Below are 121896 nucleotides of genomic sequence, written 5' to 3'. Positions count from 1 at the left end.
TGTACCCAAAGAAGAAATAGTAGAGTTAAAAGATGGTATTTATTCATGTGAGTGTGCACAGTGGCCACCTCTGCATGAGTAAGGGCCACCCCAGTCAGAAGAGTCCGGACACGCCCCTGGTACTTCACTCACAGCTTTGTTTCTTCCATTTCATATAAAGTCTAATCCTGTGAGGATATAATAATCAAAATCCAAATTCTGTCAGCGCCACACTCTTCTTTATTCCCAGTTATGTATTTACAGACATGATCAGAGTGTTTTAAATAAATGACACAGGTCAAATCAAGTCGGTCTGTGAGCGTCTTGCAGCATCTTCTAAGCAGCTGCTCTAAATTGGATCCTGTCGACCTTGATTCTGGCTCGTGGCCCACCTTGGCCTTCAGGTAAATAATCCTCTAAAGTCTCTAAATTGGCCTACATCAGATTATTTAAATCTCCTCCTCTTATTTCAGACTCTGATATTGAATTGAATGAGTTGTAGCTCTCCAGCAGACTTTCAACCTCAATATTTCTTTCAATGCATCCTCACGTGAGGCACAGATTCACCTCGCTGCTCCTCGTGCACGCGGTGTAACGCACGAGCGACTGCCAAACAAAACAGCTCTGAAGTGGCCTCGCGCACAATCAAGGAATTTGTGCTGCGAAAACCTGAACAGACGTTTGCGTCAATTAGAGCGAAACAAAACCGGAAGTGACCTTAAAAATAAAACAGTGGGGACAAACGTGAAACAAGGAATGAGAAAATAGAGATGGTGCATGTTAGAGCAAATTTAATGTAATTTCATTGAAATTAAAATGAAGGAAAAGAAAGATGCTTGCAAAAAATTCAACTCATAATATGTATTTTCTATTTTGATCAAATAGCACATTAATAGTTGTAAAGATTAGATCAATTAAGCAAATTCAATTTTAAATAGGACTCGTACTGTAGAATTTATCGTACTCTTCATCTATGAGTCCCTGTTTCTTTTTACACACTAATTTAATGAGCAGAAACATTAATCAAAGGCTTAAAACTCATGATGAGAGATCTATAATATATGAAAACAAGTTTAGTAAAATACTAGGCTGTATTATGAGAAAAAAATGCATCAATTGCACCCATAAGAAAATACAATATAAGCTATCTACATTTTTATAGTCAAGATCATTTTCAATTTATGTCAACTATGTGCAAAAAACTGTTTTAATTTGCCTCAATTGTTCTTAAAATTGTGTTGTTGCTTTTTTTATTTTATGACTTTTCAGTATTATAATCGTCCCATTTTTCTGTTTTAATTACTGGTTACCAAAAAATGAAATAAAGTATGAGATAAGATAATATATTCCTTTATACGCAGGGGAAATTTAAAGTGTTACAGCAGGAAAGTAGATAGTGCAAACCAGTATAATATAAACAAGAGCATATAAAAGGCAAGGCAAGGCAACTTTATCTGTATAGCACATTTCATACATGAGGGCAATTCAATGTGCTTAACATTAAAACATTAAAAGCATTGGAAACATTTAGACAAGCATAAAATAACTCAATTAAAATGACAAATATAATAAAACAGGAAAGAAAAGGAGAATTACAAACATATGAAAAATAAAATTAAAGTTTGCATTTAAATCAAGTTAAAATAAGTTAAGATAGGAAGGCAGTGGTAAATAAAAAGGTCTTAGTCTTTGATTTAAAAGAGGTGAGAGTTAGAGCAGACCTGCAGCTTTCAGGGAGTGTGTTCCAGATATGTGGAGCATAATGACTAAACGCTGCTTCACCATGTTTCCTTCTGACTCTAGGGACTGAAAGCAGACCAGTACCTGATTACCTAAGAGGTCCAGATGGTTCATACAGTAGCAGCATAAAATAGTTTTTATTTAAAAAATAATAAGCAATTAAAAAAGTAAATTAGCATATCCTAAGAAAAGTACTTATAGGAGTAAATAAAGTATGTAAGGAGTGAGATGAAGTCATAATTAAACCTGTGAGAAAACATAAAATACATAGTTTGTCTTCTGCTAATGGTTCTTTTATATAGAAGAGAGCTCACTAAAGTTTTTCCTGACATTTAAAGTTTCTTCAGTTCATTATGGAAGTTAAAATGTAAGTTTAAAGGACGCACTGAAAAGCAGTGTTTATCGTCTTTTATTTTGAAAGGGTTTCCCCGGAAGCTCTGTACTCTGCCTCGCCTACTTAACAGCTCGTGTTTTTCTTTGACATAAACATGGATGTGAGTCATAAAGATCTTCCCTGCAGACTTTATTTCTCACCATGAAACCCAGCTGAATTCTCTGGATCATTTAAAGCTGAAGTTTGACCGGAAGTGTCTCTTTAATTCCGGACTCTGCCGGGTTTGTTTTAGTCCTTTAAGGAGGTTAAGCTGGTCTTTGCCCCCCGAGCAGAGCTGCTTTTGTCTGGGTGTTTTCTTCGTGTCAGCATGGACATGTATGGATACAGCGGGGTCTTCCTGGTGAAGAGGTTTCTGGATGAAGAGGTTTTAGAAGTGACCAACATGTCTGACATTAACAAGGCGAACCCTCACGGCTGTGATAACGGGGCTCTGACGGACCGGTTCGGAGTCCTGATCCAGGGACTCCTGGCTATTGTTGCCTTCAGTACTCTGATGTGTGAGTGTCTGCACCTTTACCTCTCCTGTCTTCAAACATTTAATCCCTCTGTTCATTCTGTTTGTTCAGGTGGAGGAGGCACGAGACACAAAGTGAGGAAAACAGCTTTTAAAGGCTGCGCGTGTCCACGTGGCGTTTTGTTGACGTTAGAGCCTCATTAGCTGCGCACAGAACCCCCTTTAAAAACATGCTGATTTAACATTTACATGCTTTTCTGCTAATGTACACACTTAAATTTAACATTATATACATTTATAATCTTATCAAGCATCCCTTTTTAATTCGGCATCAATTATGTGCTGGTAATTTTCAATATAATTAAACAAATGCAAATTGTTTTTGCAGAGCCCTCATTGAAAATATGCTAATTTAACATTGCTATGCTTTTTTAAGAAATGACATGACTAAATTTAACATTTTATATCATTTTAAGTCTCATGGAGGATCCCATTAAAATTCGGCATCAATTATGTGCTGCTAACTTCAACATATTTTTATAAATGTTAATTGTTTTTGCAGAGCCCTCATTGAAAATATGCTGATTTAACATTTACATGCTTTTTTAAGAAATGACACACCTTAATTTAACATTTTATATCATTTTAAGTCTCATGGAGGATCCCATTTAAATTCGGCATCAATTATGTGCTGCTAACTTCAACATAATTTTAAAAAAATGCGAATTGTTTTTGCAGAGCCTCCATTGAAAATATACTGATTTAACATTTCCATGCTTTTTTGCACATTTACACACTTAAATGAAACATTATATACATGTTTAATCTTATTAAGGATCCCTTTTAAATTCGGCATCCATTATTTGCTGCTAACTTCAAAATAATTAAACAAATGCTAATTGTTTTGCAGAGCCCTCATTGAAAATATGCTAATTTAACATTTCCATGCTTTTAATTGAACATTTTATATCATTTTAAGTCTCATGAAGGATCCCATTTAAATTCGGCATCAATTATGTGCTGATAACTTTTAACATAATGAAACAAAAGCTAATTGTTTTTGCAGAGCCTCATGAGCGTGGCACCAAACTCCATTGAAAATATGTTTATTTAACATTTCCATGCTTTTTAATTAAATGATACTCCTAAATTGAACATTTTAACATACTTTTTATCTCATGAAGGATCCCATTTAAATTTGGTATCAATTATGTGCTGGTAACTTTCAATATAATGAAACAAATGTAAACTGTTTTTGCAGAGCCTCATGAGCGTGGCACCAAACTCCATTAAAAATCATGCACCCTTTACACTATCTTGCTTTTCAACTTAACAACCATATTTTATGTGTTTATTGAAACATTACCTGACTTGAATTTATTCCTCAGTCAATTCTGCATTGATTTTGTGATCAAAAATTTACATAATATAAAGAAATTGAGCTATCTGAACTGCTTTTTCTGCCTAAAATTTCACCAAATTGGCCATTAAGTCCCAATTAAGTAAGCACAATCAAGGTACAGGCCTACCATACCTCACCAATATACACCTTTAAGACTGTTTTAGAGGAGCTAACAGAGCAAGGAAAACCCCATGATTGAGTTTCAGTGTTTGCAGGTTTATCTGAAATATGTAATTCATTTAGCTGCTCTCATTCTGTTCCTGACCCTATAACAGAAAAACAACAAACTCCTTCATTACAGCCAGAGTGCAGGTTTACACTCCACAATGATTGCTCTTTACATTGTCCCCTGACTGACAATTAAATCATGAATCATTGGCTGCTGACTTTGGGAATGTGGGGCGAGAGCGAAAGCATCCCATCTCCTTAAAACATCCTCGAATAAAGCTGAACTCTGGTTTCAGTCATTCTAGCTTCATGGTGTTTTGAATATATGCAAACAAATGCATCTGAAAGCAGAGTGGAAACTTAAACCGACTAAAAAATGAATTAAATCTGCATTTTTTTTTTGCTGTTGTAATTATATTGAGGCTTCAAAATTGCTCATACTAGAAAGGGTGAAAGGAAATCATTTTCTCAAATATTGCAATATTGTATTTATTTTCCTTTTATATCAACATTTTTATCATTGATTTTTAAACTATTTTTATTTTATTATAATTGTTTAATTTTTTAATTTTTTATTATTACTTAAAAATATTATTACAAGGTTTAACTAATGTATATTATTAATTTAAATTATTATTATATTTGTATATTATTTTTGTTCAAAACTATACATTTTTACATGATAATTACAGTCAAATATTGAATTATTTAGTAATAAATAATTGAAAGTAAGACACAAAATGCAAATATTTCATTATTCTGTGATAAATAAAAGAGAAAAAGATATATGAAATGCCAATTTTCCTTTAAAATCTAATATAAAAAATACACCATTTAATGCCTATTGCAATCTACACTGAATTAAATCATAATCCCTGTGTTGTCACACATGTCATGCAGCTTCTTTGCATCCCTTTTATTGCTAATCTCCGTTCTGCATGGTTTAAATCCACAGTCACAAGAAATAACAAACACACTCCAGTACAGCTGGTGTATTATTGACCTCTCACATACGCTCCCTGTGATATGATTTAATAATTAGAGTGTAGATTTAAAGGTTAAAGCAGTGTTGATCTCATCAGCTAATCAAACTGCTGTGTTCAGAGCAGCCGCAGCATCAGAGCACTGAAGTGTTGCAGAATCAAACGAGGCCTTCAGGGTGAGTGGGATCAATGAGCTCTAACCTCCACTCAGTTACTTATTAGCAGAGAAATCAATACACACTCGTCTCTCTCTCTCTTTCCTGCTCTCAGCCTGTGTGTCGTTCTCAGTCAGAGCACATGCATCTGTTAATATTTACTCCGCCTTGTTTGAGTGCAGCGGAGCATTAAGGGTGGTGATCACGGTGGCGGTATGCCAGGTCACAGAGGAGCCGGGCTGCAGCATGTGGCCCTCTGCTGATCTGTGGTTAGAGAGCTCTTCCTTAAAGGCTATTTCTGGAGTTTCCTTCCTTTTGAGTCGCCGTTATTCCTGCAGCCCAAACTTCCCAACGCAAACTTTAATGTGGAAGAACTTCCAGATATGTGCAGAGAAACGTTTGTTAGCCAGAGTTCTAATCAAATCTTTAAATATCCCTCCTGCTTTCCAAGTCTGGACTTTCTTATGATTTACTTTACACCTTAATACCTTAATATCTTTATTAAACATCCTCACAGCTTCAACTTGTGCATTCTCAAACTGCAGCCGAGAGTCATTTGCACTGAAGGTAAATCTTTTCTAGTCTGCAAACTACAATTGGATGCACATATTTCTTGCTAATATTGATAATTTTGTTTACTAAATTTGGGCTGATATGAAAAATTCTGCAGAAAACGACGCTTGGTGGAGGTGAAGAAAAGGTGCCATCATGTTGTTTGTGCAGCAGAGCATGCATCAACTCCAAAACTGCAGCATTTAAGACCCACACGGATGTATTGACAAGATATAAAAGATGAAACTCTCATATATGAAGTTGGTTTTAAAGGAAGCAGATTGCAGAGTAGTGCATAAATGTCCGTCCCAGTTTTTTGGAGCACAAAGGGACAACTTTGCACAAACAGAAGAAGTCAATCTTTACTTATTGATCATTCAGAATCACTAAAGAAGCATCTGCAGATTTTGCTGAATGAACACTTTTAAGAAAGTTACTTAAACGGCGGAAAAGTTAAAGAAAAAACATCTTGCATTCAATCTTCATACCAGATCACAAGTTGAACCAAACAACAGATACATTTTAAGATGTTTAAAACATAACCGAGGGCTCAACAGATCTGAAACACCGTCTGCAGGAACCCCTCGCTCCTGTTCTCACATGCCGAGTCACATTCTCTGCCCCTGAGAGATGGAGCGATAGAGGAACAGTGGTCGCCTGTTTTCGTCCTCAGCCCAGCAGGGAGGAATGAAGATTTTGTGGTGGCGTGAAAACGAGGACACACGTGATCATTTGTGTCATGGCACAGAAACTGAAACATGTTGTGAATCTGCAGGAGGAGCACCAGTTGAGTCTATTGATTCATTGATTCATTAATTGACTCTTTTTTTTTTGTGTGTCTGCAGTGAAAAGGTTCAGAGAGCCTGTCGGGATCAGACGACCATGGAGGATCTGGTTAGAAACACTTCTTCTCTTTCCTCCTCCTACATCTTTAAGTTTGCACACATGCACTAATTAAGAAATGTTGCTTACACCTTCATTTCCTCAAAGAATTGATCATTTGAACCAACTTGCACACTAAAGATCTGCAGATATCCAGTATTCCTGTGATTTATCTGCATGAAATCAGCTTAGAAAGTCATTTTCAGACTCATGCTTTCATGCAACACAACAAATAAGGAGGAGAATTATGAAGAATAGAAGTGTAACACCCTCTCTGTTTCATCTTTGCAGGTTTTTCGACACGTCCAAGCAGGCCATCGGTGCTCTCTTCATCCACTTCGCCAACGTCTTCCTCTCCACGCTCACCAAAGAGGACCCGTGCTCACTGTGAGTCATCCAGCAGCGTAAATGAAGTCTCACTAAAGTTTGAGATTCGTCTCACTTCTCATATTTTGTGTCTTTCTAAAGGTACCTCATGAACTTCCTGCTGGACGCCACTCTGGGCATGCTGGTGATCTGGTTGGCCGTGAAGCTGGTGTCCAAACTGGTGGAGCACAAAGAGTGGACTCTGCTCATGTTCGGAGAGTACGGTGAGGAATCATCTTTCACCTCCTTTTCTCTGAACATCAAACTCCTCAGATGTTCTTGTGAGTGCACAAGCTGGAAAAAGGGGAGTGTGTGGTTGCTGCCACTAGAGGGCGCTGTAGTCTCACTGCAGGTCTGCACAGAGGGAGGAGAGCCAGCGTCTGCAGCTGCAGCCCCGCCTGGAAAAGATTCCCCTCTTGCTTCAGAGCTGGATTAACTTCACGCCAGTTATTACACTCTCTCACTCCGCTCATCCTCCTCTTATTCACTCCGTTCTTGTGTGATATGAAGTTCCAGCTTGATGCTTTATTTCCAGACTTGCATCAAGATAAATGTTCTTTAAAAAAAATGAATGTTTGCGTGCAACAAAGAAAGAGGTGATTAATTTAATCCTGAACACCTTGAGGTGAAGATCTGCGCCTCTCTTCTTCCTCTCTTCTTGCCTCTTTGCCGTCTTCCTCCTCCCTCCTTCCTGCCTTAATGACAGACCTGTCCTCCTTTGTGTCTGTTGTGGTGACACACCTGTAACAGACTTTTCCAGAAGGTTTCAGAGGAGTCAGACGGACACAGACACCTTTCTTAGACCTTTTAGGAACAGATCTTGGTCCTGGTCGTTCTAAATTTTGCTTTTCATGTTGGTTTCCTGCAGAATTATGTCAAAGCTGCATTAATTTTCCTGTGCATGCTGATATCAGCTTTAAATCTGATGTAATGGACGAAATATTAGATGTGCAATAAGGAGATTTAATACCAGAGCTCCCCTTGAATGTCTGCAGATATGGGCTGCACACACATTTATCTGCAGCAGCTTTTGAGGACCTTTGCATCACACAAAAGAGAAGCATTATCTTTCTGCACCACCTTCATTAAACACAAAAAACATCTTTAAAAGTCAGAGAAACTAAACTAAAGTCCAGCGTAAATCAAGCTGAGAGTAAATCATCCACACTTCTTCTTCTTCATGTGTTTATTTCCCCTTCCTCTCTCCTCCAGGTGACCCTCCTCAGGCCGCAGCGTGGCTCGGTCAGTGCGGGATCTACCTCCTCATCATGGTGCTGGAGAAAGGAGTGATCAGCCTGGTGCTGCTCGTCCCCGGCTGGTCCAAAGTAAGGAGACTGTACCAGACACTCGTGATGCTTTCAGGGCCTGTGGGAAAGACGTGTGATGTTTAAAGACGATGGGGGGAATTCTGGTAGATGTTCCCACGGGATAACACGCAGAGGAAACGGCAAACATCGGCCTGTGATTGATTTATTATTAACTGATCGGACAAACTATATTTTTTAAAACCCTAAAATAAGTTTTATGACAGTAACACCAGACTCCAGGAATAATCTGTACATCTGAAAACCTCCTCTTCCTGTTTTTGTCTTTGTTTGACTCATTGTTTAAATTCTCCATCCATGTTTGGAGATTTGAATCATTAAGTCGACAGAGAATAAACAACCGGACTTTAATAAATGATCTTATTTTACTGGAGCCATGAAGTCAATGTGAAGCATCTGAAGGAGAGTTTGTTTGCACGACATCGGGATCGTTTTTGTTTATTCAAATTAGTCACGATCACAGAAACGGACGTCTCTAAGGATTTATAACGTGGCTTCTTCTCTTGTTTCCTCTTTAACTCAGCTTCTTTATTTCTGTCCTCATAAAGAGAGTTTAGTTTAAAGCTCTCTGTGTCGTTTGGACGACTGATCTTCCTTTGTTTGAAATTGTCTCCGTGTTATCTGACGAATTGTCTGAACATTAGTTTATTCATTTACAATTCTTGTGCACCTTTTGGGTTCGTCTGAACTTTGTAGGAAAATGTTAGAAAGAGGACATGGAAGAGCTCAACCCCCCTAAGCTTAGGCTGTACTCTCTACCTCCCCCCTACTCTCCTGTTTCATGAGGGAGGAGCTGAGAGAAGAGTGTAGAGAGATGTTAGAGGACAGGGAAGGCAAAGCCAGCGTAGAAGAGTGTAGGGCTGTACTCTCTACCTCCCCCTACTCTCCTGATTTACTGAGGGAGGAGCTGAGAGAAGAGTCTGTAGAGAGATGTTAGAGGACAGGGAAGGCAAAGCCAGCATAGAAGAGTGTAGGGCTGTACTCTCTGCCTCCCCCTACTCTCCTGATTTACTGAGGGAGGAGCTGAGAGAAGAGTCTGTAGAGAGATGTTAGAGGACAGGGAAGGCAAAGCCAGCATAGAAGAGTGTAGGGCTGTACGCTCTGCCTCCCCCTACTCTCCTGTTTTAAACAAGGGAGGAGCTGAGAGAAGAGTCTGTAGAGAGATGTTAGAGGACAGGGAAGGCAAAGCCAGCATAGAAGAGTGTAGGGCTGCACTCTCTACCTCCCCCTACTCTCCTGATTTACTGAGGGAGGAGCTGAGAGAAGAGTCTGTAGAGAGATGTTAGGGGACAGGGAAGGCAAAGCCAGCGTAGAAGAGTGTAGGGCTGTACGCTCTGCCTCCCTCCTACTCTCCTGTTTCATGAGGTATGAGCTGAGAGAAGAGTCTGTAGAGAGTTGTTGGAGGACAGGGAAGGCAAAGCCAGCATAGAAGAGTGTAGGGCTGTACTCTCTGCCTCCCCCTACTCTCCTGATTTACTGAGGGAGGAGCTGAGAGAAGAGTCTGTAGAGAGATGTTAGAGGACCGGGAAGGCAAAGCCAGCATAGAAGAGTGTAGGGCTGTACGCTCTACCTCCCCCTACTCTCCTGTTTTAATAAGGGAGGAACTGAGAGAAGAGAGGGAAAACATAGAGAAGAGTCTGTAGGAGGAGGACAGAGAAGGCAGAGCCAGAGTAAATAGACTGTTTGACATGTACGCTCTGCCTCCCCATTTTCACAAGGGATGGAAAAAGCTGCAAGATGTTCAAAAAAGGACAAGATTTTTTTTAATCTAACCTGGCCAAATAGTGAAAGTACCTTAAATCTTCATTTTTTGGCCTTTTCTTGTTAAAAGTGACCTGTATCTTCTCTCTCTTTTTCCCGCTCCAGCTGCAGGAAGTGCTCCTGAGCTACATCGCTGACCCTCAGATGGAGCTGGTGCTCGTCATGCTCATCGTGCCCTTCATCGTCAACGTGAGTCCCACTCCTATAATCCACTTTTATCCCTACTTTTACATCGTCTCTAACTTTAACTTTCACCTGGTCTCTCATACAGTCCATCATGTTCTGGGTGGTGGACAGCCTGATGATGAGGAAGTACAAGACGATGAAGAGCCTGGACGACTCGTTCGATGACTCGGTGAAGAAGGTGAACGGCGAGGAGTCACGGGTGAGGATAACTCAGCATCTTAAACCTGCATTCTCTTAATGGCCAGCAGGGGGCGTTTATAAAATCACCTACTACTACTTTAACAAACGTGATCCTGATGACTTTATGATCCCAACCTTTAGTTTTGAGACTTCTTTAATGCAGCAGGGAGTTTATTTAGTTAATTATGATCTCATTTAGTGAGAAGTTTAGAGATTTAGAGGTCCAGAGGTGACCGTTTCAGAGGCTCAAAGTTATAATAATCATTTTTAAAAGCATCATAACAAGCCGGATACTCAGCGGGACAGTTTGACCGAGCTCTGGGACTGACTCATCCTGACTCATCGGGTTTAAAGGGGGAGAAATGTCACGCTGAGTGTCAGCTGCACCTGTTGTTTTGGGGATGAGCACAAAGCAGACGGACTCGTTCTCTCTCTCCATCAAATGAGGAACAAACCCGGAGGAATCCAGTCCAAGAACAACTGAGTCACTCGTCCCTCGTTACCGCTTGGATGGAAGTTTCTGAAATTCTTTAAAGAGATTTTTTTTTTAAACTTCTGCTTTTGGAAAAGGTCTCTGCAGAGCGCCCTGCGGTTAGCTTTTGGATCAAAGTTGAGCCCAAATTGAGTCATTTTTTCAAATGTTATGGGAAAAGAAAAGGAGGATGTTTTTTAACTCGCTCTAATTTTTATAATCGTTGCAGAGAGTTTAAATTCTGATCTGTGCAGACTAAAGTTTGCCTCCTTCCTCCCCTCCGTCACTCTGCCGGGGAACCATAAATCAACCCTCTTCTCTCTAATAAGACTGACATTTAGGACTCTGTTCCACGCGCTGATGTTATGGAAAGCAGAGTTTAGTGGAGGAGGGCGACAGAGAGAGGGGCTTTGACTCTAACGCCGGGGGTGGTGGTCTCTGCTAAAGTCACAATGCTGCTGTTGTTGTGGAGCTAAGAGTCTGAAGTCACACACAAATGATCCAACATGAGTTTGATATGAAGTCAGAGAGGAGAAGAGGAATCTGCTCTTTAAGTCAGCTTCAGTCTCTTAAAGGAACATATGGAAGTTTTAGTGCAGGATGGAGTCCAGCTCCTCTGAGGTTTGAGTCTCTGCTGCAGCTTCAGAGCGTTCTCCAGCCGGTGCATGAACGAAGATGTTTTCCACTTTAGGACGGGAATGCAGAACTGAGATGTTTCACAACTTTTAATCAGCAAAGAAGAAGAAAGATGACGGCGTATCATGAGAGGAGGAGGAGGAGGGAAGAGGGAGGGAAGAGTAGTAACTCATATTTATGAGAAACATCTTTGAAACTGTCTGAGATGAAAAGAAACACATTTATGAGAGATAATCTTCGACATCTTCTGAGATTAAAGGGATGAAATTAGAGGAAAAATACTCCTGAATAAGATTGAAAATAAAGTGAATATTCTCTGAAATCAAACTGTTACATTTAGGTGAAACAAAAACACATTTACAACAAAAATCAAGGATATTGAGCTTCGTTAAGCTCTTTCTCAGAATTTGTGACGGAAAATTTTGGCGATATTTTATGATTTACAAATATAGGCGCCCCCCTTTGTCCACAGGGGGCGCCAAAACTGACACAAACTGAAAGTTACTCATTGGTGCTTTAAAATCTATATTTTGTTATTGTCTTCAGAGAAGTTTGAAGATATTTTTGTGTACCTTTGTGATTTCAAGGCACTTATTTTTTGTTTTGAAAATATATTTATTGCTTTTATAAACATGGAAAATACAGACTTGACGAAAATAAATAAATAAATAAATAAATAAATAAATAAAAGCTAACCCCCCCCTCCCAAAAGGAAAAACAAAAAAAACAACAACAAAAAAAGAGCACGTCTGTTGCAATAGAAGCCTTGATCACATTAAAACCTTATCTTAAGCAGTTCTTAAGGATCTCAGTCTCTCAAGATTCAGAGTGTTCGCCATTTCTCCCAGCCACAGATCAAAGCTGGGCACAGAGTCCATCTTCCACACTCTTAGTATTAGCTTTTTGCAACCACCATTCCAGAATGCATTTATTTTAGCGTCTCAAAGTTGAACGATTTTCTCTTTTCTGATTGTTTCCACCTCAGGGTTCCTGCTATGATCCTTAAACTGTCTTAGATTTCGCCAAATTTAAGATAATAAAATGTCATAAAACATCACATTTTAAATTGTGACTAAACCTCACTTTATTTGATTTGATATATTTTAGGCATGCACAGAAATGAAATTTCATGGCCAAAACCGAAAATGAGGAAACCAAGGCCAAAAAACCGAAACACTGAAATAAATTATTATGCCAATTCTTAGTAGGGAGACCGGGGACAGTTGTAACATTTCACTCCTTGGATTTGAGATTAAGCCATGCATTTTCTGTTTGTGTTGCACAGACATTTTCTAGACTCTTAATCCTCAAATGTGACTTTGAAAAAACATCTTTTGTAAGTCCTTAAAGAATTAAGCTTAGAAGATTTATGCCACTTTGTCCTGTTTTTTTTTTAGTCAAAGGGGATATAACAACTTTAATACTTTAATGAAAGTATGTTGTGAAGACAGAAAGGGTAAATGTTATTTATTTGTAAATGCACTGGCCACCCCTGCCTATGTGAGAGCCTCAGTTGGCCCACCGCTCAAAAAGCTCTGGACACGCCCCTGCCCCTAGGCTGCTCTGTTCTCCTTCTCCTGCTCTGTGCGCTTCTCCGTCTCCAAGATGGTTGCACCAGATTTAACGAGACCGAAAGTGACCCAAAACATACAAAAACACTTCAACTGAGACTTCTGAACACTGAATCAAATCCACAGCTTCCAGTAAGCGCTACTTGAATTTTTACTATTCCTTATTTGTGGGTTCACGTTACAAGTCACGCTTTTACTGCAGGATTTAACATATGTATTCACAAACTGAGGGCGGGAGAATAAAGGAGGAGAAGATGAGGAAATGCAAGTTCAAGGAAATAGTTGGAAGGTGTAAATGGCTGCAAAAGCTCTCATCATAAAGCAAAGAATCCTGATGTAGGACAGCTTCCTCTGATTTAACTTCCTGCTCATGTTTTCTGACGCTCTTCTCGTCGTCTCTCAGGTTCTTCTGACCGTCGAGACCGACACGGACGAGGCCTCAGAAGAAGAGGAAGACGCCGCACCCCTCCCTCCTGTGCTCTACTCAGGAGGACCGCTGAGACCGAGCTGGGTGGTTGTGTAAACTCCGGTCATGTGACCTCCCACTTTGCACATCTTCTACCCACACACACACACACACACACATATACACACACACACTCCTAGAAGCCTAAAAGTGAGCAAAAACACACATCAGAGCGTCCCCACCTCAGATTAAAGGTCTAAATATCAGCTTCTGGAGCAAAGGCACAATTAAAGGTTCCTCTAACCTGTGAGTGTGAGCACTACAGCCTTACTGCCTTCCTGCTCTGAAGGGGAGAACAGGAGTCCACCTGGAGCGTGACGACATGTCTGCATGTGAATCAAACCCTGAAGCTCTTTAGTCTCTCGCCTTGCTGCCTCTGTTTGCTGAGAGGAGGGGAAGAGATAGATAAATCTGTCGTCTCGTTTTAAGGGAGCGATGCTGCTCTGAGGAGAGTCACTGATGGTGGATCATATTCCAAAGAGGAGCACGCTTCAAAGTTAACAAACAAGTGCTCAAAGATCTCCTTCAGATAGCTTCACTTTGTAATCTTAATCACAGTCATTCCTGCAGGTTCGCCCTGCGGCAGCTTAGTTAAAGTTGAGAGGTGGCGACCGCTCGAGTTAAAGTCACGTGTGTGTCGTGTTTCGGCTGCTGCAGCCTCGACGGACCAAGCATGTTGAAAGGTTTTAGTTCCTGTCTTTTAATATGAATTACAAACAGGCAGGATTTATTATCATGTTGTGGTTTAAAGGACCAGGTCTCACTGTGACGTGTGGTGCATGTGATGGAGTATTGGAGCCACTGGAGGAGGAAAAACTGAGATTTTTAAACTTTGTTTTTTAAAAGTTGTACTTGTGATGAAGCAAATATTACATTTTAAAGAGAAAAAGTCGTAAAATTACACGAATGAAGTCATAAAACTTCAAGAAAATAAGATATTAAAGAGGAAAAGTCATGTAATGTTTTTAGGGTTACCAGAAACGTACTCTACTTTTTTTCTCAGGAGTTAAATAAGATGTTTACAGCTCATGTGTCTCCTGTGTAAGCTGATTAGCTTAGCTTAGCATAATGACCCAAAACAGAGGGAAGTAGATATCCTGGCTTTGTCAAACGGTTTAAGATTCTACTCACTGGATTATTTGAAGCTTGCTAGTCACCAGATTACACCTTGTTCTCTAATCTCAGGTGTAAGGAGTTCCAATTTGGGCTTTTTCAGGAGTAGCGATTTCATGAACACTCGTCCTTTGTACTTCCGATTTCCTCGTCGTTCAAACCAAAGTTTAAATTCCGACTAACTGACAAGTTTAAAGGTAAAACACTTGAAAATGGTCATAATTAAGCACAATGTATTCAACATGACTTCAGTCTGCTGGTAAAAGATGTGAATCCATTTGCTGAGTGTGGCTACAGTTAGCAGAGCTAGCACCACCAGCCGTCGGTCCTTCTTTCAGATTAACGTCCACATTGTCGACGGTCATTTAGCGCATAAAAAATATTAATAATCCACTTCTTTAATCCAGATTTGTCTCCAGCTGATTCCCTGGTCTTTGTGCTAAGCTAAGCTAACCATCCACTCTCTCTTATCAGGCAAATATCAGGGTAGTATTGTCTTCCAGCGATAGTGCGATACAAGTATTCTGAAAAATGACCATTTCCTTTTTTTTAAAGAAAATAAATTGGTGTCGATGTTTGCCGACATCAAACAACGTTAACTTAAAATATATAGATTTGATCCTTTTTAGCATTTTCCTCATAAAATGTAACATTTTATTTTCTTAAAGCTCCTGTGAGGAGTTTTGAATTCATTGGGAAACAGGCTGAAACTCACAGAGAAGCCTCTTTACGACCCTTAAAAGAAAACCAGACCATTAGCGAAAAGATCGACGGTTCTTATTTTGCATATTTTAACGCCTGTAACTGCTGTGAGGGGGGTAGGCGTCAATTGATGCAATTTATAGCACTTATTATCCTTTACATCACAGCAGTAGAGGGAAATACTTGACCGTAAAAAAGAAACAAGGCGAGATTGTGAGGTATCACTTTGTCCACAGGGGGCGCCAACAATGACACTAACGCTCGTTCCTCACAGGAGCTTTAAACTCTCATGAAGTCGTTCTTATATCGGCCGATACTCCATCATCCTACGTTCATTGGGACGAAACAGTAACTGTGTTTATACGGCACATCTTATTTATTCTTATTTTATATATTGTGATGGTCCGGTCTGTGGTGGAGATGTTGGATTTGAACGTTTTTTATTGTAAACTGAGGATTTTAAAGAGTCGTCACTGAACTGAAGGCAGAAGTGTTACATTATTCAATATACGTCCTACTTCCTGTTAACATTTAAGGTTTTAAAGGTTTACAGCTCGACATATTCCGTCTGTAATGTTTTATTTTGTATCTGATGTATCTCTCTGGTGTATTTTTATTATGAACTGAATCAAAGTCGTGTGTTTGAAGTCTCATTAACGGGCTGTGAAACCGCCTCGGTGCTTCTTAATGAATGTAATCTGAATAAAGATGATCCACACATGAACCTGCGTGTGTTGGTGTTGAATTCCTGCGGCGGACGGGGCGATGACAGACAGCCTGGCCGGAGCACACCTGTGTGGGCGGGGCCAGCAGCCCTGTGACCTCGGGCTGATGACAGGGAGGACGACAGAGTGTGTGTGTGCGGGTGTGTTTTTGAGTTATGTGTGTCAGAGGACAAGAGAGAGAAAAACAACGAAGGAAAACATTAAAACGTGTTTTTATATGTTTTATTTACAGCTTTAAAATCACATTACAAAATAATACACTTAATATTATATAAACATTAAATTTCTATTAGAAATGGTACAAAAATATATTCAGAACAGGCAGTTTTTGGGAGGTGAATGGATGAAATGTGAAGGTTTCTGTGCAGGAGAGTAAACTTGAGTTAATCCAAACATGCAGCCGCCGTCTCACACTCGGTTCGTCCCGTGCGGCCAGTCTCCCGTGTCGAACATGTGCGACGTCACGTAATCCTCGTACCGTCCGTCTATCAGCTTGGCGGCGTTGTTGCGTGCGAACCAGCAGTCCACGCTCTGAGTCCCGCTGTAGATCTTCCGGTTCTTCTGGACCACGGGGACGGAGCGGTCCTTCACTTTCAGGACCGTGGAGGGTTTTATGTCTCCCTCTGCAGGAAGCTGGGCAAGGCCAACTTCCTCATACAGGAACTGACCTACAGGAAGAAGAAGAAGGAGGAGGAAAGGTTGGTGCTGCTTTAGTATTTGGGGTTTTTTCATGCCTTCATCTTTGTGATAAAGAAACAGTTGATTATGCACATTAAATTCAGACAAAGGGAGCTGGACTCGACCGGTGGACCCAGGGTCTAAATTTAGTTCAGGGGTAGATAATCTCCCCCCTAAAAAGCCCCTGCTAGGGTGGTAGTCCCTTTCAAAGGTCCCGGGACTTTCGGGGGGTGGGGCCTGCAATGCTGAATGTGTCTGATTGGTAGATTAACCGCAGTGTTTTTATTCCGCCCTCCGTCCACAATAACATCACACACATCTGTGATTCTCTTGATTTCTCTTTCTTTCATTAGTTTTTATTTGTTCTATCTTTTTTGTATGTGTGTGTACTTTTCAAAAGAAGAAGCTGTGATTCTCCGGGTCAATTTTTTTGCCAAATTTATTTTTTTCATTTTGTTTTTGCCCAAAAAAAAAAATCAATTTTTTTTTTCAATTTTTTTCTTCAAATTTTTAATTTGTCAAAAAAAAAAAAAATCAATTTTTTGTCAAAATGTATTTTTTCCCAAAAAAAAATTAAATTTTTTTTTTTCAATTTTTTTTTCAATTTTTTCCAAAAACCATTCACAGTCATTTTTTTTCCATCTGTGATTCTCTTGATTTCTCTTTCTTTCATTAGTTTTTATTTGTTCTATCTTTTTTGTATGTGTGTGTACTTTTCAAAAGAAGAAGCTGTGATTCTCTTGATTTAGCAGCTTGTAACAGTAGTCTTTTCTCAGCCCACCGTGAATGCGTCTCTCCTCCCGGTGTTCCGCTTTTAAAAGTGACCCTGTAAACTGGAGACCTTCAGCTGAACGTGTCAGTGTTTGTGGAGTTTACACAGCTGTTGAAACACAGAGGGAGTTCCTGGGAATGCAAACTAGTTTAGTTTTTATTAAGATTTCAAAATATCCTCATCAGATATTTAATGATCGTTTAAAGACGTTTATGAGGGATGCAGCCGGCTGAGAGTCTCCAGTTAACAGGGTCGCTGTTTAAACCAAAACACCGTCCGATCTCTGCGATCACGGCTTTTTGAGTTCAAAAGGATTTTAAAGCCGTGTTGAAACGTCTTTGCTACTCGCGCTTATCTCCTCTCACGTGTTGATTCAGTGAATCCATCTGTGATGAAATATAGCACCATCTAAAACAGACCAGCTGAGTCTCTTCATGCTAACAGGCTAACTGTTGTGTTGCTCATTATGATACCTGCCTGTCCGTCTGCTTCTATGGTGTCATCTGTGATGAATGGCATTCGTCTTTGTTTTACTGCCCTCTACTGGTGTTGATTCATTCATTGGTTTTTCCATGTTTTTAACCACAGGTGCAAAATTTTCACTTTCTTTTCAAGTTTTTCTGCTTTTGGAGCACAATTTCAAATTTGAGGAAAATAATTTTTTTCAAAAGGCTCCGGGTCAACTTTTTTGTCAACTTTTTTTTTTTGTCAAATTTTTTTTTTTTGTCATTTTTTATTTTTCAAAAAAATTCCAAATTTATTTTTTCCAATTTTTTTTTTTTCAAAATTTTTATTAATCAAAAAAACATTTTTCAATTTTTTTTTTCAAATTTTTTTTTTTTTTCAAAATTGACAAAAAACATTCACAGTCATTGTTTCTTCCATCTGTGATGAAATATAGCACCATCTAAAACAGCGCCAGCTGAGTCTCTTCATGCTAACAGGCTAACTGTTGTGTTGCTCAGAATGATACCGGCCTGTCCGTCTGCTTCTATGGTGTCACCTGTAATGAATGGCATTCCTCTTTGTTTTACTGCCCTCTACTGGTCTGGTGGTGTAGTGCATTTACTTTTTTCCTCTATACGTCACTGGCCTGATTTACACAATCTACCCGGGACTTCAGCCCGCGTCGAAACGCAGACAACAATGGGGGCACAGGAACCTTTTAGTTCAGGGTAAAGTAGTTCTGGGGTCTAAAAGACCCCGGAACTCTTGGTAGAAATGCACCTTATGTGTTTTGTTTAAGCTCTTCTTCATGATTAGTCAAAGGTTATATCCCCTCAGTCCCACTCACCCAGCAGGCCGTGGCAGTTGTGCGACAGCCCCTTGCTCTGTCCGATGTAGAAGCCCAGATGGTCTCTCTGGTACGTGGCCGGATTCTTGTACTGATGCAGCAGAATCACAAAGCTGATGTTCCCCCCGACGGTCACCGTCACGTTGGACTTTCCCACGATGGACACGGAGAGAGCGCCACTGTCCACTGACACCGTGGAGTGACAGGGCAGCACCATCCTGTCCAGCCCGTCCAGGATCACCTTCTTGGGCGTCACCTCGATGTAGGCGCGTCTGGGCCGATCCACCACGATGGTGATGGTGCTGAAATACGTACGCTGCTGTTTGTGGCTGCCGGGTGGAGCCGGGGCGCCGATGAGTTTACCGTTCACCGTCACGCCTGGAGACAGAAAACATAAACAACACGCCCAAAATGATTCATGGACTAGATCATGATGAGGAGGAGAGTTTTTGGCGTGGCGTCTCACCGGAGTACTTGTGGTCAGAGACGAGGCGCAGGACGTGACCCGGCTCTCCGTTGATGTTAAAGCAAACTGTCAGCTTACTGAGAGGGAACTCCACCACGAAGTGAGGGTCACCATCGGCTGAGGAGGATTAACAGTGAGACAAAAGTCAGGAATAGAAGCATTTATATGAGAGGACAGTTTGAGAGAGACGGGAAGAGATAGCAAGGATGACATGAACCAGAATGCAGCCTTCGTACATGGGGCGCCTCCTCCACCAACCGTGCTAAACTCCAGAAATGTCCCTCTTTAATTGCATGATGATTATTAACCGTGTTAACCAGTCTTTAATGCATCAGAAGAAAAAAGGCAGCTTTGAAAATTCAGCTTTTACTTGTGACATCGTCATTTTTAACGCTTTAGATCTCACGTAACAGGCTGCTGACGGCTACTGAGGGTAAAGAAGTTTTGTCCCACATTTCCTGTCTTTCTTCAGCTGTTCCTTTTTTAATGAAGACAAAAATGCCAAAAAATAACTAAATAGTTTGGCCCCGCCTCCACTGCGTCAGTTTATCATCTTCTGCTTAGTGGACTCCATTAAATCCACAAGAACATCTTTGTTTAGAAATTGCAATGTACCCTTTCGCCGTATCGCCTTTGGGCAGTCAGCTTTTCTGTGAAAGCTACAACTCAGTGGAACGCCTTACCAGAGGATATTAAGAACTGTGAATCTCTCAGCAGCTTCAAAACCAAACTGAAAAGTCTGCTAAAGGACACTCAACACTCCAACCACTGATTTAATACTTTTAACTTGTAGTGTGTGTGTGTGTGTGTGTGTGTGTGCGCGCGTGCGTGCGTGCAAGCGTGCGTGCAAGCGTTTTAACAATGCAATGTTAAAACAATGTTTTAATTGTGACCTGCCAAGGGACTGCAGATGTAAATTAGCTTTAAGCTAACTCTGGTACAGTGCATCAAACGGTGACATTTATGTTAAATATTGTACATGGTCCCTTTACAAATACATCAAATAAAAAAATTAAAAATTAAAAAAACACCAACAGAGGAACGACTGATTAAAGAGAGACTGCTTGAGAAATGTTTGTGTTAACCAGGCTAAACAGGAAGTGGTGTTCTCTGGAGTGTATTAAAAAGAAAACTTTATTTATCTAAAGTTAAGTTTCCACATAAAAAACTTAACTCGAGCACCAATCTGACATCTCTGTGAAGCCTCCTCCTCATAGAAAGAAGGACGACGGCTCTGATTCGTCAGAGTCTGATTTCTGATATCTCAGATGAGTCTAAATCTGAAGCCGGAGCGTCCTCTGACTTGTGAGAACCAGCGGAGATAAACAGAGGAGCGATGAGATGAGTGGAGATGATAGAGTAACAGTAATGACAGGGTCATTAACCCTCACTAACTGCCTCTGATGGCTCCCTGTCTTCACTGTAACACATCCACAAACATCCACCTTCATCTCCTCGCCCCCGTCCCGCCGCATCCCTTCATTGTGTGTGTGACCGTGTGTGTGTTTTTGAACACGCACTTGCATGTTTAAAGTGCCACGTAGCCCCAGTGTTGGTATTTCAATTAGACCCTGTGTGTTCTTTCCTCTTTTCAGGTCATGTTCAGAGGCATCCCTGAACCCGTCACGCTGTCTGACGAACGTCCAAATTACAGGCCGCCCACACGGGGAGTCTTAAAGAGAGAGAGTCTACTGTACATTCCCTGTCTGCTTTCTTTCTAGTCTCCTTTAAAGTGCTGCGAACATGCTGATAAAACACAGAGTTTAGGTGTTATCAGAAGAAGCAGGCAGAGGGGGGAATGGATGACTGATTACACCAGAGAGTAAATGTGAAGTCACCTGATGTTTTGGAGACGGTGATTGATTTCTTGGCCGGTCTCCTCTGAACTTTACCTGCAAGGAAGAGAGAGGAGAGGATGCACTGGTGTTATTTCATCAGTACAATTATTCACCTTAATTATGACTCTATTATAAGTACATTTTTATTCATACATGGGGAGTCAGGGTTTGGAATTATAAGGAAACAGAAGCTCCAAAATGAGTGATTAACACAGACCCCCTCTGAGCAGAGAGGGGCTCAGAGATAGATGCAAAGGAGGAGGGAGATCGCACAACACCAAAAAGAGTGTGTTATTTTTTGTAGTTAACACCTGTTTGCATTTTTTGTTTATGACCCAATGGCTACAACTTTTAATTCCTCTTTAATTCAGGATAAAAATTAAATCCTCTTTAAAAAGAAACACCTTGTAAACACCTCATCCAGGATGAAAATGATCATTCTGAATTAAACTTCAATCTGAAGTAAGTGTCTGGTTTATTCTGATTTTAAATCTGAATTGAATAATTCCTCCATCATGTATACGTTCATTCCACTTTAAATTAAGTCCGGTCGTTCTGAGCATGCTCCTTCCCTTGTCCTGTCACGATGACGCACATAATCCTCGCTGGCGGGCACATATTCGAAGATGGCCTCCTGAAGCAAGTGTTGGACTCGAGCCGAGACTATTTAGTCAGGGTCAGGGAGGCAGACACCCTCTCCACTTTTAAGAGTAGGCTTAGAACTTATAGTTAGAGCTGGATCAGGCTTGGACCAGCTTTTGTTATGCTGCTATAGACTCAGACTGACTGACACACTGGAATCCTAGCTCACCCCCTTCCCCCCAACCCCCCCTCATCACTTACTTTAACTCTTCCTGTCCCATTAAAGTTACTAACCATAGACCTTTCTGGAGTCCCTGAGCTGCCTTGTCTCGTAGGTTCCTCTGAGCTGCCGTAGACGTCCTCCTGATCCCCTGATTTGGACGTTCTGGACTCCAGCGGCAACAGCTTCTACTACCCGTCTCATCACTATCACCGCTCCCTCTCTCTTACTCCCATCTATCCCTCTTTCAAGACCCAACACGGTCTCAGCAGATGTGTGTCTAACATGAGTCTGGTCCTGCTGGAGGTTTCTGCCTGTTAAAGGAAGTTTGTCCTTGCCACTGTAACTTGCTAAATGCTGCGATATGCAATGCTCATGGTGGATTAAGGTGGGGTCATTTATAAATTTATAAATAAATTTGCCTTGCCTTGCAGTCAAAACACGAAAAACCAGTTCTTAATTGGCCCTGAACCTGCCTCTGTCGAAAAGGTGTACCAGTATGTCGTAGCTGAATACCTACAGGTAAATGGTTGAAAAAGGTAGGAACAAACATGGACTGTGATGAACTGAACTGTGTTGAGGTCAGGTAAGTTATCAATTAATCAAAGCTAACTGAAGCTACTGTCTCTCAATAACAACAAATTGTAGTTTTCAGTTTCATTTGAGGCGATTAATTCTCATTAATTCGTCCTTCCTGTTAACCCTTCATCACAGACTTCTCAGAAACAGCCTCACCAATGTTGTTGCTCACAGGTGAAGTCTGGCTCCCTGGTTTCCCCCCGACATTGTCCGTCTGTCCGTCCTCTGCATCCCCCGGCAGGTCGTTGTCGGCCTCCCCGGCTCCTGGGGTTAAGGTTGGCTCGGGGGCCATGGTGTTGTCCGGTAGCACCTCTGGCTTCTCCACCTCCAGGTTGGTGAGCGGACTCAGGAAGTGGTACGTCATAGACAGATTGGTGGCCTGCTGGATGTGGTTCTCCCTCTCCTTGCTTGTTTGGCTCTTCAACCTCGCCCTCAGGCCCTCTTTGACGCTCAGGAAACCCCAGACACGTTCAACAAAGTCCTCCGTTATTGATCCCAAAACCTTCGCTCCCTCCGCCATAGCTGCCGTGGCCGCCTTCACGTTACTCTCGGTCTCTGTCTGTCGTTGGCGGAGCGGTACGTCGGTTTCCAGGACGATGCTCTTGTCGTTGTTGCTGGCGGTGACCTGAACGTGAAGCGACTCCGTGCTTTGGTTTTTCAACTTGCCGGCGATGACGATCTCAGAGCCGTTGAAGTAGTTGGGGAACAGATGCTGGGTGACGTACTGGACTGAGTCTTCGGTGTAGTTGATCCTGATGTCAGACAGCAGAGGAGTTCCTATCTCATCGTAGAACCTGGAATAAAACAAGAAGACATCCAGGATCAACCATGTTTCTTTTCCTTCATGGATATCGTCTGTTTTTAACATTCTTCTTGGATTGTCTTCTCCTTTTGGTCCCTGAATATTCCCATGTTCAGCTCCTCTGCCTCAGGGCACATCAGTTGAAGTGTTCTTTAAAAGGTTGTCATTACAAATGTCAACAAATCTCATGTTTACTCAGTCAAACCACCTTCCGGCTGTATACCTGCATGTCTAACCTCTGAAAGCTACTGCAACCCCACTCCAAGGTTTCTGCACACATTCATAAAAGAGTGTGTGCAAAGAAAGATTGTGTGTGTGTGTGTGTGTATGTCTTGTGTCCTGTCCTTGCTGTCACGCCGTAGTAAACCTCCTCACCTCTTAACCGGCGTGTTTGTTCAAGCAGGACGAGAGCTATTATCTGAGGAGTCTGTCTTTTAACCCCACATACATACCCTGATGCTGGTTTCACAACACACACACATTCCTGCTCCACTGAACAAACACCTCGTGTGTCCGAGTGCGGAAGAGAGAGAGAGGAGAGGAGAGGAGAGGAGAGGAGAGAGGGATGTGTGTGAAGGATAGGAAGGAGGTCTGGTGGGAGAAAGAGGGTGGCTGTCACATGTCGAAGTTGATTAAAGAGGTCTGTTGTCAGCACCGTCACATTTTCGCTCCTCGTTCCCTGGAAGCTCGATGAGAGACGTGTCAGAGGGGTAGAGGGGAGGGATTAGGGACCGCTCATTGATTAATAAGAGGCGGATTAAAGATACATGAAGGGGAGGATGGGCAATTATTGCTTTTTCAAAGTAAAAGTCTAAAACATCGTCTTATGAAGGAGGAACTTTCTGTTCTAAACTTCCAAAGTCTCTGAAAAGGGTTGGATTAACACGTACATGTTTGCATCCTCAGAGCCAACAAGACACATTCATCCTCTGCCTGTTGAGACTGTGGGGAAAATATTAGAATGAATGGGAAAGAACAGAATACATCGAAGCAGAAAATGATGGAACAGAATAGATCAAAGCAAAACAGAATAGATCAAAGCAGAACAGAATAGATCAAAGCAAAACAGAATAGATCAAAGCAGAATGGAATGGAACAGAACTGAGCAAAGCGGAACAGAATAGATCAAAACGGAACAGACTGCAACAGAATACTTCAAAGCAGAACGGAGTGGAACAGAATAGATCAAAGCAGAACGTAATGGAACAGAATAGATCAAAGCAGAACGGAATGGAACAGAATAGATCAAAGCAGAACTGAAATGAACAGAATAGATCACAGCGGAACGGACTGGAACAGACTAGATCAAAGCAGAGTGGAATGGAACAGACTAGATCAAAGCAGAACTGAAATTAACAGAATAGATCAAAGCAGAATGGAATGGAACAGACTAGATCAAAGCAGAACTGTAATGAACAGAATAGATCGAAGCGGAACGGGATGGAACAGACTAGATCAAAGCAGAACTGTAATGAACAGAATAGATCAAAGCAAAACAGAATAGATCGAAGCGGAACGGAATGGAACAGAATAGATCAAAGCAAAACAGAATAGATCGAAGCGGAATAGAATGGAACAGAATAGATCAAAGCAAAACAGAATAGATCGAAGCGGAATAGAATGGAACAGAATAGATCAAAGCAAAACAGAATAGATCAAAGCGGAATGGAATTGAACAGAATAGATCAAAGCAAAACAGAACAGATCAAAGCGGAATGGAATTGAACAGAATAGATCAAAGCAAAACAGACTAGATCAAAGCGGAATGGAATTGAACAGAATAGAATGCTTCTGATTGGTCAAACCATCATAACAGCTGTGATTAATTATCTTCATTAAAAGCGATGCTTGAGACAACCTGATCACACATCATATCAAATCAATCCACAGAAAGTAGTCCATCACATTCCCCCTCTGCCTGTTGACACTGTGGTTAAAACCTTAATGTGGTCTCAGGCTGGTCTTGAGAGTGTGGAAATAATGACAGTTAGCGGGCACAGATGTGAGAGCAGCCTGAGGAGCTTCTGGACCCCAACTGTCTCTGATCTCTTTGCATCGGAGTCTTGCTCACCCTGTCTTAATTCTAACATCTAATAATGTCACTATTTTTTCCATTACAACATGGCCGCTGTGTGCACATCACAGGAAAAGTTATAGCCACACCAACACATAGACCCGACTGACAGAAACACTCTCACCCTTTGAGCATGGTGCTGGCGTTGGCGTCTTCGGGGATCCGCCTCGTCATCCCACAGTTCTCCAGACTCATGCGCTCCAGCAGTCGGTAATCCACGTCGTTCCCGAGCCCGATGGTGAAGATGCAGAATTTTTCCTGCACCGCTGAGCGAGTGTTTCCCAAGATCGCACTGGACTGGATCTCCCCGACCGTGGGCCGTCCATCAGTCAGAAAGATGATGAGGGAGACGCTGTTGGGACTGGCCTCAGGGCCTGAGAGGTGTTCACGAAGAAGAGAGGACCCTGCCTGGATCGCACCGTCGATATTCGTACCTGCAAAGAGGAGACGCCATGACAGCTTGTTTCTACACTGCCTATAATCCAGCTAACATAATCATGCTTCTATGTAAACGTGAAGCCACACAGACTGTAATGTCTCACCTCCAGTGGTCGCCAGAGTGAAAATGAACTTCTTGGCGTCTCTGACGTTCAGCGGTGTCACCGGTACGAGACGATTCTGCTGCCAGACTTTGATTCTATTTGAAAAGCTGATGAAGTTGAAGCGGTCGCCGGGTCTCAGATCTCTCAGGATGGTGAACAGAGCTTCTTTAGTCTGAAAGAAAAAGAGTAAAAGAGACTTTCTGGTATCACGTTTCTCACTTTGGAGTTTCTCAGAGTGGAGAAAAGTGTGAAATCTTGTGTCCACACTAAGTGGTCACGGACACTTTAGTTAATCACGCTTGTTGTGTTAAAGAAGTCGCTGCCAAAAACATTTAGGCTACCATTAATCAACGGCCACGCCTGATGAGCAGCTGTTGTGTTTCTGTCACACAAACACTCCACCCCTGAGTCATGCAGCCTGTGGGGTGGTGTCCAGAGTTCTCAAAACAAATGTTTGAATGGATATAAATCTTAACATGAGGCTGGTTCCAACATATATTCCTTGTTAGTGCAGTTTGGTACTTTAACTGTTCAGATAAATTCTCTTATCAGCAACTTTTGGGAACTGCAGCTAGAGCTTGGTCATGCATCAGTCACTGTATTAAATGAGTTTTGAATGATTTCCATCAACTGTTTTTAAGTTATTGATACAACATGAGATGTGGAAGGATTGGGGTCATGTTGTGTGAGAATTAAATGGGATATTCTCAGATTACAGCGATATATTTGTGTAAAAATATCACAATTTATTTTGAGAATTACATCTCAAGGTCCCAAATTTGCAAGAATTAAACGATGAAACAGTTTGGGGCTATTTTGGCAAGCTTTATCACTCACTTCCTGCTCTAAATCTATATTATTTGTTATATTTTTAAACATCTGATACATACTTTTGTATTTATTGTTGCACTGATACTGGTATGTATTCAAAATGTTTGTTTTTTGGGTTATGGCAGGTTTCTGAAGAGTAAGGAATATACGTTAATATCCCTTTTAGAAAGCTGTTATTATTCTCTTTTGATTTTTTAAGACAAATATGAAGTTAAAATGTTAAATTCCAACACTAAACATGAGCAAAGTTTAAAATTGTGAGGTTAAGGTGTGTTGGAGTAATCCCAGGATGAGACTACAGGCTGCTCTGAACGGCTCGTTCTTAAAGTCACGTGAGATTTCAGCGAGATCAACATGAGATTTGCCCAATTCATGACATCACCAGGTGGTGGATCTCCTTAAAAGGGCATAATTTCTTCTTCTTCTTCTTTCTTTATTTAACCAGGTAAAAGATAATGTAACGTTTAAAAATTAACAATTAAAAATGTTTTAAAACAACTTAAAAGAGGATTCCGGAATGCTGGGTTCCGGAATGCTGGAGGGTTCTTAAAGAGACAGTAGCTGAAATGAAGCGTTCCAAAGACACCAGGCTGAGAGAAGTAGAGTTTGTTGAGCTGTAAATCATGTAAAGCTATTAAGGGGACAAAATAAAAAGCCTTAAATATGAGAACAATACTCCCTTTATAAGCTATGATTAAGAAACTTGACCTAAAAGCCTTTAAATTGTAAAATATAAAACTCAAATCAACTTTTAATCTAGTTTGATGCATACTTAGGAATAGACAAAAGTTTGTAGACTCATAAACTTCTTCCCTTTTCTCTCCTGAAGCTTCTTGAACTCGTTTTCTCTGCAGCTCTGAGCGTGGGTGTGATATATCATCTGGCTCTGGGACTTGCAGAGATCTCTATACGTGCCATATACAGCCGGGTCAGATCCACACACTGACCTACGCTGAAGCCCTCTATTGTGGAGCCGCATCCAAACACACTTGTTGTTCTGTTCCTGCAGTCTGCTGGGGGCCGGGGATGGGCGGAGGGATGGATCAAGGGGTCGCGGGTTCTGTTGTCTAAAAAGTTCCATTACCCCATCGACGCTGACCTTCCTCCCTCACAGCTCGGCCTTGTGCTCCTTGTCTCCACTTTTTATTTCTCGCCGCAAAATCTGTTTTTCAGTTTCTCTCCGGCGTCTCTGTTTCTTTACTTTCTGTCACGGCAGCTGCAGAGTTCAGCTCCGAGTCCGGCTGAGGGGATTATGGTGCTGTTACAGATGGAGGGAATAAAGATCTGATACTGATAGTCCTGTGTGGGAGTGAGGAGGTGGGGCGTCAGGTTTCTGATTTGAAAAACGAGGTAAAATGTTTCACAAGGAGAGCAAGAGAATTCATCAGACTTCCTCTCTGACACACGAGGGAAAAGTACGGACAGGTTCATATCCGGTGGATCTGGCTCTTTGAGGATCTTTAAGCCACATGGATCAGGTCTTAATTCAGCAAACCCAAATACTTTAAGCAGCAGATACTGAAGACCCATAGAGGATCAGAGTGATAAAAGACGACTGAACACTTGGAAGATTAGCATATTAGCACTGAGTAAATGTTCACCCCGTCACTGCACACATTTTCCAAACTTTTTGTAGCTTTTTTGCAAATTAATACTTAAATATTTTATAAATATGTATATTTTTAAACAGAATAACCCTTTAAATGTAAGGAAAGTAGATTAGTACGGAGCCCTTAAAGTGACATGGGCAGAAAAAAATGTATTTGATATGTTCCCGTGCTCACACGAAATATTTCCTTGAGATCACAAGGTATTGTTGCGTGCTCACCAGAAAGTTTCCCATGTGCACAATAGGCATGTTTCCACCGCAGGAACTTTACCCTGGAACTAGGGACTTTATCCCTGAACTACGTGCGTTTCGACCGGAGGAACCAGGGTCTAAATTTAGTTCAGGGGTAGATTAACTCCCCCCTGAAAAGCCCCTGCTTGAGGGGTAGTACTTTTCAAAGGTCCTGGGACTTTCAGTTGAACGTGTCAGTGTTTGTGGAGTTTACACAGTTGTTGAAACACAGAGGGAGTTCCTGGGAATGCAAACTAGTTTAGCTTTTATTAAGATTTCAAGATATTATTTAATATATATATTTTTCTCCATACGTCACTGGCCTGATTTGCACAATCTACCCGGGACTTCAGCCCACTGTTGAAACACAGACAACAATGGGGGCACAGGAACCTTTTAGTTAAGATAAGAGATTCTTTTACTCGTCCCACAACGGGGAAATTCAAGTGTTACAGTAACAGAGTAGACAAAGTGCAAAAGAAATATATAAAGCAAACAAGAGCCTATAAATTAACAATTATTAAAAAGTTATTAGCAATTAGAATTAAAATTAAAGAGGTAAAAGATAAGCATATCTTAAAATCCCACACACACATATATATATATTATTGATTATAGAGTCTTCAGGGGAAAGTAGTTCTGGGGGCTAAAAGACTCTTGAACTCTTGGTCAAAATGTACCTAATGTGTACTAAGTGAGCACTGGAGATGAACCAGTGCATCACTGTCTTCCAGTTTTGATCTAAAAGTGACCGTACAGCAGTTAGTTGAGCTTTAATTCAACCTTAGGCTTCATTATAAGGATATTACAGCTTTGCTTGCACATCGTCACCGCTTTACTGTCTCAGAACGACACCTAACACGTACATTCTGCCTCGCTGAAGTGTGTTTAGCCCAAGTGGCAACCTCTGATCTCAAACGATGAAGCTCATGCAGAAGTGTTATAAACTGCAATTCATCAAAAAAAAAAAATTCCTTATTTACTTCGTGCATTGCCTTTACACTGCTTGGCAGTACCTGCATCCAAATGGACTTGAAGCTCTTTGTTACCCATACTGATCTTGTTTCCTCTTGTCTAGATCTTTGCTTGTGTTGTTCTTGTTCTCGTATGTACGGCGCTTTGGATAAAAGCGTCTGATGAATGACTTTGTAACATTGTAACATCAAGAATCTGCTTGAGGCTGGCTGCAGAAACACCGGAAACCACATAGACATGAATGGGAAAAAGACGATCTTTGCAGCATTAATAAACATGTTTACAGCCTGGTTCAAAAAACAGCTTGGCTCTATGTAGCTTATCTCTCTATCGGCACACACTGTACGGGGGTGATTTTTTTTCCAACGCGATGGTTCAGAAGATAATAAGATTACGAGTTTTTGCCCAAATAAGGACATGACTGACTTGACTCCCGGTCGGGAACACATAGCTGTTGGCTAGGAGTCTCAAACTCCGCCCCTTTACGTCACACTCTGCCTGGTTGAGTTCAGCATTTCCAATATGGCTGCCGCCGTCGATTGGCTTCAAAACAGCTCTCAGGAACAGATGAGTGACGTCCATATCAAGTCCATATTTTATACAGTCTATGGTTTTGTCCAATGGGATATGCAGTTTATTTCATGTGCGCACGTAATACCTTTACGATATTTTCTCATGAGCACGGGATAGTTTCTGGTGCCTATGAGGACATATCTAATTATTTTTTGCTGCCCATGTCACTTTAGTCAATTGCTTACCCATATCCTAAAGAATGTATCAAGATTTTAAGATTTTATTTGAAAACAGAGGGCTGAAACATCCAAGAACAGCCGCTCTTTCAAAATAAAAGCACTACTTTAGAAAGAAAGAGAAGCTTACTTTCTAAGAAACCTGTAAAATAAACATATTTATTCAGCTTCTCCTCCAACATTCACGTATACATATCCCCTCAGTTTGATATTCACCTGTCTGATTTTGGTCCCCAGCATGGAGGCGCTGGTGTCGATCACAAACACCACGTTCTTAGGAACCGCAGGCAGATCTTTGGGAGCAAAGTAGTGCACAAAATGTCCGTTTAAGACCTGGGAAAGAGAGAGAGTTCACAGACATGAAGCAGGCGGGGAGATTAGATACAGTAAATGTGCCTGAGTTTCAAAACATAGCATGATTCTTAAGACAGAGCGGAGTTTGGCAGCGCAGCGGCTGTGGTGGCAGGAGGCCAGAGAAATGAATGACTAGCAGGTGGGTGGATCAGTGTGTGTGTGTGTGTGTGTGTGTGATTACAAAATATGAGAACTATTTTTATGCTTTTTAACCGTCTGTTTTTGTGCTCTCCCTCCTCACCTGGATGTCTCCGATCCCCATGTCCCTCTGCACGTCATAGCGGATCACGAAGTCTCCCAGGAGGCCGTTGGTGGTGATCTTGGCCTGCTGGACGATGTTGGGACTGAAGGTGATCTTGCAGACGTTCTTGTCTTTTTTGATCACAGTGGTGACGGGAGGCTGGACTTTGGCTGAGGCACAAAGAGAGGAAGTGTGTTTGTGTTTTAGCTGGATCCACAACAAAAGCCTGAAACAGAGTACAGTGACCGTGACCTGGGAGAGGATTTTAAAAAAGGGCGGTGCACCGGCTCTAAAAATTGATCTCTGAGGATTGGACTCAAAGACACAGACATATCCAGCCTCACTTCCCTCACTTCTGGCTTTACGGCAAACACTTTGAGGCTTAAAGTTTGGCACTCTAGCCGTCGCCATGTTGGTTTTTGCTGAGCAGGAAGTGACTCGATTTAGCTTTACATTTTTCCTGACAGTTTGCAGCTGGTCACCTCAATCATACCTTCTTTATCATGGACCTACAGTGTACTATTATTAAGAAGAAGACATGGACGCAGCGTCTGATTGTCCAAAAAGTGCAATCAAAGTGGAACAGCCTCAAACCTGCATTCTCAATAATGTCCAGCAGGGGGAGACTGATCAAAATAAACCAGATACGAATATTTTCACTGATTTTCTCCTCAAGTAAACATTTTCGTAACATCTTTATGGTCTCAATCTCACATTTCCAGTCTTCTTTGGTGCAGCACGATGTTCATTTAGAATCTATGGTCTCATATGGAGTGAAATTGACCTTAACACAAGGTATTCCTCAGGGCATAGCTACCTGCTACAGCAGCCTGAAAACCAGGATGTTTGCACATGTCCACTCTCTTCTGCAAATATAGAAACTTCTAGTTCCAAACAAACAAGATTGCGACGGCTAATGTGCAAAAATCAAAGCTATAAACGGACCTTCAACAATGAATGTGTGATGTTACGATGGCTTTGGAGATTGAGATCATACTTGTCCACCAAACCCACTTCCTCTCTCCCTCCCACCTCCCTTTCCGCCTGTATCCATGACATCAGATCCTGGCTCACCAACAACTTCCTCAAACTGAACACTGATAGAACAGAGGTTCTTCTCTTTGGTTCTAAATCCACCCTCTCAAAAACAAACAACCTGACAACTCCTCAGTCTCCCCCTTCCACATGTTAAGGGTCTGGGTGTCATCCTCAACAGTACACTGTCATTCCAGTCAAGCATCACTAATGTCACCGGTCAGCATACTTCCATCTCCAAAACATCTCTCGCCTGCGTCCGTCTCTCTCCTCCAACAGTACATCCATTCTGGTTCACACCATGGTCACCTCCTGCCTAGATTACTGCAACTCCCTTCTTTTTGGTTTACCAGACAAATCCATCCAGAAACCAGAACCCCCTCCACCAGCCACATCACACCTGTCCTGCAGCAGCTCCACTGGCTTCCCATCAAATACTGCATCATCTTCAAGATTCTGTTCCTCACTTTCAAGTCCATCAACAACCGAGCTCCTCAGGACCTCATTGAGCTCCTCCATACCAAAATACACACCCTACCGTAGTCTCAGGGCCTCCTCTTCCACCCAACTCACTCTCCCACCTGCTCGCTTGACCACCATGGGGTCGAGAGCCTTCAGCCTCTCCTACCACCTTCAAATCCCGCCTGAAAACTCACCTTTTCCTCCAAGTCTACTCGCTTAATTTTTTCTTAATGGGGCTGGAATGACTTCATTTTCACTTTCATCATGGCTTCACTTTCATAGTGAGAAATAAGTCATTTTTCATGTGAGAAAAGGACTTTTATTTCTCATAGGATTCTATACAATCTGATTTATTTTGCACTCAGTGGAGTCGCCCCCTGCTGGCCATTAAAAGAATGCAGGTTAAAGACAAGTGAAGAGGCTTTCAAACCGTATTAAGTCATGATATAAAAACAGTAATAAGTCAGTCGTATAAAAGGATAAGGTGTCAGTAAACCTGGTGTCTTTGGCGGGTTGGAGCTGGAGGCGCTGCTGCTCCTGCCGTTGCGGAGCGGCAGCACCTGGAGGTCGGTGATGGGCGAGTGGTCCACGATGGTGACGTCCATGTTGAGGCGGCTGACCAGCTGCAGCGGCCTCAGACTCGTCGTGTGCTCGTAGCGTCCCAGACGGCGCTGCAGGAGCTCCTCGTAGGTCAGCAGGAAGATGGCGCGGTTACGACCCGGGATGTTGGCCGCCATCTTGAAGATCTCCACCTCCGGCTCGGGACTGGAGGGGAGGAGAGGGGTGAGGAAAGTGACTTTACAACAGTGGTGGAGGATTTCTCTGATGAATGTTGATGATATTCTTCTCATGTGTGGTCACAGTTGGTGTTTTAGAAGAATTGTTTAATCACTTGATATCTTAATTCTGTATTTGTTTCTCTGTATGTCAGGATGCTGCTTTGGTGACCCCACCTCTTGGCTGAAACATGACAGTTAAAGAGGAGGAGTGCTGGGCTGAACCATCTCAGTGGTGACATAATTCATATAAAGTGCTGCCTTCTTCTTGTCTCACATCCTCCTCCTCCTCATCCTTTCCATCCTCCTCTCCTCTGCCCTTTACAGCCGGGTCGCTGAATCACTAAATCTCACTTAATTAAAATGTCACTTTTGTTATGACAGCTGGAAACGTGAAGTCACTTCTCCCATGTGTCACATGTTGGGACAGAAATTTATATGAATGCATCTTTAGAGAATGATGTTATTTCACACTCAGATAAATGAAGTCTGTGTCGTCTGGATGGGGATAAGGGCATCCCTTTTTGAAAGGGCAGGCTAGGAAAAAAAATTTGAGGTGTTATTTTTTTTAATTCTGAGGTTAAAGACACAATTCTGACTTTAAATGCAATATTCTGACTTTTTTCTCAGAATTCTGAGGGGAAAAAAAGCTGATTTTAGGAGGGCAGGTGAGCAATAAAACTTTTTTCAACGTGTATTTCTTTTTTTATTCTGAGATCAACGTCAGAATCCTGACTTTAAATCTGAGAATTCTGAGAAGAAAGTCGGAATTCTGAATTTATTCTCAGAATGATAAAAAAGTTCACATTTTTGAGGGCAGGGAAGAAAAACAATTGTCTTAAGGTGTATATTTATATTTTAAATTCTCAAATCAAAGTCAGAATTCTGAGGGTAAACTCATTATTCTGAGAAAAAAAGTCAGAGTTCTGGGCGAAAAGTCTGAATTTTGGGGGTCTGCATAAAAAAAGGTGTTTCAAGGTGTTTTTTCTGTTTTGATTCAGAGATCAAAGTCAAACATTTGATTTCAATCTCAGAATATTAAAAAAGGTACAGTTTGAAACATGTTTTTTCCCTCCCCTCCAAAATTTGAACTTTTTTCCAGACTTATGAGAAAAAGTCCAAATTCTGAATTTGATGTCGGAGCTTTTAAAAAGTCTGAATTTTGGAGAGTTAGGCAAAAAAAAATGTTTTAGGTGTTTTTGAAAATGTTATATCAAAGTCTGAGAATCCTGTTTTTTTTTCTCATCATTCTGAGAAGAAAAGTCTAAACTTTGAAGGTGGGCATAAAAAAATATGTTTAAAGGTGTAATTTTTTAAAGAATCTTGAGATCAATGTAAGAATTTTGACTTTAATCTCTAATAACTGACTTAATCTGAGAATTCTGAGATTAAAATCAGAATTCTGAATTTGGTCTCAGATTTGAGAAAAAGTCAGAATTTTGTGAGCAAGAAAAAACATTTTTTAAGGTTTTTTTTTTTTTTTTTTTCTCTAAATAATTGTGTCAAAATCAGAATTTTGAGGGTAATTTCATTATTCTGAGAAGAAAAAGTCTGAATCCTGAGACGAGAGTCGGAATTATGAGCGAAAAGTCCGAATTTTGAGGGTTGGGCATAAAAAATATATATAAAGGTGTATTTCTTTTTTTTATTCTGAGATCAAAGTCAGAATTGTAATGGACACATGTTTGTTTTTTTGCCCACCCTGGAAATCCTGATTTTTTTTTCTCATAATTCCCAGATTAAAGTCTGAATTCTGTCTTTAATCTCAGAATTAAAAACAAACCTTAAAGGATACTGTTTTCTTTCCTGCCCTACAAACTTATTCTTATTCAGTGTCCCTAATCCTCCTCCCAAGTGTCCGACTAACAGACCTCTTAGTCTGGTTATTATCAGTCTCTGCAAAATGGGAACATTAGAGGTTAGGAGTGCTGCTGTGTAATTAGGAGGACACACACACACACACACACACACACACACACACACACACACACACACACACACACACACACACACACACACACACACACACACACACACACACACACACACACACTGAGGTTCCTCTTACCTTGCATCACCTGCCTCTTTGTTCCTCGCGGTTCCGCTCCCCTGTTTGACCCTCTTTCCCTTCGGCCTGACCTCGCTCTGGTAGACCCGCCCTCCGATGATCCTGGTTCACAGGGGTCAAAGGTCGAGGATTAGAGCCGTTCTCATAATCAGGACCACCTATTGTCACGTTTCAGTCCGGCTTTCTTGAACAAAAGGACCAAAACTCTGGGACAGAGTCCTGTCGTTACCTTTTTACGGGCCTCAGGCTCGTGAATGAACTGTGAGCGTTAACAGCGCTGCTAACGTCTCCACAGCAACGGACACATCATAAATAATCCATTAATACCGTTTAAAATGTCCCAATCTGCTTACATTGAACAGTTTGTGGGGACAGGCTGTACGAGAGACTGACTGGATGATGTTATTAAGAGGGGTTTAGTTCTTAAATGGTATTCTAAGGTAAACTGTGGGCTAATATTTATGCTAATTGGACATTTTACACTGTAATAGCTGCAGCTACTAAACCATTGAACTGTTTTATCTTAGTGTTAACTCTAAACTTAATACATTTAACTTCATATTCATGAATGATGTGAGTTAAACAAGAACAGGGGATAACTTTAGCTGAGTGTCGAAAACCATTAATGACCGCCATGGTCGAATAACGCTCATAGATTACTCCACTGTGCTTCACGATATCACTCCGCCAGTAGCCGGAGTGGCGCTGTGTGCTGTGTCAAATAGTTCCCTAATAAAATAACGCTGAGTTTACAATCTAAATATCCAATATTGTTAAAATATAGATCATAACCCTAATTTTGCAATAACTTCCTTTATTTTAATGATATAATTTTAACAAGAGTAGCTGTAAGTGATACTTTGCACTCATCCTTTGGTACTATACACTACCATTTGATCCCTGGGGTAACAAAACAAACTGAAATATAATAAGAAAGGATCAGAGAGTAATTTAAATTATTCATGTTGCACAAATGCATCTTTATTTGTGACTTTTCTCCAATATTTTCCCATTTTCTCCTGAACGACAAGGTAATTTGACTCATTTGTGCTTCCTTTTTAAAGGATTACAACCCCAAAAGGTCATGACCCCACTGTCTGAGAGCATCTCCACTGTCCCTGAACACACTTTTTTGGTGAGATACCATCAGTTGAAAGTTTACAGACCCCTCAGAGGACTTAACATTTGCAAAATACAGAGTTATGTGGAGTTTGTTACGACTATACACATGTAAAAGTTGGATTTTATGCAGTTTGATGTTGCTTCTGGTTTGCTGGATGTCACCTTTCTTACACTCAAGAAATACCACCAGTGGCGGTTCTAGACCAATTTTACTTGGGGGGCCAGGCTGGGGCCAAGGGTGTTGTCAGAGGGACACATTCAACCCTGACAAAAGAGACTGAGAAGGGCGAGGACCGGCTGAGAACAAACTGGCAAAACATCAGTGCATCCCTTTATACTAGACATATATGCTACTGTGTACTAGATCAACATGCAGACTGACAGCAGCTGTTTGGCTGTTCACACTCAACATGAGTCCCTTAGCGCTCTAAGGGACTGGAACCAAGTGCCACACGCATTTGTTCTGCCTGTAACATTGGCACGTTACTGAAGCTTTTCTTATTGAATAATATTTGTTTGATGTGGAGGGGGGGCCACAGAGGGGCCAGGTTCAGTTTTACACTCCACTTGTAGAGATTTTTCAATGCCCACTGGATCTACAAGTACTCAAATGTAAGTAAACTCCTTAATTTGTATCCTAAAAGCATCTTTTTCTGATTCTATGCCCTTTATCTGACGACCTGTGAGTCTTACATGGTGAAGTTGGAGACGTAGGCTCCAGCAGGGATCTGAAACTGGAAGACTCCCTCTGAAGCAGCGGTGTGCCTGTTGAGCATGGCGCAGTACACCGCCGTGAAGGCGTAACGGGAGATGATGGTGGTCTTGATGGAGAGCTCCTGGATGTGAGGTTTAGTCTCCTACAAAAACAAATATCACAGTGTAGAACAGAACAACGCGCACGTTAACACCACACAGATGTTTGCGCATAAACGCCAATTTGGCACATTTTACGCGGCCCTGCTGCGCGTATTCCCACATTTATTTTTTTGATGCACTGAAGAAAACTGAATTCCCCCAAAGTTACAGAAACAGAACACACGCAGAGGAATGTCTTCCCATGAGCTCAGAGCAGTCAGTGCATTACTGATCCTCTGGCACATCTGCGCGCTTGGCTGATCTCCGGTGCGTCACGCCCAAACGGCACAAGTTAAAGATGACAAAATATGCTTGTAAATAACTCGAAGTAGGTCATGCATTCTGGGTCACAGTTAGAAATGTAAAGTACTGTTAAAATCAGGTGTTTGCTCAATGCAGGGAAAGACAGTGCTCTTTAAACTCCTCATAAACTCCCTCAGAAATGACGCTTAAGTTCCGATATTTATCCATTGTGCCAAATTATCACCGACTGGTCAAAGTTGTATGAGACACTTAGATCATGGATTTTTTAACTTCTTCTTCCCTCAGAATGAAATTAAATTAAAACTTTAGCTTCTGAATGTTTGAACAAAACAGACAAACACTGAGATAGCTTCATATCTGTGTAATTAACTCGACCTCACCTTGGTGAGTATAGTCTTCACCTGCCGTGGGACCCTGCGTGGAGCCTGTTTGCAGAAAAGATGAGTCAGAAATGTATTCTGATTGAAAACAGAAGAAAAATAATCTTTTAAAATGTCCTTACAATTTCCAAATCAAAGTCTGCAAGGTCGAGATCAAACTCATCTCCAAGCTGTGATTCCTCCTGCTGACCCAGGACACTGGGCATGGAACAAACCAGCAAAGCAAACAGCAGCATCTTGTAATCCTTCTCTAGTAAGAGTTAAAAAGATAAACTGGACATTATAAGTTTTATTCTAATAATTATTTCCAAGAGAGGTCTCTGAGAGGTCCAGAGTCCGGATCAGAGTGACCAGGAGAGGAGAGAGGGACGCGGTGTGGAGGGAGAGAAAAACGCCCACAGACTGGAGGAGAGAGATGCAGAGTGTTCAATCACACTCCCTCAGTGAGGGGCTGCTGATGCGTTCAGGGAGGGTGGGAGATTTTGCTTTTACATTTACATTTACTTATTGATTTTAATCGTTTCCTTTGTTTGGAAAATCAGAATCAGAAATACTTTATTTATCCCGGGGAGGGAAATTCAGTCATTACAGATCTCTTATAAACAGTATGTAAGAAAGTCAAAATATGAACAGAAGAAAGAATAACATAAGACAAAAATATGAATAAAATAAATAAAGATCAGAAAAAATAAAATAAATGAAGATCAGATAAAATAGAATATAATAAAATAATAATAAAGTAAATACAGAAGCACAGAATAGTTAGAATTACCTCTGTATTTACAAGGGATGTTATATGAATATTATTATTTTTCCTTCATTTTCATCTTAAGGGTCCATAAAATATGATACATTTATTCTGCAATTTGTCGACGATTTCCAATATTTTCAGTTTGAACACCTCACACAACTCACTTAACTTCATCTGTGGCACATTTCTGAAACATATGCATCCCTCAGTGCCTCACATGTGATCAAACAGGTGTAAATAAGAGCACACATTAAAAACAAGAGGTGTAATTTCAAAATAGTCACAACATTAAGACAGTGAGAACAATACATGTTAGAAATCCAGGCATTTATTTTGTATTTGTGCACAAAAAAAGATTTAAACAAGACAGAAATAGACATTTATGCACCCCTCTGAAACACTGAAATTAAAACACCTGCAGAGTTGTCACAAAATAAAAGAAGATATAGGTCAATGAATATCAATCAATCAATCAAGCTTTATTTATGTAGCACCTTTCATACAAATCAAATGCAGTGATTGAAAACAAGAAAGAAGAAGAAATAAAATTATGTCTAGACATATTAAAAAACATAAATACATTTTAAAATAGAGACTAACAACAATAAACACCAACAACAATAAAATATGTGTCATTAAAATAAGTTAAAGCATCAAATTGATATAAGGAATATAAATAGTTAAAATAGAGAGTTGAATAAGAGTTGAAAATAAAATTAAGGCTACGAATATCAATAAACCTGAGTAGATAAATAAAAAAATACATATATAAAGATCATTATAATAATAATAAGACTAAATAAATACCAAGCATACAACTAAACAAAGGTTGTGAAATAACTCCCAGGTGATTAACAAGGCAACCTGTAAGAGTGACCGTGTGCTACCAGTCCTCGCCACTAGGTGGCTGACATGAGTCCAATGTGTTCCATGGTTGTTCCTCTGCATGTACCTGAGCCAACCTGCTGTCATGTTTGATTTTATTAGACCAGACCTCTGCCAATCAGAAACTATTTCACCATCAGCAGCCTGAACCAGCTGACAGTCACTCCTTCTTCTCCTTCTTCTTCTTCTTCTTCTTCTTCTTCTTCTTCTTCTTCTCTTGGTTCTTTATCAAGCTGCTTTGTGTGCAAAATATGCTGCATAAATAAACATGCCTTGCCTTAAGTTATGTGAGCAGAGCCTCTCTTGCAAAATAGCCACCATACAAAATAAATAAATAAAGTTTGCATGTAAATGAAGTGCATATTCTGCTGATTCAGCTCAGTTTTAACACATAAAACATGATAATAAACAAAGAAAAAAGAGAACTTTCTTCACTTTGGCTCATTTAGGGACTAATTTCCAATTGCTCAATGATTGTGAGCATGTAGCCGTTGAAATTAAACATTACATGCCCCATCTAAAGTCTTTATTCTGCAGAGATCCTTCTCTAAATTGCACTATCACCAATTCAAAATGTCCTGTTACATCATTTGTCTTTAGTTAGAGTGCCAAACACTCTAAATTTAACCCCCCCTGCTTCCCTAAATGAGATCCTGTTCGTCTAAATGATCCGTCTGAGAGATAAAAACTCCCCTGAGAGGTTTTCAAGGTGACAGAGGAGGAGTGGATGCCAGCAGTTTGACCTACTTTAGTGCCATCTTGTGGGCCTGCTGCAGCATTACACCTGTCTTTAATAACCTGAGGAGCCTTGTTGTGATAATCTTCATGTGCACATCTTCATATTCCTCCTGCTCTTTTAAAATAATGTAGTTTGTTTCACTCAGAATCACATCAGAGCGATGAACGCACGCACCCTGCAGTACACCCTGTGACTTTGTGTAAGAGTCCCAGACTACAAACCGTCTGTGTTTGATGTGTTTAATCTCTAAATGAGATTGATGTGTCCTATTTACCCGGCCCACTGCAGGTCAAGTTTCAAAGTTTCCTTCTCCTCTCTGGCTCACATGAAACACAACAAATATTGACTGGAGCCGGAGTCGATCAGTTCAGTGGATTTTAACCTTCAGTTTTCAGCTCGGCTCTCTGCAGAAGGATCGTCTGTGTCCCAGCGGCTGTGTTGTGTGTGGATTTTTTAAATATAAATATATATGTGTGTGTGTGTGTGAGGGAGTGTGTGTTTGAGTCCACAGGACGGGAATCATGAGGCGTCTGCTGCTGCTGGTTCTGGGGCTCGTGCTGCTCCATGAGGGCCGCTGTTTTGAGTTTGTGATAGATGGGGAATGGGAGAACGAGGCGGTGAGTGGATCTTATTCTTATACACAGATTATGACTTAACACTTTGTTTACAGTCACAGAGTATCAGAATTAAAGAATTAAGGTGGTTGTGATCTATGTGGGCTTATATAAGAGGGCTGAAACATCATTTTAAATGCATGAAGGTAGATGTAGTTGGACTTATTTGAACCGTTGACATCTTTGCTTTGTAAGAGTTGTTCTTTCTTGCTAATCAAACTGAGATAAACACAGAAAAACTCAAAAAACAGACAAAATTTTATCTCACATTTCAGTTTCAGACTTTTTTAGGAATATTGAAACATGTTACCATTTTACATTAAATCAAAATTACTTCTTGATGCCCACATTTTGCAGAAAATCTTTATTTGCTGAAGCTTCACGGCTGCAAAAATGTGTTTGAATGTGTTTTAAATCACATAAAAAACAAAGTAGACTCATAAAAGTTGTAGAGAATATAGAAAACTGTTTACAAAATTGAGTTTTCTGCTACAGAATAGACAGATTTGTCCTCATTGTTAAGATAAATGTTGTATCCTTTTTATTTAAATACAATTTTAAAAAAGTAACCCAATTCCTGGCCCTGACCTTTGACCTTTAAAATCTTTGACCTTAAATAAACTCACTTTTTTGCGTCTGAAACTTCACCACAAAACAACGTGACTGTAAAATCTTCAAACACAAGCATGTGTCTCTTCAACCGTTTCTGTTTTTCTGCCTCCAGACGCACGTTCACGACCGTCAGGAGAGACACAAGGTGAGATCATTTCACAAACAGCACGAACAGCACGTCTACATGTGATGTCGCAATAACTGCTGTTATCTATCGATCCCTCTGATTGCACAAAAATAAACAACACGGCTTCGTAAACGAACCTGCTCTGATGCTAATCCCAGAATTTTTACATGTATAATCTGCTGTGAGAGAGTAGATTAAGACAGTGTGAGGGTGATGATTTGTGTTTGTGTTTGTGTTTCAGAGAGCGATATTGACCAGCGAGGAGCAGGAAGACTTTGAGGTATGACTCCCTCCTCTTGTTGTTTGGGCCTCGGCACTGTGACAGAGTTTAACCTTATCTATCGATCAATATTCGGCTGTTTGAAGAGATTCTCGTGACTGTTGGGTTATTGACTTTATTCTGCACTAATCCTACCCTGCCCACATTTTTTCTCTACTTAAATTTGTCTTTATAAAATGTAAAAAGAGGACAAGCTTTGTCTAACTGAGACCGACCCTCTCTGAGAAATAGTCCCTGTAACACCACATATTCCTCCTGTAAAACAAGGAGTTTGTTTGAGGTTTATTTGGGGATTAAACATCCAATAAATATGGTAAATTATTTTAGCCCTAAAAAAGCACTTGGAGAAAGTGGAAGGGAAAGCTTGGAGTAGCCTATAGCAGCTTAACAAGGAACTGTTCCAAGCAGAGACTTAGAAAGCCCTCGCAGTGAGCTCCACTTTTATAACTTTTACATTTAACGTCTAAGGTTTTGCAATTTCATGCCAGAGGTTATTATTTTCAGTGTTTTGAGAGAAAGGAGATGCAGAGGAGATACAACAGAGAGGAAAGCTTGATAAAAGAAATCAAGCCTAAGCCTCCCATATTAGTTTTGGAGCCCGGGTGAGTTCCCAAAGGGTTGTTTTTCCATAGCTCAAAATAACAACACAATTGATATCAACTATAGCTACTCTTATAATGTTACAGAGACCAAGCAAATTTGGCAATAACAAAACACTAGAGAAAATGGAAGGGAAAGCTTAGAGCAGACACAAGTGAGCCTATAGCAGCTTAACAAGGAACTGTTCCAAGCCAAGACTTGGCAAAGTGTTTTAATTCTTAGTGTGTGTTGAGACAAAGGAGAGGCAGAGTCGATACAACAGAAAGGAAAGTTCGATAAAAATCAAGCCTAAGCCTCCCATATTAGTTTTGGAGACTGTGTAAGTTCCCAAAGGGTTGTTTTTACATAGCTCAAAATAACAACACAATTGATATCAACTATAGCTACTCTTATAATGTTACAGAGACCAAGCAAATTTGGCAATAACAAAACAATAGAGAAAATGGAAGGGAAAGCTTAGAGCAGACACAAGTGAGCCTATAGCGGCTTAACAAGGAACTGTTCCAAGCCAAGACTTGGCAAAGTGTTTTAATTCTTAGTGTGTGTTGAGACAAAGGAGAGGCAGAGTCGATACAACAGAAAGGAAAGTTCGATAAAAATCAAGCCTAAGCCTCCCATATTAGTTTTGGAGCCCGGGTGAGTTCCCAAAGGGTTGTTTTTACATAGCTCAAAATAACAACACAATTGCTATCAACTATAGCTACTCTTATAATGTTACAGAGACCAAGCAAATTTGGCAATAACAAAACACTAGAGAAAATGGAAGGGAAAGCTTAGAGCAGACACAAGTGAGCCTATAGCAGCTTAACAAGGAACTGTTCCAAGCCAAGACTTGGCAAAGTGTTTTAATTCTTAGTGTGTGTTGAGACAAAGGAGAGGCAGAGTCGATACAACAGAAAGGAAAGTTCGATAAAAATCAAGCCTAAGCCTCCCATATTAGTTTTGGAGCCCGGGTGAGTTCCCAAAGGGTTGTTTTTACATAGCTCAAAATAACAACACAATTGCTATCAACTATAGCTACTCTTATAATGTTACAGAGACCAAGCAAATTTGGCAATAACAAAACACTAGAGAAAATGGAAGGGAAAGCTTAGAGCAGACACAAGTGAGCCTATAGCAGCTTAACAAGGAACTGTTCCAAGCCAAGACTTGGCAAAGTGTTTTAATTCTTAGTGTGTGTTGAGACAAAGGAGAGGCAGAGTCGATACAACAGAAAGGAAAGTTCTATAAAAATCAAGCCTAAGCCTCCCATATTAGTTTTGGAGACTGTGTAAGTTCCCAAAGGGTTGTATTTTCATAGCTCCAAATCATAACAAGATTTTTTTTAATCAATTATGGCTACTCTTATGAAGTTATTTAAAGAGATGAAGCTAATTCTATAATAAAGAAAAAAACACTTGTGGAAAATGGAGGGGAAAGATTGTAGCATTTACAAGTGAGCTTATAGCAGCTCCCTAAGGAACAGTTCCAAGCCAAGATGTAACAAGTTCTCCAAATGAGTGCCACCTTTTCACCTTACTTTTACCCAAAACATCAAACTATTCCTCAAATTTGGCAACTTCACATCCCAAAGTTTTGGATTTTCCTTAAAGATTCAAATGTTTGCAAAGATACCATAATGTTAGTTTAGGCTCAATTTTAGGAACATATGTGAAAAATGGTGCACAGGACTCATAACTTCTACATTTGGGGTCCTATAGGTTCTGAAATGTAAAGCCAAAGTGTTGTAATCCTTAGTGTGTGTTGAGACAAAAGAGATGCAGAGTAGAACAAACAGAGATTAACGATTTATTGTGAAAGCCTCAGCCTCCCTTATTAGTTTTGGAGACTGTGTGAGTTCCCAAAGGTTTTGTTTTCATAGCTCCAAGTCATAAAAATGTTTATATCAGCTATGGCAACTCCTATAATGTCATTTACAGAGACGAAGCTGATTCTAAATTAAAAAATTACAAATGGGGAAAATAGAAGGAAAAGCTTGGAGCAGATAAAGAAAGCCTATAGCAGATTAACATGGAACTGTTGCAAGCCAAGACTAGCGATGATACCTTAGACTGTCAAAGGAAACAGGGTGAGATTTTTGGTGAGGGAATACTACGTACACATGTACACCCAGAACCGGATCAGTGAAGAAATAAGAATTAACAGTTTGTCCACAGGGGGGCGCCAAAAACAACACAAAGTGCAACCAAACAAAAAGAGGTCCCGGTCTGAAGAAATAAAGATGCAAAAGAACGTTTTTCAACCTGAGTGACCTCACTTATTCTGTGATTTCCCACTCAGGCCATCCGTGGAGATGACATCACCGTCAAGAGCTACAAGGTGGAGAGCCGCATCACGTCGCGGTTTGCTCACACAACCGTCAGGAGCTCCGTGGTCAACTCGGGCTCCAAAGCTCAGAGCATCGGCTTCAACGTCCAGATCCCCAAACGAGCTTTCATCACCAACTTCACCATGTGAGACCAACTACAAACAATCCAAAATACACTCTGGAGAGAGTTCGTTTTAACCTTGGCACTTCTTTGTTGCAGGAATGTGAACGGGATCACATTCGTGGGCTCAGTTAAAGAGAAAACAGTGGCGAGGAACCTTTACGCCCAGGCCAGAGCCAGAGGCAAGGCAGCAGGGATCGTCAGGTACCAAATCAGCCTTTTGGGATGTCTCACCCCAGTGAATCTTCAACAGCTTCTCATAGACTATTCTACATTACAGGGCGAACTCCCTGGACCTCGAGACCTTTAAGACAGAAGTCCACGTTCCTCCTGGCAGTAACATCGAGTTCGAGCTCCACTACCAGGAGCTGATGCAAAGGAAGCTGGGCTTCTACGAGCACTCGCTGTACCTGCAGCCCGGGAGGCTTGTGCCACAGTTCCAGGTCAGAACATCATGACATAATGTGGGTTTCTGTGGCCTGTATTTGTTCTTGGAATACACCCTGACACATCTTCTCTTTAGGCGGATGTGTACATCTATGAGCCGAAGGGAATCTCAAAGGTAGAAACACCTGACACCCTTGGAGAGAAATTTATCAACGCGATCAAAGTTACATCTTCCAAAGACAAGGTAACACCAAGAGAGCTAGTGTCTGGGTTAGCTTTGAGTCTTGTTTGTGTTGGAGCGTTGTATAAGGATGAGTCGACCTCTTAAGTTTCAGACAAATGTCTTTTTCTGCAGGCTCATATTGTCTTCAAGCCAAACCTGCAGCAGCAGAAGAAGTGTGACAACTGCACTGATAGCGCGATAGATGGACCCTTTACCGTGAGGTATGATGTCAACAGAGACGACAGAATCGGGGAATTACAGGTAACACATGCACTCATCAAATATCATCATTTAAAGCATCATTAATCAACTAAAATCAGTCTGGAGATGATGACTCAAGCCTTTGTTTCTTTTGCCCAGGTCTCTGACGGACACTTTGTCCACTTCTTCGCTCCAAGCGGCCTCTCACCTCTTCCTAAAAACATCGTGTTCGTCATCGACGTCAGTGGATCCATGTGGGGGGTCAAGATGAAGCAGGTAAGACATTTCCCTGTCTTACTGTCCACCTTCCCACTGCCTCACTATCATTGCTCCTTTTTGAAACAAGCCCATCTAGTGGCCATTCCTCAGAATGCATTTAAATCAATGCACTCCCCCTTATGTCAAAGCCTATAGCGGCATATCAGGAACTGTTTCAAGCCAAGCCTCAGCCTACCTCAAATATAAACCTTACCAAAAAGGAAAGTTACGGGCCGAACCTTTAAAGTGGAAAGGATGTCTTCCACCCAGACTCAAACGTTTAGATGATTCCATAAAAGGTTGATAGTTAAAGCCTCAGCCTCCCATACTAGTCTTGGAGACTGTGTGAGATTCCAAAGGGTCATACTTATAGTATATGCCTCCAAATCACAGCAAAATTTATTGCAACTCGGGTTACACTCAAATGTTTTTCACAAGGATAGGAAGAAGAAAACATTGAAGCTCTATGAATCAAGTCTCCTCAAAGTCAAAGCCTATAGCAGCATTATGTAAAAGTGTTCTAAGCCAGGACTTAGCTAGTCCTTTAATACGCCCTGTTATAAAGGAAAGTTACAGACCTAGCACTTAAAGTTAAGAGGATGTCTGCCACCCAGACCGAAGCTTTTTGATATTTCCATAAAAACTTGACAGTTTAAGAACCAGCCTCCCGTACTAGTCTTGGAGACTGCTTGAGATTCCAAAGGGTAAATTTTGCTGTGATTTGGAGGCATATAAGTGTATTATATGCCTCCAAATCACAGCAAAATTTATGGCAGCTCTGGGTAAACTTAAATGACATTCACAGGGAGGAGGAAGAAGAAACATTGAAGCTCTGTGAATCAAGTATCCTCAAAGTCAAAGCCTAGAGCAGCATCACATAAAACTGTTCTAAGACAGGATTTCGCTAATCCTTTAATGCGCCCTATTACAAAGGAAAGTTATAGACCTAACCCTTAAAGTTAAAAGGATGTCTGAACCCAGACCGAAGCTTTTTGATAATTCCTTAAAAACTTGACAGTTTAAGAACCAGCCTCCCGTACTAGTCTTGGAGACTTCTTGAGATTCCAAAGGGTCATACTTATATGCCTCTAAATCACAGAAAAAATGTATGGCAGCTCTGGGTAAACTTAAATGACATTCACAAGGACAAGGAAGAGGAAACATTGAAGCACTGTGAATCAAGTCTCCTCAAAGTGAAAGCCTATAGCAGCATAACGTAAAAGTGTTTTAAGCCAGGACTTAGCTAGTCCTTCAACTCATTGAGGCATACTTATAAGCCTCCAAATAATTGGTCTCACTATTATAAAGGAAGGTTATAGACCTAACCCTTAAAGTAAAGAGGATGACAGTTAAAGCCTCAGCCTCCCGTACTAGTCTTGGAGACTGCTTGAGATTCCAAAGGGTCATACTTATATGCCTCTAAATCACAGAAAAAAATGTATGGCAGCTCTGGGTAAACTTAAATGACATTCACAGGGACAAGGAAGAGGAAACATTGAAGCACTGTGAATCAAGTCTCCTCAAAGTCAAAGCCTATAGCAGCATCACATAAAAATGTTCTAATCCAGGACTTAGCCAGACCTTTAATGAGCCCTATCAAAAAGGAAAGTTACAGGCCTAACCCTTAAAGTTGAAAGGATGTCTTCCATCCAGACTCAAACATTTAAATGATTCCTTAAAAGGTTAACAGTTTAAGCCTCAGCCTCCCATATTAGTTTTGGGGGCATTGTGAGGTTTTAAAGGGCGGTATGAACTATGCTTTGAAAGGTTATTCTTTGGTTTTTATGCTTGTAATGAAAAATAGGAGTGTGGATAAAGTATGAAACTCAGGAGAGAATGTGGGATGACATGTAGGTAGAAGTTGAGCTGAGATGATTCCATAAAAGTTAAAGTTTCAGCCTCCAATATTAGTCTTCCAAAGGGTCACACTTATATGTCTACAAATCCCAGGGGGATTACATGTAAAGGGCTGCAGGAATGAATCGAGCTAAGCTAGCATTACCGGCACACAAACTACAGCTAGTCTTACAAAGTTATTCAGAGAGACTGAACAAATTTTTCAATGAGAGCCTTTGGGGAAGGAGAAACTTTGTATTCAGTGGCAAAAACTTGGAGCAGAAAAAAGTATGTTTGGTGGCGGTGCATGAATGGGTACAAAAAAAAGTACAAATGTCAGTCAGAGCCTATAGCAGCTTAATGAGGAACTGTTCCAGGCCAAGATTTAGCCAGCCTTATCAATAAGCTCCATTAAAGAGTCTTGAGCCTGTTTTCGAAATCCACAACCCCACAGTAGAGAACCATGCTAAATAAAGGCTCTACCTCCCATACTACTTTTGGAAACTGCAGGTACCATCAGAAAAAAACACCAAATTGTAACTTCAAATTCCTCCAACAGACAGTGGAGGCCATGAAGGCCATTTTGGACGACCTGACCTTCGATGATCACTTCAGCATTGTTGACTTTAACCACAATGTGCGCTGCTGGAGCGAAGATCTGGTGCCTGGGTCCTCCATCCAGATCGCAGACGCCAAGAACTACGTCCAAAACATCAAACCCAACGGAGGTAAGAGGAATTATAACTCTGTCTTGATTTCCTTGATTAACAAAAACAACCATGACAGTGACTTTACTTTCCTGACTTTCAACCCCAGGCACCAACATCAACGAGGCTCTGATGAGAGCGGTTCAGATGCTGGTGAAAGCGTCCAATCAGGGACTAATCGACTCTCGATCGGTCTCTATGATCATTCTGGTGTCTGATGGAGACCCGACTGTGGGTAAGACTCACCGAGGTTAAAGTCTCAAGTCTCAAGGTCAAGGGATTGTGCATCAAAGATAATAGACTGATTTATTCCAGGTGAGATTAAGTTGAGCACCATCCAGAAGAACGTGAAGCGGGTGATGAGGGAGGAGTACTCGCTCTTCTCTTTGGGCATCGGCTTCGACGTGGACTACGACTTCCTGGAACGTATCGCGATGGAGAACAGGGGCATGGCTCAGAGGATCTACGCTAACCATGATGCTGCAGACCAGCTACGGGTACGACAACTTCCTTTTGAAAACCATTAGTTGTCTTCTTTTTTGATGAACACGATTTGAGGTCAGAAACTTCTTCCTTCCTTCCTTCTCTCTCTCTCTGCAGGCATTTTACAGCCAAGTGTCCTCTCCTCTGATGAGACAAATCACAGTTCAGTTCCCAGAAGACACCGTGTCAGACGTCACCCAGAACAGCTTCGATAAATACTTCAGCGGATCAGAGATCGTGGTGGCCGGAAAGGTGCTGCCGTCAGACAGCAACACCCTGACCAGCTTCACCACCGGGACTGCTGTGAGTGGAACAAGCAAATCCACATCTTTAGTACTTAAACCCAACGGTAGCACCATAAGCGGAGCGACCGCAGGGGCTTAAAGATGGGCCCATAAAATGCTTTAAGCTTAGGCGTGCAAACCACAACCATGCTCAACGCATGTCCCCGTAAATGTACACTAATAAATAATTCAAACGTTTACAAACAAATCAATAATAATGGCCCTGGAGGCGACAAACAGACTGCACATTTTTTCTACATCCTACTACTGTAGGTAGCACAAGTTCAATAAAATATATCATTCGGCCATGATTATTATTGAATCCTATGTTACCACTGTGGTTGTAATGGGTTTTCGGGTGCCTATAAGAGATGTTACTAATTAATCGGGTTAGGGTTGTGATTAGGGTTAGGGTTAGGGTTAGGGTTAGGGTTGTGATTAGGGTAAGGGTTGTGATTAGGGTTAGGGTTAGGGTTAGGGTTGTGATTAGGGTAAGGGTTGTGATTAGGGTTAGGGTTAGGGTTAGGGTTGTGATTAGGGTTAGGGTTAGGGTTGTGATTAGGGTTAGGGTTAGGGTTAACGTTGTGATTAGGGTTAGGGTTAGGGTTAGGGTTGTGATTAGGGTTAGGGTTAGGGTTGTTATTAGGGTTAGGGTTAGGGTTGTGATTAGGGTTAGGGTTAGGGTTGTTATTAGGGTTAGGGTTAGGGTTGTGATTAAGGTTAGGGTTAGGGTTAGGGTTGTGATTAGGGTTAGGGTTAGGGTTGTGATTAGGGTTAGGGTTAGGGTTAGGGTTGTGATTAGGGTTAGGGTTAGGGTTGTTATTAGGGTTAGGGTTAGGGTTGTGATTAGGGTTAGGGTTAGGGTTAGGGTTGTTATTAGGGTTAGGGTTAGGGTTGTGATTAGGGTTAGGGTTGTGATTAGGGTTAGGGTTGTTATTAGGGTTAGGGTTGTTATTAGGGTTAGGGTTGTGATTAGGGTTAGGGTTAACGTTGTGATTAGGGTTAGGGTTGTGATTAGGGTTAGGCTTAGGGTTGTGATTAGGGTTAGGGTTGTGATTAGGGTTAGGCTTAGGGTTGTTATTAGGGTTAGGGTTGTGATTAGGGTTAGGGTTAGGGTTAACGTTGTGATTAGGGTAAGGTTAGGGTTAGGGTTAGGGTAGTGATTAGGGTTAGGGTTAATGTTGTGATTAGGGTTAGGGTTGTGATTAGGGTTAGTGTTAGGGTTGTGATTAGGGTTAGGGTTAGGGTTGTTATTGGGGTTAGGGTTGTGATTAGGGTTAGGGTTAGGGTTAACGTTGTGATTAGGGTTAGGATTAGGATTAGGGTTAGGGTTAGGGTTGTGATTAGGGTTAGGGTTAGGGTTAGGGTTGTGATTAGGGTTAGGGTTAACGTTGTGATTAGGGTTAGGGTTGTGATTAGGGTTAGGGTTAGGGTTAGGGTTGTGATTAGGGTTAGGGTTAGGGTTAGGGTTGTGATTAGGGTTAGGGTTAGGGTTAACGTTGTGATTAGGGTTAGGTTAGGGTTAACGTTGTGATTAGGGTTAGGATTAGGATTAGGGTTAGGGTTAGGGTTGTGATTAAGGTTAGGGTTAGGGTTGTGATTAGGGTTAGGGTTAACGTTGTGATTAGGGTTATGGTTGTGATTAGGGTTAGGGTTAGGGTTGTGATTAGGGCTAGGGTTAGGGTTGTGATTAGGGTTAGGGTTAGGGTTGTGATTAGGGTTAGGGTTGTGATTAGGGTTAGGGTTAGGGTTAGGGTTAGGGTTGTGATTAGGGTTAGGGTTGTGATTAGGGTTAGGGTTGTGATTAGGGTTAGGATTAGGGTTAGGGTTAGGGTTGTGATTAGGGTTAGGGTTAGGGTTAGGGTTGTTATTAGGGTTAGAGTTGTGATTAGGGTTAGGATTAGGGTTAGGGTTAGGGTTGTGATTAGGGCTAGGGTTAGGGTTAGGATTAGGGTTGTTATTAGGGTTAGGGTTAGGGTTGTTATTAGGGTTAGAGTTGTGATTAGGGTTAGGATTAGGGTTAGGGTTAGAGTTGTGATTAGGGCTAGGGTTAGGGTTAGGATTAGGGTTGTTATTAGGGTTAGGGTTAGGGTTGTTATTAGGGTTAGAGTTGTGATTAGGGTTAGGATTAGGGTTAGGGTTAGGGTTGTGATTAGGGTTAGGGTTAGGGTTAGGGTTGTGATTAGGGTTAGGGTTAGGGTTAACGTTGTGATTAGGGTTAGGGTTGTGATTAGGGTTAGGATTAGGGTTAGGGTTAGGGTTGTGATTAGGGCTAGGGTTAGGGTTAGGATTAGGGTTAGGGTTAGGGTTAGGGTTGTGATTAGGGTTAGGGTTGTGATTAGGGTTAGGGTTAGGGTTACGGTTGTGATTAGGGTTAGGGTTAGTGTTAGGGTTAGGGTTAGGGTTGTGATTAGGGTTAGGGTTGTGATTAGGGTTAGGATTAGGGTTAGGGTTAGGGTTGTGATTAGGGTTAGGGTTAGGGTTGTGATTAGGGTTAGGGTTAGGGTTAGGGTTGTTATTAGGGTTAGGGTTAGGGTTAGGGTTGTGATTAGGGTTAGGGTTGTGATTAGGGTTAGGGTTGTGATTAGGGTTAGGGTTAGGGTTGTGATTAGGGTTAGGGTTAGGGTTAACGTTGTGATTAGGGTTAGGTTAGGGTTAACGTTGTGATTAGGGTTAGGATTAGGGTTAGGGTTAGGGTTAGGGTAGTGATTAGGGTTAGGGTTAACGTTGTGATTAGGGTTAGGTTAGGGTTAACGTTGTGATTAGGGTTAGGGTTAGGGTTGTTATTAGGGTTAGGGTTGTGATTAGGGTTAGGGTTAGGGTTGTTATTAGGGTTAGGGTCAGGGTTGTTATTAGGGTTCAAGTTGTGATTAGGGTTAGGATTAGGGTTAGGTTAGGGTTGTGATTAGGGTTAGAGTTGTGATTAGGGTTAGGATTAGGGTTAGGGTTGTTATTAGGGTTAGGGTTAGGGTTGTGATTAGGGTTAGGGTTAGGGTTAGGGTTAGGGTTAGGGTTAGGGTTGTTATTAGGGTTAGGGTTAGGGTTAGGGTTGTGATTAGGGTTAGGGTTAGGGTTAACGTTGTGATTAGGGTTAGGTTAGGGTTAACGTTGTGATTAGGCTTAGGATTAGGGTTAGGGTTAGGGTTAGGGTTGTGATTAGGGTTAGGGTTAGGGTTAACGTTGTGATTAGGGTTAGGGTTGTTATTAGGGTTAGGGTTGTGATTAGGGTTAGGGTCAGGGTTGTTATTAGGGTTCAAGTTGTGATTAGGGTTAGGATTAGGGTTAGGTTAGGGTTGTGATTAGGGCTAGGGTTAGGGTTAGGGTTAGGGTTGTTATTAGGGTTAGGGTTAGGGTTAGGGTTAGGGTTAGGGTTGTTATTAGGGTTAGAGTTGTGATTAGGGTTAGAGTTGTGATTAGGGTTAGGATTAGGGTTAGGGTTAGGGTTGTTATTAGGGTTAGGGTTAGGGGTTAGGGTTAGGGTTGTGATTAGGGTTAGGGTTAGGGTTAGGATTAGGGTTAGGGTTAGGGTTAGGGTTAGGGTTGTTGTTAGGGTTAGGGTTAGGGTTGTGATTAGGGTTAGGGTTAGGGTTAGGGTTAGGGTTGTTATTAGGGTTAGGGTTAGGGTTAGGGTTAGGGTTAGGGTTAGGGTTGTTATTAGGGTTAGGGTTAGGGTTAGGGTTGTGATTAGGGTTAGGGTTAGGGTTAGGGTTAGGGTTAGGGTTGTGATTAGGATTAGGGTTAGGGTTGTGATTAGGGTTAGGGTTAGGGTTAGGGTTGTGATTAGGGTTAGGGTTGTGATTAGGGTTAGGGTTGTGATTAGGGTTAGGGTTAGGGTTAGGGTTGTTATTATGGTTAGGGTTGTTGTTAGGGTTAGGGTTAGGGTTAGGGTTGTTATTAGGGTTAGGGTTGTGATTAGGGTAAGGGTTAGGGTTGTGATTAGGGTTAGGGTTAGGGTTGTTATTAGGGTTAGGGTTGTGATTAGGGTTAGGGTTAGGGTTAACGTTGTGATTAGGGTTAGAGTTGTGATTAGGGTTAGGATTAGGGTTAGGGTTAGGGTTGTGATTAGGGCTAGGGTTAGGGTTAGGATTAGGCTTAGGGTTAGGGTTAGGGTTGTGATTAGGGTTAGGTTTAGGGTTAGGGTTAGGGTTGTGAATAGGGTTAGGGTTAGGGTTAGGGTTAGGGTTGTGATTAGGGTTAGGGTTAGGGTTGTTATTAGGGTTAGGATTGTGATTAGGGTTAGGGTTAGGGTTGTTATTAGGGTTAGGGTCAGGGTTGTTATTAGGGTTCAATTTGTGATTAGGGTTAGGATTAGGGTTAGGTTAGGGTTGTGATTAGGGCTAGGGTTAGGGTTAGGGTTGTTATTAGGGTTGGAGTTGTGATTAGGGTTAGGATTAGGGTTAGGGTTAGGGTTGTTATTAGGGTTAGGGTTAGGGTTGTGATTAGGGTTAGGGTTAGGGTTAGGGTTAGGGTTAGGGTTGTTATTAGGGTTAGGGGTAGGGTTAGGATTAGGGTTAGGGTTAGGGTTAGGGTTGTGATTAGGGTTAGGGTTAGGATTAGGGTTAGGGTTAGGGTTAGGGTTAGGGTTGTTATTAGGGTTAGGGTTAGGGTTAGGGTTGTGATTAGGGTTAGGGTTAGGGTTAACGTTGTGATTAGGGTTAGGTTAGGGTTAACGTTGTGATTAGGGTTAGGATTAGGGTTAGGGTTAGGGTTAGGGTAGTGATTAGGGTTAGGGTTAGGGTTAACGTTGTGATTAGGGTTAGGGTTAGGGTTGTTATTAGGGTTAGGGTTGTGATTAGGGTTAGGGTTAGGGTTGTTATTAGGGTTAGGGTCAGGGTTGTTATTAGGGTTCAAGTTGTGATTAGGGTTGTGATTAGGGTTAGGGTTAGGGTTGTTATTAGGGTTAGGGTTGTGATTAGGGTTAGGGTTAGGGTTGTTATTAGGGTTAGGGTTAGGGTTAGGGTTGTTATTAGGGTTGTGATTAGGGTTAGGGTTGTGATTAGGGTTAGGGTTAGGGTTAGGGTTAGGGTTAGGGTTGTGATTAGGGTTAGGGTTAGGGTTAGGGTTGTGATTAGGGTTAGGGTTGTGATTAGGGTTAGGGTTGTGATTAGGGTTAGGGTTAGGGTTAGGGTTGTGATTAGGGTTAGGGTTGTGATTAGGATTAGGGTTAGGGTTAACGTTGTGATTAGGGTTAGGGTTAGGGTTAGGGTTGTTATTAGGGTTAGGGTTGTGATTAGGGTTAGGGTTGTGATTAGGGTTAGGGTAAGGGTTAGGGTTGTGATTAGGCTTAGGGTTAGGGTTGTTATTAGGGTTAGGGTTGTGATTAGGGTTAGGGTTAACGTTGTGATTAGGGTTAGGATTAGGGTTAGGGTTAGGGTTGTGATTAGGGCTAGGGTTAGGGTTAGGATTAGGGTTAGGGTTAGGGTTGTGATTAGGATTAGGTTTAGGGTTAGGGTGATTAGGGTTAGGGTTGTTATTAGGGTTAGGGTTGTTATTAGGGTTGTGATTAGGGTTAGGGTTGTTATTAGGGTTAGGTTTAGGGTTGGGGTGATTAGGGTTAGGGTTGTTATTAGGGTTAGGGTTAGGGTTAGGGTGATTAGGGTTAGGGTTGTTATTAGGGTTAGGGTTGTGATTAGGATTAGGTTTAGGGTTAGGGTGATTAGGGTTAGGGTTGTTATTAGGGTTAGGGTTGTTATTAGGGTTGTGATTAGGGTTAGGGTTGTTATTAGGGTTAGGTTTAGGGTTAGGGTGATTAGGGTTAGGGTTGTTATTAGGGTTAGGTTTAGGGTTAGGGTGATTAGGGTTAGGGTTGTGATTAGGGTTAGGTTTAGGGTTAGGGTGATTAGGGTTAGGGTTGTTATTAGGGTTAGGGTTGTTATTAGGGTTGTGATTAGGGTTAGGGTTGTTATTAGGGTTAGGGTTGTGATTAGGGTTAGGGTTGTTATTAGGGTTAGGGTTGTGATTAGGGTTAGGGTTGTGATTAGGGTTAGGGTTGTGATTAGGGTTAGGGTTGTGATTAGGGTTAGGGTTGTTATAAGGGTTAGGGTTGTGATTAGGGTTAGGGTTGTTATTAGGGTTAGGGTTGTGATTAGGGTTAGGGTTGTGATTAGGGTTAGGGTTGTTATAAGGGTTAGGGTTGTGATTAGGGTTAGGGTTGTGATTAGGGTTAGGGTTGTTATTAGGGTTAGGGTTGTGATTAGGGTTATGGTTGTGATTAGGGTTAGGGTTGTGATTAGGGTTAGGATTGTGATTAGGTTCGGTGCAGAACCATTTATTAATCAATGCAGTAGCGTTCTCTGCTCTGTCCTCGGTGCAGCTGAAACATTTGAACTTGACAACCAAACCGTTGCCCCTTTATGGGCTGTCTTGAATCAATAAGTGAGAATTTGTGTTTTTTATCATTGATGAGTAGGGGAGAAAATATATCAGCTGTTTTACAGTTTTGAATTTGACTATCAGAAGGGCCCCTATAGGATGCTCCGCCCCCTTTGCGCTTAGAGTCTAGCTCCGCCCCTGCGTAGCACTAACAGTCTTTTCTCACACTGCAGGCCCGACTTGACCTCACCGTGCATACTGAGTCCGACCTCTCCGAGCTGGACCAGGAGCTCGCCAAGCAGCAGCACTCGTTCACAGGCTTCGCTAAGCAGCTGTGGGCTTACATCACCGTCAAACAGCTGATCTCTGAGAGGTACGAGTCCAGGACGTTAATTGGAAATGAATGCAAACAAATGTATCAGATGGTACTTGTGTGTATTTGACTGATGCAGTGCGTCTCTCCTGCAGGTCTCTGGCTACCACTGCCGCCAAGAAAAGGAAGATCACGCAGCGGATCATGGCGCTGGCTGTGGAGCATCAGTTCGTCACTCCTCTCACGGCTATGCTGGTGGAAAGCGAGGACGGCACAGAGAGGCTGCTGGCTGACTTCCCCAAAGACCCGAAACACGGCTGCTGCTCAGGTGCCTGACAAGAGATTGAGGTCCTTCCCTCGTATACAGTATATAAACCTGACTGCACATCGTACAAACGTATCTGTTTACCTTTCTTCTGTAGGAATAGGAGGAGGTGGCCCAGCGTCCTCTAATCTGGCTCCGGTCCGGGTCGTGTACCAGCCTCCACCCTGGGTCCAGATGACGACTGCAGCGACCCCAAGTGAGGCCGCCAAGGGTCCCGAGGAGCACGCCGTGCCCCAACAGATCAACTTAGGTATGATGGTTTCCATTAAGCTGCTGTGTTAAACTCATTAATGATCATTACCTCATGAGTAATGACTGTTTCTCATTCAGTGGACAACGACCCTCACTTCATCGTTCACCTGCGCGGAAGTGACACACACGTCTGCTTCAACATCGACTCCAAAGTGGGACACATCCTCAACCTTGTTTCTGACCCTGGAACAGGTAATACACTCCACTAAGCTATATACAATGTCTGTTATTTAGCTGTTATATATTCTATAATTGAGGCAAACTAAGCAGAGCATCACGTTATCCTGCTCCTGGAGATCCTCCTGGATGTTTCATTTAAAGCCTTTAAGTGCTAAAGGGATAAATATGTTTTGATGCTTCTGATATGATCAAGGTTTAACAGTTTAAAGGAACACTGAAAACCACAACTTACTGTTTTAAAATACTTTTTTGTACTGATTTGAATGAAGAAAAATGCAGAATCCAAATCAGAAATACTGGTTAGCTTATTCAAGCCTTATGCTAAGCTATAAGCTAATTTCCCCCATGCTGTAGCCTTATTTGTAAAAGACATAGTCAAGTAAGGTATCAATCTTCTCCTCTTACTCTTGGCAAAAAGTGCTTATGCTAAGCTATAACCTTAATACACCCTTGCTGTAGTCATATTTAACAAACATAGTCAAGTAAGGTATCAATCTTCTCCTCATACTCTTGAGAAAAAAAGCATATGCTAAGCTATTACCTTACTACACCCTTGCTGTCGTGTTATATTTAACAGATATAGTCAATTAAGGTATCAGTCCTCTCTTACTTTGGGCAAAATGTGCTCATGCTAAGCTATAAGCTAATTACACCTAGCCTTATTTGTAACAGACATAGTCAGGTGTCAATCTTCTCTTACACTTGGCAAAAAGTGCTCATGCTAAGCTATAAGCTAACTACACCCTTGCTGTAGCGTCATATTTAACAGACAGTCAAGTAAGGTATTAATCTTCTCTTACTCTTGTCAACAAAGTGCTTATGCTAAGCTATAAGCTAATTTCACCCATGCTGTAGCCTTATTTGTAACAGACATAGTCATGTAAGGTATCAATCTTCTCCTCTTACTCTTGGCAAAAAGTGCTTATGCTAAGCTATAACCTTAATACACACTTGCTGTAGTCATATTTAACAAACATAGTCAAGTAAGGTATCAATCTTCTCCTCATACTCTTGAGAAAAAAAGCCTATGCTAAGCTATTACCTTACTACACCCTTGCTGTCGTGTTATATTTAACAGATATAGTCAATTAAGGTATCAGTCCTCTCTTACTTTGGGCAAAACGTGCTCATGCTAAGCTATAAGCTAATTACACCTAGCCTTATTTGTAACAGACATAGTCAGGTGTCAATCTTCTCTTACACTTGGCAAAAAGTGCTTATGCTAAGCTATAAGCTAATTTCACCCATGCTGTAGCCTTATTTGTAACAGACATAGTCATGTAAGGTATCAATCTTCTCCTCTTACTCTTGGCAAAAAAGTTAATGAAAACATTTCCCACAATTTGTAACCCTTAACCTTTAATTAAGAGTTTTATGTATGGACTTTACGAAATATGCACATTAATGCATCACTTGTCTTTCTTCTGTAACTTTAGACCTTTGCCTATTATCACTTTTATTTTAGTTGAACCATAACCCTAAAGTATGACAGTATATCTGACATGTATCTCTTCCTCTTTAACCATCACTTCTGTCCTGAAGGTTTGGTGGTGAACGGTCAGCTGATTGGCGCAAAGCGGATGAAGAAAGGCAAACAGAACACATACTTCGGCACCATCTCAGTCTACTACCAGCCTGACGGAGTCAGTGTGACCATCAGCACCGACAGCATCAACATTAACGACGGCACGAACAACCAAACCTTCACGTGGGGGGCCACGGCTGACATCGCGCAGGACGGGTAACAGTTTGTCAAACATGACACATTGCTGGATTTCCTGCTCCACATCAGAGTGTTATACTTCATGTTTTTATGTGTCTGTGTTTCAGTGTGAGGATTTCCATCGTAAGGAACTCTCATGTCAACGTCGTTATAAATAATAACATCCAGGTGATGGTGTTACTTCACCGCGTGTGGAAGAAAAACCCGATCAGTGTAGACTTCCTCGGTATCTACATTCCCAATGACAACCAGTACTCCCCTCTGGCCCACGGACTCATAGGTACGTCCCAAATCTTGATGCTGATGTTGTTTTGTGGAAGAAGTGTTGTTGTTTTTTCAGGTTATTGCACTCTTTAAAACTACTCCTCCTTAAGCGCCCAAATCAAAGTTGATGTAGCATATACTACTTCCTGTTTCTTAAATTCAGAGCTTTAAATGCCCGTTATCGCCCAACAGGTCAGTTCAACAGGGATCCTGAGCTGAATGTGTATGACATGCACCAAGGAGTGGACCCTCTGAAGCCAGAGGCCACCATGGAGGTGAAGGGGAACACGCTGCAGGTCACCAGGTACGTTTAAACTTGCTTAAAAAAGAGCTCTCAGATTAACCACTGATTACTGAAAGTGTTAACCTTTGTGTGTGTGTGTGTGTGTTTCAGAGGCTGGCAGAAAGACTACAGGCTGGATAACAAGCGCGGCTCCAACATCTACTGCTGGTTCGTTCACAACAGCGGGAAGGGCTTCATCGACGGCCACTACACCGACTACATCGTGCCCAACCTCAACAGCTTCCTGCACACGCACTGAGCAGCTCTGAGAGACGTTCAAGAACTAACTGCTGCTATTAACCTCGAAATGTTACACAGTTAGAACCCGGGGCTGGTGCTTCACTTCTTCCTCTTTTTAAAATGTTAGACGTTCACTTCTTAATTATGTTCCAAAGAAACACCAGGAGTCACTTTTGATACATTTATTTGGAGAAAATGTACATCTGCAAATTTAAGGTCAACTTGAACATTAATACAAAATAAAAAAACAAGTTGAACACACGGCTCTCTTAGTTTCTCTGTATGACCTGGCTGGTGTTGCATTATGGGTAATGTGTATGTACAGGTGAGTAAAAGGGGGAGTAAACTCTGACACAGTAGAGTCTTTCAGCCGAGCGGCTGCCTGAGATTAAAACTGAAGGGTTCTGGTTCAGGCCAGTTTTGAGAAATCCTCGTAGGCGATGTCCACTCGCTTTCCTCTCTGCTGACCCTGAGGACGACAGAGAGGAAGGGGTTAATGACGACGACGAAGACACATGAACAGAGAAGGGCAAGTCTAAGGGCTTAGTACGGATCCACTAAACTGATGCAGGAAACTTGCACAAAGGACAGAGGCTACTTTGGTTTAGTGAACATGTGCATAAACTTGTGACTCATTTCAGAGTCAGCAGCTGTTACAAAAGTGCTAAAGAGAGAGTTTAAACTTAGAATAGACAGATAATATGGATCACCAGATTTTATTCAAGCCTTATGCTAAGCTAAAAGCTAAATGCACCCTTGCTGTAGTGCCATGTTTAACAGATATAGTCAAGTGAGGTATCAATCTACTCTCTTACTCTTGGTGATTATGCTAAGCTAATTATAGGACTGTAGCCTCTGTATGTGGGGCGCTTAGACCACTAGGCCACCAGCGCCCCATTGGTCAGATATTTTATTCAAGTTTATTCAATAACCTCTGAGTTTAGGATGATTTAAAGGTTAGTAATCCATTTATATATCACCGTTTTCATGTGACAGTATTCATTTCTAGAGATGCATAGAGTTTATGCTTTATCTGTCATGAGCTTTAACTTTACGCCAAACTATTCAAGATATTGTGTTTCAAGACATTGTCACAATTTAGCTTGAAAGCGTCTTCTCACAGCTAGTATTCAATAATCTATCAACATTTTAGTTTTTACAGGTTCTATGGTTCCCTATCTTTATACAAATCTATTTATTTACTTCCTTAGATAACTATTTATTCTTTATAATGAAACAAATACTTATTGATCACACAGAAACCTGAGTCCTGCATTTCTTTCTTTTCATGTTCACATGGTCAGAATGACATTAAAGTATCCTTGAACCTTGAATCTACCCTTGAAGTTTCAGTAACACGGTGGATAATAAACCGACAGCCTGAAGTTACTCACAGAGTCGAGCGTGAGTGAAGCGCTGAAGTGTTTCTCGTCGATCCCCTCCAGCACGGCCTCGGTGTCTCTGTGTGGACCGTTCAGGATCATGACTCGTTTACCTGCAGGAGGAGCGACGACGACACCTTGTTATTGATCACTTCGACCTTTAATAACCTTTAAATAAAGATTCACTGTGTTGATGTGAGTGTCTCACCTGGAGCGGGTATGACCGTCTCCACATGGTTCTGATCCAGTTTCAGTTTGTCTCCAGAGTCCACCATCTTCACCACGGCTCCGTATCGGTCTCTCACCTCCTGCAGGAACAGGATCAAGAACTGTTAGAGACACGGATCTTCATTTATTCAGCTCAGTAATGACAGTAAACAAAGACATGTTTACCATGACGACAGCCTTCTTCTTGTGGTACTTCTCTCCCAGCCTCTTCGTGACGACTTTGACCACAATGTTCGGCTGCAGCCAATAATCCGTCTTCACCGACTGCTTCATCTTCCTCTTCTCCTCCATCTGATTAGAACACAGTTACACTTAATACAGAATAAACATCAAATAGAAGAGGAAACAGAAGAGGGAAAATCATCATCTGTACCTCTTTGATCTCCTCCAGAGCAGACTTCTTCTTCTTCTCTGACCTGAAGTCTGAACCCGAGGACGGCTCTTTCCTTTTGGTGGCGGATGCCGCCGCTTTGAGAGCGCTGGCACCGAGGGAAGAACTACGAAGAGACACAAACAGCTTCAGAAAGACACCTTTAAAATCATACCTGTCTGATAATAATGCAGCAGAATAAACCAAATGCTCATGTGTACCTGGGTTTGGAGGGACCGGCAACAGACGAGGAAGCACCCAGGTTGAACGCAACTGCAGAAAAACAGGAGGAGGAATGTGTCAGAAACATGAAATCATGAAAACAAGACAGATCCTGATTAGAAGAACAAAACACTCACCTTTCTCTTCTTCACTCTCACGAATCAGCTCCGTGAAAACTGGAGTTTCCTGCAAAGTAAAGCTGCAGTGAGTCACAGCTGGGATTTATGTGGTTGAACTGAGCATGTGCAGAACCTCACTCACCTCCGTCTCCTTGCTGTCTCGGCCTCTGCGGACCTGCTCCTCGATGAACTTGGCGCTGCGCTCCTCGTCATCCAGCTCCTGCTTCTTCCTCCTCGCCTGCTCCTCCTGCAGGCGGATGGTCTCGGGGTCGCGGTCGATGTACTGGACGTACCAGCCTTTAGGGGTCTCGTCCACCTTACAGAAACCTGGGAGGGACATTCAGCAGGATATTACATATATTACATGTTTTGACATTTAAATAGTTCACTTCATCTTTGAGTGGAAGCAGCTGAAACTCTTTATGTCGTTTTGGTTTTATTCAAAAGATCGGATTAAGACATTCCTGCACCCCGCCATAATAAACTCTTTATATTTATACATTTTGAACTTTATTCCCTTAAGATTTCAATCCTGTTCCTGCTCTGTAAAAAGAAGAGAAGATTCTTTACATAATGTGTAAAAAATAACGTTTCTTAGCATCCACCATTGATCTGCATGATTATGGAGGTATGGCCCATTAGAAATATTGGTAAGGTTACTTTGTACAGATTAATTTTCAATTTTTGAAATCTGTTTAAATGTAATACAATTTATGCAAATATTTCATTGGGTTTATTTTTATTTTAAATTCTTGTTTGGCTGTAAAAAACTTCTTTTGTTGCAAAGTTTTCTTTTTAACAGATTTCTTTTCATTTTTACAGATTGATTTATATATAATGTTCAGGTTTGATTGTATTTTTTGCACTGATTAAACTTTATTTTTTATAAATGATTAATTCAATTTTTTAGACAGTCAAATGTCCATTTGAAGGTTAAGATTTCCTTTTTTAAGTGATTTAATCCACTTTTTAATACAAGTTTAGCTCTAATATTTGATGGGTTAAATATAAAAATTGGTATGGGTTTAATCATCATTTTTGTGTAGATGAATTTCAATTCATAGGACAGATTTAACTCCTTATTAAACTTCTGTGCACATTCATTTTGCATCTTTTTACAGGTTAATTTTAAATGATTATTAGGTTTAAATAACATTGTATGTATTTACTTTTAAAAAGATGTAAACTCAATCTTTGTAGGAGAATAATTACATTTTTTCTACAGGTTTAACCTCCAATTTAATTAAGGTTTTGTACTAATTTGTCTTTGGTTTTAACTCATTTTTCTACAGGTTTTATTTTCTTTCTAAAGAATCATTTTATTTTTTTATTTTGATTTAATGAAATTTTTTTATACAAGCTGAATTCCAATATTTTTAAGGCTAAATTGAAATGTTTCCATGGGTTTTATTGCCATTTCTATGTAGATGAATTTCAATTCATAGGACAGAATAAACTCCTTAGTGAACTTCTGTGCAAACACATTATGCATCTTTCTACTAATTAAATTTCTGTAGGTGAATAATCTCATTTTTTACATGTTTAACCTCCAATTTAATTCAGGTTTTATACTAACTTTTATTTTGGTTTAACTCACATTTCACACTTAATTTTCATTTTAAGGGCTAATTCTTGTGTCTTATTTTGATTTAACTTCCATTACTTTGTACAGATTTAAGTTTGATATTCTAAGGATTTAATTTAACATTTTTGTGAGAATTTAATGTTAATATTTTGGGGATTTTAGCTAATTCTTAAAAACTGGTTCAGTATTATTTTTATACAGCTTTAAGTGAATTTTTTGTCCATTTTAGGTGTCAACATATGAACAGGTTTCAGTCTGATATTTTAAGGATTTGATTTAACATTTTTGTGAAAATTTAATGTTATTATTTGTATGTTTTTAGCAACTTTTTTATGTGGTTCAATATTATATTTATACAGCTTTAAGTCAACATGTTGGCCCTTTTAGGTCTTGACATAAACATTAAGGAGTCTCTCTGGTCCCACCTTCTCTGCCGAGCCACTTGGTGAAGTCGGTGAGGGTCTCCCACTGAGTGGAGTTCATGTGGATGTGCTCTCTGTCACTGATGTACTCGTTGTACACGATGTTGTTGTGCACACGTTTGGTCCCTGCAGGACGAAACACAAAAACACAAACACACATTCATGTTGATTTAAAGCTGCTGATGAAGAAGCTTCAGGATCATCTGAGGAGGACCAGGACCACAGTCTATGACCGGGACTCACCAAACCGTCTCCTGAGCAGCTCCAGGAACTCGTTTTTAAACTCACTGTGAGGAGGGACACAGAGGGAACAAGTTAAAGACATTACTGAGGTGTTTCTGTGTTTAATAAATCACAGCTGAGTCATTTAAAACTAAAGATCTGAACTCACTCTGAGAAGTAGTCCATGAACTTGTTTGGGTCCTCCGAGGCCAGAAGCAGCTGCCTCTGATGAGACTCTGACATGCAGTGACATTTAAACCCATTCTGTGAACAAACAGGAGACAACAATAAACATTAACTTACTAAAAACAACAAAACATGAAGTAAATATGTGATTTTAACGGATTCCTCACCTCATCTCGACATTGTTTCTGACACATCTGACAATACCACCTCAACTTCTGGAGCCCTTTCGATTTAATTCTGTTGGCTATGGCCTTAGGAGACAGAAAATCAGCCTTCCCCATCCTGGCCGGTTAATATGAACCTCTAAACTCTGAAATAAATCAATTTATAACCTTTAAAATGAGAAAACTCGACACGAATCGCTCCCAAACAACGTCCACCCGCTGCTAACGGAAACTGCTTCCGCATGTGAAGCGTCATCATCTCGCGAGAGAGTTTAAACCACGCTGCGTTCAAGGACTCACCAAAGTGTCGTTATTCTGTCAACTTACCGAAAGAGCGTATTCATCACTTGAATTAACATTGAATTAAATATTTGTTGAATTTACATTGAAATTATTAACTATTAACATCAAATGAGACAATTATAACTTGGATAATTTTAAACGCAGCAACCTTTTAAAGAAATTAAAATGTTTTCCCGACTACACGGACGGGAAGTCATACAGATGGAAGTCCCAAAACAGTAAAAGTGTAACAATTGACCATTCTCAACCTGGGCAACCACACTTATGGCGTTAAAGGGCCAAGAGCTCTACACCTTTTATCCATTCCTTCCCTTCCTGGACCTCACATCCTCGTCTCCTTGTCTCATTTCACAACATACTAATACAGGTAACAAAAATAATGGTTTTAAATGCCCCCTCAGCTCATACCTCTCATAGACAGTGGAAATAGAACATATCTGGCATTAAATACATATCATCACATGGTTTTCCTTTTTTACTGTGACTGACATATCAGCCCAATATTTGGTGTGAGGTTTAACACCTCTTATCATGTGGCCCTGTCACAAAAGAATAGAATAGAATAGCTTTATTTGTCATTGTCAGGTGTACAATGAAATTAGAAGCGCTGCTCTTGAAGGTGTATGTGATAAATACAAATAAAATAAGAACTGGTAGAAAATATGTATAAAAGACTATATATATATACAGTAATAACAATAATATGAGTTTTGGGACAATCTGTAATGATTTTCTAAACAGATATGTTTCTATTATCTTAATAAACAGTTGTAATCGTATTTGAAAATGATAATGAGAGCAAATATTCCAACTTCCTCTTGTATTAACCTTTTTTTTAATCTTCCTTTCTGTCATTAGTTTTTGCTGTCACCTCCCTATTACTATTATTATTCTTTTTCAGAAAAACTTTAATCACAATGTATCTCCAGAATACAAAGAATTTGACTCCAGTATTTTTGCATACTGCCTGTACAAACATAAATAGACAGACACTCAAAATCAAGTACTAATAAAATATATATAAAATATGTATATATAAGTACAAAAGGCACGAGTGCAATAAAAGAAACAATAGACAACATGATAATGTGCAATAGTGCAAGGTTGAAGGTGGCTCTGTCCATGAGGTAGTTAATGACACAGTGTTAAGTGTTCATCAGTGTGACGGCCTGTGGGAAGAAAAAGATTTCATCGTCTTCCTCACATTTCTCTTTTATTGTCTTTTACTTTCTTTCCTATTTGTAAAGCAATTTGTAACCCTGTTTTGAAAAGTGTTATATAAATAAAGATTATTCTTATTATTACTTTTATTTATGAGAAGCTGCAGGTTTTGTATCTGTACTCTGAACACTACTTCTCTACATTTCTTTAACTTTTTACATAAGAAAACAGCTAGAAATTAAATATTAGGGCAAACTAAAGGTAAATATACTTTATAAGTGTTGCTTTTTATGAGTGACCGGACTAACTTGTATTAAACAATGAAACTATCAAAGGATCATGCCTTGTGTTTTGTGCTATCGCGCGTTCATTCGCCTCAAACTCATTATTACGATATTTCTGTCAGTCCCTAAATCCATCATCCGTCCATTTTGCCTTTAACTCGCGCCTGCGCAGTCCTGTGCGTCTGACCTTCATAGGAGTAACCATGTTCGCCAGGACCAGCGCGTTGGTGTTCTCCCCACAATGGTAAACTCAAATATTGAAACACTTTCTCTTTAATCTTTAATGTAACATTTTTAAACTGACTCCATGAAGATATTTGAATATATTAAATGTGTTTATTCTGCTCTGTAATGCATGGAACTGTTAAACACAAGGACATGCTAACGTGGAGGCCGCAGCTAATGAATGACAGCTCAACCTGCTGAAGCTAATGCTAGCTAAGATGACATTTAGTGGCTGACATTGCAGGTTAAAGTTATCTAAAGAGTCCAAAAATCACACAGAAGGACTGTGAAGACATTATTTATAAGTTAATACACACATAACACTCATTTATAACTGCTTTAGCTTCATTTAGGACCAACCATCACAGCATTACTAGCTAAATGAAGCTAAGAGGTGAAAATCCTGCAGGTTTTAAACTCACTGACTTTCACTAAAAGCTTCTTTATCTGCAAAACTTCATTTATAACTCTGCTTCTTATTGATGATACATGTTGCTAAAGCTAACCTGCTCTGTTTGTGTTCACAGTGGGCAGGTCAGGAACATGGCCACCTTGAAGGACAGTAAGTACTTTAGTGTTTCTCTCCCTTTTACTGACAAGAAACAACAAAACAACATGTTATAAGACACTTACTCCAACTGATGACAACTGAACTGCAAAATATACATCATGTGCATTCATTCTGTGCATGCATTTTGCAGGTAACCGCATGTAAAAGCAGAAAAACATGACTTTTATTCTTATTTTGTGTATTTCTCTGCATAAAATCTACATGCAAGTTCCATCTTTTAGTCCACAGCTGAAAATACTTTGACCTCTTCTCATTGAGGGTGGTTTATTTTGGTGGAAGGTGATCGCTACAACACTAGAGGACAAATAGTTTAAGAGAAATGTTAAAGGAGAAATGTAAGATGGTTAGAAAGCTGGATATTTTAATGTGATTTAGTTTGATTGGTTAATCTCTGGAGGACTTATCTGGTCTGTAAGCCCTAGGTGAAGTCTTTAAATTTACTAGTGCACAACACAAATTAATATTGAGTTAATGTCTGAAGAGAGCAGCAGGAACGTCCAATAAAAACCTCAAATTGATGATTAAATATCAGAAAAGTTGACATATTTGCAGATCTGTTTTGCTCCAATGCTCTTTGTAGTTTTATTCCAAATATTTCCTCATGCACTCGATCAGATAATGGTCTCAGGGTTGGATTCAAGTGTTTAAATCTGCAACTTTTCATAAGTTCAATAAATTAGCGGTCACTCCACCACCAATATGCTGTCCCTGCTGATCTACTAATTACATTTTCTATTATTTCAAGGTTTTATTTCAAGATTAGCTCCTGTTTTTTACTATAATGGGTAAAGTTTACTAATTTTAGACAACTTTTGTCATTAAATTTTTTTTTATTGCATTGTTTTAGTATTTCTTTGTTCACCACAAGTTAACAAATTGTATATAAGTAACACAAAATCAACAAAGTGAAGAGAAAAAACACAATAAAAAAAATAACAATAAGAAAAAAGAAACTATAAGAAAAAAGTGAAAACAAAAATAAATAATCAATACTTTTAGATAACTTACAAAAAAAAAAACATTCTGGAAGACATCCTAGACCCCCCCCATTTGTGTCTCGTGACCCCCCCCACTTTTGGAACCCCTGCACTAGAGTAAGGAAAAGCTGCTACACACTGGAGTGATCCTTACGGCAAGTTATGTACAAAGAAAACACATTTCTGTGGCTGTATTGGATTTTTACGACACTCCCTGAATGCACCATTAATGACAGGCGCATTGGACTGAACTGCATCTTGAAACGTCTCATTAAAAGTGTCCGACGTTTCGCCAAATGAGGATAAAGACACTTAGCTGTTAACCAAACCTTAAATAGGAAACAGCTGTTACACACAGAACACCTGTTGCATGTTGGTGACCAAGCTCCGCCCCTTTACTGTCTAACTCCGCCTCTCACAGGAATGCGTTACTTGTATTGAACATATTAGAGTGAGGGGGAACATCATGGATTTTGAATATCCAGCGGTCTGCCACAAACATTTTCATCTTGTTAACGTATCATGAGTGATAAATTCAAGCTCTCTTAAAGCTCCTTTAAGGGTCTTTGATGAATATTTATCTAACTGATCTCTGCTTCTGTCTCTCTCTAGTCACCATCCGGCTGAAGTCCATCAAGAACATCCAAAAAATCACCAAATCCATGAAGATGGTGGCCGCTGCCAAGTACGCCCGTGCTGAGAGGCAGCTGAAGCCCGCCAGAGTCTACGGCACCGGCGCTCTCTGTACGTACACGTAAACGTCACCTCCACATCAATTTCAAACTGTTCTGAGTCTAAACTAAAGAGTCCCGTGTTTCCTTTCCTCTCCTCTCTGCAGCTCTGTACGAGAAGGCCGAGATCAATGTCCCGGAGGAAAAAGCCGCCAAGCACCTGCTCATCGGCGTGACTTCTGACCGTGGACTCTGTGGAGCCATCCACTCCAACGTCGCCAAGGCCATCAAGAGCGAGATCGCCATTCTGACCGGAGCCGGGAAGGAAGTAATGGTGGTCAATGTGGGGGACAAGCTGAGAGGTATACTGCACAGGTACGGACGGACACGGGGCCTCAGAGGTTGGACGGCTTGGCTTCAACTTCCAACTTTCAGAGTAGACGGAGTCATCAGAACATCAGTGAATGAGTGAATCATGAATCTAAGTTACTGAATCTGACTCTTAACGTTTGTCTCCCTCTTCAGAACTCATGGAAGCCACATCATGCTGAACTGTAAGGAGATGGGCCGTAAGCCCCCGAGCTTCGCCGACGCCTCAATCGTCGCCACCGAGCTGCTGAACTCCGGATACGAGTTCGACAAGGGATCCGTCATCTTCAACAGATTCAGGTGAGAGACTCTCATTTCTTCTTCTGCAGGAACCTGTCACGTCGTAAGACTGAGAGTAACCCTCCTCCTTTCCTCTTCTGCAGGTCCGTGATCTCATACAAGACTGACAGGAAGCCTCTGTACTCCGACGAGTCCGTCGCTAACGCAGGTAGATCCCGCTCCTCCTCCTCCTCCTCTTCTTCTTCTTCTGAAGGTGTGATCAGAGTTATTGATCGTGTGTTCGCTTTCACAGAGAGCATGGGCGTGTACGATGACATCGATGCTGATGTGCTGAGGAACTACCAGGAGTTCGCCATGGTCAACATCATCTATCTGGCTATGAGGGAGTCCTCCACCAGCGAGCAGAGCGCCAGGATGACCGCCATGGACAGCGCCAGCAAGAATGCCTGTAAGACATCGATATCCACATGTTTAATAAATATCACAAACATGCTGCTGGACTTCTACAGGGAAACCAACGAAGAAGAGACTGAACTTCTCTTTCTATCACGCCGTCCAGAAGAGAAGATGTCAGATATAGAAGTCTTGTCCTGGTCTACTTTTAAATTCCTCTTTAAAGCAGGGGGGGGGGGGGTTTGTTTAGTGGCATCTGATCCTGCTTGGAGGTAAACAGGAGTTATATCAGGCTAACCATGAGGGCGTCATTTCATTTAGGATGGAGACAGCAGTGTAAAGAAACACAGAGGAATCCTCTGGTGTTGAAAAGTGAAGCCAAATTTACTCAGCTCCATCTTTTTTCCAGTTTCAAGGGTTAGTCTCAAATTAGGAGGAGTCAGCATTTCTAATGTGGCGACGTCATGATGCCACTAAGTCCATGTTTCATACGGTCTACAGTATTCACCCTCACACCCGATGGCTTTAATGCAACAGTTGGGCGATGACATCGCTGCGTCTGATTTCATGTCTTGAAGTCTGTTTCTGCTCGGTTCAGTCGATGGCGGCCGATAAGAGAAGTAGAATCTTTAATGATGGTTCTCAAGTGATAAGATCTTCCTCTCCCACATCAACACGTCTCAAAGGCTCCGTCTGTTCGTATAAACCAGGCTCTAATGGATCCAGGCTGTGGGTGGGTAGGCAGGCTGGTGCGTTTGAAGCTAGCATGTAGGCTGTTTTCGAAACCTCCTACTATCCTAGCAGTACGTACTGATTTGTCCTAAATTCAGTAAGCAGTAAGTGAACAAGAGCAAAATCTGCAGTAAGTCAAAGCTCCCTGAATGTCTACTGATTCAGGAAAATATCACAGCATGCATCGGACCAGTCTTCCTCATGTACTGTTTCCCACAATGCTCAGCGCTCGTTCTGCTGCTTCTTCTTTTTCCTTCTTTCCGTTTTGGAGTAATGTGAAAGTTATTGAATTCCATACAAACCACTCACCATTAGTGAATGCTAAAGAAGCAGTTTCTCCATCAGCTCGGTCGTTGTTTACTTCCACTGTTTGAAACAGGAAATCCAATGACGTCTGACCCAGCATCCTGCAACACAGATCAAACAGAACAGACAGTATGTAGTAGGGCTGTCAAAATTGCTCCAAAATGACAATCGAATATTCGCTCTAAAAACCCCCAGAGGTTCGAACCATTTGAGTATCTATATTTGCGCATTATGTGACTGACGTGTTCCTCTCTCCCTCCTCCTCCAGCTGAGATGATTGACAAGCTGACCCTCACTTTCAACCGTACCAGACAGGCCGTCATCACCAAGGAGCTCATTGAGATCATCTCCGGAGCCGCCGCTCTGTAAGTCTTTCTTTCTCTCTCTCTGCTCATTATCCTCCTCTGACCTCTGAGACCTCCTCCTTCTTCTCTTCCTCCTTTCTCATCCACGCACGTCTTTTTTCTTTTTGTGTGAAAATATCCAAAAAGCTGTCGCTCTCTCTCTCTCTTGTGTCTAACTCTCTGACCTCGTCCTCACTCTCTTGCCTCGCTCAGGACCTGAAGCGTGTTTTAAACAGAGGAGGTAACGCTGTAGAGCAGACTGTAGTGTTGGGATCTCTGAGTAGAAGAATAGAAGCGAGTGATCGTTTAGTGAAGACTTGTGGAGGTGTAGCTGCAGATTTCCTCCTGTTAGAGTCGACTCCTCACCTCTCTGTGTTTCTCTCTCTCTCTGCAGATAAACGGGTGAACTCTTCGTCTCCTCTGCCTCCAGCTCTTCAGAGTACTTCAGACCGGTGTCGTCGAGAGTCTATGAACATTTGTGCTTCTATTTGTAAAATATATAAGGAGAATAAACCTCTCACTGATTCCTCAGCTTCTCTTCCTGTATGTGTTTCTCTCTCTCACAATAAACCCTGATGACCAAGAAAGAGAAATGTTCTCTTCTGTGGCGTTCTTCCCTCGGATTTAAAGTCTTTAAACTTTAAAAGTGTGTTATTTATTCTCTAAGAGATGAAATGCATCCATCAGACATCACATGATCACCTGCCTTCCTCTGAGACATGTACACCTCCAGACCTCTGAAGGTGTGCTGTGGCGTCTGTAAGTTTCAAAGCCTCCGTGTATCAGACTTTGGTTTGATGCACATCCTGCAGAAGCTCAAATGGGGTGAAATCAGGGGAATTTGGAGGCAGAGTTAACACCTTGAAGTCGTCATGTTCCTCCAATCGATCAAGCGTCATATAAGCACCTCTCATACAAGTAAAATGCATTTCAAAGTGCTTTAAAATATAAAAACAAGAAAGAAGCAGAAGTAAAATAATGGCGACATAGTCAATTTGCAAAAACAGATAAATCACTTTAAAAAGTTCAAAAAACATTTTTCTATTGCTTGCTTTAGGTATTATCAATCAACTGAAGTTGGGTGGCTTTGACTAAGTCAAAATGACATTTTAAAAACTTAAAAATGTAACTTTATTCTATATGTATATTAAGAAATGTGTTTTCTGAAAATGTATAGAAACAGAATTATCTGTTTTTGCAAATTAACTCTTCAAATGTAGATTTTGAAGGAGAGATGAATGCACACCAACAACAATAAAATGCATGTAATTAAAAATAAGTTAAAGAATAAAAATAACAAGAATGTTAATAGTTAAAATAAACAAGGGTAAGGATAAAAGTTGAAGATGATAAAGGCACTAAAATAGAAAAAAATAAGTAAGACGGTTATAACTTTCTTGGGGCGGCAGTAGCTCAGTCCATAGGGACTTGGCTTGGGAACTGAAGGGTCGCCGGTTCGAGTCCCAGTATGGATGAAGTTTGGCAAGTAGACTGGTGGCTGGAGAGGTGCTGGTTCACCTGCCTGGGCACTGCCGAGGGGCCCTGGAGCAAGGCACCGAACCCCCAACTGCTCGGGGTGCGCTGGTTGATGGCAGTATCCTCACTCTGACATCTCTCCCTAAAACATGTTCACTGCATGTGTGTGCATTTGTATGTATATACCAAAAAAACTGTATGTGTAGCATGTCCAAAATAGCATGAGTGAAAAAATTGAATTTCCCCCCTGGGGATCAATAAAGTACCTTTCTTTCTTTAAAAAAATTATGAATGAAGACATTTCAATTTAAGAAAGACACAAATGTAACTTAATATTTTTATTCATATCGTAAAAATATGATGGTCTAACTGTATGTTTTCAAGCTTCATCATGTGTCCGCAGTGAGGAGGTCCACTTCAATAAATAACGTAAGAAGTTAGTTTATAAAGAGATCAAACCTCAGAGTAGAGAATTACCTTTTTACAGAAATCAGAATCAGAAATACTTTCTTTATCCTGGGGGCATTACAGAGCTCTAATAAACAGCATGTAAGAAAGTTAGATATTAATAGAAGTAGGAATAAAATGATATTTAAATACAAATAATATAAAGATGAAATAAAATAAGATAATAATAAAGTATATACAGAAGCGTACCTTTGTAAAACATCACCAAACTGTGAGTGTATCCAAGCGCACTCAGCTACCTGTGGAGAAATGGGACGGTGACGTCGTCTCCATGGAGTAGGCAAGGCAAGGCAAGGCAGCTTTATTTGTAGAGCACATTTCATACACGAGGGCAACTCAATGTGCTTTACATTAAAACATTAAAAGCATTGGAGACATTCAGACAGGCATAAAAGAACACAATTAAAATGACAAATATGATAAAACAGAAAAGAAAAGGAAAATTAGAAATATATTAAAAATTACATTAAAATTTTAATTTAAAGAGAGTTAAAATAATCTAAGATAGGAAGGCAGTGGCAAATAAAAAAGTCTTAGTCTTTGATTTAAAAGAGGTGAGAGTTGGAGCAGACCTGCAGCTTTCAGGGAGTGTGTTCCAGATATGTGGAGCATAATGACTAAACGCTGCTTCACCATGTTTCCTTCTGACTCTAGGGACTGAAAGCAAACCAGAACCTGATGACCTCAGAGGTCGAGGTGGTTCATAAAGTAGTAGCAGATCAGCAATGTATTTTGGGCCTAAACCATTCAGGTCTTTATAAACCATCAGCAGGTTTTTAAAGTCTATTCTCTGACAGACAGGAAGCCAGTGTAGAGATCTAAGAACTGGAGTGATGTGGTCTATTTTTTGGTCCTTGTTAGGACTTGTTAGGAGTACATGGGGCGCACGACTTTACCACAAGGCCAAACTGTCTGTAAGGGTAGCTACTATAACAGACGTTAATGAGAGCTCTTCAGTGGGGGGACTTACAGACATGAGGGAACATGGGGGGTGAGATTTGTTGTCCTCTCTGATTTAAGCAGCTGAGATTTTAAAAAGGTGAAACTGTCATGACCAAACTTTGACGAGAGTTGAGTTTAAAAGCACAGTTTTGTGAATTTGTCCAGAATCAAGTTTGATATTTGTTTTAACTTACTCCTGAAACTGATTTTGTGATTTAAATTTGACTTAAAATCCGTCCAATTCTTTTAAAAGCATGCCTCATATTGTCCCTGCAGTTTCTTACTTTAAAGCTGCTGTGAGGAACTTTTGTTTTGTATCGATTCTGGCGCCCCATTGTGGACAAAGTGATGCTTCTTATCTCTTGTCCTATACATGCAAAAGTAATGTTTTCAACAAAAACCTCATCCTGTTGTCTTTTAACAGTCAACTTTATCAGGCAATGTGATTAGTTTCCATGAAAACAGTCAACTAAAGGCTGTTTCTGAAGCGAGATGTCCATCATCTGGTCTGACACCTACCCCCTCAGGGCGGTTTCAGGCACTCAAAATGACAACAGAGAAGGTATCAGTGTTGCTGCTGATGGTCTTGTTTGCTATTGAAGGTCATAAAGAGGCATCGGTATCATTTTCAGTCTGTTTCTAAGCCAGTTCAAAACTCCTCACAGGGCCTTTAATAAAAGAAGTATGTTTTTAAAATTTTTGGTACATGTTTTTGACAGATATCTGCAAACTTTGCTTCAACAAGTCAGTAATAAACACAGATTTTTTTTGCGCTGTGCTGCAATAAATACATTCCCTAAAACTTCCCTCACACAGGAGCTCAGGAACAAAAAGAGAAGCCGACAAATTGTGACACTTTCTGCAAAAACAAAAAGTAGCATCCTCATCTTCTCAGTTTAAGTCTGAGCCCTGCAGTACTCAAAGTGTCCACCAGGTGGTGCTGTCTGATAAGAGATGAGACGTCTCCTCATCTTCAGGACCGACCTGCATGAAGAGTCAAACTCAGCAGGAGTGTTTACTGTGTTTTACAGCCACATGTCACATCCAGCTAAACCAGAGAGGGTTTAGTTTTGGTCGATTTAACGTCTTCATCCTGACAAATCGTCCGATCTGAGGTCAGAGTCTTCACGATGAAGATGTGGTTTCTCAAATTAACGCCGAGCAGAAGTCAGATTCATGGTTTCCTCCAGAATAAAGACACAAATCAGGACACGAGCTGTGGTCTGTGGTTTGCATTTATTATTGTTTGTGTGTCCGAATCCTCTGTGTGTGCATGAATGTGTGTGTGTATGTGTGTGTGTGCATACATGTCCTGCAGGCCTTGTTTGTCTATTGTGTTTGTGCTTGTTATTGTTTACTCCTGAGGGGAGAGGGGAGCGATTGCATCTGAACACTGAAATTACAGCGATGCCAGACTCTGATAAACGCAGCCAGAGAGCAGCAGCCTCCTCGTCTCTCCCCCGCGCCGCACATACCCTGAACTCCACATCACGTAGACGAGGGTGAGGAAGGGGTGAGGGAGGAAGAGGAGGAGGAGGAGGAGGAGGAGGAGGAGGAGGGGGGAGACTTTCTGCAGAGTCTAGGTCACAACAGTGAGAGATGAGAGCAGATTGTCTGTTTGTTTCTGTCGTTTTTAATGTTTATTTTGTGGAAAAGTCGATGCAGGGTCTCGCTGGAACGGAGAAATAGGAAGCGGGAGGTCCGGAGAAAAGTCTTATCAGAGCTCAGAGGTTCAGTCTGCTTTGAGACGGGGTGGTATGAAGTCTGGAGGTGTCTCTGCAGCATTCATTCTCTTCTCTGTCTAGTTCCTTGGATGAAAAACTGTCAATTTTGCACAATAATTCAGTCCATGAATCCTTCCTTTAGAAGTCGTCTGAGCTATGTGTCAGGATTCAACACACTGCTCCTAACACCGACTGTCACAGGGTCAAAAATACAATATTAAGGCTGTTTTGTGTCAGAAATTACAGCTTTTCTCTAGGAAAGTTTAAGTTACAAAGCAAATAATAAACTAAATGAACTCATGAGGTTAAACTTGAGTTAGGAGAGCTCTTTGGGGCTGATTTGAGCTCCTTTTTATCCTCTCTTCATCAGTTTAAAATCAAAGATGTCAGGCTTTGCAAAGCTGTCAAAAATACACAATTAATTAAAAGGTTTAATGTTTTAATATCTCAAGAAAAGTCAAGTCATAATTCTCACAATATCTGAAATGTAAAGTCTGAAGTCATTATTCTTGGAAGTGCAGAAGCTGCAGTTCCCTGAGTGTCCACTAGAGGCTGTCTCTGAGGAAAGAGCCCAAACTGAAAGGCCTGCTGAAGTGTTTCTTTACCTCCGTTATTAATCATGACAGCTTCACAGGAAGTTAACTTTATACAACTCATCTGTTTTGATGAAGTTAATCAGTAAATCAATCAGTCTTTATTTATAAAGCACCAAATCACAAGACAGGATCAGATCCAGTCCCCTCTTACAGACAGGACTGAGTCTGATCTCATCTTAATCCACCATGAGCAGAGCACTTTGCAGCATTTAGCAAGTTACAGTGGCATGGACAAACTTCCTTTAACAGGCAGAAACCTCCAGCAGGACCAGACTCATGTTAGACACACATCTGCTGAGAGATAGAAGGAGATGAAGAGTTGAGTTTGACTGACAGGTGGGTGTTTTGCAGCTGTTGGCTTCAACTCCACCTCTCTGCCTGGTTTTAGGTTAGCCCTAAGATAATTGTCAGCTTTTCCAATATGGTGACCACCAACTCTGGGCTTCATACACTCCATGAACGTGAAACTAAATGAGTCTTTCTGTCTTATTTGTAGTAAAAAAATGTTGTATTAGTCTTAATATGAGCACATTCACCAAACTTGATCGAATTGATTTTTCTTCTTCTCTTAAAAAAACTTTAAATGACAAAGAAAAGACTCAAACAGGCATTACACTAACTTATGCTACTTATTAAAATGAGTTTCATTTTTTAAATCATCCTGAAGCACAAATTTAATTTATTGAATTTATTGGTCTATTGCCCAGCTCTACTTCCAAGTCCAGACAAATGTTGTATTTTTAAGATATTACACGCAAAAGATCTATGGAGTAAAATTTCCTAAAGTTTCTAAAAATGTTGCAAATTTTTAATTTCATGAAACATATCAAGAACATTTTTCTTACCTCATTGGCAGAATTTTTCAACTCAGGCCTTATTGTTTTGGGATATATCTGAACTTGTGCGGTGAATTAGGATTTTATGAAGTCTAATTAGACATTTTTTACAAGAAATAAGACAAATAAATGTGCTTAGTTTTGACTTTTTTGCCGTGTAATGCCTCTTTTAAAACCAATAGGTGATGTCACTGTTTCATACAGTCTGTATTTGCACACTTGTTTGCACCTTAGGGTCAAAAAGCGTTCCTTAAACTGCAGTTTGAACCTTGTTTCCACAGTTATGGTGATCAGTTCTACCAACACTGCATCTCTAAAGTGACGTTTCCACTGCACAAAGTTACCCTACAGAGGAGGAACCATGGGAGGAACTTGGAGTAATTGTATCCCTGTATCTTAAAAGTCCCAGGAACTTATGTGGAGAGGCTTGAGACACTACAATTTAATATTAAAGCCACCAATTTGTTGATATCTGCACCTTTTAGCAGGTATGATTGGCTTTTGTAAATTGTGTTTGTGTGCACGAAGGAAAGGAAAACAGGTGGAACTACAATCGTCGTGCAAAAATAATGTGTCAATACTGATTAGATTAATCCTTAGTCTTAAGATTGTGCATGAAATGGAGACAGCAGGTTGAAGAAACCTTGTATTTCTGTCCAATAATGTCACTCTCACACTATCTGTGAGTAAAACATCGTCATAAACATGAAAACGACGGCCCAAACCTGGAAAATAAATCCAGATCCTACCAAATGTTGATTTTAGAGACGAGGAACTGTCTCATGTTCTTCTCATTTTGCTGCAGAACAGCAGGAATCAAACCAGCGGCAGGTTATAAACCACTAACCGGACTGTTCCTGACAAAGCAGAGAGAGAGGAAACTCTCTCACTCTCATTCTTCTGTTATGTTTCAGGATGAAACTGTGAACGTAACGAGACAGTGATGTGAAAATTAAATGGCTCAAACATTTGCGCGCGAGTGCCTGAAGAAAAGAGAGTGAACGTGTGTGAGCGTGTGCATACATCCCTGCATTAAAGAGAGTGTGTGTGTGTGTGTGTGTGTGTGTGTGTGTGTGTGTGTGAATGAGTGAAGACATCTGAACATTGTGTTCAGGGGCCCAGACGGCGCTCTGTATTAGCTTCACCTCGTTATCGTTATCGCCCTCCTCCATTGTGGCATGAAGGGCGGAAAATGATTAGAGGAACAGGTGACAATGGAGGCCGAGATTTCTGCCTTTACCCGGGGCACAAACCAGCGTCAGGTACAGCAGCGTTCCACTCAGAAGAAAGGACGACGCACAAAAGAGCTCCTTTCTGACTTTAAAACACTCACGTCTTCTTCACGGGAGCCAATTGACTTCCTCCATCCCTCCATCCGTCTGCATGCTAATCACAGAGAGAGAGAGAGAGAGAGATGAGAGCTTCAGAGGGGACACGTTCTCCTCCTCTTCTTCTTTACCCTCCACTCTTTCCCTTCATTATCTTAATATTTTACTCTCTATATCTCTTTATATTTTATTCCTGTATGAATCTGGCCGTATTAAATCATCTCATTTATTTATTTACTGATTAATGCTGCATTTTAACCTTTGCTATTTTCTACTTATCACTTTAAATCATCCTTATACTGAATTTTTTCCAGGATTAAAGCTCCAGTAAGGAGTTTTTAACGGTTATGAGACTATAATGAACAAAGATGTTTCTTTACTAACTTCTAAAGCAAACTACACTATTAAAAAGATGACTGAAAATGTCTTAATTGTGATTTTTTAATGGCTGTGACTTACACATATACAGAACAAGGTCAGCAAAGATATTAGAGGTATCATTTTGTCCACAGGGGGCGCCAAATTCGACACAAACAGACTCACAGGAGCTTTACAAATCCAAGAAAAATTTTATTTATTTATTTTTTCTATTGAACCAGATGAGAACCCATTGAGATCAAGACCTCTTTTACAAGGGTGACCTGGCCAAGAGGTCAGAAGCTTACGTCAAAATAAATAGTGCATCATCTGGAGCAAATATACAGACAGTATGTAAAAACAATAATTTAAAAGGTGCAACTGATTTGCAAATAAGTGCAATTACTGATCACAAACAGATATTTTTTTTAAAACACAGGCACTGTTCATTTGTCTGTCTTTCTTTTAAGATGGAGCCAAAGACTTCAAGTGAAATAAAATCAGACAATATTAGAAAAAGTAACAATTCTGACTTTAAATTCAGAATTTTAACATTTTTTCCTCAGACTAACCCCTTATTAGAATTCTAAGACAAAAGGTCAGACCTCAACTTTAGCTTAATGGCAGCTGAGAAGTCTTGTGTATCTGATCCAGAGGACTCTGACCTGCCAGATGAGACGCAGCTGGAACGCAACGGAGTAGATCCAGTGGAAGTTAACACATTGACTAGAATAGAAACCTATCAGATCCGGTGCTGGGACGGATCGGAGACGTACCGGACACGGATCTGGTGGAATTTGGCCGTCAATCTAGAAGCTGGTGGTTCAATCCCAGCTCCAGATCCATGTGCTGAAGTGTTTTTGGGCAAGACACTGAACCTCAGATTGCTCCTGATGGCCTTACCATCAGTGTGTGAATGGGTCCACTTTATACTGATGGACACTTTCCACAGCAGCCTCTGTCATCAGTGTGTGAATGTGGTGGCAATAAAGAGTCATAAAGTTTGTATGTTAGCTCCTCTATCTCTACTTCTTTATTCCTTTTTCTTTCTTACCATTGCTTCTGTTTTGTTGGAAATCCTCCAGGCTGTGTTAAACCCTCTCACTCTTTCATTATTTTCATGTGATATACTTCTAGCTTTGTTTCGTTTCAGTTTTCTTGTCATATATCCTCAATTTATGGATCTGTGTTGTGGTTATGTAATCAGTAATGAAGGATGAAAATTTGAAGAGACATCTCCATCAGGAGTCCAGAACAGACATTCATGGAAGCTCTACTGGCTAGTTAAAAGTGTAAGGGTTTATGTACTAATAACTTAAGGTGTGTGTTTTCTGCTTTTTGTATATTTATTCTGAACTTGTCTACCTTTTAATACGCAAAAGAATTTCTCTTTCTCTAAAACACATCCTCTCCTGGTGAGCGTGATGCTTTCTCCATCCCTCCATCCATCTCCACGGTAATCACAGGAGGGAGAGATGAGAGGGAACACTTCCTCCTCCTCTTCCTCTTCTTCTCTTTTTCTGATCAGAGAGGCAAAAAGAGGTGAAGATAGCGACCAAAGGAGGGAAGACAGGAAGCGAGGCCGAGGCTGTTTCCCACGGCGTCGGCTGGACTCTGATGTAGTAACGCCGGAGCATTATCTCATTCACCCCCCTCCTTCTTTTCTTATCTCAATGCTTCCTCTTTTTTTCCTCCCCCCTCTCCCTCCCCCATCCTTACACAAAGCTATCTGCTCCGTGGACTTTTCTGACTATTTATGTCGGACAAGGTCAGGATCGTTTAAACCGCTCTGCCTCTCTCAGCCCCCGCAGATGAGATAGCGCGGGAAGGGAGGGAGAAACGATCGATTCCCGCCGCCACGCAGATTTATTCCTCCCTCCTCCCTCCCTCCCTCTTCCTCCTCCGTTCTTCCTTCTCTTCTCTCTCAGTCTCCCATTTGGGCTTTAAACCAACTCAGGAGGGAGGGAGGGTCACCGTTTCTGCCTCCTCCAGCAGGCTCATCAGTCTCTTTAACACCCGTGGCGTTTAAAATACAGCAGCAGCTCTTAAACTGGCCACTTTTCTCCTGGTCCAAATGAGGCCCGTCCGCCCATCAATCTGTTCGGCTCGGGTTTCAGAGAGGAGTGAGGCCTTCAGAGGGAGGAAGAGGAAGAGGAAGGGATGCAGACTGGGGAGGTGTTGGTTTGTCATCATGCAGAGCGGCGTTTTTACGTATGTGGGCTGAGAAGAAAATGTTTAAATGACAGTAAAGTTGTTGTTCAGATAACAGCCAAAGTGTCAGATATGTCACCTAAACTAGCTGAAATGCTACATCAAGTATCAGCTATTAACTGCGTATAAAGATGGATGACACATCTCCAACTCCTCTTTAAAAAATGAAGCCAAAATGTTTGAAACACAGGCCACAGATACCTCTTTTTGTTCGGAGCTGGATGAACGTGTGAACCAGCACTGCACCTGTTTGTTTTTCCACCCGCTCGAGCCCGTGGAAGAGGCACGTCATGACGTCAGATTTACATGGCCGCTTTTCCCAGCAGCGCTAGCGCTAACTTTTCCTCACAACAACAACAATGGCGGACAACGGCAGCTTGTCTCCTCGGCTGACCGCTGCTTTGCCTTGGAATCCATTAGACTCTTTTATTTTTGCTGCAGGACAATGGTGGAAACACGTTTGGTTTGTGTTTTCGATCACGGCAGCCCGCCACCCATGACATAAGCGGTTCGCGGTTCTAGACCAGCAAAGAGTTGAAGCCGCTCTGGAGCCAGTTTCCTGGCCGGGAGCCGGTCCACTCACAGTCGAAACACGAAAAACTGTTTCTCAATTGAGCACCGGCTCCGAACTTGTCCTGAAACTACCTCGGTTGAAAAGGGGTAAGAGACAGAAACAGAAGAGAAGGAACAGGAGAGGTTAAAGAAAGAAAGAAAGGTACTTTATTAATCCCCAGGGGGGAAATTCAATTTTTTCACTCCTGCTATATTTGGACATGCTACACATACAGTTTTTTTGGTATATACATACAATGCACACACATGCAGTGAACATGTTTTAGGGAGAGATGTCAGAGTGAGGATACTGCCGTCAACCAGCGCACCCAGAGCAGTTGGTGGTTCGGTGCCTTGCTCAAGGACATCTCGGCAGTGCCCAGGCAAGTGAACCAGCACCTCTCCAGCCACCAGTCCACTTGCCAAACTTCGTCCATACTGGGACCCGAACCAGCGACCCTTCAGTTCCCAAGCCAAGTCCCTATGGACTGAGCTACTGCCGCCCCCAATAAAGACACAACGACTGAGAAATCTTCAAAACTGACAAACTAACAAAGACGTTAACTTCGCTGATAGTTCATCCAACAATTCCCGAAGTTATCATTAACGTTACACACGTTGAAAGTCCAATGACACCCGTGCTGCAACACGTCCAAGTCCAGTAAAATATGTAATCCAAACACATTAAGATCCACAGATTACTTCAAATCTACAAAGATGGGGCAGCGGTGGCCTAGCAGTCTAGATGCGCCCCATGTACAGAAGCTAGTCCTCGTTGCAGAGGTGGCTGGTTCAACTCCCAGCCTTGATTATCTGCTGCATGTCCTCCCCCACTCTCTGCTCCATCCAATAAAGGCGAAAATGCCCCAAAACCAGAACTTTCAATCTACAAAAGTCTTCTGATCGTGAACAAGTCTTCGTAAAAGCCGAGTTTGGATCCTTTTTCTTTCTCCGGTTAACTAATTAAAGACTGAATGAATGGTTTGAACACTTCTCTCTTCTCCCATTGCTGATATTACTTGATACAGATGAAAATAACCAGGTTAGCTGAAGGTAAAGGTTTGAGGAATTGGTTTCAAACTTGTGTCCACTTAACAAGTCAGTAAGAAAAGTGACACTGATAGTGACGAAGCAGAAAAACTCCATCAGGTGTAATGCTGATTCATGCTCACCTGTTCACCTTGGTCAGTGGAATGGTTGAGTTTGTCGTCCTCCTCAGATTCAGCTCACACTGAAAGTTTATCACAGACGGACTGTATCGTTGTTTTTGTCAGAGTTTTGTCTGTGAGAATACTTACAAACTTCTTCCTCCTCTTCTGTGTGTGTGTGTGTGTGTGTGTGTGTGATCCCCTGTCACTCACGTCTCTGGTTTCGGTGTTTCAGCTCTATGATAGATGGCTCAGCCCAACCTCAGAGCCGCGAGCCGGAGCTGCCCGACAGCATGTCACTGCCAGTTTCCGCCAACCCCAGTGTGTGTGTGTTTGAATATGAGGATGTGTGTGATCCTGTGTGTGTGTCTGGCCGGTTCCGACCCCCCACTGCAACAGGATAGGTGGGTAGAGAAAGCCTGGCAGTGTGTGTGTGTGTGTTTGTGTGGTTTGAAGTGCCTGAGGTCCGTGTCCCGCTGAGTGTGTCGGCCCCGGCCCTTTCCTGTCCAGACCACACGTCTAACCAAAACCCAATGTGTGTTTACACGTCTGTGTGTGTGTGTGTGTGTGTGTGTCAGTGTGTTGATTCATAAGTGTGTGTTCAGGCAGTCATACATGCTGCCATTCAGTTCTTCTCCTCTGTGTACTTGATTCATAATTTCATCTTTAAAACGTCAAACATTAGTCAAAGAAAGGGAAGTCTTTAAATCTATCAGCACACCTTTTGACAACTTCTTTAGATGAACCTGTTGATTGTTTAATAAATAAAAGCCAGGATGTGAAACATGAATGTCTCTTTAACTTCTTATTAAACTCATAAATCCATTATGTCGTACAGTCGAAGGCTCCAGAGCAGCTTTCAAACATTCTGCTGTGATCACATTTTTGTCGTCTTTGTGGAATATGTAATATTTGTGTTTATATTCTAGGGGGACAGGACTCTGATGCTGTCTCACCCTGTCTGGACTCTATTTTGTATAACCACCCGCTCACACTGTCACTCATTACCTGGCTGATTTATGCAACTAAATAGTAATCCCACAGGTTTTATGTTTGGTAAGGCTTCCAGTTTTTTGGGGAGAGATTCTGAGTTTGATTAAAGGGATTCAAGTCAGTTTGAAGCTTCAGATAATAATCAATTATCATGATTCACTTTGTATTAAAGTTGGCCACACACAAGATGATTCAAAGACAGATTTAGGGCCCTATAAGTCACCCCTAATGATTCAGTGATGTGACCTGATTCAAGGCTTAAGGCTGATTTATACTTCTGCGTCTCCCCTACGCAGCAGGGGCTGACGCGGACATGAGCCCCACATACTTGTGCGTCGGTGTGTCCGTGTCGCGCAGCAATTCTCCGCCGAAACACTAGAGGGCAGTGCGGTCTCTCTGATAGCCGGCCGCCTGCTTCCGGCCCCGCTACAATCTCTGTTTACTTTTCCACAGAGACTCAGAGCGTGTTCTGTTAATCTACAGCTGATACATGTTGCTGTTTATCATACAGACATGATTACATGAAGAATAGAGAGGAGGAGATGAAATACACGGCCGATGTGCGGCCGATGTCTGGGATCCCGGAAGTGCTGTAAATGCGGGAAAGACAAAGCCGCCGAGCGGACCAATCACAGGGCTTGAGGTCCGCGTCGGCTCTACGGGGAGTTACATTTTGGAGGAGGTGCACGTCAGGTACGTGCGTAGGCCTCGGCGTAGGTACGGGAGCTACGCGGACCCCCGCGTAGGGTACGCCGTTGATTCAACGCAGAAGTATAAATCAGCCTTTATTGTAACTGATTATTTGTCCAAATAATCCTCAAGTTTGGGGTGTCATTACGACAATTTCACTGCTTCCAACATGTTTGACATATACGAACCAAGGTTTGACTGCCTCCGATGGAACACTAAGCAATAAGAGGAGCAGGAACTTTTACCGCTCACGAACATGGCAGCAGATGTAAACACAACTGTACCCCTAGCTTAGAGGAATATTGAAAAAAGGAGACCAGCTTTTGGAAGCATTCACCAAAATGATTTACTCTTAAAGTTGTTGCTCTTTGATAAACCCTCTCACTGTACAGTATGTTTTGTGTTGTACACTACTGTCTTTGTTTCAAGTTTTCTTGTCCCATCTCCTCAATTTATGCATCAGCGTTATGTTTATGTAATCAGTACTGAAGGACAAAGATCTGAGGAAAGAATAGTGTTGCAGAGTACATGACAGGATGTCCAACTGACGACATTGATCGGCCTTTATGTTTGTTTATCTTCTGGAGTTACGTTTGATTACGCAAGATTCTGTGAGATCTCGTGTCCGTGGATTCAAAACCATGAACGTCAAGTGTGTGCTTTAAAGATTGTGATGTTAAATATCTGTCTTTATGCGTGTGTTTTCTCATTTTGAAATTGGTTAAGATCTAAAAGCTGTGTAACGTGTGACCCGCTGAAGTGATTTATCATCTAGGCACTTTTATCCTTTATACTTCTTTTAGAAACATTTTTCTATTTTTGACTCCCTCCATCTTTCCATCATCATTCTCTGTTGTAAAATTGTACTCCTGACATCCTTTGTGTTCTCAAAATGTAGATCTGATCAGGATCAAATCACGTCAGTTCATCTTTAAAGCGTCAATAATTAGTAAAAGAAAGTGAAGTCATTGAATCTTTGTTTCGTACACGAACATTCGTACGAAACCCAGGTTTTCTAGTTTTATTATAATTACTAAATAGACATTTTAACAGAGATAAATCAAATCCAACCACATGGATGACATGAACGAGAAGCCAGAATGACACCTTTAAAGGTGACATATCACACTTTTTTCATCAACATATATTGGTCTAAGAGGTCCCCAAAACATGTCTTTAAAGTTTATGCTCAAAAAAACACTTTGAAATCAGATTTTGGTCTGCCTGAAAAACCCTCTTCTTCAGTCCTCCTCAGAACACTCTGTTTTCTCTCTGACCATGCCCCCTCAGGAAGTGGATGTGCCTCGGCTGTCCGGCACGTTGATCTAATGTTTACATGTTGGCTGAATATACACGGCTGCTCACAGACCCGCGTTACTTCAACCCTCTGAATCTGATCCAGAATCTGATCCTGACAGAGAGGCGCCTGCAGCAGGACCTTTCTGAACCATTGGTCACAGATTTAGTGTTTCTTGTTGTTTTATTTGTCAGTATGTCGACGTGTGTCTTGGTACACAGCTACCAACATGTAGCTATGTGGCTATGCTAACTAGCGCTAGCACTTATCCATGATAAATAAAAATCATCCACTAGATCTTCAAATCTGCAGACGTGGGGAGTCAAACCGACCTCTGCCAGAAAGGCAGCAGGACCTTTCTGAAGGATTGGTCACAGATTCTGTGTTACTTGTTGGTTTATTTGTCAGTATGTAGACGTGTGTCTTGGTACACAGCTACAGCTACAGCTACGACATGTAGCTAGGTGGCTATGCTAACTAGCGCTAGCACTTTTCCATGGAAAATAAAAATCATCCACTAGATCTTCAAATCTGCAGACGTGGGGAGTCAAAGCGACCTTTGTGTTTATTAAGACAGCCTACAACTAGCATGCCTCCCTCCTAAGCTCCTTGTTAGCACACATGTGTGCAGGGAATGAAAAACGGAGGAGGGGTTGAGTTGTATTTTATACAGTCTATGGGCTGAACAAGCTCCGAGCTCTGACTTCCTGTTACAGACCGGATGGCGTTGTGACGTATGAAAAACACTGAGAACTGAAACGGCTGGTTTCAGCACACATTTACAGAAAGGTGTAGAAATCAGAACAGGGGCAGGATGGAGTCTTTTACTTTTCAGGGGGTTTGTAGACAGGGACACATATTTCAGGTAAAGAACCATTAAAGAGTTGATTTTGCATGATATGTTACCTTTAACATTTGTAAACAACTCGACTTATTTCAGTAAGAGCGTGTTGTGACCAAAACTCCAGAGAAGCTTCTAAACGGACACGAACATTTCAGATTGATCGTTTTGATTTCTCCACCTCAGAGATTTACTTTCAACTTTTTCTGTGCCACAGATTAATAATCAGTTTGATTTCATGTTTTAGTTAAAGTGCGTCTTCTCTCACATCTCATAATTAAATTTCTCTTTTTTCCCCTCTCGTCCTCTGTTTAATATTTTTGGGCGATTTCTCTTAAAATAAGTCTTCGAGATTTCTCCGCTGATATCCGACGAACTCGCGGCACCTAGAGGAGAAAGAAAAATAAGTAGTCAAACCCCGCTGCTGCTGCTGCCCCCTCCTCTTCCTCTTCCTCCCTATTCTTCCTCGCTCTCTCCAGCTCTGCCAGCAGACAGTGTGTTTCTCAGCGTAGTGGAGATTATAGCCGGGAATGACAAGCACGCCGTCTGATACCATATCCGCTCTGAATTACAGATCAGCCCTTTTTAAATGATATTTTAAATACTTGCTGCAGGCTGCGAGTTTTCACAGGGTCTTATTTCATTGTTATTATACTAGTACCATATTTTTGTTAGAAAATCAGTGTTGGCGCTTATTTAAATGAGGGAGAGTGGAAGCCGATATACACTCCAGTGTGTTATTTTACTGTGCCACTTTGGAAAATCCCTCAATACCCCCCCCCTCTCTTTCTTTCGCCGCTGCTTTTCTCCACACACACACACACACACCCCTCCTCCTTTCTTTTTTTACTGTGTTCTTGGTTGGAATTAAAAGGAAGCACTGTGAAAAGGACAAAAGAGAAAGGACAAATTGTAATTAGTTTGATTTTGTGTGTGTGTGTGTGCTTGGCTGTGAGGTTGGTGGAGCCCATTAAGGGTTAGATTCCCACACAGAAAGATGACGGCGGCTTTGATTACCTCTCTCATGTGTTTGGGGGGGCGGTTTAGTCCCAAAAAAAAAAAAAGGAACGTGCGTGGATTTGACTTCACCGGCGCCCATTTTGATCATTGAATTAATAGCAAAAATGTCCCTTTTGTTTCTTCATATATATGGAGGGTTTAGAGGAGGTGTAGTACCGGTGGTGGCGTGCTGGGTGGCGCTGTTGCCCCAGCGATGCCCCCCTTTGCTTTTGGATAAAAAAAGGTCCCTCGGTTTCAGTCGGAGGCTCTGAGCTCTTTGTGCTTTGGCGTTTCATGATGGGATTCTCTGGAGAGCAGAGGATGGAGAACGACACTCCTTCCCCCTCTAACCCTCTCCCTCTCTTTCTCTACCTCTCTCTCTTCCTCTCTCCCTCGCTCTCCGCTGGAATACACCCTAACCTTGACATATTGAGAATGAAATGACGGTTCCACATCCCGTGCTCGCTTGTTGACAGCGTTAACTCTCTTTTCATGTGTGTTTTGATAGCTGAAAATGAACCATATTAGACTGTTATGAGAAATTATGTTAAGTGTGTGAGTCCACAAAACATGCATTGGCCTCATGTGTGTGTGTGCAGTCGGTGTATGTCCACGTAACTACACTTCAAATCACACGCACTCACTAACAAACACAAGTACACACTCACAGGAACATGCACGGCTCTAATTGGGCTCCTTGTTTGTTTATTTGGTCTGAGACAAAAGTATGTAAAATAGACTCTGGGGACAGAAATTTAGCCTAAACTAACAATCTGAACCCTCCCTGCTACTGTCTCACCCTCCTAACCCTCGTCTCACCCTTTATCATCACTGCTCCCTCACCTCCTCGTGTGTATCCTCTAAATGTCATCTTAACACACGAATCCCCTCTTTAACTCCTGTTCCACCTCTTAAATACCTTCATAACAACTTAAAATCACAACATCTGAATTTTTGAGTGAGTTAAAAAATGACACATTAGTTTATATTATAGATGTAGCCTAGCTAAGCTAACGAAATAGCCTGTTAGTGTATAGTGTAATGGCTATTTCAGGGTGTCTGCTGTAGCTGCTAGAATAAACATATTCTAAGAGCTAGCACAGTTTAAAATTCTGGAGTCATGCAGCGATGAAACTTACTCCTTTATATTATTTATACCTTACAGAAGCATCACACTAGAATTCAGGTGAAGACTGCATCAACAACTTTTAAAATGAAACTCTGAATCTTGTTTTGAATGAAGATAGCAGCAGGTATAACTCAACTAATTAGTGTCCACATAACTTCATTAAACGTCAGAATCAGAATCAGAATCAGCTTTATTCACCAAGTATGCTTGAACACACAAGGAATTTGACTTTAGTAAACTGTGCTCTCTTTGTACAAGGCATAAGAATAAGAATAAGACTTAAAATAAAAATATAATAACAATAACATTAGCTATAAATACAAAGAAACAACAATAGGCTTGACTGATATGTACAGGCTAAAATAATATGATAAAGTGCATTAACTTCTAGTTAATGAATGTTCAGTAGGTGGTGTAGATCGTGGAATAGCTTCATAGTGCTTCAGTCTTTGTCGCTTATTTATGTCATGTATTCAGGAGAACATGTGCAATATGGGGGATGTGTAACTTGTAATGTTTGTGGTTTTCGTGTACGAATTTGTTTACATTTATGCTACTTACTGCTCTGTTTGTAAAAGCGTCTTGTGACAACGTTTGTTGTGATTCGGCACTTTATAAATAAAGATTAATTTAGACTGTTTTTAACAAGTGTCTGCAATTTATTGTCTGTTTTTACTTTTGCTTGTTTAAGTGACATGTAGCACTTTGAGATTTGTTTCTGAATGTAAAGTGCATGACAAATAAAATGTATTATTATTATTATTATTATAACTTTATTGTCTTTCAATCATGTTAAAAACAGGAAGGTATGAAAAATGTTACTCAGGTCGAGCAGCGTATAAGATAACTAACAAGCTACTAATAAAATAAACCCTATAAATAAATAAAATACATAACCTAAAAGCCTGGAGTAAATAAATAAAAAACATAGTTTAAAACCAGCATGTTAAAAAGAGATGTGCTGTCACAGCAGTAAAGTTGTTGTTGTTGACTGTGTGGCTGGTTTTTATTGAATTGGAAAATTACATGTGAGCTGCACTAGAGTCCACAACAAACTGACCAATAGGGACAAAGTTCAACATGTTGTATCATTTTGCTTCCCATTGTTTCATATCGCATTACATCGTATCTTATTGCAGCACATCGTATTGTTTTTAAAGGTATCATATCGTGAATTAACACTGATATTCATGAGTTTGTTGTCTGCTGCCTTTAATAACTTGTGTTGTTTTGATCATATTTCTTCGACTATAAGACTCTTATGTCATACTTTTATATTTTTCAAACCCTTGTGGATACGTTATGTAAGTCATTAGCATCATTATCTTAATTTTTCATGCATATTTTGCCATGTTGTGTTGGTTTGACAGCACCAATAATTTAAAAATGTGACAGAAAAAAAGGACAAAATTACTTTTTTTTTTGGTGAATTGTGCAACGTTTTCAAGTCTCCATGTGTTTTTTTAAAGCAGTTGAATCACAATATACTAATAATAGATTTAACTCATTTGCAGCCTGAACACACTTCATTAATAAAGCTAAGAAGGTTTTTTAACTAAATATGAAAACAAGAATTCGTCTACTGGCCTTTAAAGTTTGGAGATATGTAAGCATCAAAGACTCAAGTTACATCAATAAGAAGCTCACTTATTCACATTAATTCAGAAAATCATTGATATAAAAAGAAGTACCCAGAACAAAATCCTGACATGGATTGGATTCTGCTTCATCATCACATGAAACATGAAACAGACTGAGCCAGTCGTGCTGTTGAAGCGTTTTTCTCAGGCTCAGTTATTCGTCGAGTCGCTGCAGAGAAAGCGGAAAAACAGCATGTTTAACGCTGACGTGGAGTCCTGCACTAATGATGCTCACTTCCCTCTCATTAGTGTGTGTTTGTTTATCAGAGTCTCTGTGAGTGAGTGTGTGTAGTGTGTGTGTAGTGTGTGTTCCCATCAGTGTTTATGCTGGTAGTGGCGGCTCCTCCTTGGTCTTTTGAGTGCTTCTGTACGGTCCTGCATAAGTATTAGAGGGTTTATTGAGTCTGTATGGCATCAGTGTGTTTGTGTGTGTGTGTGTGTGTGTGTGTGTGTGTGAGATGCATTCTTAGACACTCATGTTGCATAAGGTTAAGCTTCACTTGTTACCTGGTTTCAGTTTTGAGCAATGTCTCATCATAAGAAAATGAGTTCATACAAGTTTGTTGCAACATATGAGGCAGACTTGCGTGGGAGGACAGTGTGTGTGTGTTTGCATGTGTGTGTGTGTGTGTGTGTGTGTGTGTGTGTGTGGGTGAATTCAGTTCATGTTAGGCTCAAAAAGGTCACAAGTTAAGACATTTTTTTTTACTGTACCTGCTGACTGAGGTAAAACTGGGGAACAACTTCTAAGACAAGAAAATAAAACATGAGGACAAACTGAAGACTGCAGTTCCTTAAGTGGCCACTAGAGGCTGGAAAAGTGACTGAGACCCCATAGAGCCCCATGTTAAAGTGGCCAACATCAAAGCAAAGTTAAAAAAGCTTACAGTATGGTATAAAAAATATGTTTTGGTGTGTATAGCTAGTTCTTCATGACCCAAAAAACTGTATAGTTACAAAATTGTTTTAAGAGTCACAAAATGACAATCTAAAAATGCAAATGTGCGGCTAGTTTGATGACCAGTGGGAGCTGCAAGGATGTCAACAAAGACAACCTGAGTCACTGAACTTCACCCGGTAGCCATGTTTGCATTTGGTGCTTTTATCCCGTCCAATAACGACTCTCATCACCGGATATAGGCGCCTCCGCTTGCAATTTCCAGCATTGCAACTTATTAACTGATTAATTAGTGCGCCAGTGAAATCCTCAAGGACATAGACTTTCTTAAATATGACTTTGGCAACTTTTTGTTCAAACATGCTCACCTCTGGCTCTCAAAAGTTAAGATGGCCGACAGCAAAAGGCTTTAAAAGAGAAGTCCTAAAACCAACGGTTGGTGCCAAAGTTGCAATGTTGCTTTTTAACTTACAGGTCATGTCTTATGTTATTTAAAATAAAGATTTTAACATTTTTAAGTTATAATTCTAAACCTTAAGCAAACCAGTCCTACCTTCAATAATAAGACCTTTCCCCATCCCTCTGATTTTTTCTGTCATCACACATTTTAAATTTCTCCGCTCACATCTCCATCAAACTCCCGCTCCAAGCTTTCATTTTCCTCCTCCAAGACTCCATTTCCTCTCTCATTCCCATCCTTTTTACCTGCTTTTCTTCCCTTCTCTCTCTCCTGCAGATAAAGGACGACTCCACATGCATAAACATGTTTACACACAGAAACATAGATGTGCATGAAAATGATTAAAAGCGGAGATGTGTACTGTACATGAACCGATACTCGGGTTGAACCAGCACATACACGCTGCATATTTCCACTGGAGCTATGGATCGCCTGGAGGCCTGAAATGAAAACCCATTAAATCGGACATTTTTCCCTTTCACTTGCAGACTGTCACAGCTTGGTGAGAACTGGAATTGAACAAATGTTTTTTAGAGCTGTGAGAACGAGAACCATGTTTATAGGGAGACCAATTTTTTATCGTCCTTTTGGGGGCGGAGTTTCCATATTTAAAAAGAATCACAGAACATGAAACTCTGTCTTCCTTAAAGTCCTGTTTATATCTTTGGATCTAAGTTATGTAACAGTTTATCCCATTAAATTAAGGATAACGTTTGTTACTTCCTGTAACAGATGTGACTTAATGTTGTAATGTACAAGACTTAAAACAAATAAAATACTTAAAGCTGAACAAAAAAATGTTAAACCTCTTGTCAAAAGTTTTCACAAGGTATGAAACAGTTTAGATAAACACAATGCTTTTACTGTTTATTAGCTGCAAAAGCAACTTTCAACAAAAGCCTTTGTTTACATGTTTTCAGGCAGTTTTAAGGTCACTCAGATAAAAAGTAATAAAAATCAGGAGGATATTAGATTTTTTTTAAATATACTGGAACAAGTAGTATGGTGCATGATAAGCACAGAGATTAACTGTACTGTTTTGACCACAAGGGGTGCCAAATCAGCAAAAACATTCAAGTTAAAATAAGTAAAATAAGGTGCACTTTGAACGCCTTTTATTCCAGCTTTAGAAAGAAGAAACATACTTTATTAATCCCCTTGGGGGGGAAATTCAATTTTTCCACTTGTGTTATTTTTTGGTCATGCTACACTACACGCACAGTTTGGTGTATATACACATAATTTTATGCACAAACATGCACTTAGGGAGAGATGTCAGAGTGAGGATGCTGCCATCAACCAGCACACCCCGAGCAGTTGGGGGTTCGGTGCCTTGCTCAAGGGCAACTTGGCAGTGCCCCAGAAAGTGAACCAGCACCTCTCCAGCCACCAGTCCACTTGCCAAACTTCATCCACACAGGGACTTGAACTGGTGTCCCTCCAGTTCCCAAGCCAAGTCCCTATGGACTGAGCTACTGCCGCCCCCTTTAAAAAGGTGCAAGTGTTTTATCATGTGACAGTATCTCACTTGGATGAAGTAAGCAGTTGTTTGCTCTTTTATTGTCTTCAAAGAGGTGTTATTGTGCTTTTAATAACTCAAAGTTTCAAATTGTTTCGTGTGTTTGGAGTATCAAAAGTCACATGAAAATGAAGCGAGTTGGACACGAGATTTGTTCAGTCATAAAATAGTATGATACACGAAAGACTGACCCAACAGGACAGACCTGCTCTGGTGTTTGGTGTTGTGGGAGTCTACTTGTTGTTCCTTTTTAAAAACGTACGTGTTTGATTCAGCGAGTGGCGAACTGGTTGTGGGCAGTGAGTCTGTAGGCTCAGCTTAACTAAAGTGTCCGTGGGTAGAAGGATTTTAAATCTCCACATGGGGAAAACAGACGGTACTAGAAAGATCTGCACCAGAAATAGTCACAAAGGACAAAAGTTAACCCTTTCATATCTGGATTTATGTAAATAACTTTGAGCCTTTTTTATCAAACCATCTTCACGACTGAGATTTGAATAATTAGTATAACACTGTGTTGTCTCAAAGTTTAATATAAACTGTTAACACATGTAACGTAATAGACTTTCAGGATGCGGTTAAATCAAGAGCACTGGGATAACTCCTCCTCTGCTCACGAACACACATTAACTTTTAATACAATACGATGTACTTTATTGTCCCCGTAGGGAAATTTGTCTTTGACATCAGTTCTGCACACGTTACCTGCTCCTACAAAATTCACCACAATGACACAAGAACACATAAATAAATTAAAGCCGCAAGCGGCGATGAACAGGCCCTCGCACGCCCGCAGCCGCCGCCTACGCGAGCCACCCCCACATGTAAACCGCCGCCTGATATTTGCCACTACATGATGTGAAAGCTAGATCTGAGAGTATATACTGGCTTAGGTGGTGCAAATTTTGGCAGATTGCCAAGAAAACCTCCAAACTTGACAGTCTGCCACGCCCACAATTTTAGTCTGAAAGTCAGCATCGCCTGGTCTGGCCACCGCCTGATGCTTTTTGGAGATTTGGGCATTTGAAAGTCTTAAAACAATTTTTTTTTGGTTTATGTTGAGACTTTTGCTTTAATTTGAATGCAAAGTTATTTGGAGAAGTGTTTCAGTGGTTTGATGTTAGTGTTTGGAAGGTTCTTTTTACTGTCCTGGTCAATAGAATGTGAAATACATGTAACATGTGTAACAATGAGCGTTGTTCTTAGTGTTACTTTGGTTAGCAGTGATGTGAACCTTATAGTGTTCATATTTATGTATTAATATGTTTCAGTCAGAGATGATATGAAACAGACAGATTTTTATAAAACAGACATTTATTACCAATTTTAAGAAGAACTTAAAGGAAATACAAATAAGAGCATTTAAAATATATCAAAATAATTTAGCCCACAAAAACAATATAACACAGGCATGTCCAAAGTACGGCCCGGGGGCCAATTGCGGCCCAAGGTCCATTTATTTATGGCCCCAAGCTTCCATCTTTAATTGTGTTATTTATAGCAAAGAAATGAATCACCTTCTGAATCATGTGTACATTTGCAGTTTCATTCAAGCGCACAAACAAAACTAAAGTCAATCCAGAAACGTCTCAAAAAGCTTCATATGGACGACCTGTCTAAAGCCAAAGCTCTGGGAATTCTGCAAAACAGCAATAAAGAAGAAACACAAGAACTCTTAAAGCTGACAGGTTTTCAAATTAATGTTTTCATCATGATGTGAAAATGTTCTTGATGAACACTAAAAGTACAGAAGACACAAAAGAGGACACAAGACAAGATCAAAATTATGAAATTGTACAGAAAATGCAACATTTGGTGGATAAAAAATATTCAGAACTCTGGAAAAATAATGATTTAGTTCTTAATATGTTGTCTGCTGGTCAGAAAAGTCTTAAAAACAACATGAAAAAGAAGTGATGAAATCCAGATTGTGATCCTGCCATAGGAAAATAATGATACAATATTTTTTCCCACATTGCCCGACCCTTAAAAACATTTCCCCCCAGAAGAAGATACATTTTGCTAATCTTTACATGGTACTTCCTAGTTACTGATTTATTGAGAAAGCATTTAAAATAATTGATATTAAATAGATATTTCATATATAACTTTTAGGATTCCTAAGTCTCAGTAGGAGTCACAGGCCCATTATATGTGGCCCTCTTTGAAAAAAGTTTGGACACCCCTGATACAACACATTAATAACAGTAATTTACATGTCCAAGAAATAATATATTACCAAATAAGAAAAGTCCAATAAATAATACACATTCATACAACACACAGCATAATCTTAAAGAGAGAGAACCATAACACTGTCCCAACCCTAACAGGCTGTTTAATATTTAAAATTATAATAGAGATCGGCAGAAAGGAGTTTTTAAAACGATTCAATTTACATTTTGGGGACTCCCAGAGCCACAAAACCTATCAATCCTTCTCAGGTAAATACCTGCAAAACTTACAAACAGAACATGCTGAACGGTGAACAAACCAGATAACGAATGACTTGTTGGCAGAAAATGACAACAGAAAATTGGTCAAACAATAACAGTAAAAGAATAAGTAAACAACAATTAAATTACTCACATGTGACCAACTCAAATTCAGATTTAGAGCTCTCCACATTGAGCCAGAGTTGTTTTAATGATGTAGAAATGTTATAATAAAATAAAACGGATCGACTTCGGTGTATTTTCCAGAGTATTTTCAACTCTTACAATAAAAAGCGTTTTAGGAAGGTAAATATTCAAACCCTGCCTGCTGTTGGTTCCCACAGTCATTCACCTTTTTCCCACCGTCTCGGCGTGTGAAGTCCAAATGAAACAGAAAATATTCATGGCTCCTCTCTGTGGGCATAAAGACCTGGACCTCCTGCCCTGGCCATTCAATTAGCCTCAGTGTCCAGCCTGTGTGTGTGTGTGTTTCTCTGTGTGTGAGTGCGAGCACAAACTATTGCCCTGTCTGAGCAGCCAACCTCAACTAAGGGCCAGGCTCAAACAGCGGCTTAAAGCTAACCAGGTCACAGCTGATGGTGTGAGAACCGGGGCTGTGCACGCTTTAGTGTGTGTTTTGGTGTGTGTGTGTGAGAGAGGACGAGACTAAGAGCTAAAATAGCCCTCCTAACTCCGTCTATATGTCAGAGTGTATTCCAAAAATAAAACCGGCTACCTGACAGTTTTCCCATGATGTCACTCACGCTGCAGAGGTTTTTAAACGCGTGTTAAAACTCGACTGTGTGTGTTTGTGTTGAGTTTATTTTTGCATGTTTTATTTCTTTAGCTGTCAGCAGCGAGCGTACGTGCCAGCTTCTGCCAACGCTGCCATGTCTTTCAGCAGCGTACAACAACTCTGTCAAAGCAGTCAGGCTACACTGACTTTTATGCTGAAGTTGTTGAGTAATCAGAGGCTGATTCTGTGGAAACACTCCGTCCTCATGCTGACATATTAAAGCACGTTATGTCAGTTTAACCGCGAGCAGCACAACAGGGTTAACAGTGCGTCCACGTGGAGTGGTACCTTGTTTATTTTTGGCGACAGCTGTGGAAACCAGCCTTATTTAATTGGTTTGAGTTTACATTGTCTAGAGTTACAGATAGTGTTGTGATAAAACTCGGGTCTGAAGGCCTGAAGCTTCTGAGAGGGTTGTAACAGGTGACACAGGAGACTGTTGTGTTTCATTTGTTTGTTGAAGGTGAAATTATTTTGAAGTATTTTTTTAATCAGAACGTGCAAATGTCAAATGTCTAGGTTCATCTAGAGCAGGGGTGTCCAAAGTACGGCCCGGGGGCCAATTGCGGCCCCAGGTCCATTTATTTATGGCCCCAAGCTTCCATCTTAAATTGTGTTATTTATAGCAAAGAAATTAATCACAGTTTCTTTCTACAAACAAAACTAAAGTCAATCCAGAAACGTCTCAGAAAGCTTCATATGGACTACCTGTCTAAAGCCAAAGCTCTGGGAGTTCTGCAAGGCGGCAATAAAGAAGAAACACAAGAACTCTTAATGTTGACAGGTTTTCAAATTAATGTTTTTATCATGATGTGAAAAATGTTCTTGATGAACACTAAAACTTCAGAAGACACAAAAGAGGACACAAGACAAGATCAAATTATGAAATTGTACAGAAAAGGCAAAATTTGGTGCATCAAAAATGTTCAGAACTCAGGAAAATAATTCTTTTGTTCTTAAAATGTTGCCTGCTTGTCAGAAAGGTCTTAAAAACCACATAAAAAAGAAGTGTGATGAAATCCAGATCATGATCCTGCCATAGGAAAATAATGATACAATACTTTTCCCACATTGCCCGACCCTGATGAGAAACATTTTCCTCCAGAAGAAGATAAAGTTTGCTCATGTGTACATGGCTTGTGGAGAACTGAGGACTTCCTAGTTACTGATTTATTGAGACAAAATTTAAAATGATTGTTATTAAATGAATATTTTATATATAACTTTTGGGATTCCTAAGTCTCAGTAGGATCCACTGGCCCTGAGGTATTCTGACAACATCATATGTGGCCCTCTTTGAAAAAAGTTTGGACACCCCTGATCTAGAGTGTTTCCTCATGTGGAGAAGGTTGGGTTGATGAGAATCTAGGACAGTTGGTTTTGCCCAGCAATGCTGGATATAAAAAGAAACTAAATATGAACAAACTCACAGTTTTACAGCAGAATAAGTGAAACTATTTCCAGCAATTTCTGCAGATTCTTTGCAACCAACATACCAAGAAATACACCTGTTGTTCATAATAACTGACCTGCTGTTTACAGGTCTCAAAGCAGGCAGGGATTACCCTGTTTTTTACAGCCTCTCATAGTTTATACCTGGGGTACTCAAATGCAAATCTTAAAGGGCCACAAATAATTTTTTCAATGAGTCAAAGGTCCATTTAGTGAGGTCGGTCAGCCACATGCCATAATGCTGTAATATTTAAAGCAAAATGTCCTTTTCGTTCAAAACAACAAAAATATGAATTAAATGTTGTTGGTGTGTTTTTGTGTCATAGATGTGTCAAGAGTACAACGTGCAGCTTAATATGACAATTTCAGTGCATTTATTTTGTAGTGCTTACCTCTGAATTTTGAGGAAATGTCTCTTCAAAATTCCTATGCTTTGTCTCATAATGCCGTTTCAAATTGGAAATCTTCTTCACAGCTATAGTCTCCTGGCATGTAAAGCACATCAATCAATCAATCAATCAGACTTTATTTATAAAGCGCTTTTCATACAATGACATTGTAACACAAAGTGCTGTACAAGAAAAACAGCTTAAAATAGAATAAATTAAGATCCCAGCCCCAGCCCCGACCCCGAACCCACCCCATAATCCTAAGGCTAACAACACAATATGCAACAATAGTAATAAAAACACTAAAATAAATAAAATAAAAATAAAAATAAATAAATAAATAAAAATAAAAATAAGAATTTGCTGAACGAACTGAGGAAACGCTCTCATGTCATCTTAATGAGGAAACACTGGAGGTAAAATAAGATGTTAAAACTCAAAACAGGAAATTAAAATCACCAAAGTAAAATACATTTCTAAGATAATAAAAGACTAAAATATTAAACCATTAAAAGAAAATCAGATGTGAGACTTAAAACATGGGTCTTGTGGTGGTTGGAGGGTCAATAGATGCAAAAGTTTCACTCCATTCTTCTTTCAATCACTGATTTTCACCATCCATTTTTTTTTGAGCAGCAAACTTAAAACACGCCATTATCGTGCATTCTCGGGTCCTACAGCTGGCAAAGTGCCAATTTGCAAATTGCTCCAAAAATAAAGTGAAAGTTAAAAATTGCACTCGCAGTAGTGAACTCTAAGTGACCCAGTAACATGCTGTCTGCGAATCATTGGCATGGAGACAAGTCGGGGTATACTCGTGCTGACCCGACCAAAACATATAGTGAAGGAACAACAGTTCGGGGGCCACAAATAGGCGGCCGGGCCTCTGGTTTATACCATCACTTTTTTGTTCATAAAACTGAGCAAAACACCCTGACGGTCTGGTATATTGATCACACAGAAGTAGCAGACACAGCAAACTTTTAAGTTGACAAGAAATGCATCAAAAGTGCGTCTCGTACACTAAGCTTTACGTTAAGGTGACGGCAGTTTGGCCTGGTTGTTAAATCGTATGCCCAACGTACAGAGGCCTAAGTCATCGAAGCTGGCAGCATGGGTTTGAGTCCAACCTGCAGCCCTGTACAGGATGTCATTCCCCTGCTCTGTCCTCTCCGAATAAAGGCATAAAAACCTCCCGCTGTCCAACAATAAATTACAGTAAGTCTCAGTGAACATGAAATGTCATGCAACCTCATCTCAAGTAAGCCTCCGCTTTGCTGCAACATGCATGTAAGACACAGCATGGACGAGGTTAGCGGCACCACGAAGAAATCAGTGGTAAACTTTCAGTACGTATAAACCTCACAGAGTGCTGATTTCATCGAGAAGACTCCTCAATTAGAAATAATGGGAAACTGAGAATTGGTCGCCCTGAAACGGAATGCGACTAATATTCTGATGTGACTTCTATTTTGTTATTATGGTCCTTACCCTGACGCAATGTGATGTGAGAGGTATAAGATTAGCTGTGGAACCACTACACGAAAAGTCCATCCATCCATCTATCCATTATCTTGACCGCTTATCCCGTTAGGGGTCGCGGGGGGCTGGAGCCTATCCCAGCTGGCTTCGGGCGGAAGGCAGGGTCCACCCTGGACAGGTCGCCAACCTATCACAGGGCTAACACAGAGAGTCAGACAACCATTCATGCACACACTCACACCTACGGGCAATTTAGAGTGATCAATTAACCTGATCTTGTTTTTGGATTGTGGGAGGAAGCCGGAGAACCCGGAGAGAACCCACGCATGCATGGGGAGAACATGCAAACTCCACACAGAAAGGCACCCGTCCAGCCGGGGATTCGAACCAGGAACCTTCTAGCTGTGAGGCAACAGCGCTACCCACTGCACCACCGTGCAGCCCTACACGAAAAGTTTCTTCCGAATTCAGTGGTGTTTAAAAAAGTTCTCTTTTTCAGACTCAATCGACGTATAAGGAAATCAACACTTTCCCTAGGGATGTGGGGAAATCTTGTTTGGTAGTTTTGCAACAGCTGAATCTTCCTGTGACTTTCCTCTTTTGAATAATTCAACTTTTACTATCCCATTTTTTTTAAAGGCATGGCGAGTCTTTTCCAGACATGCTGCCAATATATTAATCTGTAAACTTGTTCGTAAGAACACAAACCTTTATTTGAATAGACTATAATATCATCGCTTTAGTGATGGCTGAAGTGTTGGGTGTGACTACTCTACATTGTCATCTTTGCTTCAGGCCTTCATGTGATTCACTTCCTTAGAATAACTTGTTACTCAAACAAGGAATTAGGAATTTTATTCCATGGAATTTCTCAAGGAAGTGCAGTAGTGACTATGACTCAGTTATTTCCATAGAAAATGAAGATATGTGTGTGCTTCTTGGGGTTTTCCTGATTACAGATCGCATAAACTTCAGCTATTCAAGCAGCAAATATAAAATCTTATTTTCACAGTTCCCATAATGAAAATACCTCATACTGTTACTTTAATGCCCCCGATGTGAGCTGTAACTTCAACAAACCTCCCTCTTCCTTCCTGACAGGCATTTCCCACCATCAGAGACCGTATAGTGTGTGTTTCTATAGTCTGCCATTCCCAAAGTTGGCGGAGTGTGAAGACATATAATTGCTTCATGAAACCTAACTAGGTGATATGAATAATCTGTCAGTGGAAGAGGCGACCCGGCCTCCTTGCCAATCACAGAGGTGTCCCGGAGTAGCGGAGCGTGGCCAAAACCATACCTGTCCATCCGGAAAAAAACATATCTGTCCCTCAACTTCCCCCTTTCTCCCCAAACCGCCGTTATCAGACCAAAATGCTGAGTGTGTGTGGATGTGAGTGAGTGTGTGTGTGTGTGTGTGTGTGTGTGTGAATACATTGGAGACTGTCTATATGCCACCATGATCAACTCCAACATCAGATAGAGAAGTAGCCACTGATTGGTGTGTTTGTAAGAGTGTGTGTGGTTTTTCTTCACTCCAATACAGAAAGTGGGACATCAGGGAAGCTGAATGGAAACAGTTTTGATAAATGCACTGATAAACACTCAAACTGCATCAGACTGAGGTCAGCCTTTTGCAGTGTGGACGGTGTGTCAACAGTAGTTTGTGTTATAGAAATAGAAAAAAAAAAAATACATTAAATGAAGAAAAATATTCAACAACGTACAGGAAGGTTTTACTGGAATCAATATTGGAGGTACGTGAGTTGGTGATACTGGAACCAACCCATACATTTACTGCTGGAATCACCAGTTTTAAAGGTGACATATCATGCAAAATTGACTTTTTAATGGTTCTCTACCTGAAATCTGTGTCCCTGTCTACAAACCCCCCGAGAATGAAAAGTTAGCTGCTTGCTAGCAGCTAACGTAAGTTATCAGTGTCTGTGAGCTGTGTAGCTTACTGGTAGTGGCTCAGTGATGCTCACTGGTGTGGTAGGTAGAAAAATAATTCCTAACCCGTCTGAAAATTAACAATCAGCTGATTCTTAAGCTAGCTTGTCTTCGACATGAGTAAATCAATTCAATCTTTGTTAGACTAAAAAAGAAAAGTAGACAATTTCTCGCGACCTCCACATTAAATGCTAACAAGCTACGTGATATGTTTAAATGTACGAGTACGTTATTAAACTCATTTAATACCAGGTAGTTTTCTATTGTGTTGAATGCTTCATAACTTTGAAACTGCTTTTTTGTGTTTAATATGAATAACTGATATCTATATAGCGCCTTTCAAGAAACCCAAGGTGGCTTTACAGGGTCAGGTAGGGGGTCTGGTGGGTAGGTGGGGATATCTAACGGGGAAAGGCCTTGAGGAAAAGGTGCGTTTTGATTGCTTTCTTAAAAGTGTCCAGGGTTGGGGCGCTGCGGATGTTGGGAGGGAGAGAGTTCCACAGTGGGGGCTGCCACACTGAATACTCTGTCCACGAAAGGTCCGCAGCTTAGTCCAGGGGAGGAGACCAAGGTCCGTAGACCTTAAGTTCAGGGATGGAGTGTGTTGGAGGAGGTCAGCCAGGTATTGGGGGGCCAGGGCATGCAGCGATTTGTAGGTGAGGAGGAGGAGCTTAGAATCATGAAACACACTACACCTCATTGACATTAATTTTGTGTACCCCTCTGGATCATTAAAAACCTGTAAACTGATATATATTGATGATATTAAAGCTCACAAAATGTGCTTATTGTTGTAAAAAAGATGCATAACACTCACTCCTTTTCTCTTCTTATGCTGTGATGGAGTGGATTTAGCAGTATGGAAAATTGGTGTACTCCTATACGCCTTTTCCCATCATCCTCTGCTTTAACCATCCTCATGATCACCTCCATCCACCACATAAACCCGAGTCACTGCTGGTCCTGGTGATACTATCAAGTCTTTTTCATTTACAACGCTGAACCGGCCTCAATGTGTTGTTTACGAACACATGGACTCACGAATGTTCGCATTTACACACGAAAGACTTCACGCACACAGGGAACATTCGTGTTTCTGTCCTCCATGAATGTGTGTGATGTGTGGTTCGTGGCTTGTGCGTATTTATCTGTTGAAATGTCTGTGTGTATTCAGACGTGTGTGTGTGTATGTGTGTGTGTGTGGTTGTTGGGCTATGTGTGCAGATACAGTATATAGCGTGTTTGTTTTTATCAGAGATCTTTAAGCTGGGTCATGTGTTGTTGCTTCACATTTCATCATCCTGCGCTCTTATCTGCTGTTTTCATACACAACTGCTGTAATACTGTTATAACACACACACACACACACACACACACACACACACACACACACACACACACATGCACAATATACCAGACTCCCACCATATAACGGTAAGCCGGTAAAGATAGTTTGTAGGAGGGAGCATGAAGGAGTAATGAAGAGAAAGGAGGCAACAGCAAAAGGAGGAAAGCATTGAGAGAGGGATAAGGAGGAAGAGGGAAGCAGCCATTATCTGACGCTGTTTGTTGTTGTTTTTCGTTGTTGTTGATTTTGAAGCCTGATGTGGACAGACAGAGGCTGGAACCTGTCAGCGATGCGAGGAATGAAGCCTCTCTGATCTGGTCTACAGATTATTTTGTCCTCTGACACACACATATCTCCCCGCTGCACGCTCCACATAGTGTTGTTTTGTCTGCCGCGCCCTTAAATATGAAGGTTTTTGTGTTTGTGTGTCTCCGTGTTCGGACATAAGGGGGTTACCGCCGGGTCATGACGAATGATATGAAAATCTGGGACTTTCCTCGCTTACTGCAGGAAATAATGTTTCAGGGCGCCACATAAAGAAGTACATGTCTGGCTTATGGTAGCATCTCACAAAGGCTGGAACTTTATTGATTCCCCTGGTGTTCAAACGCCATATATAAGGGAATTATTATTAAACTCCAACAAGTCTTTATCAGTGTTGTGTGATTGATCAACAGCTGAAGAAATGGTTGATAGTGAAAGCGTCAAGGGGCACCAGAATACTTCAAGTTAAAACAACACAAGCTACAGATACCCTGAAAAAACTATATATATATTGCCAAATATTCCTCCTATTTTTTTTACTACTGAGTATGTACAGAAAATGCAACATTTGGTGGATAAAAAATCTTCAGAACTCAGGAAAAATAATGATTTAGTTCTTAATATGTTGTCTGCTGGTCAGAAAAGTCTTAAAAACAACATGAAAAAGAAGTGTGATGAAATCCAGATTGTGATCCTGCCATAGGAAAATAATGATACAATACTTTTTCCCACATTGCCCAACCCTTAAAAACATTTTCCCCCAGAAGAAGATACATTTTGCTAATCTTTACATGGTACTTCCTAGTTACTGATTGAGAAAACATTTAAAATAACTGATATTAAATAGATATTTCATATATAACTTTTATGATTCCTAAGTCTCAGTAGGAGTCACAGGCCCTGAGGTATTCTGACAACATCATATGTGGCCCTCTTTGAAAAAAGTTTGGACACCCCTGTTGTAGAGCTTGATCAAGGAGAAATAACATAACAGTACACAGGCAGGAGAGTGCAATGCAATGCCAAGTCAGTTCTGTCAGACAAATGCCCAGGCATGGTATTTATTCCCCCAAAGACGACACTAAAGTTAGATAACCATATTTGGACAATAGGAAACAACAATTGGGAAGAAGACCTGTGCTTTAGTTCTGGAGACAGTAAGTCGGTCACAACACACAGATGAAGACAGGAACAGGTGGAGAGACCTTGATTACTACACTGACCCTGTCTCGCCTGACACAGGAGAGGTTACTCTGCCCCTGAGACCTCAACTGAAAGAATACAAGAGATAAACATTCTTACATACATATATATATAAGACTATGAAAATTCCACGACACTAGTGAAAGTTGAAATGTTTCCTACATCAGGGGTTCCCAAAGTGGGGGTTGTGAGATGTCTTCCAGAATGTTTATTTTTTTAAATTATCTAAAAATAGTACATTTTACCCATTATAGTAAAAAATATCAACAAAAATAGTAGCTAAACTTGAAATAAAACCTTGAAAATAGAAAATGTAATGAGTTTTCTGCCTTTCTTTGTTCCCAGATGACTCCTAAGTTTAGTGTTAGTGAACAGGTAATGATCTAAAGCATCAGTAGCAGCAGGTTCATTCATAACAGCACAGGAAACACAGACACATGCTCATATAGGTAGGGTCATTTTCTGCAGACCAGCTAAATGAAGACACATTCAATCACTTTGAGGGACAGTGGGGGTCATGAGTCTTTGGCACCTTTATTTTTGGGGAAAAGTTTAGGAATCCCTGTGCTACATAATGGCTGCCAAGTATATTTAAAGGGTGATGTGTGAATTAGAATTCCGACAGGGTGAGCGAGACCCTGACTCGAAGGAATCATGGGAGACCACCTGTTCACTATACATTATCACTCTTATTACACAAGTAACAGGTAAGGATGAGAGCAAGCTGACACAAAATATTAACCCCCCTAAGATTTATATATACAGCAGATAGTATATATATTTGGGGCGACAGTAGCTCAGTCCATAGGGACTTGGCTTGGGATTCGCAGGGTCGCCGGCTCAAGTCCCAGAGTGGACAAAGTTTGGCAAGTGGACTGGTGGCGGGAGAGGTGCTGGTCCGTTTTGAGCAAGGCAACTGCCCGGGTGGCGCTCATTGGACCCAGCCTCCACACTATGGCATCTCGCCTAAGCATGTCCATAGCATGTTTGTGCATGATTGTATGTATAACAAACTATGTGTATGTAGCATGATCAAAAAAAAAAGAACACAACTGAAAATTTGAATTTCCCCATGGGAATTTACCATAGACTGTAAAAAATATGGATGTAGTATCCGTGACGTCACCCATCTGTTTCTGAAGAGCTGTTTTGAGACCAATCGGCTGCGGCAGCCATATTGCTTCTGTCGAGCCAGTGTGACGTAAAGAGGCGGGCTTTGAGCCTCCTAGCCAACAGCTGCAGTGTTCCCACAGTCAGCTGTGCCTCTCATTGGAAGACCGGTAATCTCAATATCTTTGAAATTGCCAAATTAGAAAAAAATTCCCCCCCCTCACAGTGAGAGGACATCGAGAAATTAGCTATTCAGACTACACTCATCTTTTGTACCAGGCTGTAAACATGTTTATTAATGCTGCACAGATCGTCTTTCCCCATTCATGTGTATGTGACTTCCGGTACTTCCGGAGCAAGCCTCAAGCGGATCCTCGATGAACTGCAGCTTTTAACACTTCCACATTAACTCATATTTTTAGACCGGAGGTTGCCGCTTGCTTACCTATAAAGAATCTCCCATGACCTCTAGTTCCCATCATAGACAGTAAATAAAAAAGTACAGCGTTGCTCCGCCTTTCCCCGTTGTACGGTTTTGAAGCCAAAAAACCTTGTTCCAATGCGCAGCCATTGTGCAGCCAGAGTCTGCGCTGTAGAGAATTTCTGTGGTTGCCACGGCAATTTAAATGTTGCCACGGTAACGAGCTCCGCCCAAAACACAACACAAAACAGTCAAATACTAACTACATATCACCGCAGCGTACGGATGTGAGAAACAGTCGTACGACGTGTATTTATTTTTTAAAATTTGACTGCAGTCCCATTCAAATGAATGGGGGGGCCAGAGTTTTTGACCTATACTGAAGCCAGCCACCAGGGGGCAGACGCTTTGCTGGAAGCTTCACTTCCAGCCGAGCGAGCTGCACCCCTGGTTCCCATCAGTGTCCTGCAGTATGGACCGCTTAGTTACTGTCATTATTTCCTGACTTTCAAGACCAACCTGAGTCAGACAGTAAAGTTTTTGCCACAGTTTCAACAGGCAGTTTTTGATCAGGTTGTCCCATGTGTCGCTTTTGCTGTTGAGAATTGATCACTGCTGTTTTGGGGTTTTGACCAATTAGAATCAAGTAACACAGCTTGGTAATAAACCTGCTTTAAGCCTGTTTAACATTAGCTAGGTCGTAGTTTAGTGAGGATAACTTGTTTAGACTAGATACACTACACTATCTTAACATTGAGCATAATATAAGGTTCATTGTAAGGTGCCTTAAAGTTAAAAGGTAGCAATCTTTCTCACCTTGACCTAAATACGTCACAAAGCACAATAACTCGTCTTTGAGAGGTTTGTCTGTTTGTGTTAACTCCTCAGTCTTCAGGGACTCTCTCAGTAAAACATGAAACATCCTTCGCTTGTGTTTCCCGTCTGAGCACTCGTCTCCCATGAGCCTTTCCTCGGTCAGTTCCTTTCTTGCTGCCACATCCCTCCGTCCCAGTCTGAACCATGGGAGTTTTTCCTTCCTCACACTCGGCTCAGAAGCTGATTGGATGATGACTGTAATGGTTTGTTGTTGGACGAGAGGGGCAAGCCGAGTGCGGGGGCGCATAATGGCATCCGATTTTGGGAAGGAAACGAGATGTAAATGAGGTAATTATGTGTCTTAACGAGGGCAAACTGCGTTGACATTCTAGCCCCAGTAACCAGCGTATTTATAGCCCTTAATAACCTTAAGTGGGACTGGCTGGAAGACTGTCAAGGGAATTGGAGCCAACTGAACAGCGCTGCTTTTGTTTTTATTAGGGTTGTGTGCTTGAATCAGCAAAGGTTTGACTTGGATTCTGTCTTCAAACTGGAGAGAATGAACTTGACAGGCGTAGCTTTGAGCTTTGAGAAACTGGGAGGATGCTGACAGACTCCCCGCTGATTTGTCCAACCTCCCTTTTAAGATAGTTTGATAGTGACGATACATAAAAAGAGAGAGCAGAAACTGGAATCCCCCCCCCGTGGAGGAAGATGGAGAGGTCTAATTTTTTCGTGGCCTCTCTTGTGAGATGTAAACAAAAAGGTGGAAATATTTCCCCTCCAAGGTTTTTTGAATTTGTCTTACTGCTGGGAAATCAAAAGAATCAGTTATGAGTCAGCGAAAAGAAAGAGAGGGTTATGGTAGTTTTTGGCTCCTCCAACACTTCCACCCTCCTCCTACGTCAGAGCTGAACTCTGGTTTTTAGTTGGTGATTATAAAAACATCCCCAGCCCTTTCTTTAGAATAGTTCTCTCATGTTGACACATAAAAAAGAGAGCAGGATGAAACATGACCCTCTCCTGTGGACAAAGCTGACAAGATCATCCGTATTTTCGTGGACTCTCAAACAATTATATACAGATTACACACATAAAAAGTTATTTGCATGTTATTTTTTCTTTGTCTTGCAGTGAAAATGAAGAAGCACATTTAAATAGTTTAATAGTTTTGATACATATTAAAGAGCAGGATGAAATTTGACCCTCTACTGTGGTCAAACCTGACAAGATCATCCATAGTTTCGTGGACTCTCATGCAAATGTATACGAATAACACGAAAAACAATTCCTTGCAGGGTTTTATATTATTCTTGCCTTGCAGTGAAAATTAATAAAACTACTTTGAAGTCCCAAACCTTCCCTTTAAATATTTACTTAGTTTTGATACATAAAAAAAATTAGAAGGATGAAATTTGACCCTTTCCTGTGGACAAAGCTGACAAGATCATTCGTATATTCGGATGACTCAAGCAATTATATACAGATTACACACATAAAAAGTTATTTGCATGTTGTTTTTTCTTTGTCTTGCAGTGAAAATGAAGAAGCACATTTAAATAGTTTAATAGTTTTGATACATATTAAAGAGCAGGATGAAATTTGACCCTCTACTGTGGTCAAACCTGACAAGATCATCCGTAGTTTCGTGGACTCTCATGCAAATGTATACGAATAACACTAAAAACAATTCCTTGCAGGGTTTTTTATTATTCTTGCCTTGCAGTGAAAATTAGTAAAACTACTTTGAAGTCACAAACCTTCCCTTTAAATAGTTTCTTATTTTTGATGCATTAAAAAAAATAGAAGGATGAAATTTGACCCTTTCCTGTAGACAAAGCTGACAAGATCAGCCGTATTTTCGTGGACTCTCATTCAAAAACTTCTTCTGTTTTTTCTTCTTGCCTTGCAGTGAAAAATGAAAAAGCAACTTTAAATAGTTCCATAGTTTTGATACAAAAAAAGGACAACAGGATGAAATTTGACACTACTGTTTTTCGTGGACTCTCATGTAAACCTACATGAGTTACACCAAAGAATATATTCACAGGGTCTTCCCTTTTTTTCTTGCCTTGAAGATTAATAAAACTACTTTAAAGTCCTAAACCTTCCCTTTAAATAGTTTCATAGTCTTGTATAATATAAAAGAGCAGGATGAAATTTGACCCTTTCCTGTGAGCAAAGCTGACAAGATCATCCGTATTCTCGTGGACTACCATAAACTACCTAAACCTTCCCTTTAAATAGTTTCTTAGTTCTGTTACATAAAAAAGATAGAAGGATGGAATTTGACCCTCTACCGTGGTCAAAGCTGACAAGATAAACAATAGTTTTGTGGACTATTATGTTAATGTACACGAATAACAAAAAAATGTCCTCAGGGTTTTTCTTTCTTGCTTTGCAGTGAAAAATGAAAAAGCAACTTTAAATCGTTTCATAGTTTTGATGCATAAAATAGCAAGCAGGATGAAATTTGACCCTCTACTGTGGTCAAACCTGACAAGATCAGCTGTATTTTCGTGAATTCCCATGTAAACTTATACGAATTACACGGAGAGAAATAAAAGCCCTGGTCCATAACCTTCCAAGGAAATAGTTTCATAGTTTTGTAACATAAAAAAGGTAGGATGAAATTTGACCCTTTCCTGTGGACAAAGCTGACGAAATCATTCGTGTTTTCGTGGGCTCTCATGCAACATATATGAATAAAACTTCCTGTTTTTCTCTTATTACCTTGCAGAGAAAAATGAAAAAGCAACTTTAAATAGTTTCATAGTTTTGCTACATAAAAAAGAGAACAGGATGAAATTTTGACCCTCTTCTGTGGTCAAAGCTGATAAGATCATCCGTATTTTTGTGGACTCTCATGCAAAAGTATACAAATAACATGAAAAAAAAAAGTCCCTGGTGTTTTCCTCTTTCCTTCCAGTGACACTTTAAAGTCCTGAACCTTCCCTTTAAACAGCTTCATAGTTTTGGTACATAAAAAAGAGAACAGGATGAAATTTTGACCCTCTACCGTGGTCAAAGCTGACAAGATCAGCTGTATTTTCGTGAATTCCCATGTAAACTTATACGAATTGCACAGAGAAAAAAAAGCCTAGTAAGGTTTTTTTTTCTGCTTGCCTTGCAGCGAAACATGAAGTAGCACAAATTAAAGTCCATAACCTTCCCATGAAATAGTTTGATAGTTTTGGTACATAAAAAAGAGAACAGGATGAAATTTTGACCCTCTTCTGTGGACGAAGCTGATAAGATCATCCGTATTTTTGTGGACTCTCATGCAAAAGTATACAAATAACATGAAAAAAAGAAGTCTCTGGTGTTTCCTTCTTTCCTTTCAGTTAAACTGTAAAGTCCTGAACCTTCCCTTTAAATAGCTTAATAGTTTTGGTACATAAAAAAGAGAACAGGATGAAATTTTGACCCTCTCTTGTGGACGGAGCTGATAAGATCATCCGTATTTTCGTGGACTCTCATGCAAAAGTATACAAATGACCGAAAAAAAAAAGTCCCTGGTGTTTCCTTCTTTCCTTTCAGTTAAACTGTATAGTCCTAAACCTTCCCTTTAAATAGTTTCTTAGTTCTGTTACATAAAAAAGAGAGCTAGATGAAACTTTAATCCCCCCTGTGGACAAAGATGGAGAGGTCGTCCATTTTTTCGTGGCCTCTCATGTAAAATGTATACGAACGGGTGAAAATATTTTCCCTCCAAGATTTTTCTATTTGTCTAACTAGTTAGTGAATAAAAAGAATCAGCCCTGAGTCAAAGAAAATAAAGAGCGCTCCCTAACCAGATCCAGTTTCAGTCATTCTTGGCTCCTTCCTGAACTCGGTTTTTGGTTCTTTTTGTTTTAAAAACAATAAAAAAACAGATTAAAAACTGACTGAAGTGAAGTGGAAGCTGGTCAGGAGGAGGCCAGCAGGACTCTCGGTAAAATGTTTTGGCATTAGGATTGTGCCGAGCGCAGCAGAAATGCATTTCTGACAGAGTAAGCACAGGGGGCTTTGGAGTTCACCCTATTTTCATATTCTCTCATACATCCATTTCCCTCCTCGACAGATTAAAATGAGAGTTTCTGCGTTGGCAGGATTATCATATGGCACTGAGGGGTTTTCAGGGAGAAGAAATATGGAGATGGAGTGAATTTATTTAGAAGTGCTGGACGTCCTCTTGTGAAAATGAGAGATTCCTGTTTCCTTTAGAGGTGGAGAAGACTTGATTTTAAGGGGGAATTTCTACTTCTGAGAATGAACTTGTGTTTAAGTATCAGGTGATTAGTCAAAGATGAGTTCATCAGCCTGAGTCAGAGTAAAAATTAGTGCCACAGCTAGGATGGTGCAGACAAAGTGGCTTCACCTGCTTCCTTCCATGGTACACATATTAAGCAAAACGCCTCTCCCACCCCTCCCTCCTCCCTCCCGTCATCGGTCTCTCTTTCCGGTGGCACTCAGCCGTTACGTTCTCAAGGGAAGGGCAGACTGCTGGCGCCGCACTGTTTGGGCTCTCGCTGTATCTCCTCACACACATTAAAACAAGCACACACACACTCATTTCAACACACACACACCTCTGCAGGTACACAGCAAATTAGGCGTATTGTTGCGTTGCCTCCACCATCCAGGGGGTGAAAAGTCACTCAGAGGTTTATTTGTCGTACCTCATGAGGGTTCAGGCCACCGGGGGTTTGAGTCTTTGTGCTGAGGAGGACTGATAGCGAAGTTTATGAGATAGTTCTTGTGATTTTTGTGTACCTTTAGAGGAAGGTTGATGTACTTTTACTGCTGTGTCAGCTCGATCTTCGTCTCTGCAGAGTGAAGTGTAAAACAGTTAACCAGGCTAAGATTCAGCAGCTTATTTAAACCCAATTAGTTTGGAGTCACGTCTTTATAGCCTCCTTTCTGAACCCTATAAAATGTTAAATTTAAGGAAGTTAGACGGTTGTTACACCACTACCATCCTAGCAGGGAGATGCAGTGAATAGAAGTGAAGTAATTAATATAGTGTGTCACTGAAATAAGAAACTGCACAACAGAGCAGCAGTTTAAAAATCCTGAATCATAAATAAGTGTCATTGTGTTGATGGAAAAACTAGATATGAATACATATTTGAAGCATTTATACTTTTAGAGTTTCTATAATGTGCTGCTGAACATTTCTACTTCACTATCATTCATCTGAAAGTTGTAGTTTTGTCTTATTTTGCAGGTTATTTAGCGTACATGACAAAATAAGTCTTTGAAAGACGGTGCATCACTTTGTGGAAATTCAAGGCTTGTCATTTCGTCATGGTAGATTTGAACTGATTGTTTAAAGCTTATTTAAGATAATGCAACACAAAGTGAAGGTGTGATGGGAGTGGTTTCAACATAACTAACTTACTAAACAGAATTCATATATAAATACATTTATTATCCCAAAGAGACAGTGGGCTCATTTCTGTCTGTGTTATGTGATAAATACACTTTTAAAACACATGATTGTAAAAGTGATTAAAAAATGCTGACATTTTAATATATCAACTATATTAAATCTCTTCATTATCAAACTACTTGCTGAATGCTGACATTTTTAAGACTTAGACTTACATTTTTAATGTTTTTTTTTTTAATAAATAGAAGTTTTTAGTATTAAAATTAAACTTAAGTGGCAAAAATCACCTCAAACAACCAAAACAGGAATGCTGCAGCACAAAGAACTCTATAAATTACAGTAGTTATATGATATATATGTGATACTATATATTCCCTGGGCTCTACTAAGTGCTTTTAATTCAGTAATTTTACTTAACCCTCTGTAAGCCCTAGGAAAAAGTAACGTTGAAGGTCTTAAGGCGATCAAAAATGAGCATTGCTTTAAACTGATATAAATATGTCATATATTGATGGATCATTCCAATTTTTTTTAAAATCTTTTAATTAACTTCAGTATTAATGTGACATACTGAATGTTCACTAATATTATAATTAACCCTTTAGTTACGACGTGTTTAAGAGCCAGAGAGAGGAATTTAGGGGAAGAAAAAAACACCAAAAATGGATCAGCTCCTGCATAATATAATGAAAACTGGAATTCTTTTTTTGAGTCAACACATTTTGACATATGTTGATGACTTACAACAACACTTTTTTTATCACTGCATTATTTTTCATGTAATGTCCGTTGTTTAAAAAAGTTACGTTGAAGGTCTTAAGGCGATCAAAAATGGGCATTGCTTTAAACTGATATAAATATGTCATATATTGATGGATCGTTCCAATTTTTTTTTTAATCTTTAAATTAACTTCAGTGTTAATGATACATACTAAACATTCACTAATATTATAATTAACCCTTTAGTTACCACGTGTTACAGTGCCAGAGAGGGGAATTTAGGGGATGAAAAAACACTAAATTATTATCTCCTGTATAATACAATGAAAACTGGAAAAAAAAATTTGGGGTCAACACATTTTAACATATGTTGATGACTCACAACAACACTAATTAAATGACTGCATTATTTTTTTTTGCAAAGTCATGTTTTTTATCAAAAAGTCACAATTTTGGCCTCAAATTGACCAAAAGTGGGCAGTCTAAACTGTTATAAATATGCCATACAATAATATATTTTTTCAAATTTTGAAAAAAAATCTTTCAATGGAAGTCATTCATCACTATCAATTGAAACAAATTTTATTTTCAAAAGTTTAACCCTTCATATGCCAGTCTGTGACTGATCCTTTGTTATGAAAAAACCCATGAAAAGCAAATGAGCTTTCTCTATAGGTTTTTGGCTATAATTTGACCCCCCCTACACACACACACACATTACTGTCACCATGCACATATACATACATCAATCTTGAGGATCAATATCAACACACAGAGACCTTCCTTGGTTGAATCTAATTTCAAAATTGCATGGAAGGCTCCAAAATGTAAAACTATAGCAAAAATTCCCAAAAAGAGCCAAAAAAATGATAATCAAAACCTACATGAAGTTTGGCCCACAGTGGAAACATGAAAAGTGGTTCATTCAGCTGAAAACCCTGAACATCATAGATTTTGAAGGCAAACCTACAATGTCAAAGCTTTTTTGAAAAAAAATATGATTTTTTCCTGCAGAATAATGGCATTCAAACTTTGAGTGTTTTATGCTTTTAGGTGGGGATTTAATCAGGGCATTTTTCCCATAAGGAATTCATTACTCCAATTTTGGCTACAGATATTCCCACACACACAAAATAATTTCACTAAACACACACATACACCACTTCCAGACATCCCAAGGTATGCAGTGAACTCAAAAAAGTCTGAACCCATTTGCCCTTTGGTACTCTAGAGCAGGATTTGTGCCCCTAGTGGACAAAGGGAGAGTAGCATGAATTTGGCAAAGGGATGAAAACTAAGAAAATGGCGCAATCTGGTGTTCTATGGTAAAAATCAAAATTTTAGGTCCCTGTGGTTTGGTTCACAACAATGAGTAACTCAGAACCTTTTTTTCTGATGTAGTAATTCCAGGATCAAAAAACGTGGTTTGAATGGGTTTCAATGGCTGCCATTTTTGGCTTAAGAGCACGAACGTTAGTAAAATGAGTACACTGGAGGACATTACACTTACCAAATCATATATGTAAAAATTTTGTAAATTGACCCAAACAACTCCACTGTCTTTAATATCATGCCCCAAGCTTAGAAAAAAACACCAAAACACAACAGGCGAATATTGCGAATGACCAAAAATGGGCTAAGGCTTACAGAGGGTTAAAGCTCCAGTGAGGAGTTTTTGGCTGGTCATGAAAAAGGCTGAAATTAATATCTACAAGAGACACATGACCATAAGCACAAATATTAAGCATTTCTATAAGGGTTATTTTTAGTGTCTGAAACCACTGGCAGGGTTAGGTGCCAGTCAAAGTGAATAAAAGCCTCCTTGTTTTTACATTTACTATGACAAAGATTGTAAATGGTGTAGAAAAGGCTTCACACTTCTACTTCATTGGATATGTGAGTAGGCGATACGTGAAAAAAATATCAGAACAATGATAATAAATGTATATTTTTAGCAACTTGAAAAATGTGCAGGAGTTTTGTAATTTAAAGATTGTGAATAGGTCATATTTAAATTTTAAAATGTACTTCTTACCTTTGTAAAAGTCAAAATCAGCATTAAACGACAATTCACAATTTGTCCACAGGGGGCGCCAAAACGACACACACAGAATGTTTTTCTCAACTGCTTTAAACTAAATTTTTAAGATTTGATTGCACTTATATTTATAACACTTAAGACATGATATGAAATCTTAAACCTCATCCTATTTTTCTTCTTGAAATACACACAAAAAAAATATTTACAGAAAGTGAAAAATTACTTAAACAGCTTTTAAATTCTTGCTTTTATTGTAGATGATCTATCCATCTGAATTGTCTTTTACAAAGTATATTTGGTGTTAATAAATCCTGTTTTGTGAGGACTCATGTAGGAGTTTGCATGTGTTAAAGCAGAACACTTCTATAATTTCTAACGGTTAGACGGACAAAAGGAAAACTGTTAAATCAAGCTTTGCTCCCTGAGATAATGTGCGACCTGTAAAATAACTTTGGGTCTGGAGGTACAGTTTGCAGTCAAAACTATCAAACCCCCTTAAAGACTTGAAAGGAAGTTTAATACTGTGTGAAAACCTGAACGACTCGTCTTTCTGTGAGCTTTTCATTTCCAGCGTGAGAGATCAGATCAGTGTTTATGAACCGGACACTTGTCTGGTCCTCGCTGTGTGGAAGTGTTTTACCAGACCCAACTGAAAGGAAATAGAAAGTGGTCTGAAAGCGGGAAAGTATTCACGACACTCCGCGTGACCCTCGTGTGAATCCCCGGCCTCCTTCAGCTGAGTGTTTTTGTGGTTTGTAAAGCTTATTTGACTTTTGACAATAAGTTTAAAGCACGATGTTTAGTTGAGGGTAACGCAGGATTATTTTTCCAGCCTAATATGAAGCAGTAGGCTCCCTCTCTCCCTCGGTTCTCTCCCCGTCTCTCTCTTCTCCTCCTCTCGTAATCCGCAGTCATCTTGATCAGAGGCAGACAGCGGGGTTTGGTGGAAAATTAAACAAATAAACTCTGATGCTTTGGATAACATTCCCCTCTGATTGACCCGACCCCCTGACCTCTCAGACACTCTGGCCGGGGTCGTGACCTCGCGGTGGCCTCGGCTTGCAGCGTGAGAGGGGCCTCAGTGTGTTGGTTTGGCCTCCGTGTCCTGACCTGTAGGAAAACATACAGAGTAAAGAGACCAGGCCAGTCCACTGAAGACCACTTTACACCTCCCCTCACTCACAGACCGACCTCCTCTGTGTTTGAACTCTGCAGGGATCCAATTTAGTAAAGGCTTCACAAGAAATTAAAACTCTTAGTGTTCTCCAAAACCAGTACCACCCAGATTCAGTAAAAGTTGGGACCATATTAAAACTGATCAACTTGACTATTTTTAAAAAATTCAACATTTGTTCATTTGTTAACAGTGTCCCAACAATTTAACAATCTTGGTTGTTTTTAAGGTTGTTTTATAGAACTTCCTGAAAAACACAAATTCATATTTTAGTAAAATTCAAGACAATACTACTAATAATAGTAAAACTAAAAACTACATCTTTCACTGCTGGTTATAAAAATAACATTTGAGGTTAACTCAAAAATGTCTACTATAATTACAAATATTCAAGAAATGTATGACAAAAAAATAACTTCTAACATTTTAAAAATAGAACAATTAAGTTAATTAATTTTAAAAAATGTGCTCAGGAATTTTTTGGTGTTCACATTTTTATTGTCAGAATAGAATAAATCTTTATTGTCATTGTTGTGAAACAATGTAAAGCAGTTTAGCACCTCTTCAAAATAGCAGAATATAACATTAAAAAAATATACAATAGAAATAAGAACAAGGCACGCTTAAATGATAAAATAAGTTGAGAAATAGAATAAAATAAATTGCATTTGTGAAGTTGCATACAAACATAGATTACCAAGGGTCAGAAAACAAGCAAAAAACCCAGCAAACTTAAAATAAACTACTACAACTAAAAAAAAGAAGAAAAAACAGGTCCAGAAGAAGAAGGGAGAAAGTTCAGGGTTGTTGCATATGTTGTGATAATGTGGTGAAGTGATGCTCAGGATTTTTAACATTTCCATGAGAGTGAGTATTGAAGTAGTCAGGTGAGTATTTCACTGAATGCAGTGCTTTAAGTGGGTCGGTAAGCTCTGGTTTCGCAGGATCACCACTTCTAAATTTAACTGGACTTCTTACAAGCTGCTTGTACCCATTTGTGTCCTTTCCATCTTACAGTTTCTCTTAACAATTCATAACAGCACCTAAAATACATCCCTGATGACATCACGCCCATTTGTCTGTTTTCGTGAGTACGTAAAATTAAGGCGAACACGCAAGTCTCTATGGTGTTGGATAAATTAAGATACCAATCAGATGGGAGCATGGTGATGCAGCAGTTCTTTGTTAGTGTGACTGAAGTTGTTATTTCAATAACTTCATGTTAAGAAAAATCAGTATTATCCTTTGGTGTTTTTTATTAAGTGCATTCTTTTTAAATGTATTACTAATCATTTTCTGATATTGGCCACATGATGCTCACACAAACAGGGACATTTTTCCACTTGAAGCATCTGTAGTCCTTTTAATGCTTTTATTTACTATTTTATTTTATTTATTTATTTTGATGTGTTTACCCTGAAAAACCTCTCAACAATGATTTACTGCTCCATTGTCACACCACTCCATACTGTTTAATTGACGTGTATTCCCTTTAACCTCCTGCGTTGCATTTTGTTTTGCATTGATCACATTTTCTCCTTCCTGCTATTGAACTACGCTCTGTTGGCCAAAGCACTTTGTAAACATTTGTTTTTAAAGGTGCTATATAAATAAAGTTATTATTATTAAATGTATAGTGATAATAAATACATAAATATGACATAAATATTGCCCTGAATATTAAAAACTCTTTAAGACATTTTATTAACTCTGTATCAGTTGTTTTGAAAGTTCATGTATTTCCTCATTTTATCACTTAAATGTCTTGTCTCATAAGTTTTGTCTTCAAGTTATTATTTTATCTTTGTTGCCTATTTATGGTGAGGTTAGATAAAATGCTTAAATACCATTATTTGAAAAGTTGAATCAGTGTATACTTATAATTCTGTTTTAGACATCACTTAAACCATACTTATATATCAGAATAGTGTTGTAATGCTTGTTTATCTCTGTTACTTTAAGAGATAATCTCCATGTAGTTGGTTTACGGATGGTGTGAGAATACAAATGTACACTATGTACACCAACATGCCCTCATTGCTGCAACTGGTGTGTAACCGTACGCCGACCTCGTGTCCCTGTTCAGGTCTGAATGTCTGAAATGTTGAATTTCAGGATCTGCGGTGTAACGTGACTGAGGACGGTTAGAGTTCAAGACCCGGGTTAAGACAAAGCTGTGGATGTGACTCACCGATGGAGTCGACGTGATGCTGACAGAAAAGTTGAGAGGAATGAAAAGACGCTGGTGTTGTTGTCGTGGTGTTTGCACTGATAAAGAAAACCATTATCTTTAAACTTCAAACTATCAGAACTGTGTGTTCAGCATTTACATGATGGTGTTTGAAGTTCAGAGGATGTTCTGTGGTACAGTGTGAACGGAGGTTGAAAATGGAGCGGCAGTTGAAGTTTACCCGCTCTTTTAACAGTTTGTTATTTTTTGAAATATGAATTTTCTAAAAACTTGTTTTAATCAAAAGTTTCCTGCTAACACATTGTGAGGGTTTTATATTGTTTACTCCCCAAAAGTGGCAGATTATTTAAGATGGTTTATATGAAAACTAACATTTTTAATTTAAAGCTCATATCAGTAGTTTTTAGCTAGTCATGAAACACACTGATGCCTCTCCATGAGCTTTAAAAACACAGCAGTTATCTTTAATGTCTAAAATTGTTGTAATGCATTGTGAGATGATGTATTTAACAGCATGTGATGGAAACAGCCCTTTCTTTTAACATTTTATATCTTTTACATTTAACATTTTAAGCTGAAAAGACTCTTAAGTTATAAGTTTGACTGTTAAAAAAAGCAGAATGAGATTTTAACAAAAAGGCAAACTTCACATAAACAGAAAAAGATAAACAAAGCAATATTTCTCCAGCAGGCAGGGGGCGCCAAAAATGACAATTATAAAGTTACTCATTGTAGCTTTAATCTATATTACTTGTACCTAATCTGGGTTTGACGTCACTAGAGCAGGGGTTCTCAAACTTTTTGGGGCCAGGGACCCCTTACAGGTGAAAACATTTACCAAGGACCCTTCATAATTGTAACATAGATTAAGCACATGCTTGCTACCATTTGCACTCTTAGATACCCTTGGAACTATTACAATTGTAAAACTTATCAATCTAAATCAGGGGTGTCAAACATGCGGCCCGCGGGCCAAAACCGGCCCGCCAGAGGTTCCAATCCGGCCCACATAACGACTTTGCAAAGTGGAAAAATTACAGATAAGACATTAACTGGAAGTTTTCAACAAAAGTAACTACTATTTCAAATTTGTCCTCTGGGGGTCGCATAAAATCATAATGCTGACGGAGCGCCCTGAAATAAAGCCCACTTTATTTAAATTTAGCCCACTAAATACTAACACTAGCACTACACCTCTGCATACAACACTGTCCAGCAAGCAAACTGTTAATGCTGGAGCTGGGGGGTCAAAAATAATTTCTTCATTATTATAATCTCTCTGTTCTTCTGCAGTAAACAATACACTCTGGTGTCAGGTGAATGGGTAACCTGTGTGTTTGGTGTGTTAGAGTAAAATATTCTGCCCCACTATGAGACTCATCATAGCAAAAAATACAACAGTTGTTTTTATTCAAAGATAGTTCATTAAATGTGAACATTTTCAGAATGTACAGAATGAAAATTTAGAGTTGTTGTTATTTACAGGTTATTATGTTGTGATTTTACTGGTCTGGCCCACTTCAGATCAACTTGGGCTGTATATGGCCCCTGAACTGAAATGAGTTTGACACCCTTGATCTAAATACTTCCGACCTGTTCCACAGTGATAAACAGAAAACACTTCACCATCTGTGTTTTCTGGAAAAAGTCTTTAGTTTTGTTCTTATCTTCCAGGTGATCAGATGTCGCTTTAGCTTGCATGGCTTCATTTGCTTCTTAATATAGCTAGCTTGGGCTTAGCATCATTTGGCGATGTGAACTGATTTAGAAATGGCTCCATGCTTGCGAGGTAGTAAACAAAGCTAAGTGGTGGCAGGAACAGTTGTGAGTGAAGTGTGAATGAGTGACAGATTGATGTGTGTCACAGTCACATCAGTTTCTATTGGCCCAAAGCTAACTAAGGTGGGAGTAATGGGCACAATATGCTGGTTTCATTGGCACAAATGGTCCTCATCTGTATATAGGCTGTTTTTCATGACACAGCACAATTTTATAATTTATTATAATTTGCTTTATAATTATTTAACGGACCCCCACACTATGGTTCGTGGACCCCTAGGGGTCCTAGGACCCCAACTTTGAGAACCACTGCACTAGAGGACATGAGAAAATCTAGGGGGTTGTTGGAAAAATAAAAAAGGTTCAACTGGAATGAAAAGGAACATTTGTGGATTTTTTATCTGCCGTTTTTCTCCTAAATTTTGGTGAAACTGCTCAAAAGCTTTCCAGTAAATGTTTTAAAGTTGCATAAGTTGCATTACTTCGTGTTGCACAAGGCTGAAAACTAGGAAACTGATTTAAATAACTACTTCAGAATAAAACTGGATCCCAATATAGAAATATTTTCATTTAAATGCTGCAGAAAGTAAAAGTGAAATATTAATCTGAGACTTTCCCATTTTTGACCAAACACTTCTGTTCTACACTTGATTTTAAATATCTGCCTTAAACATCTTGTGTTGTTCAGTTTGATATATTTATGTACTGTTCCTTATTCAGTTTCCTGTTTCCTCCATGTGTTGAATATCGTCCACAGAGGGATCGAGGACATTACCCGGCCCTGAAAAACCTGCCTCACCGTCATTTATCCCTCCAAGAACAAAGCCGAGGTTGAATGCGATAGGCGGCACGCATACGTGTTCTCCCCGCTTATCTTGTTTATGTGATGGAGTTTTTCAAACGCAAACATTTTCTTTAGATGGCACAGTGGACCTCTGCTCTGAGATAAGCATCGAATGCAGACTTAATTGCCTGAGATAGAAGCTTATTATTCCCATTAAAACGGGCGTTCGAGGCCTCGCTCCCCGGGTCTCTCTGCTGCAGGAGTCTCTCTCTCTTTCATCCCTCCTCCTCCTCTGCTCGCCGCTTGTCTCTATTGTCCGTTTGATGTGGAGATGAAGGGGAAAAAGGGCAAACAAGAACAGTTTGGTGCTGAAAAGTTTGAAAATCTGGCAACAATTGGAATGTAATGGAAGTGTTTGGAGGTCTTGTCCCCTGATGTGCTTAGCTAATGATTTTTGCCGCCCTGAGTGCACCCTGCGTACGTGTTCGCTGACACATAATAACATTTCATTTGACTTATTCTGAGGTGGGCTTTCTATTTCTTCATGTTCCAATCTTTTATTTCACCCCTTTGACATCTTTTATTGACTCTCAACTTTGCACAGAAAGAACTTCTTCTTCCTCTTTCTTTCTCCACTCAAAGTTCTGCTGCACGGCCGTTTGCCTCTGTGGGATTTTATGCGTCTCCGGCGGCGTTTTCCCTCGCCGGTCGGCACCGAGCCGGCATTCCTTCACGGGTTCACTGGCAATGCTCAAGTGGCTCCCTCTTAACAGCCCCCCTAATCACTCAGGGACATAATCACATCCCACTTTGAAGTAATAGTCAATTTGCTGCGAGTCCACCGTTTAGCAGAACTGCTCCGACGCAAGCTCAGGCTGCGAGCCGGCCACTGAAGATGTAAAGATACGAAGTCCCAGGGTGGAAAAGAACTCTTGATTTTAGCAGAAACAAACCTGTGAAAGTGTTGATTTTGGAGGAGAAGTCAACAAAGGACAGGTGAGGTCGATAAGAGGTGGAAAAGTCAAACTTTGCGTGTGTTCGGTTGACGCAAAGTTCACAGGAAGTGTTCAGACTTCTGCCTGTCACTCATCCCTGCACGCTCTGCCCCTGAATGCACCAGCGATCGCTCACAATGACACCCTGTACCTGCCGATGATGATGATGTGTGCGAGGTGAATCAGGTAAAGAAAAAAGAGGCGCAGGACGGCCTCCAGTTGGCCCGTGTTTATTGTTTACGGGACTCCGGGTGGCGCCAGGCCCTGAAA

The 121896-nt window shown here is 40.5% G+C and overlaps 5 protein-coding genes across 6 annotated transcripts; 3 read left to right on the top strand and 2 right to left on the bottom strand.

The window, feature by feature from the left end:
* The first annotated feature begins 2159 nt into the window (after positions 1–2159).
* Positions 2160–16211, top strand: tmem110l (transmembrane protein 110, like). Its single transcript, XM_034673974.1, has 8 exons — positions 2160–2610; positions 6673–6721; positions 7001–7096; positions 7178–7299; positions 8288–8400; positions 10267–10350; positions 10433–10546; positions 13610–16211. Exons 1-8 carry the CDS (start codon positions 2421–2423, stop codon positions 13727–13729), a joined length of 888 nt encoding a protein of 295 aa, XP_034529865.1. The 5' UTR covers positions 2160–2420; the 3' UTR covers positions 13730–16211.
* A 226-nt stretch (positions 16212–16437) lies between these two features.
* Positions 16438–38398, bottom strand: itih5 (inter-alpha-trypsin inhibitor heavy chain 5). Its single transcript, XM_034673102.1, has 14 exons — positions 38134–38398; positions 38012–38056; positions 37206–37369; positions 35391–35492; positions 33043–33311; positions 31050–31219; positions 30671–30787; positions 26060–26231; positions 25642–25951; positions 22798–23435; positions 21261–21314; positions 19423–19539; positions 18957–19334; positions 16438–16880 (listed from the first exon to the last, which is right to left on the bottom strand). The coding sequence occupies exons 1-14, from the start codon at positions 38245–38247 to the stop codon at positions 16621–16623; spliced, it is 2910 nt and encodes a 969-aa protein (XP_034528993.1). The 5' UTR covers positions 38248–38398; the 3' UTR covers positions 16438–16620.
* A 2465-nt stretch (positions 38399–40863) lies between these two features.
* Positions 40864–59580, top strand: itih2 (inter-alpha-trypsin inhibitor heavy chain 2). The gene is made up of 21 exons (XM_034673870.1): positions 40864–41003; positions 41725–41757; positions 41981–42019; positions 44900–45072; positions 45148–45252; positions 45329–45491; positions 45572–45679; positions 45791–45919; positions 46019–46135; positions 48513–48681; positions 48770–48895; positions 48976–49157; positions 49261–49446; positions 55973–56112; positions 56208–56380; positions 56475–56627; positions 56708–56821; positions 58352–58550; positions 58640–58812; positions 58989–59100; positions 59191–59580. The coding sequence occupies exons 1-21, from the start codon at positions 40908–40910 to the stop codon at positions 59336–59338; spliced, it is 2838 nt and encodes a 945-aa protein (XP_034529761.1). The 5' UTR covers positions 40864–40907; the 3' UTR covers positions 59339–59580.
* kin (Kin17 DNA and RNA binding protein) lies at positions 59487–64486 on the bottom strand. Its single transcript, XM_034673869.1, has 12 exons — positions 64223–64486; positions 64039–64133; positions 63891–63934; positions 63651–63773; positions 61783–61967; positions 61659–61707; positions 61521–61572; positions 61303–61426; positions 61095–61220; positions 60910–61009; positions 60714–60814; positions 59487–59788 (listed from the first exon to the last, which is right to left on the bottom strand). The coding sequence occupies exons 1-12, from the start codon at positions 64334–64336 to the stop codon at positions 59729–59731; spliced, it is 1173 nt and encodes a 390-aa protein (XP_034529760.1). The 5' UTR covers positions 64337–64486; the 3' UTR covers positions 59487–59728.
* A 1628-nt stretch (positions 64487–66114) lies between these two features.
* On the top strand, positions 66115–71326 carry atp5f1c (ATP synthase F1 subunit gamma). 2 transcript variants are annotated; one of them, XM_034673965.1, is made up of 9 exons: positions 66115–66211; positions 66720–66754; positions 68353–68484; positions 68579–68786; positions 68937–69080; positions 69164–69228; positions 69313–69468; positions 70720–70816; positions 71190–71326. In XM_034673965.1, the coding sequence occupies exons 1-9, from the start codon at positions 66171–66173 to the stop codon at positions 71191–71193; spliced, it is 882 nt and encodes a 293-aa protein (XP_034529856.1). In that variant the 5' UTR covers positions 66115–66170; the 3' UTR covers positions 71194–71326. The 2 variants fall into 2 exon arrangements, with proteins under 2 accessions (XP_034529856.1, XP_034529857.1); XM_034673966.1 differs by lacking the exon at positions 71190–71326 and having other exon boundaries at positions 70720–70820.
* Positions 71327–121896: the final 50570 nt, after the last annotated feature.

Source organism: Notolabrus celidotus, chromosome 21 (genome assembly GCF_009762535.1).
Source record: "Notolabrus celidotus isolate fNotCel1 chromosome 21, fNotCel1.pri, whole genome shotgun sequence".
In the NCBI taxonomy this organism is placed as follows: domain Eukaryota; kingdom Metazoa; phylum Chordata; class Actinopteri; order Labriformes; family Labridae; genus Notolabrus; species Notolabrus celidotus.
Note: the sequence above shows the minus strand (reverse complement) of the source record. Positions and strands in the feature narration are given on the sequence as shown.

Bases quoted from the DNA above. Each gene is read 5' to 3' on its own strand.
- tmem110l (XM_034673974.1), top strand. From the start codon at position 2,421: ATGGACATGTATGGATACAGCGGGGTCTTCCTGGTGAAGAGGTTTCTG. The intron at 6,722-7,000 runs GTTAGAAACACT...TCATCTTTGCAG, and splicing joins AGACGACCATGGAGGATCTG to GTTTTTCGACACGTCCAAGC. The intron at 10,547-13,609 runs GTGAGGATAACT...GTCGTCTCTCAG, and splicing joins TGAACGGCGAGGAGTCACGG to GTTCTTCTGACCGTCGAGAC.
- itih5 (XM_034673102.1), bottom strand. From the start codon at position 38,247: ATGCTGCTGTTTGCTTTGCTGGTTTGTTCCATGCCCAGTGTCCTGGGT. The intron at 30,788-31,049 runs GTGAGGAGGGAG...TCTCTTTCCCAG, and splicing joins TGGGGATCGGAGACATCCAG to GTCTTAAACGGACATTTTGT. The intron at 21,315-22,797 runs GTGAGGCTGTTT...TCTTCCTTGCAG, and splicing joins ACCTGTGAGCAACAACATTG to GTAAAGTTCAGAGGAGACCG.
- itih2 (XM_034673870.1), top strand. From the start codon at position 40,908: ATGAGGCGTCTGCTGCTGCTGGTTCTGGGGCTCGTGCTGCTCCATGAG. The intron at 45,253-45,328 runs GTACCAAATCAG...TCTACATTACAG, and splicing joins AAGGCAGCAGGGATCGTCAG to GGCGAACTCCCTGGACCTCG. The intron at 58,551-58,639 runs GTAACAGTTTGT...TCTGTGTTTCAG, and splicing joins GCTGACATCGCGCAGGACGG to TGTGAGGATTTCCATCGTAA.
- kin (XM_034673869.1), bottom strand. From the start codon at position 64,336: ATGGGGAAGGCTGATTTTCTGTCTCCTAAGGCCATAGCCAACAGAATT. The intron at 60,815-60,909 runs GTGAGACACTCA...CTCCTCCTGCAG, and splicing joins GACGGTCATACCCGCTCCAG to GTAAACGAGTCATGATCCTG. The intron at 59,789-60,713 runs GTGAGTAACTTC...TGTCGTCCTCAG, and splicing joins CTTCACTCACGCTCGACTCT to GGTCAGCAGAGAGGAAAGCG.
- atp5f1c (XM_034673965.1), top strand. From the start codon at position 66,171: ATGTTCGCCAGGACCAGCGCGTTGGTGTTCTCCCCACAATG. The intron at 66,755-68,352 runs GTAAGTACTTTA...GTCTCTCTCTAG, and splicing joins CATGGCCACCTTGAAGGACA to TCACCATCCGGCTGAAGTCC. The intron at 68,485-68,578 runs GTACGTACACGT...TCCTCTCTGCAG, and splicing joins CTACGGCACCGGCGCTCTCT to CTCTGTACGAGAAGGCCGAG.